A 143,413-nucleotide genomic window follows, 5' to 3' on the forward strand; every position below is an offset into this window, starting at 1 on the left:
ATGGATCTTTTACAAAGTGGCAGGTGGTGACTGGTGGGGTCATGCAGGGGTTAGTGCTTGGACCCCGGCTACTCACAATATACATCAATAATTTGGATGAGGGAACCAAATGTAATATTTCCAGGTTTGCTGATGACATGAAACTTGGCAGGAATGTGAGTGGTGAGAAGGATGTCAAGAGACTTCAAGGCGATTTAGACAAGTTGAGTGAATGGGTAAATAAGAACATAAGAAATAGGAGCAGGAGTAGGCCATCTCGGCCCTCAAGCCTGCCCCGCCATTCAATAAAATCATGGCTGATCTGAAGTGGATCAGTTCCACTTACCCGCCTGATCCCTATAACCCCTAATTCCCTTACCGATCAGGAATCCATCTATCCGTGATTTAAACATATTCAACGAGGTAGCCTCCACCACCTCAGTGGGCAGAGAATTCTGAGATTCACCACCCTCTGAGAGAAGAAGTTCCTCCTCAACTCTGTCCTAAACTGACCCCCCTTTATTTTGAGGCTGTGCCCTCTAGTTCTAGCTTCCTTTCTAAGTGGAAAGAATCTCTCCACCTCTACCCTGTCCAGCCCCTTCATTATCTTATAGGTCTTTATAAGATCCCCCCTCAGCCTTCTAAATTCCAACGAGTACAAACCCAATCTGCTCAGTCTCTCCTCATAATCAACACCCCTCATAAATATATGGCAGATGCAGTTTAAGACCATAAGACCATAAGACATAGGAGCGGAAGTAAGGCCATTCGGCCCATCGAGTCCACTCCACCATTCAATCATGGTTGATTTCAACTCCATTTACCCGCTCTCTCCCCATAGCCCTTAATTCCTTGAGAAATCAAGAATTTATCAATTTCTGTCTTGAAGACGCTCAACGTCTCGGCCTCCACAGCCCTCTGTGGCAATGAATTCCACAGACCTACCACTCTCTGGCTGAAGAAATTTCTCCTCATCTCTGTTCTAAAGTGACTCCCATTTATTCTAAGGCTGTGCCCCCGCGTCCTAGTCTCCCCTGCTAATGGAAACAACTTCCCTACGTCCATCCTATCTAAGCCGTTCATTATCTTGTAAGTTTCTATTAGATCTCCCCTCAACCTCCTAAACTCCAATGAATATAATCCCACGATCCTCAGACGTTCATCGTATGTCAGGCCTACCATTCCTGGGATCATCCGTGTGAATCTCCGTTGGACCCGCTCCAGTGCCAGTATGTCCTTCCTGAGGTGCGGGGCCCAAAATTGCTCACAGTACTCCAAATGGGGCCTAACCAGTGCTTTATAAAGCCTCAGAAGTACATCCCTGCTTTTGTATTCCAAGCCTCTTGAGATAAATGACAACATTACATTTGCTTTCTTAATTACGGACTCAACCTGCAAGTTTAACTTTAGAGAATCCTGGACGAGGACTCCCAAGTCCCTTTGCACTTTAGCATTATGAACTTTGTCACCGTTTAGAAAATAGTCCATGCCTCTATTCTTTTTTCCAAAGTGCAAGACCTCGCACTTGCCCACGTTGAATTTCATCAGCCACTTCTTGGACCACTCTCCCAAACTGTCTAAATCTTTCTGCAGCCTCCCCACCTCCTCAATACTACCTGCCCCTCCACCTATCTTTGTATCATCGGCAAACTTGGCCAGAATGCCCCCAGTCCCGTCATCTAGATCGTTAATATATAAAGAGAACAGCTGTGGCCCCAACACTGAACCCTGCGGGACACCACTTGTCACCGGTTGCCATTCTGAGAAAGAACCTTTTATCCCAACTCTCTGCCTTCTGTCTGACAGCCAATCGTCAATCCATGTTAGTACCTTGCCTCGAATACCATGGGCCCTTATTTTACTTATCAGTCTCCCGTGAGGCACCTTGTCAAAGGCCTTTTGGAAGTCAAGATAGATAACATCCATTGGCTCTCCTTGGTCTAACCTATTTGTTATCTCTTCAAAGAACTCTAACAGGTTTGTCAGGCACGATCTCCCCTTACTAAATCCATGCTGGCTTGTCCTAATCCGACCCTGCACTTCCAAGAATTTAGAAATCTCATCCTTAACGATGGATTCTAGAATTTTGCCAACAACTGAGGTTAGGCTAATTGGCCTATAATTTTCCATCTTTTTTCTTGTTCCCTTCTTGAACAGTGGGGTTACAACAGCGATTTTCCAATCCTCTGGGACTTTCCCTGACTCCAGTGACTTTTGAAAGATCATAACCAACGCCTCCACTATTTCTTCAGCTATCTCCTTTAGAACTCTAGGATGTAGCCCATCTGGGCCCGGAGATTTATCAATTTTCAGACCTTTTAGTTTCTCTAGCACTTTCTCCTTTGTGATGGCAACCATATTCAACTCTGCCCCCTGACTTTCCTGAATTGTTGGGATATTACTCATGTCTTCTACTGTGAAGACTGACGCAAAGTACTTATTCAGTTCCTCAGCTATTTCCTTGTCTCCCATCACTAGATTACCAGCGTCATTTTGGAGCGGCCCAATGTCTACTTTTGCCTCCCGTTTGTTTTTAATGTATTTTAAGAAACTTTTACTATCATTCCTAATGTTACTGGCTAGCCTACCTTCATATTTGATCCTCTCCTTCCTTATTTCTCTCTTTGTTATCCTCTGTTTGTTTTTATAGCCTTCCCAATCTTCTGACTTCCCACTACTCTTTGCCACATTATAGGCTCTCTCTTTTGCCTTGATGCATTCCCTGACTTCCTTTGTCAGCCATGGCTGCCTAATCCCCCCTCTGATAACCTTTCTTTTGTTTGGGATGAACCTCTGCACTGTGTCCTCAATTACTCCCAGAAACTCCTGCCATTGCTGTTCTACTGTCTTTCCCACTAGGCTCTGCTTCCAGTCGATCTTTGTCAGTTCTTCCCTCATGCGCCTGTAATTACCTTTATTTAACTGTAGAACCTTCACATCTGATTCTGCCTTCCTTCTTTCAAATTTCAGACTGAATTCTACCATATTATGATCGCTGCTTCCTAAGTGTTCCCTTACTTTCAGATTTTTTATCACGTCTGGCTCATTATATAACACTAAGTCCAGAATAGCCTGTTCCCTCGTGGGCTCCATCACAAGCTGTTCCAAAAAGCCATCCTGTAAACATTCAATGAATTCCCTTTCTTTGGATCCACTGGCAACATTATTTACCCAGTCCACCTGCATATTGAAATCCCCCATGATCACTGTGACCTTGCCTTTCTGACATGCCCTTTCTATTTCGTGGTGCATTTTGTGCCCCTGGTCCTGACCACTGTCAGGAGGCCTGTACATAACTCCCATTATGGTTTTTTTGCCTTTGTGGTTCCTCAACTCTACCCACACAGACTCCACATCGTCTGACCCTATGTCGTTTAGTGCTATTGATTTAATTTCATTTCTAATTAACAAGGCAACCCCGCCCCCTCTACCCACCTCTCTGTCTTTTCGATAGGTTGTGAATCCCTGGATGTTTAACTGCCAGTCCTGAACCCCCTGCAACCACGTCTCTGTGATGCCTACCACATCATACCTGCCAGTCACAATCTGGGCCACAAGCTCATCTACCTTGTTCCGGACACTGCGGGCATTTAAATATAGCACCTTTAATTCCCTATTGACCGTCCCTTTTTGTTTTCGTAGTGTGGTGGACCTTGGTTTACTGAGCCTTTCCAGACACTGTGTCATATTTTGTGAGATGGGGACTATCGTAACCTTTCCTGAGCGCTGTCTTTTCGTGATTTTTTGTAATCCTAAGCAGCTACGCTTCCCACTGATTCCTTCACCTCTTGGTTCCCTGACTTTCCCTTCCCCCCCAATCTCTAGTTTAAAGTCCTATTGACCACCCTATTTACTCTCTTCGCCAGAACACTGATCCCAGCTCGGTCCAGGTGGAGACCATCCCAACGGTATAGGTCCCCCCTGCCCCAAAACTGATGCCAGTGTCCCATGAAAAAGAACCCTTCTTTCCCACACCACTCTTTCAGCCACGTGTTAACTTCCCTTATTCTTGCCTCCCTATGCCAATTTGCACGTGGCTCGGGCAGTAATCCGGAGATTATGACCCTTGAGGACCTGTTTTTTAATTTGAATCCTAGCTCTTTATGATCTCTAAACAGGTCCTCTTTCCTAGACTTGCCTATGTTGACAGGAACTTGTGTAAAATAAAACTGAGACACAGGTGAGTTGAGTAATGAATGAAACAAGGCCGAACACAGCAGTATCTCCGATGATGCTGAATGTAAGAGAAACAGATCAAATCTATTCCTGGGGAAGTGCAGCAACAGCTTAGAAATTGTCGGGTGTGGTGTAGATAGAGGCATGGCTGCGTGCGTCAATAACTGTGACTTCACTGAGTGCATTGGAAACAGTGACATAGTTGAGTGAAGCAATAACTAAGTAAACAAAGAACAAAGAACAATACAGCACAGGAACAGGCCCTTCGGCCCTCCAAGCCCGCGCCGCTCCCCGGTCCAGGATTGAATCCTGAATCCAGGACCCCCGCCCATTTTTCCAGCCTATCTACATACCAATATCCTATCCACCGAGCTGTCCCTCACAGCTACGATGCTTTGTTCATTACAACCTATTAACTCACCCCCACCCCCCCATTCCAGACCATGTGATCTCCAGGGAGAGGCGAAAACCCAGAGTGAAAAACCCCAGGGCCAATATGGGGAAAAAGAATCTGGGAAATTCCTCTCCGACCCCCTGAGGCGATCGAAACGAGTCCAGGAGATCACAATGGCCCCGATCGGAAAATGCTTCCCAACCCTAGTCATTTCCACTTCCACGAACACCATATGAATTGAAACGAGAAACAAGGAACAATTAGCCCGTGCTGCTCCCTGGTCCAAACTAGACCACTCTTTTGTATCCCTCCATTCCCACTCCGTTCATATAGCTGTCGAGATAAGTCTTAAACGTTCCCAGTGTGTCCGCCTCCACCACCTTGCCCGGCAACACATTCCAGGCCCCCACGACCCTCTGTGTGAAATATGTCCTTCTGATATCTGTGTTAAACCTCCCCCCCTTCACCTTGAACCTATGACCCCTCGTGAACGTCACCACCGACCCGGGGAAAAGCTTCCCACCGTTCACCCTATCTATGCCTTTCATAATTTTATACACCTCTATTAAGTCTCCCCTCATCCTCCGTCTTTCCAAGGAGAACAACCCCAGTTTCCCCAATCTCTCCTCATAACCAAGCCCCTCCATACCAGGCAACATCCTGGTAAACCTCAGGCAACATCCTGGTAAACCTGGTAAAGACCAATTGTAGTATATACAGAGGGATAGCCCCATGCATTAAGAAGAGAAACTGTATCTAGTTTGTAGGGGTGGCACAGTGGTTAGCACTGCAGCCTCTCAGCGCCAGGGACCCGGGTTCGATTCCCGACTTGCGTCACTGTCTGTGTGGAGTCTGCATGTTCTCCCCGTGTCTGGGTTTCCTCCGAGTGCTCCGGTTTCCTCCCACAGTCTGAAAGACATGCTGTTCGGTGGATTGGCCATGCTAAATTCTCCCTCAGTGAAGCCGAACAGTGCCGGAGTGTGGCAACTAGGGGATTTTCACAGCAACTTCATTGCAGTGTTAATGTAAGCCTACTTGTGACACTAATAAATAACATTGAAACTGTATGAAGTGTTATATACACAGATACAGTGCTGAGGTAAAGAGAAATGGAGACATGCTCCACATTCATTACCCAGACATGGTCTAGTTTATTTTTTATAAAGAGTGACATGGTTAAATGCAGTGATAATTTAAGCAGGTCCCCTCCCTAACAGCACTGTGGGTGTACCTACACCACATAGACAGCAGCGGGTTCAAGGCGGCAGCTCACCACCACCTTCTCCAGGGCAACTAGGAATGGGCAATAAATGCTGACCTAGCCAGTGACACCCACATCACAAGAATCAATAAATATTCATCTAACCCAGCACATTGTCCAATGAAATATCAATCCATACATGGTATTAATACAGTGAGAACTCAAAAAGGGTTGATTGTAGTGTCCACAGCAGCATGGTGTAATGTAGTATTCACTGAGACAACTGAGCGTATAAACAGCGACTGGGTTGAGTGCAGTGATAAGTGGGAAAGGAGCGAATGTCCGGGATTCTCCGGCTGTTCACTCGTGGGGAATTCTCTGCTCTCGTTCCCCTGCCTCTGGTTTCCTGCTAGCGTGAGGTGACTTCAATGGGAAATCCCATTGACAGCGACAGGACCAAAAACTCCCTCCGCTAGTGAACGGTGTGTCACCTCTCACTGCCCAGAAAGCTGCTGAGGGGAGACTGGAGGATCCCAGAAACTATGTTAAAAATAGCCACATTGGCAACAGCAGGAAAATATTACATCCCAAACTCAGTAATATTCACAATGATATTCTCCAATCAGCTGAAGGGCAGAGATTACTGATACAAGACCCAGATTGTAATAACTGCGGGAGGTTTCGGACAGAGATTACTGATACAAGACCCAGATTAATAACTGAGAGAGGTTTCGGGCAGAGTTTACTGATACAAGGCCCATATTGTAATAACTGAGAGAGGTTTCGGGCAGAGTTTACTGATACCAGGCCCAGATTGTAATAACTGAGAGAGGTTTCGGGCAGAGTTCACTGATACATGATCCGGCAGGATTTACTGTTTGATAATCCAGCTGTTTGGCCCCGTTATGAGCACACCTTCCATGGCCATCAAGTCCGGAAGTCGGCCTTGAACCCTTGAAGAATGTGAGGCGATCCCATTGAAACAGACTTAAAATTCTTACAGGGTGTGACAGGGTGGATGTAGATTGGATGTTTCCCCTGGCTGGTGAGACTAGAACCAGGGGACACAATCTCAGAATCAGGGGCAGACCATTGAAGACTGAGATGAGGAGGAATTTCTTCACTCAGAGGGTGGTGAATCTTTGGGATTTTCTATTCCAGGGGGATGTGGAAGCCCAATCATTCAGCATGTTCAAGATGCAAATCGATTGTGTGAAATAAAATAGGAATCTGTGTGTGTGTTTGTATGTGTGTTTGTGTGTGTGTGTCTGTGTGTGTTTGTGTGTGTGTGTTTGTGTGTGTGCATGCGTTTGTGTGTGTGTGTGTGCATGCGTGTTTGTGTGTGTGCGTGGACATGTTTCCGTGTGTGTTTATTACTGTGTGCGTCTGAGTGTTACTGGGTGAGAATATCTGTTTCTGTGTGTTTTCATAGAATCCTAGACTCCTACAGTGCAGAAGGAGACCATTTGGCCCATTGAGTCTTCACCGACCACAATCCCACTCAGGCCCTATCCCCATTACCCCATGCATTTACCCGAGCTAGTCTCCCTGACGCGGAGGGACAATTTAGCACGGCCAATGCACCCGAACCAGAACGTCTTTCAGTCTGTGGGAGGAAACCGGAGCACCCGGAGGAAACCCACGCAGACACGGGGAGAACGTGCAAACTCCGCACAGACAGTGACCCAAGGTGGGAACCGAACCCGAGTCCCTGGCACTGTGAGGCAGCAGTGCTAACTGTGTGTTTGGTTTGTGTGTGTGTTTATTGTGTTTGTGTGTGTGTTTTATGTGTGTTTGTTGTGTGTGTGCGTGTTTTGTGTGTGTTTGTTGTGTGTGTGCGTGTTTTGTGTGTGTGCGTGTTTTATGTGTGTTTGTGTGTGCGTGCTTTGTGTGTGTGCGTGTTTTGTGTGTGTTGGTGTGTGCGTGTTTTGTGTGCATACGTGCACCATGATCTGTTTGAATGCTGGCGCAGGATCGATGGGTCAAATGGCCTACACCTGCTCCTATTTTCCTTTGAGATTTAAATACATTGACACACATGCACGCTGACACACACACACAGAAAGATATACACAGTGTTGATGTATTTATTCACCACTTAATGTGACTGAATGCTACACATCCCAGTTTACCAAAGACACACAATATTCAGCAGCATTGTAAACAGCGCAGCTGGAAACATCAAATTGGGGATTTGGTTTGAAAAAGGGTCAAAGCCTCTCTTGCTAAAGGCTGTTTGTCTATATTGTGCTGACAGTGATACACTGCCATCCTCTGCTGCCTGCTGGACATTGCTCCAGCCGCAGAGAGAGTGAAGTAGATCAGAAACTCACTGGGAGAGAATGCAGCTTCACACAGTATCCATCCAAAATGACAGGAGCATCAGCACACACACAAGCTCCATGTGGAGACAGAGAGGGGCTCAGTGTGGAACACAAACCTTCACACTAAACCTGGAAGGACATTGATAAAGAGTTTAAAACAAAACTTCAGCAAATGTTTTGAAACATTTTGGTCCGTGGAAAAGTGCAGTGTGTAAAAAGCTGAAGATGTTTCCATTTCACATCTTCCTGCTTTGGGGAAATGGGTTATCTTTGCATTTACAAGGATATGGGGAGGGAGGTGTTTGAATGGACATTCAGCTTTTTGGGTGATTAAAGTGTTAATTTGTTTCCAGAAGCTGTTTACAGTGATTGTCCCGAGAGATTGTATTGTTTCAGTGATGTCGACGTCTCCAATACTTCAGACAGAGGAAGGAAACAATATACAAAAGGAAAGATTGGGGGAATCACTACATTGAGGGTGTGAGGCCTCATCACTCTCTGTCTGGTTTTGTTCTGAAATCTTTACATTTTTAAACATTGAAACCTCTTGCCCTTGTTGGGAATATCAGTGTGGTTTGAGAAAAGCAAACACTGATCCCACACTAAACACCCCCCCCCAACACAGGACTGAGCAGAGAGTGTGAAATGTGACTGGTGTCAGAGTGGATTGTCAAACAGAAGGGATTTGAAAAATCTCTAAATGATTCATTGATTAAAAACTCTAACATTAATGTCCCGCATCATAAACATCTGCTTCATTATTGTATCTTTCTTTTACAGATCAAGTGATGGGTTGAATTTTGGATGGTGTAGATTTCCCTCAGCTGATTATTAAGCTTTCTGATTGACACAAATACAATATCTGCTGTCGGTGACTCCAACAGTGAAATTCTCTCAGTTTATCATTCTGAATCTGTCACTGAGACAATTGTGGGCGGTAGTTCAGTTTTCAGTGTGAAATGTAGAAGGCAACTTTTGTTGTAATGTAATTGTAGTTAATAGTTTTCCTGTAGTTTAAATCTCAGGTATAAATTAATAACTTTTCTCTTTCCTTATTCACAATTGTTCATTTCCCGTGATGTTGAGCTCTGGTTTTCTCTTTCTGGTGTCTGGTACAGCTGTACAGATATTGGGCAGCTCAGAGCGCGGGGGGGTCTGATCTCATTGTGAAGCTCAAAGGTCAGATTCACTTTTGTTAACTTTAAAATCAATTTTCCTGTCAAATATTCTCTGAATTTTTAAATAAATATTGAATGGAAAATTAAATCTGACTTTGCCAAACTCTCTTTCTGTATTTCTCTGTTAGTGTGTTTATGTGTGCGTCTCTCTGTGTCTCTATCTCTCTGTGTATCTGTGTGTCTCTCTGTCTCTGTACTTCTCTGGATCTGTGTCTCTCTCTCTGCCTCTGTGTGTATATCTCTCTATGTATCTGTGTGTGTCTCTCTGTCTCTGCATTTCTCTGTATCTGTCTCTATCTCTGTGTTTCTCTGTCTCTGTGTGTCTCGATGCTAAGGGCCTAGTATTTCAGGCTCTGACCTGAACCTACAATCTCTCTGACTCTGAGCGAAGATGACTACATTGAAGGTGTGAGGCCTCATCACTTTCTGTCTGGTTTAGTTTTGTAATGTTTACATGTTTAAACACTGAAACCTCTTGCCCTTGTTGGGAATATCACTGCGGTTTGAGAAAAGCAAACACTGATCCCGCACTAAACACCCCCCAACACAGGACTGAGCAGAGTGTGTGAAATGTGACTGGTGCGAATGTGGATTGTCTTTTAAAAGTGGGTAAGAAACACTTCATTTTCAAATCTTTACCCTGCTTCTGTAGCGTCTCGGATTCCACCGAATCTGCACATCTTTGGACTGTGGAAGGAAACCCATGCAGACACAGGGAGAATGTGCAAACTCAACTCCCAACCGAGAATTGAACCCGGGTTCCTGGTGCTGTGAGGCAGCAGTGCTAAACACGGTCCACCATGTAGCCCTATCCCATGTATTGGGACACGGTGAAAAGTATTGTTTCTTGCACGCTACACAGACAAAACATACCGTTCATAGAGTTCATTCGGGAGAAGGAGAGGAGAGGGTGCAGAATACAGTGTTGCAGTTACCGATAGGGTATAGAGAAAGATCAGCTTAATATATGGTAGGTCCACTCAAAAATTAACATTCTGACCAAACACTAAAGCTTTCCACAAAACAAGGCTCACAAATTCAACACCACTTTCCTTTGTCCAGTCTCCCATCATGCTGTGCGTGGAGTCTCTGATCGATGCTAAGGGCCTAGTATTTGAGGCTCTGAGCTGAACCCACAATCTGTCTGATTCTGAGGGAAGATTACTGCCACTCAGATACAGCTGGCTGCAATATCCCCTTGAAATATATCTGTTGTGTACAGAGTCACATGTTTTTTTTCCCCTGTGTCTGCTGTCCTTAAAGAACTATTGAATAATCGAAACATCCACATTAATGATCACAGAACAAGGCCAACATGGGGGAATCGAGTATCAGGTTTAAAAGTTTATTTATTAGTGTCACAAGTAGGGTTACATTAACACTGCAATGAAGTTACTGTGGAAAATCCGTAGTTGCCATGCTCTGGCGCCTGTTTGGGCAACTTGGGGAGAATTTAGCATGGCTGATACATCTAACCAGCGCGTCTTTCGAACTGTGGGAGGAAACCACAGCACCCGGTGGAAACCCACGCAGACACGGGGAGAATGTACAAACTCCACACTGACAGTGACCCAAGCCAGGAATCAAACCCGGTCCCTGGCGCTGTGAGGCAGCAGTGCTAACCACTGTGCCGCACCTCATCGATAAATTGTGCAGTTGTGGATTGCACAGGATAGGAGGGATGTGATAGCACTGGAAAAGGTGCAGAGGAGATTCACCGGGATGTTGCCTGGCCTGGAAAGTTTTAGTTCATAGAATCATAGAACCCCTACAGTCCAGAATGAGGCCATTCGACCCATCAAATCTGCACGGACTCTTACCCAGGCTTACCCCGTAACCCCACGTATTTTCCCGCTAATCCCCCTAACCTATACATCGTGGGACCCTCAGGGCAATTTTGCATGGACAATGCACCCGGAGGAAACCCATGCAGACACGGGGAGAATGTGCAAACTCCACACAGACAGTAACCCGAGGCCGGAATTGAACCCGGGTCCCTGGCGCTGTGAGGCAGCAGTGCTAACCACTGTGCTACCGTGCCGCCACTCGAACTGAAGAGAGATTTTATAGACTGAGGGTGTGATCTTACCACCTGTTGACGCCACACTCCCGCTCAGCGAGGTCGGAGAATCTGGTGACCAGCCAAATCTCCTTTCACTGCAGTGGGATGGGAAAATCCTGCCGGCCTGAACGGTGATAAGATTCCACCCTAGGGTTGTTTTCCGTGGAGCAGAGGAGGCTGAGGGGGAACATGATGGAGATGGATAAGATTATGAGGGGCATCGATAGAGTAGACGGGAAGAAAACTTTCCCCTTGGTGGTGGTATCAATGACCAGGGGGTATAGATTTAGGGTAAGGGGCAGGAGGTTTACAGGGGATGTGAGGAAAACCTTTTTCACCCAGAGCTGGTGGGAGTCTGGAACTCTCTGCCTGAAAGGGTGGTGGAGGCAGAGACCCTCAGAACGTTTAAGAAGTGCTTAGCTATGCATTTGCAATGCCAAGGCTTACCAGGCCGTGAGCCAAGTTGGGTGATTTGTCTTTGACCGGCACAGATGCAATGGGCCGAAGGGCCTTTTCTGTTCTCTGGACCTCCATTGCTAAAACACAACCTCACTGACCCAGCTTCTGGTCATCCATCCAAATCTCTCCCTCCACAGCTCGGGGACAAATCCTGCCGCGCAATCTTCCTTTGAAGTGGCTTTGGACATTTCATTCTCCGTGAGGACTTGTCCGGATAGTGGTTGCTGTTGTTGTGTTTGTCTCAGTGTCAGCTCAGAAACATGGACAACATGTTAGAAATGGCCGTCTCCCAGTGAGTGTGAGGACAGGGCAGGCTTTGAGCGAGGCCTGGGCCGCTCCCTGAAGGACACAGGGCCACCATTGTGCTTTTTTGCTGACAAACAGAAAGCTTTCACCCCTCTCTCTCTCTCTCTCTCGTGTCTCATCTCACTCACATTCTGCCCCTTCCATTCACTCTGTGCTGCTTTCTGGAGGAGGCTGCCAGCTTTATCCGCCACAGAGCATCTGCCAACAAGAACATCAGATGAAACTTTCCATTCCCCAAGTCCCTCTTTCCTTTCTGCTCCTCGCTGTCTTTCCGGAGGAAATGGGATGGGAAGCTGATGGGAAAAGATTTGCAGGGCTCCAGGGACAAGGTGGAGCAGTGGGACTGGCTCGATTGCTCTAGCAGAGAGTCGACACCAGCTGAATGGGCTGAATGGCCTCCTTCATTCTGTGGCTATTCTATGGTTGACACACAATCTTTTCCCAAAGGTAGGGGAGTCTAAAACTAGAGGGCATGGGTTTAAGGTGAGAGGGGAGAGGTACAAAAGTGTCCAGAGGGGCAATCTTTTCACACAGAGTGATGAGTGTCTGGAACAAGCTGCCAGAGGTAGTAGTAGAGATGGACACAATTTTATCTTTAAAAAAGCATTTAGACAGTTACATGGGTAAGATAGATGTAGAGGGATATGGGCCAAATGTGGGGAATTGGGACCAGCTTAGGGGTTAAAAGAAAAAGGGCAGCATGACAAGTTGGGCCAAAGGGCCTGTTTCCATGCTGTAAACATCTATGACACTATGACAACTTGTCATTTGGGTCTCAACTTCAAGTTTCTAGGTGTCCAGATCACCAACAACCTGTCCTGGTCCCCCCCATGCCGACACTATAATTGAGAAAGCCCACCAACACGTCTACTTTCTCAGGAGGCTACGGAAATTTGACATGTCAGCTACGACTCTCACCAACTTCTACAGATGCACCATAGAAAGCATCCTTTCTGTGTCACGGCTCGGTATGGTTTCTGCTCTGTCCAAGACTGCAAGAAATGACAAAAGGTCGTGAATGTAGCCCCGTCCATCACGCAAACTAGCCTCCCATTCATTGACTCTGTCTACACTTCCCGCGGCCTTAGAAAAGCAGCCAGCATAATTAAGGACCTCATGCACACATTCTCTCTTCCACCTTCTTCCGTCAGGAAAAAGATACAAAGTCTGAGATCACGTACCAACCGACTCAAGAACTTCCCTGCTGCCCTCAGACTTTTGAATGGACCTGCTACATATTAGATTTATCTCTCTCTACACCCTACCTATGACTGCAACACTACATTCTGCACCCTCTCTTTTACTTCTCCCTGATGTACTCTATGAACGGTATGTTTTGTCTGTACAGCATACAAGAAACAATACTTTTCACTGTACCCCAATACATGCGACAGTAATAAATCAAATCAAATCAAAATCCTCCCAATTCTTTCCTCCACGATAGGTCGCAGCATTTAAAGAACACGCCCAGGGCCCAGTGCTGAGTCTGAGGGTATCTGACTACAGTAAGGTGAGTGATACAGGAGGGTCTCACTGTCTGAGGGAGGTGAGTCTAGCCGGGGGTGCGTGAGTGACCCACGTTAATCTGACACTCCAGGGACAGTTGGAATGGAGCTTTCCCCCGGGCTGTCCCCTCCCCGTGTCTGCGTGGGTTTCCTCCGGGTGCTCCGGTTTCCTCCCACAGTCTGAAAGATGTGCTGGTTAGGGTGCATTGGCCGTGCTAAACTCTCCCTCAGTGTAACCCGAACAGGCGCCGGAGTGTGGCGACTAGGGGATTCTCACAGTAACTTCATTGTAGTGTTAATGTAAGCCTACTTCTGAGACTAATAAATAAACTGAAACTGAAGGTCAAGGTGCTGCTGTGACAATGCACTCTTGTTTAAACACTCTGCAATGCTGAGACTGGGAGAAGTGACCAACAGGGGGCAGCATTGCAGCTTCTGTCCCCCTATTGAAACTGGGATTGTTGCTCCATCTGCTGCACAATCCCAACCCCATCCACTGGGGGCAATCTGGACAATGGCTGCAGACAGACCTCACTGCGCACGCGCAGCAATGACACCCACCGCCGGCCGCCATTTTCCGTTGCCAAGGGCGTCGGCCAGCGGCCATATTCCGTTGCCAAGGGAGACGGCGGCGGCGACCATCTTGCGTTGCCAGGAGAGGCGGCATCGATGCGGCGGCGTCCCGCGCGCTGACCTCTGGGAGCATTCCCGTCCCGCACATGCGCACAGGCAGCCCCCGGCAGCGTCACAGCGACGCCGGATGGCCAGGAAGGGCAATAGCAGCAGCACAGTCTCTGCCCAAAGGCTTCCCCAGTTCAGCTGCTCAGAGACACTGGGAATGTCTTCAAGTGGAAACTTCAGCTTCTCACATTCAGCCCCTGTGTTCAGTCATTGTTTCCTAGACAACCTCTGTAGTCACATCACAAACAACTTGTTCACATTGAAGGCCATGGCAATCTGGACCATTCGGCTTCAAAGCCATTGAGCTTTGAAATTTCAATTGAAATGTTGGAGATGAGAGTTTATCGATGCAAGTCATGTTGCATGTGGAATGCTCATGATGCCACAATTAGAGCGGTGCAGACATCTCACAGGGTTGTGTGACTGGAGGAGATGTCAGAGACGGGCTGGTTAAATATAGAGGTACGGTCTGAAGCTAAGTTTTGGGTAAGAGATGGCAGTAATGTTGTGACATTAATTTAGCTTCAGATAGTTGCTGGGGAGGGGGATAGAGAGGTTGGGGAGCGATGTTTGTATTGGGGCAATCTCTCTCTCTCATCATGTATATATATGAATCCATCTCTCACTCTCTATCTCTCTTTACCCATTGTGTCCAGAGTCTTGTGAAGGCGCAGGCCGGTGGCAGGTTCTGTTTCCTGAAGGACATTACCGAACCTGTCAGATTATTGTGACAATCCAGTAGTTTTTATGGTCACTTTTTCCTCGCGCCGGCCCCACAAATGATCAGATTCATTCAGCTCAATTGCACAATCTGCCTTTGTGTTTTTGTGGGTTCTCTCTCACTTCCTTTTTTCTGTTCGAACTCAATTTCCCAGGGTTTTAGAAGAGGAGGATTTGCAGTTGGGAAACTGAAACCAAATATGATATCGAAACCTGCTGGAGTTAGCCAATTTATTGTAACCTGAATATCATTGTGTTTTGAACATGGACGGAAAAAGCACCGTTTTTAGGGGAGAGAACCTGTACACGTGGTCTGTGTGTGGACAAGACTTCAGCCAATCATCCAGCCTTTCAGAACATAATTGCAGTCACAACAGGGAGAAGCTGTGGAAATGTGGGGACTGTGGGAAGGGATTCGATTACCCACCCCAGCTGGAGATTCATCGGGGCAGTCACAGCAGGGAGAGACCATTCACCTGCTCCCAGTGTGGGAGGGGATTCACTCAGTCAAACAGCTTACATATACACCAGAGAACTCACACTGAGGAGAGACCATTCACCTGCTCCCAGTGTGGGAAAGGATTCACTGCCTCATCCCATCTGCTGAAACATCGGCGAATCCACACTGGAGAGAGGCCGTTCACTTGCTGTGTGTGTGGGAAGAGATTCACTCAGTCTTCAAACCTCTTTATATGCCCTGTTTGCCCTGTCTTTATATGCCCTGTTTGTGAACAGAATTCCCACTCACCTGAAGAAGGGGCTGGAAGTTCCGAAAGCTTGTGTGGCTTTTGCTACCAAATAAAGCTGTTGGACTTTAAGCTGGTGTTGTTAAACTTCTTACTCTGTTTACCCCAGTCCAACGCCGGCATCTCCACATCATGTTCTGCCTGAGTCAGAGGTGGGAGAAGATTCCATCAAGAGGAAATTGAATGGGAAGCTGAAGGGAAAATATTGACAGGGTTACGGGGAGAGGGTGGAAGATTGGGAATAGTGAAACTGCTCTTGCAGTGTGTCGATCCAGGCTTGACGGGCTGAATGGCCTCCTGTGCTGTCACCATTCTATGATTCACACACAAGTTAACTTCTCAGTGTCTATTAGGCCCCACTCGTTCCTCCATGATCAGTTCCAGCATTTCAAGTTCAGATCCCAGTACTTTTTAGTTGGGGGATTGAGGAGTAAAACAGAAATAGGAATGAGAGCGTCGGTGCGCTTATGTTTTTGTATTTCTGTGTGTGTGTGTGCGTGAGAGAGAGACAGTTTCTAAGTGTGTGCAAGTGTCTATTTCAATGTGTGTTTCTGTGTGTGTGATTGTGTTTCTCTGTGTGTGTCTGTGAGTGAGTGTGTGTCTGTGTGTGTGTCTCTCTCTGTGTCTTTGTGCATGTGTGTCTGTGAGTGTGTTTGTGTCTCTCTGCGTGTGTGTCCGTGAGTGTCTGTGTGTCTCTCTCTCTCTTTGTCTGTGTGTGTGTGTCTATGAGTGTGTGTGTGTGTGTGTGTATCTCTGTGTGTGTTTGTCATGATCTGTTTGAGTGGGGGAGCAGGCTCGATGGGTCAAATGGCCCATCACATATTTGAGATTCAAATACATTGACACACATGCATGCTGACACTCAGACACACAGACACACACACACACACACAGACACACACACACACACAGACACACACAGACACACGGACACACACACACAGACACACACACACAGACACACACACACACACAGACACACACACACAGAAATATATACACAGTATTGACATATTTATTCACCATTTAATGTGACTGAATGCTACACATCCTGGTTTGCCGATGACACAAAACATTAGACAGCATTGTAAGCAGCGTAGCTGGAAACATCACATTGCAAAGAGTTATTCATATTTTGTACATATCCCTTTTAAATCTAAGTTGTGTCAAATTACATTTCCCTGCACTGAAACCTCTCCACCAGTTTTGTCCATTAGAACAACGTACTTTAATAAATGATGAAATGACAGAAACAGTGGAAGCTCCAAATGTCCAGATATTTCACAGCTGAATTCACACAATACACACAGCAATGTATCCGATATTGCGGAATTGTTGTAAATGTGGTTAATCTCAGTACGGAGGCTGTCTTCATGTTACAATGTTAATCTGATCACTCTCATCAAAACAGGATCAACATTTCTGTACAATGTCAGTGAATCATCAGCTCAAATAGTTCAGGTTCAATGTTTAAAATAACCAGTCACTTTTCTGTGGCTGCTTTGGGAATGTCAGTGGAATGTAGTTTACAGTCAAGTGTGAACAATTGTATTGGGGAATAATTGGAAGCAGTTTCCATTGAGAGCTTCCTGCATTCTGGAAATGTGTGTGATCCATTCAGAGATAGGAAATGGACGGATGAATAAAGATGCAGTTTGTTGTTAATGACATGAGATTGTCTGCCTTTAAGATTCACAAGTTCCATGTGCTGAGAGAAAGGAATGATTAAACAATGTCCACGTACCGGGTCTTTTGGTCCGCGGACGGTGTGCGGTGCCATGCCTGTAAGGAGGCGGGGCACGTGAGGAAAAACTGCCCCGTCTCCAAGGCCGCCGACCACCAACCCAAGGCGGCCGCAGCTGGCACCGCAACCCCCTCTCCCCCCAAGCGAGTACCATCTGCCCCCCCGCGAGGGGAGGCCACGCCGGCAGCAGCTGCCACCTCAGCTGCCGACGGGGGGGGAGCGGAGCCCCCGCGCGGCCAAAAGGCCCAGAAGGGACCTACAAAAAAGAAGGGGCGTACCGGAACCCCGGCCCCCAGGGAAAACACCCCAACCACCCCGGCAGCCGGCTCGGGGACCGCCTCAGTCTCCACCTGCGCCCCCCCGCCACCACCACCACCATCTGCCGGGCCCGTGGGCTCTCCGGGGCCTAGTGCTGGGTCCGGCGCCCGGGATCATGGGCCCGAGCATGGGGGGGTAAGCGACCCCGAGCCGGCAAAACTGGCGACGCCGCCACCTCGGGGGGAAGTGACGGGAGAGCAGGGGGGGCGCGGCAAGGCGAAGAGGGGCGGAGGGCGAGGGGCCTCGCCTGCCCGAGGGCAGGTTAACAAAAAGAGGCGGGGCCCCTCGGGCACCGTAGAGTTCGAGGTCTGCGTGCCCCTCCCCCCTTGTGAGTCATCTCCTGCCGTGCCCCCACCTGTCTTTGTGCCTTGTCCCCAGAAAAAAGGGGGCAAGGCACCCTGTAAATCCAAGCGTGTGCTGCCTCAGTCCCCCGGCGAGGAGTCTCCGGGGCCGGGTGGCAGCGGGGCCCCCACGGTTCCGTTCCACCCGGCCGGTTACAACCCGGAGTTCTTCTTCAGTCTGTCGGGGGACTGGGGCGACACTCCAATGTTCATGTCCTCGTGCGGCGGCGGCGAAGAGACGATCCACTCGTCCTCTCCGTCCCGACCTTGGACGCTGGACATCCCCAACCTCAGTCCGAAGGATACACCGGACCTGGGGGGTGTCCAAGCGTCTGGGGCGGGGGGGGGGGCTGGGCCGCCGTCGCACGGGGGCCCGCAATCCGGGAAAGGTGAGCCCGGGGGGAACCCCTCCTCCACCGATCCTGGGGGTGGGATCGGGGAGGGGCTAGGGCTAGTTGGTGGCTCCGTGCCGCCCGCCGTACGTCCTGCGGCGGGGGACTCGGAGTCGAGGGGCGACCGCCCTGAGGAGGTCAGCGGCTCGGTGGAGGGCACGGGGACACTTTCAGAGTCTGCCCAGAGCGAGGCGGGGGACTCCCTCGTGCCCCCCACCGAGTCGTCCCTCATCCCCTCCAAGGACCTCAGGGTCTTTATCCGTAGCCATTCCGGTCGCTCCGACATAATCCGGCTAGCCCTCGGCCGCTGGCCGGACCTGGCGCGGCTCGTCCGGTCCGTGAAGGCATGCTCGCATGCCTCCGCGGGCCTGGAGAAAATAGAGCGGCGCTGGGTACTGCGGTTCCTCCACAGGCTCGAAAAGGTGGGGGGTGGACTGGTGAGAATTGCGCCAGCGCCCCCCCACACACCTAGTTAAGTGGTGACGGTGGCACAAAGCTGCTGACATGAAGGTGACCATAGCCAGCCTCAACATCAACGGCAGCAGTGAGCCACACCGCAGGTTCCAGAACTTCTCGGTCCTCCGTGACGGGAAGTATGCGGTGTGTTTCCTGCAGGAAACCCACACCGTTCCGGGAGACGAAGCCCAATGGCTCCTGGAGTGGCGAGGGGGGGTCTACATGAGCCACCTCACGCTCGCTTCTTGCGGGGTGGCTATCTTGTTGGCCCCGCGTTATAAGCCGGAGATCTTGGGGGTCAAGGAGCCGGTGCCAGGCCGGTTGCTGCACTTGACGGTCCGTGAGGGGGGCGTGGTCATTCACTTGCTGAATGTCTACGCCCCGACCGCCGGACCGCAGCAAACGACTTTCTACGAGAAAGTGTCCGCTCACATCGACACCATCGCGGGGGGCGAATGCATTATCCTCGGGGGAGATTTCAACTGCATCCTCGAGGCACGGGACCGCACCGGCCCCTGGCTGCGCACTCCGGCGGTGGTGAAGTTGCGGGACCTGATCGGGTCCCACGACTTGGTGGACGTCTGGAGACATCTCCATCCTGGCTCCAGCGCCTTCACTTTTGTGAGGCCTGGAGTCGGAGCGTCCAGGCTCGACCGCCTTTACATTTCGAAGGCGCACGTGTCCGGCGTGTCCTCGGTCTCCATGCGGCCGGTGTCGAGCACGGACCACAGCCTGGTGTGGGCGGACTTTGCGCCGTCTCGCATCCGGCGGGGGTCCGCGTACTGGCACTTTAACAACACGCTGCTGGAGGACGAGCGCTTCCTGGACTCGTTCCGTCGATTCTGGGCCGGCTGGAGAAGGAAGCGGGGAGGCTTCCCCTCCTTGAGGCTCTGGTGGGATGTGGGCAAGACTCACGTCCGTACCTTCTGTCAGGGGTACGCGAGGGGGTCGACAAAGAGGCGGAAATCCAGGCTCGAGGAGTTGGAGAAGGAGGTGCTCGACCTGGAGGCACGTCTCAGTCGGCCTGACGCGGACCCGGCCCTGCGTTCGGAGTACAGGGAGAAGAAGGACGCGCTGCGGGACCTGCAGCTTGCCAGGTCTCGCGGCGCGTACGTGAGGTCGCGGCTCCAGTTCCAGGTGGACCTGGACCGCGGCTCCCCCTTCTTCTACTCGCTGGAAAGAGGGCGGGCTAACCGTCAGCAGCTCCTTACGCTGCTGGCCGACGACGGTTCCCCCGTCTCGGATCCGGAGGGCATCCGGGCCATTGCCCGGGAGTATTACACCTCGCTCTTCTCTCCGGATCCGTCCAGCGAGGATGCCCGCAGACTTCTGTGGGAGGACCTGCCGCAGGTCAGCCCGGAGGGCGTCGGCAGGCTCGAGGCCCCTACCACCATGGCCGAGCTGACCGGCGCCCTAAATGGCCTCAGCCGGGGCAAGGCCCCTGGGCTGGACGGGCTGACAGTAGAGTTCTTCAGGGCGTTCTGGGACGTCCTGGGGAGCGACTACGCGGGGGTCCTGGGGGAGAGCGTCGCTACCGGGGAGATGCCCCTTTCGTGGCGCAGGGCCGTCATTGCCCTGCTGCCCAAGAAGGGGGATCTCCACCTGCTCAAGAACTGGCGCCCGGTCTCCCTCCTCAGCACGGATTATAAAATCTTTGCCAGGGCTATGGCTTCACGCCTTGGATCCGTGCTGGACCACTTGATCCACCCTGACCAGTCCTACACGGTCCCGGGCCGCTGTATACATGACAATCTCCACCTGGTCCGGGACCTAATCCATCACACCCAGAGGGCTGGTCTGTCGGGCGCCTTCTTGTCATTAGATCAGGAGAAGGCGTTCGACAGGGTGGAGCACGAGTATTTACTCGGGACTCTGCGGGCATTCGGGTTCGGGACGCATTTTGTCGCCCGGATCCGATTACTGTACTCTGCCGCAGAGTGTCTGATTAAGGTTAACGGGTCCCTGACGGCGCCCCTTCGCTTCGGGAGAGGAGTACGGCAGGGCTGCCCCTTGTCCGGCCATCTGTATTCCGTATGCGTGGAGCCATTCCTGCGCCTCTTGCGGAGGAGGTTGTCAGGTTTGGTCCTGCGCGGACCGGACGTAGGGGTGGTCCTGTCAGCTTACGCCGACGACGTGCTCCTCATGTTCACGGACCCGGCTGACCTGCGGAGGATGCGAGAATGCCAGGCGGTGTACTCTGCCGCGTCCTCCGCCAGGAACAACTGGGCCAAGTGCTCCGGACTCCTTGTCGGTCCTTGGGAGACGGACCCCCTCCCGGAGGAGCTCAGGCCTTTCACCTGGAGCAGGACCGACCTCCTCTACTTGGGGGCCCATCTCTGCCCAGCCGAGGAATCCTGGCCGGCGAACTGGCGGGAGCTGGAGGCCAAAGTCTCCGCCCGCCTGAGTCGCTGGACAGGACTGCTCCGAGTGCTGTCCTACGGGGCGCGAGCTCGCGTCATAAACCAGCTGGTCGCCTCCATGCTGTGGTACCGGCTGGTCCCTTTGACCCCTCCCCCTGGCTTTGTCACCGATATCCAGAGAACCCTCGTGCGGTTCTTCTGGGGCAATCGACTGCACTGGGTCCCTGCTGCGGTCCTGTATCTCCCGCTTGAGGAGGGCGGACAAGGTCTGGTGTGCCTCCGCACTCAGATAGCGACCTTCCGCCTCCAGGCCCTGCAGAGGTACCTTTACGTTGAGCCCCCTCCACAGTGGTGTGCCATGGCGACGTATTTCTTCCGCCAGTGGCACGGCCTCAATTATGACGTGCAGCTCCTGCATATCGAACTGGGGCGTGCTTCGACCACCCTGCAGGAGTTGCCCGTCTTTTACCAGGACCTCCTCACTGTCTGGAACAAGGTCGCCTCGCGACGCAGCTCTCCCCCGTCAGGAGTAGCGGCTCTCGTGCGAGAGCCGCTGCTCAGGAATCCGCTCCTCCAGCCGTATAACTTCAGGTGGCTGGCGGAGAGGGGGGCTGTGGACGCCGGGGTGACCAGAATCGGGGACGTGCTCGATGGCGGAGGAGCGGGCTGGATGAGTCCCCGCGTGCTGGCTGAGCGCGCGGGGACGTCCGCCCGGCGTGCGGCCAAAGCCATCCTAGACCTTAGGACGGTCGTGCTCGGCCCCGAAACTGCACGCAAACTTGAGACGGCGCAGGCGTGCGGTGGGATCCCGCCCGAGCGTTCCCCTGTTCGGGCGGAATTCCACATTGGCCCAAAGCCTCAGCCCCCTCCCCTGGGTGAGGTGCCCCACAGCCTGAGCCGCCTCGCGGAAATGCCCTCCGTGCCTTTTTCTACCGCGCGGAGGCGTTTCCTGTGCGGGCTGCTGCTGCACACCTTCCACTACCGCCTCCTCGCCTGTCGCCCGGATACACCTTGGCGGGCCTTGTTGCCGCCGGGCGGCGGAGGTCCCCGCTGGAGGTCCCTCTACGGAGGGATCTCCCCCAATTACGTCGGGGACCTGGGGTGGAGGGTGTTGCATGCAGCAGTTCCGCACAACCGTAGGATTCACTGGTTCACGGGCTCCGAAGACTGCCCTTTCTGCGGCCTTGTGGAGTCCGTGGACCATGTCTATGTTGAGTGTCTTAGGCTGCACTCCCTTTATGTTTTCCTGAAGAACCTTTTATTGATGTTTTGTTTGCACTTCAGTCCCACGCTCCTGATCTACGGACACCCGGTGCGGAGAGGGGAGGGTCGGGATGGCGACCTCCTCGTGAACCTGCTCCTGGGCCTGGCGAAACGCGCCATTTACCGGTCCAGGCAGCGGGCGATCGAGGGGGCCGTCCATCCTGACTGTCTTCCCCTCTACCGCGGCTACGTTCGCGGCCAGGTGTCCCTGAAGAGGGAGCATGCGGTGTCCACGGGCGAGGTTGACGCTTTCCGCGCCCGCTGGGCACCGCAGGGGTTGGGGTGCATTATTGACCCTAATAATCACATTTTAATTTGATGTTTTTAAGTTTCCTTTGCATTTTGATTTCTGTTCGGGCTGTTCCCCCTCCTTTTTGGGGAGCTGCCCCTTTTACTTTGTCCTGATTTAATCTGAGTTTGTTTATTTGGTTTGGTTTGACCTAAAAAAAAAAAAGAGGTCTCTCTGAATGAAGATTGAGGTTCAGACAGACTCAAACTTCCTCCTGTCTCTCCAACATCTGTGAGTAAAACATTTTCTTTTCTCCCCCTTTCCATTTCTTTTCTCATTCTGGGTGAAATTGGGGACCTACAGCAACTGAAGGGAAAGGAAGTGAATCCAGGGAGGCTGGAGACTCTGGTAAGGTTGGCCCAGGTCTCTCTCTCTCAAAGACATTGACATCCTTTGCTCCCTCAGCTTGACACATTTATTTGTCTGGCTAAAAGGATGGCCTCTTTCCTAATGTTCACAATTAAAGGGCAGCTTTCCCCAGGCAATGGCTGACATTTAAGAGAGCAATAAATTAATATAGACCAGAGATATGTCCAGTGTTGTTATATGGTACGAGTTGGATGTATTATTTATGGTTCTGTAATAAAGTGCATTTATTATTATTTCTTGTCTTTTAATATAATGCTGTTGCTACCTTATATTTTCAGTCATAGAGTCATTACAGCACACAAGGAGTCCATTTGGTAACTCGAGTCCATGCCGACTCTCTGTATCACATTCCAGTCCCATTCCCCCTCTACATCCCCATTCTCCTGCAAGTTTATTTCCTTCAAGTGCCCATCCAGTTTCATTTCTAAATAGAATCCATAGACTTGTAATATCGAACTGTAGCTACTTTATATATTTCCAAATATCTCTTCCCTCAGAGGGTTGTTAGTATTTTGGATCTCTTCCACAAGGACCAGTGGAGACTGAGGATCATTGAATATATTCCAGGATGAGTTAGACAGATTTTTGCTTGACAAGGGTGTCAAGAGTTATGGGAAACACAGGAAAATGGACAGAAAGCTAAGATGAGGAGGGATTTTCTCACTCAAGGATGAGGTGAAGCTTTGGAATTCTCAACTCCTGAGGACTGTGGAACCTCAGTCATCAAGTATTTTCAGGTGAGAGATTGATTGGTTTCTAGATATTAACGATATCAAGGGATATGGGTTTAGTGTGGGGAGAATGATGCTGAGGGAGATGAGCCATTGATCTCATTGAATAGTTTAAAAGGCTTGATGGGCCAAATGGCCAACTGCAGCTCCTATTTACTATCATCTTTGTGCCCAATACAGGAAGCAGTGAGCATGGATCTGGGAAGCAGTGAGCATGGATCTGGCAATCAGCACCTTCAGGAGAATTGGGAGGGTGAATATTAGCTACAGCAGAGTGAGAATGGAAGGGGAGTGTGTGGGACGGAGATTTACAGCTTTTGGGGACTGCGGGGAAGAAACTAGAACTGTCTGTTCTGAATTTCTATCTTGTACTAACTGATTTATTTTTTGTCATTTTTTTTGCAGGATATTAGAAGAGGATGAATCACAGACAGAAATCTCAAAATGCCACATCTAGATCTGATAGTCACCCGATTCCTTGGGACCTGAATATCATCGGCCTTTGAATCTAGAAGGAGAAATAATTGCCCAATCTGTTGGATTCAAAAGATTTGAACCATCAGTGTGACTGGAAAAGCACTGAGTCATAGGCAAACACACACACACACACACACACGTGTTCCAGTGCATTGACTCTGGAAAGACTTGAACCAGTTACAGCTGAAATAAATATCACACCATTCACAGCGGGGATAGACTGTACCCGTGTTCTGTGTGTGAAATAGGCCTCAAATACTTTTCTGAACTTGATAGATACAAGGATAGCTAAAACATGGGAAAACCATGGAAATGTGGAGACTGTGGGAAGGGATTCAGCTTCCCTTCGGAACTGGAGATTAATCACCGCAGTCAAACTGGGCAGAAGCCGTTCACCTGCTGTCAGTGTGGGAAGTTATTCACTCAGTTCTCCACCCTACAGAGACACCAGCGAGTTCATATGGGGAAAGACCATACACCTGCTCTGTGTGGGAAGGGATTTACTCGCTTATCAACCCTGCAGACACACCAGTGAGTTCACACTGGGGAGAGGCCATTCACCTGCCCTCAGTGTGGGCAGGGATTCACTCAGTGAAGTAGAGAATGTCAGCGCACAAATTCCGAGGAATGCATTTTTAAAAATTAATTGATCTTAATTGCACAAGATAATTTTCTATTATCGTCTTTGATAATGATGCCGTTAATTCCCAGGTGCCCCTGCGGGTGTGAAAGTGTCCTATTCATTCCACAGGAGCCTATTGCGCAGGCGCGCAGTGTTATATCTGGAGCGTGCGTGGAGTTCAGCTCGGAGTCTTGCGAGTGCACATTTTTTAGCGGGTGAGTCGGTCGGGCTGCGGGAGAAATGGAGCCGGAAGTTGGGGTGGGGAGGGAACTATGGCTTCCAAACACCCGCTGTAGGCGGCAAGGCCCGAATAAGACCCTGCAGGTCCCGGGTTTACAGCTCCCAGGCTTTTATCCCGGCAACAGGCCCCGGGTATCGGCCGCCATCTTGTTTCAGCGGGGAAGGAGAGCGCATGCGCTGCTGTCGGTGGCGGGTCACAATGGGCGTGGTTTCAGGGGCTGGTTCAGAACCTCTATCTTCAGAGGGACAATAGGTAACAGGGCGCATGCGCAGCTATCCAAGTACATCGGAATAAGAATTCGGAACAGGAGCCAGTCATTCGGCCCATCGAGCCTGCTGCATCATTCAATAAGATCATGTCTACTTTGCTCCCCCACCCCGTCCATACCCTTGACTCTCTTGTGGATCAAAACCTCAGCTTTGAATATATTCAATGACCTGCCTCCAATCCTCACTGGTGAAGACAGAGTTCCAAAGAACAACAACCCGCTGAGAGAAAAGATCTCTCTTCATCTTAATTTTGAGATCCTTTATTTTTACCTGATTTCCACACCAGAGGAAACATCCTCTCAGCATCTACCTTGTCAAGCACTTTATATCATATGAATCATAGAAACCCTACAGTGCAGAAGGAGGCCATTTGGCCCATCGAGTCTGTACAGACCACAATCCCACCCAGGCCCCATCCCCACAACCCCATGCATTTACCCTGCTAATCCCCCTGACACTAGGGTCAATTTAGCATGACCAATCCACCGAACCCGCACCTCTTTGGACTGTGGGAGGAAACCAGAGCACCCGGAGGAAACCCACCGCAGACATGGGGAGAATGTGCAAACTCCATACAGACCAAAGACCGGAATTCAACCTGGGACCCTGGCACTGTGAGGCAGCAGTGCTAGCCACCGTGCCGCCCTTAAATTCCCAGATGTTTCATGAAGATTACTTCTCAGTCTTCTAAACTCCAAAGAGTACAGGCCCAAGCTGCTCAACCTGAAAGATAAAACTCCTCATTTCAAGAATCAACCAACTGGATCTTCCTCGAACTGCCTCCACTGCAATTTTGTCCCAGCTGAAGTAATTCTGTGCCAGGTTAAAGGAGGAGTGAATGTTTTGAATTTCTGTCTGGACAGATGCTGATGGATTTTGGAAACTCCTTTTACAGGGGGTTAGAAGGGAAAGATTTACTCACAGCAAACTCTGAACAAAAGAAATGTTTGTCTGTCTTGAATTTCTAACCTTGAATTATATCTATAACTTTCCTCATTTACAGGGGGAAGATTTGAAGATTGCAACATTTTTCCCAGACACCAATCTCGCTGAGATCTTTGCAGATGTCGACTCCAGCAGATCTAAAATGTTGAAAACAGTGAAATGGTTTTGGGGTGAGTGTTACTGAGCATTAAGTTAAATTTAGAGCATGCTCTGCTTCCATGGATCTCGGGCTACTGTGACTCCTTTACCATGGATGGGCAGGCATTGGTGCAGTGATAGTGTTATTGGATTAGTAATACAGGGATCCAGGGCAATGCACTGTGAACCCTGAGTTCGAATCCCACAGTGGCAGATGTTGAAATTTGAATTCAGTAAAAATCTAGAATTAGAAGTCCATTGATGACAATTGTTGTAAAAATCCAACCAATTTAATAATGTCCTTTAAAGAAGGAAATCTACCACATCCCCCAGCAATGCAAGCCACTCAGTTCAAGGGCAATGAGTTATGGGCAGTTGATGCTGATGCAGCCAACACATAGAGTCATAGAGCAATACAGCACGGAAACAGGCCCTGAACCCCAACTGATCCATGCCAACCATGGTGCCCTCCCAGCTAGTCCCAATTGCCCATGTTTGGCTCATATCCCTCTAATCCTTTCCAATTCATGTACTTATGCTTTTTAAATGTTTAAACCTGCCTCAACCACTTTCTCTGGCAGCTCATTCCATGTACACATCACCCTCTGCATGAAGAAGTTGCCCCTCGGGTCCCTTTTAATCTTTCCCCTCTCATCTTAAATCTATGCCCTCTAGTTTTCAATTCCCCGACCCTGGCAAAAAGACAATGTGGGTTCATCCTATCTATGCCCCCCATGATTTAATACACCTCAATATAGTTACCCCACATTCTCCTACGTTCGAAGGAATAAAGCCCTCACCTGTCCAACCTCTCGCTATCACTCAGGCCCATTAGTCCCGGCAACATCCTCATAAATCTTCTTTGCACTCTTTCCAGTTTATCAATGTCTTTCCTATAACAGGGTTACAAAAATTCTACACAATACTCCAAGTGCAGCCTCACCAACGACTCATACAACTATAACATAATGTCCCAACTCCTATACTCAGTGCCCTGACTGATGAAGGCCAGTGTGCTAAATGCCTTCTTCACCACTCTGTCTACCTGTGACATCACTTTCAACGAATGATATACTTGTACTCCTGGTTCCTCTGTTCCTCAACACTCCCCAGGGCCTTACCATTCACTGTATAAGTCCTACCCTGGTTTGACTTTCCAAAATGCAACACTCACACTTAAGACCATAAGACATAGGAGCAGAATTAGGCCACTCAGCCCATCGAGTCTGCTCCGCCATTCAATCATGGCTGATATTTTTCTCATCCCCATTCTCCTGCCTTTTTCCCATCACCCCTGATCTCCTTATTAATCAAGAACCAATATATCTCTGTCTTAAAGACAGTCAATAACCTGGCCTCCACAGCCTCCTGCTGCAAAGAGTTCCACAAATTCACCACTCTCTGGCTGAAGAAATTCCTCCTTATCTCTGTTTTAAAGGATTGTCCCTTTAGCCTGAGGTTGTGCCTCTGTACTATGTATTATCTGTACTGAAATCCATTTGCCAATCATCGGCCCACTTCCTTAACCGATCAACTGATGAAGATCCCCCTGTAATTTTTGATAACCTTTTTCACTATCAGCGATACCTCCTAATTTAGTATCGTCTGCAAACTTGCTAACCATGCTTTTTATGAATTTTTAAACGGCCATCCATTTCTCTGTTTCACCTCTGCCCTCCCTGATCAGCTCTCTGCCATTGTCTACCTTCCTCTGCCTCTAATAATGGGTGTATTTTAACTATTATTTCCGCAAGCTATGTCTTGATGAGGTTTTTCCCACTTCACAACTCTGTTCACTGCTGAGTTACCAGCTTAGTCTTACAATGTTCAGGAACTGTTTCTCTTCCACTGGAGATCATTTCCCTTCCACTTCTGAGCTTATATTGACCAACAAGATCTGATGCATTTTTATTCCCTGTAATTCATTCTGCCCACCCTGAAACGTTAATCTTCTTTCTGTCTAAAAGGATGGTCTCTTTCCAAATGTTCACAATTAAAGGGCAGGAGATGGCTGACATTTAAGGGGACAGTAAATTAATATAGGACAGAGATATGTCCAGTGTTATTATATGGTACCCAGATTAGATAAATTATTTATGTTTCTGTAATATATATTTATTATTATTTCTTGCATTGTAATATAATGCTGTAGCGATGTTATACATTTCCAGTCATAAAGTCATTACAGCACAGAAGGAATCCATTCGGTAACTCGATTCCATGCTGACTCTGTATAACATTCCAGTCCCATTCCCATTCTATATCCCATTCTCCTGAAAGTTTATTTCCTTCAAGTGCCCATCCACTTTCATTTGTAAATAGAATTCATAGACATGGATGGAGATTTACAACTTTTTGGGAATGAAATAGGAAAGAATGTTCCATAGAAACTAGAATTGTCTGTTCTGAATTTCTATCCTATACTGACTGTGATGACTTTTGCAAACTCATTTCACAGGATTTTGAACGAGGAATCACAGGCAAAAATCTCAACTGTCACATCTAGAAAGAGTCATATTCCTTGGGATCTGAATATCTTGTAATATGGAACTGTAGCTACGTTATATATTTACAGACATCTCTTCCCTCAGAGGGTTGTGAGTCTTTTGGATTTCTCTTCCACAGGGACCAGTGGAGGCTGAGGATCATTGAATATATTCCAGTTAGACAGATCTTTGACTGACAAGGGTGTCAAGGGTTATGGGGAACAGACAAGAAGATGGAGCAAAAGCTAAGATGTGAGGCGATTTCTTCACTCAAGGATGTCGTAAAGCTTTGGAATTCTCAACCCCTGAGGACAGTGAAACCTCAGTCATCAACTATTTTCAAGAGAGAGATTGATTGGTTTCTAGATATTGAAGATATCAAGGGATATGGGTTTAGTGCGGGGAGAATGATGCTGAGGTAGATGAACGAATTATCTCATTGAATAGTTTAAAAGGCTCGATGAGCCAAATGGCCGACTGCAGCTCCTATTTGTTATGGTCTCTGTGTCCAGGACAGGAAGCAGTGAGCATGGATCTGTCAATCAGCCTCAATCAGCACCTTCAGGAGAATTGGGAGGGTGAATATTAGATACAGCAGAGTGAGAATGGAGGGAGAGTGTGTGGAATGGAGATTCATAGCTTTTGAGGAATGGGAGAGGAAAGAATGTTCCATAGAAACTAGAATTGTCTGTTCTGAATTTCTATCCTGCACTGACACTGATGACTTTTGTAAACTCGTTTTACAGGATATTGAAAGAGGAATCACAGACCGAAATCTCAAACATCACGTCTGGATCTGACTGAGTCATATTCCTTGGGAGCTGAATATCATCGGCCTTTGAATCTGGAAGGAGAAATGATTGTCCAGTCTGTTGATTTGAAAAGATTTCAAACATCAGTGTGACAGGAAAAGCACCAACACACGGCCACACTCGAGTGAGAGTGTTCCAGCGCACTGACTAAAGAGCTTCAACCAGTTACACAGCCTGAATAAATAGCACACCATTCACAGCGGGGAGAGACTGTACTCGTGTTCTGTGTGTGGACGAGGCTTCAACTGATTGTCCACCCAAGAGAGAGGCAAGGACACCTGCACCTTGGAGAAACCATGGAAATGTGGGGACTGTGGGAAGAGATACAGATACCCATCAGAGCTGGAAGTTCATCGGCGCAACCACACTGGCGAGAGACCATTCATGTGCTCTCAGTGTGGGGAGGGATTCACTCGGTTATCCAGCCTGCAGACACACCAGCGAGTACACACTGAGGAGAGACTGTTCACGTGTTCTCAGTGTGGGAAGGGATTCACTCGGTCATCCGACCTGTGGGCACACGAGCGCATTCACACTGGGGAGAGGCTGTTTATCTGCTCTCAGTGTGGGAAGGGATTCACTCGGTCATCCGACCTGTGGGCACACGAGCGCATTCACACTGGGGAGAGGCCATTCAGCTGCTCTCAGTGTGGGAAGGGATTCTGTGATTCATCCAACCTGCGGAGACACCAGCGAGTTCACACTGGGGAGAGGCCGTTCACCTGCTCTCAGTGTGGGAAGGGATTCACTCAGTCAACCAACCTGCGGACACACCAGCGAGTTCACACTGGGGAGAGGCCGTTCACCTGCTCTCAGTGTGGGAAGGGATTCACTCAGTCATCCACCCTGCGGATACACCAGCGAGTTCACACTGGGGAGAGGCCATTCACCTGCTCTCAGTGTGGGAAGGGATTCAGAGTTTCATTCCAGCTGCTGAGACACCAACAAGTTCACGAGTGATTCCAGGGGTTGGATTCTGCTGTTATTGTTTCTGCTCTCAATTACACCCAGGACTGCATTTTGTTCATGCTCACAGTTGGTCAATGGGGAGGGTCGGAGGGTTTCTTTCTGCTGGACTGGCCGGTCTCATGACTTTGCCTCCAGTGGGCTGATGCTCTTTGAGTCTTGTTGCGAATACCTAGTTTCAGATTTCACAAGGATCACAGAGTGACAGTGTGTTAGGAAGTTATAGAGGTTTACAACATGGAAACAGGCCCTTCGGCCCAACTTGTCCATGCCGCTCAGTTTTTACCACTAAGCTCGTCCCAATTGCCCGTATTTGGCCCATATCCCTCTATACCCGTCTTACCATGTAACTGTCTAAATGCTTTTTAAAAGACAGAATTGTACCCGCCTCTACTACTGCCTCTGGCACCTCGTTCCAGACATTCACCACCATCTGAGTGAAAGACTGCCCCTCTGGACCCTTTTGTATCTCTCCCCTCTCACTTTAAACCTAAAACTAAGAACAAGAAACGTATCGATAAAATGATTAGAGAACAGAGCCAACGTTTTGAGTCTGGATGACACTTCATAAGAGCTGTTATGAAGGGTCATCCAGTATCAAAACATTGGCTCCATTCTCTCTTCACAGATGCTGTCAGACCCGCTGAGACTTTCCAGCATTTTCTGTTTTTGTTTCAGATTCCAGTATCCGCAGTATTTTACTTTTATGATAATTTGATTAAGTCTGATTGGAATCCCCACGACCCTCCCGCAAAACAGAGGGAGTGGTGGCAAAAGGAGAAAAAGGATAAGGATGATAAAGTCTGGGTTCTGATTCTCCGAGCCCATGTAGAATTAACAAAATGAGTGAAGCAGTTTATAAAGAACAGAAGTTACCCATCCCCAACAAAAACTGATCAAATAAAAACAATTAGGTTGAGGAAGGGAACAAAAGAATTAATAGATGAAGTTTAAAATCAACTTTGTTTTGTTGTTAGAGAAGTTTTTTTAAATTATGTAAAATGACACAAGTGTGTGCCAAATTTCTTCTCTCACTCCCCACCCTTTTAGATTCTGTAGAAAAGTTAACCCTTTCAGCAGACAGTTGATTTAGTCATCGAGGTTTGCAGCATGGAAATGGGCCCTTCAGCCCAACTTGTCCATGCCGCCCCTTTTTTAACCCCTGTGCTAGTCCCAATTGCCCACGTTTGGCCCATATCCCTCGACACCCATCTTACCCATGTAACTGTCTAAACGCTTTTTAAAAGACAAAATTGTACCCGCCTCTACTACTACCTCTGGCAGCTTGTTCCAGACACTCACCACCCTCTGTGTGAAACAAATGCCCCTCTGGACCCTTCTGTATCTCTCCCCTCTCACCTTAAACCTATGCCCTCTAGTTTTAGACTCCCCTACCTTTGGGAAAAGATGTCGACTATCTAGCTGATCTATGCCCCTCATTATTTTATAGACCTCTATCAGTTCACCTCTCAGCCTCCTACATTCCAGGGAAAAAAGTCCCAGTCTATCCAACCTCTCTTTATAATTCAAACCATCAAGTCCCGGTCGCATCCTAATAAATCTTTTCTGCACTCTTTCTAGTTTAATAATATCCTTTCTATAATAGGGTGACCAGAACTGTACGCAGTATTCCAAGTGTGGCCTTACCAATGTCTTGTACAACTTCAACAAGACGTCCCAACTCCTGCATTCAATGTTCTGACCAACATGCAGAATGCCTTCTTCACCACTCTGTCCACCTGCAACTCCATTTTCAAGGAGCTATGAACCTGTACCCCTAGATCTCTGTTCTGTAACTCTCCCCAACACCCTACCATTAACTGAGTAAGTCCTGCCCTGGTTCGATCACCCAAAATGTATTACCTCGCATTTATCTGAATTAAACTCCATCTGCCACTCATCAGTCCACTGGCCCAATTGATCAAGATCGCACTACAATCCTGGATAGCCTTCTTCACTGTCCATGATACCACCAACCTTGGTGTCATCTGAAAACTTACTAACCATGCCCCCTACATTCTCATCCAAATCATTAATATAAATGACAAATAACAGTGAACCCAGCACTGATCCTTGAGGCACACCGCTGATCACAGGCTCCAGTTTGAAAAACAACCTTCTACAACCACCCTCTGTCTTCTGTCATCAAACCAATTTTGTATCCATTTGGCTAACTCACCCTGGATTCCATTAGATTTAACCTTGAGCAACAATCTACCGTGCGGTACCTTGTCAAAGGCCTTGCTAAAGTCCACGTAGACAGCATCACCTGTACTGCCCTGATCTACCTTCTTGGTTACCCCTTCAAAAAACTCAATCAAATTTGTGAGACATGATTTTCCACTCACAAAGCCATGCTGACCGTCCCTAATCAGTCCTTGTGTCTCCAAATGCCTGTAGATCCTGTCTCTCAAATACCTTCTGACAACTTACAGATGTGAATCACACCGCCCTTTAGTTCCCAGGCTTTTCCCTGCAGCCCTTTTTAAACAAAGGCTCCACATTTGCCACCCTCCAATCTTTAGGCACCTCACCCGTGACTATCGATGATTCAAATATCTCTGCTAGGAGATCCGCAATTTCCTCCCTAGCCTCCCACAGTGTTCTGGGATACACTTCATCAGGTCCCGGGGATTTATCTACCTTGATGCGCTTTATGACTTCCAGCACCTCCTTCTCTGTTATAAGTACACTTCTCAAGACATCACTTTATTTCCCCAAGTTCCCTAACATCCATGCTTTTCTCAACAATAAATAATGATGAAAAATATTCATTTATGATCTCACCCATCTCTTGTGGATCCGCACATAGATGACCTTGTTGATCCTTAAGAGGTCCTACTCTCTACCTAGTTACTCTTTGGCACTTTATGTATTTATAGAACCTCTTTGGATTATCCTTTGCCTTATCTGCCAAAACAATCTCGTTTTCCATTTTTGCCCTCCTGATTTCTCTCTTAATTCTACTCCTACACCCTCTATACTCTTCAAGGGATCCACTTGATCCCAGCTGCCTATGCATGTCATGTGCCTCCTTCTTCTTGACGAGGGCCTCAATATCTCGAGTCATCCAGGGTTCCCGACTTCTACCAGCCTTGCCCATCACTCTAAGAGCAATGTGCTTACACTGAACCCTGGTTAAAACACTTTTGAAAGCCTCCCACTTACCAGACGTCCCTTTGCCTTCCCACAGACTCCCCCAGTTAACTGTCGAAAGTTCCTGCCTGATACCATCAACATTGGCCTTTCCTTAATTTAGAATTTTAACTTTTGGACCTGACCAATCATTTTCCATAGGTATCTTAAAACTAATGGAATTATGGTCACTGGTCCCAAAGTGATCCCTCATTCACACTTCTATCACCTGCCCTTCCTTATTTCCCAAGAGGAGGTGAAGTTTTGCCCCTCTCTAGTCGGGCCATCCACATACTGAATGAGAAATTCCTCCTGAATACACTCAACAAATTTCTCCCCATCCAAGCCTCTAATACTGTGGCTGTCCCAGTCAATGTTGGGAAAGTTAAAATCGCCGACTATTACCACCCTATTTTTCTTGGAGCTATCTGTAATCTCCTTACATATTTGCTCCTCAATTTTCCACCAACTATTTGGGGGCCTATAGTACAACCCTATCAAAGTGATTTCCCCCTTCTTATTTCTCAGTTCACCCCTTTTGACTCAGTAGGCGAACCCTCGGATATATCCCCTCTCAGTACTGCCGTGATGTTTTCCTGAATCAAAAGTGCAACTCCCCCTCCTTTCTTTCCTCCTGTTCTATCTTTCCTATGGCATCTTGTTTTTAACTTGTTTTTAAATCACCCAGAAACTCATGTCTATTTTAGTTTATAATTGTGGATTTATTGGAGCCAGTTAAATGTGGAAATTTTAAGCATACCCTGGAGGAATTTGGAATAACTGAGAATTTTATATTGTTGTCACCTCAACCCCAGATAAAGAACAAGGAGATTGCAGGTGGTAACGTGTTTGGGATTTTAAATCAACAAAGATGTTGCCGATAAAATCAGGCCTTGGAAGTTGGCTGAAAAAGGGTTAAGTTACAATGAAGGATCTTGCATCTTATTTTAATCAAGGAGTTGTGAGCTTGTAGTGCTCTGTCGCTTTAAGAAGCTATAGCTGCGAGAGAGAATGCTGAGGATTCATTGTTTGAAATTTACGAGCTGTGAGAATCTGTGTGTTTTGTTTGTTTTATGTGGATGTTTGTAGATGTGTTTTATTATTGTTTTGGGCTACATTTGTTAAGGTTTATCTTTCTGGTGAATTAACCTTACCTTGAATCTTTAATTAAAGGCATTTTTGGGAGTTTAAAACAGGATCACAAGAACGCTTAAGTAATTAATTTTGGTTATTGTTGTTGTAAAGCACATGCTAAGTTTCTCTGTTTGTGTATGGACGATATTTGTGGGTTGAACGTTTTAAGCTTTGAGGTTTTCTGTCTGTGATTTAAATCAAACAGATTTTTAAAAAGGAAGTGTAATTAATAAAGCTTTTTTTTCAAAAGTTATGAACTTGGAGCCATATTTACTGGACAGAGACAGGATTCCAGGATATTTCACTAAACATGCGGGAATTTTAATCCGGATACAATTCACTCATGAGAATGAGAGTTTTAATTTGTAATGGTTATTTAAAATTTGGGACATGTGAAATGATTCTGACCAATCCTGTGTTGGATTGATCTTGGATTAAACTTCCTGTCAGGTCCAAAGACACAATTAACACAATGAAAAGGAAAATTCTGGAATTGGATACTGAAGAAAAGAGTTTAAAAGGAGAGATTATTAAATAGAAATGATTCCCAGACCGTGTGGTCGTTAGGTTGGAACAAAGGAAGAGTGCTGACATCCATTTGAAAACTTTTAATCCACCCCTTTTCAAACTCAGTCTACGTACAAAGAAAACCCCAAGGATGGTAGATAAGGGGTTCTGGAAAACATCATGATGGGGGCACCTATCTGTTCATGAGATGATCACAAAGCCCCATGATGTCCAAATACTAATTTCATTGGACCTTTCTGTAATGTGTGTAATCTATCACCATTCTGATTGGATTGTGTCCAGCCGGGATGGGTTGAGTAACTGTACAAGAATTGATGATTTTCTTTGTTGGGTGGAGTTGCACATGGTCAGCCCCTGTGGCTTCTCCCCGCTGGCGTAACTCAATAAACTGTTTGTTGAATCAGGTTTAAGTGTTGAATGATTCTTCTGAGTTCATTCACCCCAACACACTGGGTACATTGCAAATTCATCCTCGGGAGTGGCCTGATAGGCCGTGGTCCAGACTACATGTGGCCCTTGGGGGGCCTTTCATGAATCACATGTGTTTGCTTGTTGTAGATGCGCATTCAAAATGCTTGGAAGCACAGATCATGAGTAATATTACAGGGCAATTAGGACTAGTTTCGTGGTAAAAACTGGGCGGCATGGACAAGTTGGGCCGAAGGGCCTGTTTCCATGCTGTGAACCTCTATGACTCTAACTACCTTTTTTGTGGCCTGAAGTTCCCACAATTGGAAAGCAGCCAGATTAGTTAAATAGACAGCATTAATTGTGAGACAGTTAAATAATAAATGATTCATTAATATATATGTTATAAAGGCTGGAAATGTAAATTTGAACACAAGTTTATAACTTTTAGAATTATAAACACATTAAGAATGGTTAAAATGCTGTGGGAATTATCAGATGTTCCCTTCTCATGCTGACAGAATAAAAAAAGATGAAAGGACTTGTTAATCTTGACTAGAGGGAATGAATCGGCTCCTGTTCAAGATGTCTCAACATTGAATGACTGATGTGAACCAATTATTGGTTGACACTCAGGCTACCCCAAGCTAAGAGATATCGTTTGAGAGAAAGAATTGTCTTAAAATTAAGACAACGTGTGCAATTAGCTAAAAACCAAACCAATGTCATTATTGACAAGTTATAGACCAATTGGCTAATTCCCAACAATTAGCTGAGGATGGCTTTCTACATTTTGAAAGTATAAAAAGGGGGATTCGAGAAACCAATTTGGTAGAAGTTTTTAAAAGTTAACTTTGTTTATAGTTTGTTTATCAGTGTCACACATAGGCTTACATTAACATTGCAATGAAGTTACTCTGAAAATACCCCAGTCGCCACAATCTGGCGCCTGTTTGAGTAAACTGAGGGAGAATTTCGCATGGCCAATGTACCCAACCAGCACGTCTTTTCGACTGTGGGAGGAAACTGGAGCACCCGGAGGAAACCTGCACTTTACTGTTCAAAAATCTATCTATCCTTGCCTTAAAAACATTCAATGAGGCAGCCTCAACTGCTTCACTGGGCAGGGAATTCCACAGATTCACAACCCTTTCTGTGAAGAAGTTCCTCCTCAACTTAGTCCTAAATTTGCTTCCCTTATTTTGAGGCTGTGTCTCCTAGTTGTAGGTTAGGGGGATGAGCAGGGTAAATACTTGGGGTTATGGGACAGGTCTGGATGGGATTGCCCTGTGTGTCAGGGGGAATATATGAGGTTACAAGGATAAGGCCTGTGTGGGATTGTTATCAGTGCAGACCTGATGGGCCAAATGGCCTCCTTCTGCACTGAAAGGATTCTATGATTTCAGGGAATTGTGAAATTGGAGATTACTGAGATAGGGAGGGATAAGGTCATGGAGGAATTTGAAAATAAGGATGTGAATTTTAAAATTGAAACATGACTTGACTTAAAGCCGATGTAGGCTTTATGGATGAATAGGATTTGGATGAATAGGATTTGGATGAATAGGATGAATTGGATTGGATGAATAGGGTTTGGTGTGAGAAAGCAGACGGGCGGCAGAGTTTTGGATGATCTCACGTTTCTATGTGGGGAGTGGGGTGAATGTGAGAGGCTGCTCAGAAATATATTGGAATCATCAAGACTAAAGGTAACAGATGGAGTGGTGTGGAGACTGTGGACATTTTGGAGATTGAAATATTTGGTATCAGTGATGGTGTGGATATGTGGTCAGAAACTCATCCTGTTGTTAAATCTGACACCAAGGCCTGAATTTTTCATCCGTTGGCCACACTCACACGGGAGTGCCTGGAAGTGGGTGCAATCAGCCCTGGAAATCGGCCCCGGAAAGTGATCTCATGCTGGCTGGCTGATTAACGGACAGTCAGTGTGAAACGTGCACTGGGAAAGGCTCAGTGCTGCCGGGGAGGGAGGGAAGGGGACGGGGAGGGAGGGAAGGGGATGGGCACTGAGGAAAGCGAGGGTGCTGTTGGCATTTCCAATACGCTCCCTCAGGGGGACAGCTGCTGCGGAGCCTGTCTTACAGCTACAGCCCTGTAAAAAATAAACTGCGATGGAGCTCCTCACAGTGGGGGAGAGGATGGAGGAGATGGGGAGAGGGAGAGAACCCTTCAAAAGGAATTAACTTCTGTTAGCAGTATTTAAAAGACGCAAGACACTGTGTTTAACACAAAGCTGATTTATTTGACTCTTATCCAGAATATTTACACCTATAACCGGCCTGGTGTTTATTAATATCAGCAGGACTAGACTCCAGTGAATGATATTCAGACCTGCAGGTGATTAACAGCAAAACCCAATCATTGTCATTACTTGTGAACTCGCTGGTGTCTCAGCAGATGGGATGACTGAGTGAATCCCCTCCCACACACAGAGCAGGAGAACGGTTTCTCCCCGGTGTGAACACGCCAGTGTTTCAGCAGACTGGATGAATCACTGAATCCCTTCCCACACTCCGAGCAGCTGAGCGGCCTCTCCCCAGTGTGAATACTCTGGTGTACAGTGAGCTGAGATGATTTCCTGAACCCAGTCCCACAACGAGAGCATCTGAACGGTCTCTCGTCAGTGTGAATACGTTGATGGGTCACCAGCTACCGTGGGCGGCACGGTAGCACAGTGGTTAGCACTGCTGCTTCACAGCTCCAGGGTCCTGGGTTCAATTCCTGGCTCGGGTCACTGTCTGTGTGGAGTTTGCACATTCTCCTCGTGTCTGCGTGGGTTTCCTCCGGGTGCTCCGGTTTCCTCCCACAGTCCAAAGATGTGCGGGTTAGGTTGATTGGCCAGGTTAAAAAAAAAATTGCCCCTTAGAGTCCTGAGATGTGTAGGTTAGAGGGATTAGCGGGTAAATATGTGGGGCTAGGGCCTGGGTGGGATTGTGGTCGGTGCAGACTCGATGGGCCGAATGGCCTCCTTCTGCACTGTAGGGTTTCTATGATTTCTTCTAGTTCCCCAGAACTTTTAAAGCACTTCCCACAATCCAGGCATTTAAGTGGTCTCTCGTCAGAATGAACCCGTTGATGGGATGTTAGTTCCGTAGAACTTTTAAAGCACTTCTCACAGTTCAGGCATTTAAAGGGTCTCTCATCAGTGTGAACTCGCTGATGTTTCAGTAGGTGAGATGACTGAGTGAATCCCTTCCCACACACAGGGCAGGTAAATGGTTTCTCCCCAGTGTGGATTCGCTGGTGTTTCAGCAGATCAGATAACTGAATGAATCCATTCCCACAATCGGAGCAGGTAAATGGTCTCTCTCCAGTGTGAATTCGCTGATGTGTCATCAGGTTGGCTGACTGAGTGAATCCCTTCCCACACTGAGGGCAGGTGAATGGTCTCTCCCCAGTGTGACTGCGTCGATGAGTTTCCAGGTCAGATGGATAACTAAACGCTTTCCCACAATCCCCACATTTCCACAGCTTCTCCCCAGTGTGACTGTGCTTGTGTCTCGACAGGCTGGATGATCGACTGAAGCCTTGTCCACACACACAACACGTGTATGGTTTCTCCTCACTGTGAACAGTGCTTTTTCCTTCCATATTTAATATTCAATGATATTCAAGTTACGATAAATGATACACCTCTGTCAGCTCCTGGTGTGATGTTTGGTTTCAGTTTCCTGACTGTAAATCCTCCTCTTCTAAAACCCTGTGAAATTGATTTAAAACAAAAACACAGAAGTGAGAGAGAACCCACAAAAACACAAAGGCAGCTTGTGAAATTGAGCTGAATGAATCTGGTAATTTGTCTGATACTAATGAACAGTGCTGGATTATCATAAAAACCCAACTGATTCACTAATGTCCATCAGGGAAAGGAACCTACCACCCAGTCTGGGTCTGTACAGACTCAGGCCTCTACTTAAGGAGAGTTCAAGACAGTGGGAGAGAATGGGGAGTAATGCAAGAGGTGAGGTTGTGGGGGGATGGGGGAGGCGCTGGTGATGGCAGGAGGAGAGGGATTTTACACATCTATAACTCAGCTGGAGCTTTGACAGAATCTCCCAAACCCTCAACTTCCACCACCTGGAAGGACCAGGATCACAAGTGTGAATGAACACCTCGAAATTCACCTTCAAGTCTCACACACTTGGGGATTTTCACAGTAACTTCATCGCAGTGTTAATATAAACCTCCTCGTGACATGATAAACTTTTTAAAAAAACTTTAAACACACTGTCCTGACTTGTCTGCCATCCAGTCCTGGATGAACAGATATTTTATATATTGGGAAGACTGAAGTCACTGGTTTCAGTCTTTGCTACAAACTTCACTCCCCAGCCACCGACTCCATCTCTCTCCCTGATAATTGTCCGAGGCTGAACATGATTGTTCACAACCATGGTGACATGTTTCACCTCAAGAATTAGGAGTCGGCCATTCGGTCCATCAGGTCTTTCACCTCTGTCACTGTTTCAAGTCTGGATGACCGTTCTCCAAACAGTCATTCAGACTCGAAACGTTGGCTCTATTCTCTCTCCAAAGATGCTGTCAGACATGCTGGGATTTTCCAGCACTTTGTTTTTGTTAAACATTCACTTGATTGCAGTTTGCTGTGGGTAAATCCTCCCCTTCTAACCCATGTAAAATAAGTTTCCAAAACCCATCACTCTCAGTCCAGGATAGAAATTCACAACATTGTGTCTGCCTGCTTTCTGGCTCAGGATTACTTAAGCTGGGACACATTTTCATTGGAAGCAGATGAGAAAATGTTCACGAGGCTGACTCCTGTGATGAGGGGGTTTGGCTTCTGAGGAAAGGTGGAACAGGTTGGGTCTTTACCCATTGGAATTCAGAAGAATGAGAGGTGATCTTGGTGAAGCATATTAGATCCTGGGGGAGCTTGACCGGGTAGATTCTGAGAGGATGTTTCCCCTCATGGGGTAATATCCAATTATGGAACAGTTGAAAATAAGAGGTCTCAGTTTACACCATGAGGAGAAACGTATTCTCTATGAAGATCATTAGTCTTTGGAAATCCCTTCTCCAGTAAGTAGTAGGCTTGGTCATTGAATACATTTAAGTCTGTGTTAAGTTCATAAGATATTGGAGCAGAATTAGGCCATTCGGCCCATCGAGTCTGCTCTGCCATTCGACCATGGCTGATATGCTCCTCATTCCCATTTTCCTGCCTTCTCCCCATAACCAATTAAAAATCTGTCTAACTCCTCCTTAAATTTACTCACTGTCCCAGCATCCACCGCACTTCAGGGTAGCGAATTCCAGATTCACAACCCTTTGGGAGAAGTAGTTTCTCCTCAACTCTGTTTTAAATTTGCTGCCCCTTATCCTAAGACTATAAGCTCTTGTCCTAGAATACCCCACAAGAGGAAGTATCCACTCCACGTCTACTTTATCCATACCTTTTATCATCTTGTACACCTCAATTTGATCTCCCCTCATTCTTCTAAATTCCAGAGAGTATAGGCCTCTCTCTCTTCATACGACAAACCCGTCATCTCTGGAATCAATCTGGTGAACCTCCCCTGAACTGCCTCCAATGCCACTACAACTTTCCTCAAATAAAGGGACCAAAACTGTGCACAATACTCCAGGTGCGGCCTCACCAATGCCTTGTATAGTTCCTTACATTTATATTCTAATCCTTTAGCTATAAACGCCAACATTCCATTCACTTTCTTTATAATCTGCTGTACCTGCATGCTGGTTTTCTGTGACTGGTGAACGAGGACACCCAGATCCTTCTGCACTGGAGCACCCTGAAGTCTCTCCCCATTTAGATAATAAATCGCCTTCCCAACACTCCAGCCCAGGCAACATGCTGGTGACTCTCCTCTGCACTCTTTCCAGTGCAATCACATCCTTCCTATCGTGTTCCTCAGTGTTACGTTCTGTCTGATTCTGTCAGTTGATGTTTCTGAGATTCACCTTGGGACACTCTCCTACATTAAGGGTCTGATATAAATCAAAGTTATTTTTAAATCACATTGTAACAGACTGGGGAAGTCAGGATTAAAACAATATCTAGGTAAATGGAGTTTGGTCACAGATCAGCCGTGACCCCAGTCAATAAGAGAACAGGCTCAAGGGGGAGAAATGATTTCCTCCTGTTCCCAATAAACTTGGGCTCAAACACCAGCTGATGAATGGAAAGTGATGGGAGAACTGGGGGGGAAGACACTTCACCAGAAACCAGCACTGGAGCAGAGTTAGAGAGTGGGAGAGGCCCGGGGGGGAAACAACACAGGAAATGGAGTAGCTCATTCAGCCTTTTGAGTCTGCTCTGTCATTCAGTTAGACTCTGGCTGATCAATTAGTCTTTCTGAACTTGAAGAACAAATAGCTGAACAGTTAACTCCAGCTGGTTATAGGGTTATTAACAGCAGCAGAAACACCAGCTGATAAATGGAAAGCCTGTTCCTGTGCTGTACTTTTCTTTGTTCTTAAGTGGGGAGAAGACACTTCACCAGGAACCAGCGATGGAGCAGAGTTAAAGAGTAGGACAGTCCTGTGGACAGACTACTCAGGAAATGGAATAGGTTGTTCACCCCTTCAAGTCTGCTCTGTTATTCAATTAGACCCTGGTTGATCCATTAGTCCATCTGAACTTGAACAAATACCTGAATTGTTAACTCAAGCTGGTTACAGCAGTTAATAACAGCAGCAGAAACACACCATAGCTATCAGAATGAACATGGGTCAGTGCAAGATGTGATTACCTGTTCAATAACTGGGGAATCTGCCTCCAGACTTGTGAACTCGCTGGTGTCTCATTAGGTTTTGTGACTGAGTGAATCTGTTCCCACACATGGAGCAGGTGAACGGCCTCTCCCCGGTGTGAACTCGCTGGTGTATCAGGAGATCAGATGAGTTAGTGAGCACACTTGTGTTTCAGCAGGCGAGATGAACTGCTGAATCCCTTCATACACACAGAGCAGGTGAATGGCCGTTCCCAGTGTGAAGTCGCTGGTGAGTGCGAAGGTTGAACATTCGACTAAAACTCTTCCCACACGCGGTGCAGATGAACAGACTCTTCCCAGTGTGACTGCGCTGATGTGCTTCCAGCTGGGATGGAGAACTGAATTCCTTCCCACAGTCCGCACATTTCCATGGGTTCTCTATGGTGTAGATGTCCTCGTGTCTCCAGGTTGGATGATTTAATGTGTGTATATTTCAAATATCCTGTAAAAGGAGTTTAGAAACATCACTGTCAGTACAAGATAGAAATTCAGAACAGACATTTCTACTTTCTGTGGAACATCGTTTCCTCACTTGTTCCTGTGCAGCAGTAAATCCTCATCCTGAACACTTTCCCTCCTCCCTGTCCTGCAACCAACTCTCACACTGACCAACCAGCTCATATTTCAATGGATTGTCCCATGACTCCAGTGTGCCAGGCTGCATGGCGTATGGGTGCTGTTTCACCCATAAGATGGATGTGTGCAGCACCCTCTTCCAACTGTTCTGGCTGCCAACCAGCCCCTGTCCACCCACGCAGTTCCAGCAGCACCGCACACAATACTGCTCGCCTGCTCCGACAGACTCATGAAGGATGTCCTTTCATTTTCTCAGAGAGTTGGTCAGCCTGGCAAACCCAGTGTGAAATATCTTCACAAATCTTTTCTCCCACCCTCTATTCTGGCTGGGTTCAGTTCTTTTGTACAGAGTGAATATAAAATCAATTATTTTCTCTCCTGGTCACTGCAGGGAGCTGCAGCTTCTTACTGGGGGTGTTGGGGCCTCCAGCGGGTATTTGTGAATCCTCCCCGCCCACCTCCCAGGGTTTCCTTCCTTCCCAGAGATCAGAGTCCTCATTGATTTGAGGCCAAAGTGTAACCTCTTATTTATTGTCCCCCTCCCCCATCCTCTGATGTGAACCATCCTCCAGTGGCTGAGCCAGGATGGGGCCGTTAACCTGGGCCTGTTCCCGGGAGGGAGGGAGAAGCCCCGCAGCTGCAAACCAGGGAGCTGACAATGATTCTGAAGGGTTTGCGGATCCACAAAGTGTTTCCAAATCCTCCCAGCCACCGCCTAACGCTGACTCCGCTTCTCCGGGACAAACAAGCGCCAAGGACAGCAATGACACTGCGCATGCTCCACATCACAATGCCCGGGGACTGATTGACGGCAGCTCCGGACCAATAGGAAGAGGGGGCGGGACTGGAGGACCGAGCGGGAGCGGCTGGTCCTCCAACCAATCGGAGTGAATGAGGGGCGGGACCTGAAGCATGCGCAGTGCGGGTAATGGCGACGGACGGTTTAGAAAATTGAACATCAACGATCTCCCTCTGTTAAGACCCGAGAATGAAGCCCAGCAGGACCCGAGAATGAAGCCCAGCAGGACCCGAGGACCCATCAGCCCACAGCTCCAACAGTTTGCTGAGGACCACTTCCCTGGGAATTGTGCTTTTTCAGAGTTCATCCCACACTTCTGTTTTCTGATTTCCAGCTGTTTCTGAGTTTTAACTGTATCCTCTATTGTGAACACCGAGGCAAAATACTTGTTCAATTCATCTCCCAGCTCCTTATTTTTCATCATCAATTCCTGGACTCACTTTCTATTAGACAGTTAAGAAACGAGGTGGAGCAAGTGACTGAAGTGTCAGTCAGGGAGCACTATTGGGAGCACCAATAGTTTCAAAATAGTTCTGGAAAAAAATAGGACAGGTCCACAGGTCAAGGCCCTAAACTGGAGCAGGGCCACTTTTGTGGGCATTAGGCAGGATCGAGCAGATGTCGATTCGGTGAGTTTGTTTGAAGGGAAAGGAATGACTGGCAAATGGGAGGTTTTAAAAGTGTGATATCAAGAGTCCAGGGGCAGTATATTCCTGTTAAGGTGAAGGGAAATAATGGTAAATTTAAGGATCTCTGGCAGACAAGGGACATTGAGGCTCTGGTCAGGTAAAAGAAGGAAGCATACATTGGGTTTAGGAAATCGGGGACAAGTGAATCACTCTGACTATAAAAAGTGTAAGAAAATACTGAGGAGGGAAATCAGGAGGACAAAAAGAGGGTATGATATGGATCTGGCAGGTAAGATTAAAGAAAATTCCAAGAGGTTCTATAGCTATATTAAGAGTAAAAGGGTGGCTAGAGAGAGAATAGATCCCCTTAAAAATCAGTATGGCCATCTGAGTGTGGAGCCACAGGAGATGGGTGAGATTTTTAATGAATACTTCTCCTCTGTGTTTACTGTGGAGAGCACCATGGGTGCTAAAGAAATAAGGGAAACAAGTGATGATGTCTTGGGCACACGCATGTTACTTGGGAGGAGGTATCTGCAGCCTTATAAAAGCAAATTACTGCGGATGCTGGAATCTGAAACCAAGAGAGAAAATGCTGGAAAATCTCAGCAGTTCTAGCAGCATTTGTAAGGATCAAAGACAACCAGAGTAAAAGGATGTTCACAATGTTCTGGACACAAATGGGTTCTCTTTAATTCATCTGTAGCCTGTTCCTTGCCCTCTTTGTGGAACACCTCCGCTCAGTCCACAAGCATGACCCTGACCTTCCGCTTGCCATTAGAATTCACCACCTTGCTCTCACGCTCACATTTCTGTCCTCGGCCTGCTGCAATGTTCCGGAGAAGCCCAACACAAGCTGGACAAACAGCCCCTCATCTTCCGATGAGGCACTTTACAGCCTTCTGGACTCAACGTTGAGTTCAACAACTTCACACCCTGAACTCTCTCCTCCATTTGGATTTGTTTTTTATTTGCTGAGTGTCAGTTTGCATCTTGTTTTCATGTTTTTTTGCTTCCAGACAGAGCTGTCCTTTATTCTACCATTAACACTTACTCTGGGCCAATGCTTTGTTTCTTTACGATGTGGAGATGTCGGCGTTGGACTGGGGTAAACACAGTAAGAGTTTTAACAACACCAGGTTCCTCTTGGACTTTAACCTGCTGTTGTTAAAACTTCTTATTGTTTCTTTATTACAACCATTACCTCTCCCTTTGCCTTGGGTTCCGGGACATTTTTGTCATTTAATCTCCACCCGCCCTCTAACCAATCCCTGACTTTCTCTTTGTTCTACCTGACCCTCCCCCCTTTCTCACCAGCATCAAACCCATCACATGTCTCTGCAAGTTGCATAACAATGTGAATCCCTTCCCACACATGGAGCAGGTGAACGGCCTCTCCCTGGTGTGAACTCGCTGGTGTTTCATCACGGTTGCTGAATGTTTGAATCCCGTTCCACACACACAGCAGTTGAATGGTTTCTTCTCAGTGTGAACTTGCTGGTGTGTCAGCAGGTTTGATGAATCACTGAATCCTCTCCCACACTCAGAGCAGGTGAATGGCTTTTCCCCTGTGTGGACCCGCTGGTGTGTCAGCAAGTGGGATGACTGAATGAATCCCTTTCCACAGTCAGAGCAATTGAACGGTCTGTCTCCAGTGTGAACTCGCTGGTGCGTCAGTAGCGTGGATGAATTACTGAAAATTTTTCCACAAACAGGGCAGGTGAATGGCTTCTCCCCAGTGTGAACTCGCTGGTGTGCCAGCAGACGGGATGATTGAATGAATCCCTTCCCACAGTCAGAGCAGGTGAATGGACTCTCCCCATTGTGAATTCGCTGATGTCTCAGCAGTGTGGATAAATCACTAAATCCCTTCCCACACTCAGAACAGGCGAACGGCCTCTCCCCGGTGTGAACTCGCTGGTGTGTAAGCAGAAGGGAGAATTGGCTAAATCCCTTCCCACACTGAGAGCAGGTGAATGGCCTCTCCCCAGTGTTTCTGCGTCGATGCGTTTCCAGCTTTGATGGGTAATTGAATCCCTTCTCACAGTCCCACATTTCCACCGTTTCTCCATGGTGCGGGTGTCCTTGTGACTCTGCTGGTTTCACGATCTACTGAGGCTCGTCCACACACAGAACACAATTAATTTCTCTCCCTGATGTGAATGGTGCAATGTTTGTTCAACTGTGTTAAAGCTCTTTCCACAGTCCGTGCACTGGAACACGCTCACTCAGGTGTGTGTGTGTTTCAGTGCTTTTCCAGGCACACTGATATTTAAGATCTCCTGAAAAAGACAGAACAGACAAAAATTTCTCCTTCTAAATTGAAAGACTGATGATATTCAGGTTCCGATAAATAGAGTGAATTTGTGAGATCTTAGTGTGACATTTGGTTTGACATTTCTGCCTGCAAATCTTCACCTTCGGATATCCTGTAAAAGGAGTTTACAAAATTCACCACTGTCAGTACAAGATAGAAATTCAGAACAGACAATTCTAGTTTCTATGGACCATTCTTTCCTCTCTCATTCCCCAAAAGCTGTGAATCTCCATCCCACACACTCTCCCTCCATTCTCACTCTGCTGTATCTAATATTCACCCTCCCAATTCCCCTGAAGGTGCTGATTGAGGCTGATTGACAGATCCATGCTCACTGCTTCCAGAACTAAGAGACTTTTACCAAGAGTCAGGACGGACTTGTGTGGCTGAAAGGACCCCTTTGCTGGAATGACTCTATAACTGGAAGTATATAACATAGGTACAGTACAATATTACAAGAATATAAATAAGAATAAATTACTTCATTGCAGAACCATAAATAATTTATCGAATCTGTGACAAAAAAAATCACGAGATATATCTCTGTCCTATATTAACTTACTGTCCCCTTAAATGTCAGCCATCTCCTGGGGAAAGCAGCCCTTTAATTCTGAACATTAGGAAAGAGAACATCCTCTTAACCAGACAAATCAATGTGTCAAGCTGAGGGAGCAAAGAATGTCAATGTCTTTAAGAGAGGGAGAGAGAGAGAGCTGGGCCAACCTTTCCAGAGTCTGCACCCTCTCTGGATTCACTTCATAGAATCATACAATCCTATAGTGTAGAAGGAGGCCATTCGGCCCATCGAGTCTGCACCAACCACAATCCCACCCAGGCCCTATCCCCGTACCCCTGTGCATTTAACCTAACTTGTCCCCCTGGCACAAAGGGTCAATTTAACATGGCCAATCCACCTGACCCACACATCTTTTGGACTGTGGGAGGAAACCGGAGTACCCGGAGGAAACCCACGCAGACATGGGGAGAACATGCAAACTCCACACAGACAGTGACCCAAACCAGGAATCGAACCCGAGTCCCTGACGTTGTGAGGCAGCAGTGCTAACCACTGTGCCACCATGCCACCCTAAAGTCTACTACACCTGGTATTCCCAGGAGGTCTTCCATTCAACTACTAACCAGGCCTGAGTCTGCTTAGCTTCCGAGATCAGGCGTTTTCAGACTAGTATGGTCGTAGGCATTGGCTGATTCTTTTCACTTCCTTGAGTCTGTGTCTGAAGCTCAATCTTCATTCAGAGAGAGAGAGCGGCAGCAGCTTCGCTGGGCAGGAATGAGCAGCTGAACAAGCTCGAAATCAACCATGATTGAATGGTGGAGTGGACTCGATGGGCCGAATGGCCTTACTTCCGCTCCTATGTCTTATGGTCTTATTGTCCACTTCCGCATTCAGGCAATGGGGAGCTCTGATTGGCTGGAGGACCAGAGAACCTCTGGTCCTCCGGAGTTTCCATTGGTCAAACCCCGTTGACAGACAATGAGGGGCGGAGCCCCACGTGGGGGTGGGCGGGACTTTGTCCTCCAGCCGCGCTGAGCTGTTGTCCAATGGGAAAGGCTGGAAGAGCCGGACAGACAATGGTCAGTGCGCCGACTTTGTCCCGGGCCCCGCCCCACACCCGCACATGCGCATTCCCCCCAAACTCGCACATGCGCACCTTTGATTCACGGCCCCTTACCAGCTCTGGCCAATAGGAAGATTTGGAGGACCGGAAGGACTCTGGTCCTCCAGCCATTGAGAGCGCGGGCCTTGTGTGATTGAAGATGGAGATTCAGAGAGAGTCAAACTTTCTCTTGTCGTTCACATCTGTGAGTTTGACCTAAAGGAGGCCAACATCTGTGAGTTTCTCTTCTCATTCTGCGGGAAATTGGGGACTTGCAGCAACTGAAGGGAAAGGAAGTGAATCCAGGGAGGTTGCAGACTCTGGGAAGGTTGGCCCAGGTCTCTCTCTCTCTTAAAGACATTGATATAGAAACATAGAAGATAGGAGCAGGAGGAGGCCATTTGGCCCTTCGAGCCTGCTCCGCCATTCATTACAATCATGGCTGATCACCCAACTCAATAGCCTAATCCTGCTTTTTCCCCGTAACCTGTGATCCCATTCGCCCCAAGTGCTATATCCAGCCACCTCTTGAATACATTCAATGTTTTGGCACCAACTACTTCCTGTGGTAATAAATTCGACAGGCTCACCACTCTTTGGGTGAAGAAATGTCTACTCACCTCCGTCCTAAATGGTCTGCCCTGAATCCTCAGACTGTGACCCCCAGTTCTGGACTCCATCAGGAACATCCTCCCTGCATCTATCCTGTCTCGACCTGTTAGAATTTTATCAGTCTCTTTGAGATTCCCCCCTCATTCATTTGAACTCCAACGAAAACAATCCTAACCGAGTCAGTCTCTCCTCATACATCAGTCCCGCGATTCCCTGAATCAGCCTGGTAAACATCCTTTGCTCCCTCAGCTTGACACATTTATTTGTCTGTCGAAAAGGATGGTCTTTTTCCTCATGTTCACATTAAAGGGCAGCTTTCCCCAGGAGATGGCTGACATTCAGGCGTACAGTAAATTAATATAGGACAGAGATATGTCTAGTGTTATTATATGGTACTCAGATTAGATACATTCTTTATGCTTCTGTAATAAAATACATTTATTATTATTTCATGCATTGTAATATAATGCTGCAGCGATGTTATACACTTCCAGTCATAAAGTCATTACAGCACAGAAGGAATCCATTTGGTAACTCGAGTCCAGGCTGACTCTCTGTATAACATTCCAGTCCCATTCCCACTCGATATCCCCATTCTCCTGCAAGTTTATTTCCTTCAAGTGCTCATCCACTTTCATTTGTAAATAGAATCCATAGATATGGATGGAGATTTACAACTTTTTGGGAATGAAATAGGAAAGAATGTTCCAGAGAAACTAGAATTGTCTGCTCTGAATTTCTATCCTATACTGACTGTGATGACTTTTGCAAACTCATTTCACAGGATTTTGAACGAGGAATCACAGGCAAAAATCTCAACCGCCACACCTAGAAAGAGTCATATTCCTTGGGATCTGAATATCTTGTAATATGGAACTGTAGCTACGTTATATATTTCCAGACGTCTCTTCCCTCAGAGGGTTGTTAGTCTTTTGGATTTCTCTTCCACAGGGACCAGTGGAGGCTGAGGATCATTGAATATATCCCAGTTAGACAGATCTTTGACTGACAAGGGTTATGGGGAACAGACAAGAAGATGGAGCAGAAGCTAATACGTGGGGGGATTTCTTCACCCAAGGATGTGGTAAAGATTTGGAATTCTCAACCCCTGAGGACAGTGAAGCCTCAGTCATCAACTATTTTCAAGAGAGAGATTGATTGGTTTCTAGATATTGAGGATATCAAGGGATATGGGTTTAGTGTGGGGAGAATGATGCCGAGGTAGATGAACGAATTATCTCATTGAATAGTTTAAAAGGCTCGATGGACCAAATGGCCGACTGCAGCTCCTATTTGTTATGGTCTCTGTGTCCAGGACAGGAAGCAGTGAGCATGGATCTGTCAATCAGCCTCAATCAGCACCTTCAGGAGAATTGGGAGGGTGAATATTAGATACAGCAGAGTGAGAATGGAGGGAGAGTGTGTGGGATGGAGATTCACAATGTTTTGGGACTGAAATAGGAAAGAATGTTCCATAGAAACTAGAATTGTCTGTTCTGAATTTCCATCCTGTACTGACACTGATGACTTTTGTAAACTTGTTTTATAGGATATTGAAAGAGGAATCACAGGCCGAAATCTCAAACGTCACGTCTAGATCTGACAGAGTCATATTCCTTGGGAGCTGAATATCATCGGCCTTTGAATCTAGAAGGAGAAATTATTGTCCAGTCTGTTGATTTGAAAAGATTCCAAACATCAGTGTGACTGGAAAAGCACCAACACGCTGCCACACTCAAGTGAGAGTGTTCCAGTGCATGGACTAAAGAGCTTTAACCAGTTACACAGCCTGAATAAATATCACACCATTCACAGCGGGGAGAGACTGTACTCGTGTTCTGTGTGTGGACGAGGCTTCAACTGATTGTCCACCCAAGAGAACGGCAAGGACACCTGCACCATGGAGAAACCATGGAAATGTGGGGACTGTGGGAAGGGATACAGAGCCCCATCTCTGCTGGAAGCTCATCGGCGCAGCCACACTGGGGAGAGGCCATTCACCTGCTCTCAGTGTGGGAAGGGATTCACTGAGTCATCCACCCTGCAGAGACATCAGCGAGTTCACACTGGGGAGAGACCATTCACCTGCTCTCAGTGTGGGAAGGGATTCACTCGATCATCCAACCTGCAGTCACACCAGCGAGTTCACACTGGGGAGAGACCGTTCACCTGCTCTCAGTGCGGGGAGGGATTCACTCTGTCATCCAGCCTGCAGAGACATCAGCGAGTTCACACTGGGGAGAGACCATTCACCTGCTCTCAGTGTGGGAAGGGATTCACTCAATCATCCTACCTGCAGTCACACCAGCGAGTTCACACTGGGGAGAGACCATTCAGCTGCTCTCAATGTGGGAAGGGATTCACTTGTTCATCCCACCTGCGGATGCATCAGCGAGTTCACACTGGGGAGAGGCCATTCACCTGCTCTCAGTGTGGGGAGGGATTCATTCAGTCATCCAGCCTGCAGACACACCAGCGAATTCACACTGGGGAGAGGCCATTCACCTGTTCTCAGTGTGGGAAGGGATTCATTTGTTCATCCCACCTGCGGAGGCACCAGCGAGTTCACACGGGGGAGAGACCATTCACCTGTTCTCAGTGTGGGAAGGGATTCACTTGTTCATCCAACCTGCAGGTACACGAGCGAGTTCACACTGGGGAGAGACCGTTCACCTGCTCTCAGTGTGGGAAGGGATTCACTTGGGTATCCAACCTGCGGGCACACCAGCGAATTCACACTGGGGAGAGGCCATTCACCTGCTCTCATTGTGGGAAGGGATTCACTTGTTCATCCCACCTGCACCCAGTGTGAGAAGAGATTCGCTGACTCATCCAACCCAGCAATACACTGGCGAACTCACAAAGAGGAGAGGCCATTCACCTGCTCCCAGAGTGGAAAGGGATTTAATCGTCATCCAAACTAGTTGTACACCAGCGAGTTCACACTGGAGAGAGGCCTTTTACCTACTGTGTGTGTGGCAAGAGATTCATTGATTCATCCAGCCTAGCAATACACCAGCGAATTCACAAAGGGGAGAGGCCATTCACTTGCTCCCGGTGTGGGAAGGGATATGTTACCTCATCCACTCTTCTGAGACACCAGTGAATTCACAAGGAACTATTGTGATTGTATTTTCCTGTTGAGCATATTCAAACTAAACCATGTTCCTTTGGGTCTGTTTCTGCTGAATTGAAAAATAACTTCAGCTCTGTTTCAGTGTTAATATAGTTGGTTTGAGAAGAGGAGGATTTGGGGTCAGGAAACTTGCACAAAGCATCAGATTATCTGAACAGCAGAGAATTTTGTACATGGAAGGAAACAACTCCGTTCTCAATCACATTAGGGAGAAGCCATGCAACTGTGGAGACTGAAGTGATTGGTGGACCATTTTTTATGGTTTTCTAATTCAACACATTTCTATTTTTATTAGTTTACTATCATATTATGGTGAGCACTGCTGCCTCACAGCGCCAAGGACTCGGGTTTGATTCCTGGCTTGGGTCACTGTCTGTGTGGAGTTTGCACATTCTCCCCGTGTCTGCATGGGTTTCCTCCGGTGCTCCAGTTTCCTCCCAGTCGGAAAGACATGCTGGTTCGGTGCATCGGCCATGCTAAATTCTCCCTCTGTGTATCTGAATAGGCACCGGAGTGTGGCAACTCGGGGATTTTCAGTAACTTCATTGCTGTGTTAATGTAAGCCTACTTGTGACACTAATCAATAAACTTAAACTATATTACATGTAGCTACGCTGTATCTTTCCAGTCAGAGTCATTACAGCTCAGAAGGAATGCATTGGGTTTCTCAAACCTATTTGACTCTTTGTAGACGAGTTACACGGCCTGAAAAAAACACCACAACATGCAGCGTGGGGAGAAACTGTAGACACGTTCTGTATGTGGACGAAGCTTCAACCTGGAGAGACACAAGGACTCTGGCACCACAGAGAAACTGTGGAAATGGGAGGATTGTGGGAAGGGATTCAATTACCCATCTGCACTGAAAACTCATCAATGCAGTCACACTGGGGTAGAGGCTGTTCAGTCGTGCTGACTGTGGGAAGGGATTCACTCAGTCATCTGCTCTGCAGAAACAGCAAGTTCACACTGGAGAGAGACCATTCACCTGCTCTGAGTTTGGGAAAGGATTCACTGAGTCATCATCTGTGGAGAAACCAGAGAGTTCATCTAGGTGAGAGGCCATTTACTGGCACTCAGTGTGGGAGCAAAAGAATGATTCAACCCCTGTTGAGACATTATGGCAATCACTCAGATTAGACCCATTATCTGCTCCAACTCTGGGTGTTAACTAAATTATTTGAGATTAAATATATACAAATGGAGGGCATTGATTGGACGAGTGCAAATAAAGAGACACTGTCACAGAGTGGAGTTGGGAGGTATGTACTTGTAATGTTTTACTCTGCAAATAAATCTATTCCAAATAAAGGTTAGCTTCAGTTTCTTCCTTCACCATAATGCTGTCAGGATTATAACATGGTAACAGGGAATGTTTGTCTCATGGTGAATTTTAAAAACTAAAGGAAAGTATATTTCAGGCAGGAGCTTACAATCCCAGCAGTTTTTGTGAGAAATGGTTGAAAGCCAGTGGGAATTGTCAGGGTCTGATTCCCCGCTGATGTTCTTGAAGTCTGAACCATCCGATCAATGTAAGAATGAGGTGGAGATGTGGACACGGGTTCAATCATAGAAACCCTACAGTGCAGAAAGAGGCCATTTGGCCCATCGAGTCTGCACCGACCACAATCCCACCCAGGCCCTACCCCCTTGTCCCTACATATTTATCCACTAATCCCTCTAACCTACACATCTCGGGACACTAAGGGGCAATTTTAGCATGGCCAATCAACCTAACCCGCACATCTTTGGACTGTGGGAGGAAACCAGAGAACCCGGAGGAAACGCACGCAGACACGAGGAGAATGTGCAAACTCCACACAGACAGTGACCCGAGCCGGGAATCGAACCCAGGTCCCTGGAGCTGTGAAGCAGCAGTGCTAACCACTGTGCTACCGTGCTACCCCAGGTTACATTCCCGACCAAGGAGAAAACAAGGTCTGGCCTTGGCACTGTCACTTCTTGACAAAAAGATCAGAAGCAAAGTATTTTGTGAGCTGGATGTCCATCAGTTGGATACTGATGAAGGTTTGAATCTTTTATAAAGATTCATTGAGATTTACAAGATAGATGATCTATTGGTTGCCTGTGAAGCATAATTGGACTTTGACAGGTTTCGTGTGAGGGTGAAAGCATCTTTAGTGTGTCTGGATATCGCAACAAAAGACAGGATTGGAACAGCACTAATAGGTGATTGAACCCCAGCAATGACTGGGGAACTATTAACAGGTGTTTCAGGTCTGAATGAAAACATCATCGTGTGATAAACTTTCACAGTGAGACACAACACAGAGAATTCTGAGGCTGAACACAATGATGATGGTTATCACTCTGAAGGAATTGGAATATCAGAAGGAATTTGGTCCAGTGATGAGTGTGTTAGTCACAGACTCAGTCACCTGTTCTGTGTTTGATACATTCAAGTATATGAGTTAGGAGCAAGCACTGGCCACTCAGCCCCTCGAGTCTGCTCTGTCGTTCAGTAAGATAATGGCTGATCTGATTGTAACCTCAACCCCACATTCCCACTTACCCCGTTAACCTTTCACTCCCTTGTTAATCAAGAATCTATCTCGCTCTGCCTTCAAAATATTCAATGGTGATTCTTACAGCAACTTTTGAGGAAGAGTTCGAGGAACTGTCAACGCTCTGGGGAAAAAAAAGTTTCCTCATCTCTGCTTTAAATGAACTTATTTTAAACAGTTACCCCTTGTTCTGGATTCTCCTACTAGAGGAAACATGCCCTCCACATCCACCCTGTCAAAATGCCTCAGGATCTTATATGTTTCAGTTAAGTTGCCTCTTACTGTTCTAAACTCCAGGGGACAAAACCCTCACCTGTCTAACCTTGCCTCATTCCACAGTGGCTGCACCTCAACAGTGTGTGGATCAGATTGAAGATGTTACCAAGATTCACCTCATGGTGAAGAGTGACACAAGGCTAAGGAGTATGAAAGGTTTCCAGTTGGTGATATCAATAGATTGAAGCCACTAAAGAGAGTGTTGATTCCATGTAAAGTAGCTGGAGTCAGCACTCCAGGACTGGTGTAGTCTGGTGTGTCTGACAGTGAACCTGCTCAGTTTAATGTTGAGTGAACCTTTCATGAAAAAGGCACAAATGCAACTGGACATGGAACAAGGAATGATTGTTTTATTTGGAAAGTCAGTAGATCTGCAGTTTACTCAATCAGGACATTATCGTATCCTCTTAACAAAACCTGATGTTTCTAATCATAGGGTTTGAGAAGGATTCGTGACATCAGGCGAAGAGAATCAGAAAAAAATTACAAATTGTCTTAAAGCTGCACAAACAATTTGCTCGTCCTATCGAACAAAGATTAAAAATCCTGCGACAAGATGCAGGGCTGGTTGGTGAAGAGTATACGAGACTCAGAACAGATTAGTACAAAGTATCGGACAAAGCGATTACATCCTTCCCTTGGCTCATGAAGAAGTTGCTGTGCATCTAAAGGTATGAGACAAAGACAGAATTATTTTAATTCTACATTTTATCGATATGGTAACCCAACTTAGTCTTTCTCCAATAATACATGGTAAGGACAAAAGGGTGATTCTAGAACAAGTCACTGAGAAGTGGACAGGGACTGGACCTGGGGCACCAGCTAGGTTTCTGACTGATAATGGAGGGGAATTTGTTAATGATGAGTTTGGAGACGTGTGTTAAAACATGAACATTCTGGTCAGGAACACGGCAGCTGAAAGTCCTTTCAGTGATGGTCTCTGTGAAAGGAATCACACGGTGATCGATGAAATGCTGCAGAAAATCTCAGCTGATCAGCCAAACTGCAAGTTGATACCTGCACTGGCCTGGACGGTTCATGTAAAGAATTCACTTCAGGTGGTTGGAGAGTATAATCCCTGTTAATTGGTTTGGGAGAAATCCCAAATTACCCTCTGTGCCGGGTGATAAACCTGCTTTCGAAGGGACGACAATTAGTACAATTTTTATTCATTTATTATCGAATTGTTTCACTAAAATAATTGTTCGAGCTAAGAAATTGTGGATCCGAGAAGAGCGGTGTCTTATAATGTAATACTTTGTACAAAATAAAGACCATCATACATTTCTTCTACGATTTGTTTTGAAATATTGTTGTGTGAGTTGTTACAATTTGGGTTGGAAACATTAACGTTTCAAGAGAAATGTAAACACCCAGCGATTAACTGGAAAAATTACATCAGAAGATTCCAGGTTTTTAATCAAAAACAAACTTTCCTTCATATAAAATAGAAATATTAATAATCAGCATGACCAATTATATTTTGTGAAGATTTATGCTGTAAACTCAGTTCTAATTTTCGACCCCTCTTTAGCTCCGAAGCGTCACGTGGACTCAAAACATGAATCCTATTTTCACTCACCACAGATGCTGTCAGACCTGAGTTTTTGCAGTATTTTTCAGCTTTTGTTTGTAGTTTTTACCCTCCTCCCTGCGCGCGCGCACGCACACGCACAAGTTCCCTTATATTTAACAATTTACAAACATAGAAACTAGAGGCAGGAATAGGTCATTTGGCCCTTTGAACCTGCTCCATTTATCGTGACCATGGCTGATCATCGAATTCAGTATCCTGATCCCCCCCTGTCTCCCATATCCCTTGACCCTTTTAGACCCAAGAGTTTTATCTAATTTCTTCTTCAAGGTTCATTCACTTCTGTTCCTGGAACCATCCCAAAGGAATGTCAAAGCTCTCCAAGATTCACTTCAATTCTCCTCACTTTTTCAGCTATTCTCCAAGGTTTTATGGGGATCCTTCCATTAGCTTTCAAATAAGTAACTTTCCTTTAAGACCTCAAAACTGTGGCCTCCCCAGTTCAAGCATGGGCTTCACTGCCTTCTCCCTGAGGGATTTAAACATTGGGAACACCCCTGATTCCTTATGACCCTCTCGGCTCCTGCTCCCATAGCTGGTTCACAGCTCCTGGTCCCACAGTTGACGGTTTCCAAGCTAACTGCAGACTGCCTGCTTTCTGTGAGAAACACCCAGAATTCCAATCAAGGCTCGACCCTGAATCACTTATCCCCATGGTAACAGAGACCAATTGGGATGTCCAATAGATGTTTAAAATAATTAACTTGCAATTTCAAAACCAAACATGTGACCCTGAGGTCTGCCTGATGAGTTCACCTCTGTAACAAAGGCAGGACGATAAGTGTCAGACCCAATGGCCCTGATTTTACCGGCACGCCCGCCCCAAATTCAGGTGGACAAGGCTCACAGAATGGAATTCTCCATTGCCCTCGGGCACCATCCTACGAGCCTCGGGCAGGCCGGTAAAATTCCGGCCAATGTCTCCAGGTCTCCTGCTAAAAGAGGCTGAGCCCAGCCCCCTTTTTACAGCATTAGCTGCTGTACTCTGCTCAATAAGAGCTTAAATGTCCCAAATCTTGCGTTAATTGTGCTACTTCCAGCTGATTTTCACAGTAGAAAATGTGATTTTCAGCATCTACAATAATCAAATACCCCGTGGCTGTTTTTTTCGATATCAAATTACTTGCAATCTTTTTGAATGAACATGTCAAAACTGAGGGAATTCCCTCTGTGTATTTAATTAGAAATGTCTCACTGTGACTCAAAGAGGAAGAGTCCAGCTGCCCTTTTACAGTTCTTATCCTTCCAGCTGTGACTCCTCAAATCAACATGGGCCACACCTTGTGATTGCGAATTCTCTTAGGGTGTTTTTACCAGATTCTCAACCCAGATTTTTCATTTTTTAAAAACTAATTCTCAAGCTCAAAGTTAATTTGTAAAACAGGAAAGATTAGATAGACACAAACCTCTTCCTCAGGAAGAAATGAAAATGTATCACCATCTGAATATCCTATTTAGAAGATTACAATTTGCTGTACATATTAATAACAGCCATGATCATATTGAATGGCGGAGCAGCTCAAAGAGCTTCAGCCCACTGGAAGCTAAATCCTGAGACTGGTCAGTCCCGCAGAAAGAAACCGTCCGACCGTCCCACTTTGGGGAGGCGATGGCCTGGTGGAACAATCGCTAGACTATTAATCCAGAAACTCAGCTAATGTTCTGGGGACATGGGTTCGAATCCCACCACGGCAGATGGTGGAATTTGACCTCAATAAAAAACATCTGGAATTGAGAATCTACTGATGACCATGAAACCGCTGTTGATTGTCGGAAAAACCCATCTGGTTCATTAACGTTCTTTAGGGAAGGAAATTTGTCGTCCTCACCTAGTTTGGCCGACATGTGACTCCAGAGCCACAGCAATGTGACTGACACTCAACTACCCTCTCGAGAGCAACTAGGGATGGGCAATAAATGCTGACCAGCGACACCCATGTCCCACACTGAATAAACATAAAACTGTCAGAGTGAACATGGTTCAGTTCTGGATGTGAATAACAGCAGCAATAACAGCAGAATCCAGTCCCTGTAATCATTTGTGAGCTCACTGGTATCTGAACAGATTGGATAACTGAGTGAATACCATCCTGCACAGACCCAGTGAATGGCCTCTCCCCAGCATGAAGACACTGGTGTGTCAGAAGGTTGGATGAATCAATGAATGCTTTCTCATTCAGCTGAACAGCCTCTCCCTGTTGTGAACTCGCTAGTGTGTTTGCAAGTGAGATAATCGATTAAATCTCATCTCACACTCGAGACAGCTGAATGGCCTCTCCCCTGTGTGAACTCGCTCGTGTCTCAGCAGGTCAGATGGAGTAGCGAAAGCTTTCCCACACTCAGAGCAGGTGAACGGTCTCTCCCTGGTGTGAACTCGCTGGTGTATCTGTAGGTTGTAGGAGAGAGAGAATCTCTTTCCACATTCAGAGCAGGTGAATGGCCTCTCCCCAGTGTGAACTCGCTGGTGTGTCTGCAACTGATAACCGACTGAAACTCATCACACACTTGGAGCAGGTAAATGGCCTCTCCCCACTGTGAATTCGCTGGTGTATCCGGAGGTTGGAGGAGCGAGAGAATCCCTTTCCACACTGCAAACAGATGAACGGCCTCTCCCCTGTGTGAACTCGCTGGTGTGTCATTACATCGGATGAATTCGTAAATCCCTTTGCACACTTAGTGCAGGTGAATGGTCTCTCCCCAGTGTGACTGCGCCGATGAATTTCCAGCTCCGACGGGAATCTGAATCCCTTTCCACAGTGTCCACATTTTCTCCATGGTGCCAGTGTCCTTGTATCTCACCAGGTTTGCTGATCAGTTGCGGTTGGTGTGTGTGTGTGTGTGTGTGTTACACCAATGTTTAAGATCTTTTGAAGCAGATAGAAGAGAGAAACATTTCTCCTGGACTCAAATGCCGATGATATCCTGGTCCCAATAATCGAACAATTCTGTTAATTCTTCACTTGATGTTTCCTTTGAGATTTCAATCTGTCAATCCTCCCCTCCATTATCCTGTAAAAGGAATTGATAAAAGTCATCACCGTCAGTACTGGATAGAAATTCAGAACAGATAATTTTGAATATAACTGGACTAAAAACATGTGGTATACAGTGCCGCATTTCTTAATTAGAGAGGTGATAGGAAGGAGATTTGAGAAAACTATATTTACTCCAGATTTTAAAAGCAATCTTTCTGAATTGTAATGTCTCTTTGACTGGAACTATATAACGTAACGACATGCTGTATTACAAGAATAAAACAATGAATCTTATTACCGAAACATAAATATACCAAATATATGAACACAAGATATATCTCTGTTGTTACTAATCTAAAAAGTAAACAAATTTCAGAAAGTTCCAATGGAATACTGAAGGACAAGGTTTCACATTTTAAAAAATACTTTACAAATCAATTTAAAACCAGCATCACTAAATCATGCAAAGAAACATTATTTGAATGCACAAGATAAATTACACTTTAAAAAGCTCAGACAATAAAAACAGGTTCCACAAAATCACAAACATTTCCCCCTCAGTATATTTAGCTCTAATTCCAGTTCCAGAGTCCCACAACTCTCTGTAATTCCCAGGGGGAGAAAGAAAGTGTTTTCCTCACAGATGTTGTCCAGAGGATGAAGTTTGAGTCTGTGGTGAAGTTTTAGTCTGTGTGTGAAGTTTGAGTCTGTGGTGAAGTTGGAGTCTGTGGTGAAGTTTGAGTCTGTGGTGAAGTTTGAGTCTGTGTGTGAAGTTTGAGTCTGTGGTGAAGTTTGAGTCTGTGGTGAAGTTTGAGTCTGTGGTGAAGTTTGAGTCTGTGGTGAAGTTTGAGTCTGTGTGTGAAGTTTGAGTCTGTGTGTGAAGTTGGAGTCTGTGGTGAAGCTACAAACAGAAGCTGTTCTGTTTCAAATCAAACTGCGGGACTTGGAAGAAAATGATGGGAAGAGATTTTGCAAAGTCCCCTCCCCCACTCCCTCAGCTGGCAGCCCAGCACGCAGGCGCAGAGAGCGCTGCTGAGCCGAGCTGTCCGGAGCAGGCGCAGTGCGGCTGCCGCCAGCGGTCGCTCTCGATCTCTTTTTGGAGCAGCAGCCGCCGAGAGAGAGGGGGGAGGGGGAGATCACCGAGCGGCTTCTCGCTCTGGCCGGAGCCGCCAGCCGGTTGCCCGGAAACCTTGGCTCGAGGAGGTGCAGAGGGAGGGGGAACAATAGGTGGGGTGGGGGCGGGACTCCCGTGTCCGCGCGCCCAGGCCTGCGCACTGGAACCCGAGGATGTCACTGCGGTGCAGACTGATTCCTATTGGCTGATATAGGCAGGCCTCCATTGACGTCACAATGCGGAAGTTTGTTGATGATTTTCAGAGTGAAACTCCCTCCTCTGGACAACATCTGGGAGGAAATCAATGTTTCCCCCTTTCCATTTCTTTTCTCATTCTGGGGGAAATTGGGCACTTGCAGCAACTGAAGGGAGAGGAAGTGAATTTAGGGAGGCTGCAGACTGGAACTATTACAGACGAACATCGGGCATTAGGAGCAGGACGAGACCCAGGTATATTTTTCTTTCTCTCTCAAAGATATTGACATCTTTTGACTCCCTCAGGATGTCGCACCTATTTATCTGGCTAATAGGATAGCCTCTTACCTAATGTTCACAATTAAAGGGGGAGTTTTCCCAGGAGAAGGCAGTTTAAATGAACAGTAAATTCGCTTGGGACAGAGATATGTTTAATGTAGTTATATGGTACGTGCTATGTTATTTATGATTCCCTATTTCTTGTCTTGATATATAAAAGGCACTGTGTCAACGTTACCTATTTCCACTGATGGAGACATTACAACATAGAAGGAATCCATTTGGCAACTCAAATCCATGCCAACCCTCTTTGGAGCAATTCAGCCAGTCCCATTCCCCCTCTATATTCCCATTCCCCTGAGTTTCACATCACAATGGAATGGATGAGAATTCCAGATGAGCTGAGACTGGGGTGGAGTCGGGCGATGTCACTGAGATGGAAATAGTGATGATGATCTGGATATGTGGCTGGAAGCTCATCTTTGGGTGAAATATTTCACCAGGATTGTGAACAGCCTGGTTCAGGTCAGACATGTTGCCAGGAAGAGGGATAGAGTTGTTGGCGAGGGAGTGGAGTTTGGAGAGGGGACTGAAGACAGTGGGTTCAGTCTTCCCAGTATTTATATGAAATAAATTTCTGTTCGTTTAGTACTGGAAGTCAGATAAGTCAGGATGGTGTGTGGGTTGGAGGAACTCGGAGGTGATGGTGTTTATATCCATCTGCTATCTTGGTCCTTCGAGTTGGTGGAGTTGAGGGTTTGTGAGATTCTGTCAAAGTTCTTGTCAAGTTGTAGATGTATAAAATCCCTTGCCTTCACCCCGGCCACTCCTACTTCTCTCTATCTCCTCCCAAAGTCTTGTGTAGACCCAGACCTTCTGGCAGGTTTCATTCCCTGAAGGATATCAGTGAACCAGCTGGGTTTGTATGACAATCCAGCAGCTTTCTTGGTTACCCTTTCCTCACCGCGGCCCCACAAATTAGCAGATGCATTCAGCTCAATTCCACAACCCACCTTTGTGTTTTTGTGGGTTCTTTCTCACTCACTTTTTTCTGTTTTAAATCAATTTCACAGGGTTTACAAGAAGAAGATTTGCAGTTGAGAAACTGAAACAAAACATGATATCAGAATCTGATGAGTCGGCCAATTTACTGTAACCTGAATATCATTGTATTTTGAAATTGGAAGAAAAAAGCACCGTTCACAGTGGAGAGAAACTGTACATGTGTTCTGTTTGTGGATAAGACTTCAACCAATCATCTGGCCTTTGGAAACATAATTGCAGTCACAACAGGGAGATGGCATGGAAGTGTGAGGATTGTGGGAAGGAATTCAATTACCCATCCCTGCTGGAAACTCATCGACGCAGTCACACTGGGGAGAGGCCATTCACTTGCTCTCAGTGTGGGAAGGGATTCACTCAGTTATCCAGCTTACATATACACCAGAGGACTCATGCTGAGGAGAGGCCGTTTACCTGCTCCCAATGTGGGAAGGGATTCAATCAGTCATCCAACCTAGCAATACACCAGCGTGTTCACACTGGGGTGAAACCGTTCACCTGCTCTGAATGTGGGAAGAGATTTTCTCACTCATCCACTCTGCTGATACACCAGCGAACTCACACTCAGGAGAGGCCATTCACTTGCTCCCAGTGTGGGAAGGGATTTGCTGACTCATCTACTTTATTGAAACACCAGCGAGTTCACACTGGGGAGAGGCCATTCACCTGTTCCCAGTGTGGAAAGGGATTTGCTCAGTCAGCCACCTTGTTCACACACCAGCGAATTCACACTGGGGAGAGGCCATTCACCTGCTCTGTGTGTGGGAAAGGATTCAGTCGGTCATCAATTCTGCTGACTCACCAGCGAGTTCACACTGGGCAGAAACCATTCATCTGCTCTGTGTGTGGGAAAGGATTCAATCACTCATCCAACCGAGCAATACACCAGCGAATCCACACAGAGGAGAGGCCATTCATCTGCTCTGTGTGTGAGAAGGGATTCAATCAGACGTCTAAACTAGCAATACATCAGCGGGTTCACACTGGGGAGAGGCCATTCACCTGCTTGCAGTGTGGGAAGGGATACGTTACCTCATCGAATCTTCTGACGCACCAGCGAATTCACAAGTTGTGATTGGATTTCAAATTAGGGAGAAACCATGAAAATGTGCAGACTGTGAGGAGAGTTTCAGTTACCTGTCAGAGCTGGAAGCACACCGGGGGCTGTTTGAAGATGGAGGGTTTCTACAAGCTGCTCTAAGACTTGTCTTCTCTCTGAAACTTCAGGACAGTCTATACTCATTATAGCAAGTATATTTATGGTTTCTAACTGTAATTGAAGTGGGATCTACATCTCTGAGGAATGTTGCATATTTGGAACTGAAATTGTGCTAAATTAGAAATTAAAGTTGTTTCCTTTCACTTTTAAATATTGTTCAACTGTTAATAGTTAAGCTGCTTCATTTTTTGGAATTATATTTAAGCTGTTGTTAAATAAAGTTTGTTTTACCATGAAAGATTCCTAATTTGTCAGTGGAATTACTCCTGGAGTGAAGCATCCTATCCTCACATTTATGCCAAAATAGAAAACTTTGTTTGGATCTAATCTGGCTTCCGAACATAATTTATGGGTTCTGGTCCAGGACACTTTTGGAAGGGATTCACTCCATAATCTACCCTCCAACCACCCCCGCTTCACACTGGGGAGAGACCTTTTAAATGCCAAGACTGTGAGAACTGCTATAAAAGCTGTAGAGAACTGATGTCTCATCAACGTGTTCACACTGATGAGAGACCATTCAGCTGCTTTTACTGTGAGACGTGGTTCAGGGAATCCCTGTACACCAGCGAGTTCACACTGGGGAGAGGCTATTCACCTGCTCTGAGTTTGGGAAGAGATCCACTCAGTTTTGAGGTTCGATTTCCAGTATCTGCAGTATCTTATTTTGATCTGATTTTTTGTTTGATTTATTATTGTCGCATGGATTGGGATCCAGTGAAAAGTATTGTTTATTGTGCGCTTTGCAGACAACACATACCGTTCCAGCATTTTCTGTTTTAGTTCCTTTTGAAGGATCCTCCCTCTCTCCTCCATCCTCACCTACAACAGCAAGTCTGAGGAGCTCATGGAGCTCCTTTGTCACTAAGATTGAGACAGTCTGATCAGCTGCCTCTGCTGTTTCCCTCGCTTCCATTGGGTCAAACTGTGTCTAACAATTTGCCCAACCCTAAACTCATCTTTCTTTAGTTTCTCTCTGTCAAGCAGTCGATTTAGTAACCTATATTTTTATTGTTGGATATTAGAAATAAGATATACATTTAAGTGAGTTTAATTCGGTGTTTCTGTATACAGAAGGGTTAAAACTTTCATAGATTAATGTTAAATAAAGGTGTTTGCATGTATGGGGTTTTGGTTTCATTTCAAACTGTGCCTGTATTGTATTCAGAGAGTTTACAATGTGAAAACACACATAAGGAAAGACGAGGTAAGGAAAGACTTGGCAACCAGTGGCCATTTTGGGTCAGAAATAATTTTTGAGTTAGCTGAAGAGGAAACTGCCAGAACCATTAGGCAGAACAATGGAGTAAGGGCAAGAAAGAAAGTCCCAGAAGTTGAAGAACAGATAGTTCCAGAAACCAGGGAATGAAAAAAGTCTGAGGAAAACTGAAGTCAAAGGGAATCTGAACAAGATACTGTTCCCTGAAGTTAAAGAAAGGGGTAGAGAGAGGCTTCCAGTTCAAGGCAACACACCTGGTGAAGTTGGCTGGCAAAAAGCCAGAATCTGAAGTAATCCTAAGGTTGGGACTTTGGTACTACCTGTGAAACAGTGGTGTTCTGTTGATATGGCTGGGTACCTGAGAGATTGTGTGGAAGCTTGAGTGCATGTGATAATCTGAGGCAGAAGAATAGTGAAAGGAGAGATTGAAATCCTGGAAGTGGATCCTTGCTGAAAAGATCTGAGAGAGTGCGTTGTTTGGGAGAACATTTTTGAGAGTGGATCTGATTGATGAAAATTTCTGTGCACCAATTTCAATGACAATGTTGCAATTTGTAATTTTACACATGACAGAATCTCAGTGTGATTACTCAGCATCAGGTTATACTCTGACCGGTGCAGTGCAAATGGTGGAACTTACTGATCAAGAACCGGTCAGAGATTACATTGAATCACAGAGAATTCTCTCATTCTTGGGCGACACGGTGACACAGTGGTTAGCACTGCTGACTCACAATGCCAGGGTCCCGGGTTCGAATCCCGGCTTGGGTCACTGTCTGTGTGGAGTTTGCACATTCTCCCCGTGTCTGCATGGGTTTGCTCCGGTTTCCTTCCACAGTCCAAAGATGTGTGGGTTAGGTGGATTGGCCATGCTAAATTGTCCTGAGTGTCAGGGGGGCTAGCTAGGGTAAATGCACGAGGTTATGGGGAGAGGGCCTGGGTGGGATTGTGGTGGGTGCAGACTCAATGGGCCGAATGGCCTCCTTCTGCACTGTAGGGATTCTATGAATATCCAGACCAGAAAGACATTGTTCGTTTTAACTAGTCTGTGCTGGGGTTTATATTTCACACAAGACACCTCCCATTCCATCTCCCTCATTTCAGCCTTTCAGCTCATCTTTCTAATCTCCTTTCCCTCATGTACTCATCACATTTCCTTTTTAAACTATGAGTTGTCCAGCTAGTTCCTGTGGCAGTGAATTTCACATTGTGATCAATCTCTGAGTATAGATGGTGAGTGACTTGGAGGGGAACGTGCAGGTGATGATGTTCCCAGGCATTTGCTGCCCTTCTCCAAGGGGCTAGAGGTTGCGGGTTTGCAACATGCTGTCAAAGAAGCCTTGGTGAGTGCTTGCAGTGCATCTTGTAGGTGGTACACACAGCTGCCATGTGAGTCAGTGTTGGAGGGAGTAGATGTTTGTAGGAGGATTGCCAATCAAGCTGCTTTGTCTTGGATGGTGTTGAGCTTCCTGAGTTGTTGGAGCTGCACTAAGTCAGAAAATTGGAGCTTATTCAATTGGACACAAGAGTTGTGCCTTGTAGATGCTGGACTTTGGGGAGAAGGATTAAACAGAGCTTTTAGTGGAAAATTCACCTGATCTGGTCCAGACACCACGAGGAGGTGGAAATGGGATGTGCTATGATTCTCAATTGAAACCCTTCCCAACTGAAAAGGTGAACATTGAAGAGTTGAACACGGAGGGAGGGATGTCTGTTAGTGTTCTTCAGCAGTGGAAGTGGGGATTGGGATTGCGCTGGAAGAATAGGAGTGATGGTGAAATGAGTCAGCAAATAGGGAACGGTTATTTAACCACCAGCTCGGGTTACTGAAGCCTGAATATTGTGGGAGAGAAAAGGTGAGAGTGCTGCAGAGTTTAAAGTGGAACAGGAGAGTTTTAAGCTGGTGGAGTCAGTGAAATCTGAGTCTCGGTTTTGTCTGCTGTCATTTTACAGAGGCCCCGTTTTGCTGAAAGCAATAGAGAAAACACTGGAAAATCTCAGCAGGTCTAGCAGCATCTGTCAGGAGAGAAAAGAGCTGATGTTTCGAGTCTGGATGACCCTTTGACAAACCTTTTTCTCTTTTGGTTTCAGATTCCAGCATCCGCAGTAATTTGCTTTTATCCCATTTTGCTGAAACTCTTTATTTCCACAGTTACAGAATCAGTGAAAAGACATGACACATTCTTCACAGCAGCATCAAACTCACACTGACTGTTTCCTCACTCACCTCGAGGTTATCGATTCACCTCCGGCCTCTTCGGTTCACTCCTGCTTCGGGTGTGGTCTCAGAATGGGGAGGGGGGAGGATTAGTGACCACCTCCCCTCACCCCCCTCCCCTCCCCTCCCCTCACCCCCCTCCCCTCCCCTCCCCTCACCCCCTCACCCCCCTCCCCTCCCCTCAGCCCTCCCCTCCCCTCACCTCCCTCCCCTCACCCCCCCTCCCCTCCCCTCCCCTCACCCCCCCTCCCCTCCCCTCACCCCCCCCTCCCCTCCCCTCACCCCCCCCTCCCCTCCCCTCACCCCCCCCTCCCCTCCCCTCACCCCCCCCTCCCCTCCCCTCACCCCCTCCCCTCACCCCCCCCTCCCCTCCCCTCCCCTCACCCCCCCCTCCCCTCCCCTCACCCCCCCCTCCCCTCCCCTCCCCTCACCCCCTCCCCTCCCCTCACCCCCCCCTCCCCTCCCCTCACCCCCCCCTCCCCTCCCCTCACCCCCCCCTCCCCTCCCCTCACCCCCCCTCCCCTCCCCTCACCCCCCTCCCCTCCCCTCACCCCCCCCTCCCCTCCCCTCACCCCCCCCCTCCCCTCCCCTCACCCCCCTCCCCTCCCCTCACCCCCCCTCCCCTCACCCCCCCCTCCCCTCCCCTCACCCCCCCCTCCCCTCCCCTCACCCCCCCCCTCCCCTCCCCTCACCCCCCCCCTCCCCTCCCCTCACCCCCCCCTCCCCTCCCCCCCCCCTCCCCTCCCCTCACCCCCCCCTCCCCTCCCCTCCCCTCACCCCCCCCTCCCCTCCCCTCCCCTCACCCCCCCCTCCCCTCCCCCCACCCCTCCCCTCCCCTCCCCCCACCCCTCCCCTCCCCTCCCCCTACCCCTCCCCTCCCCTCCCCCTCCCCTCCCCTCACCCCCTCCCTCCCTCCCCTTCCCTCCCCTCCCCCCCCTCCCCTCCCCCCCCCTCCCCTCCCCCCCCCCTCCCCTCACCTCCCCTCCCCCCCCCTCACCTCCCCTCCCCCCCCTCCCCTCACCTCCCCTCCCCCCCCCTCACCTCCCCTCCCCCCCCTCCCCTCCCCTCCCCCCCCTCCCCTCACCCCCCTCCCCTCACCCCCCTCCCCTCACCCCCCCCTCCCCTCACCCCCCTCCCCTCACCCCCCTCCCCTCACCCCCCCCTCCCCTCACCCCCCCTCCCCTCACCCCCCCCTCCCCTCACCCCCCCCCCTCCCCTCACCCCCCCCCCTCCCCTCACCCCCCCCCTCCCCTCACCCCCCCCCTCCCCTCACCCCCCCCCCTCCCCCTCACCCCCCCCCCTCCCCTCACCCCCCCCCCTCCCCTCACCCCCCCCCCTCCCCTCACCCCCCCCCTCCCCTCACCCCCCCCCTCCCCTCACCCCCCCCCCTCCCCTCACCCCCCCCCTCCCCTCACCCCCCCCCTCCCCTCACCCCCCCCCTCCCCTCACCCCCCCCTCCCCTCACCCCCCCCTCCCCTCACCCCCCCCCTCCCCTCACCCCCCCCTCCCCTCACCCCCCCCTCCCCTCACCCCCCCCTCCCCTCACCCCCCCCTCTCCTCACCCCCCCCTCCCCTCACCCCCCCCTCCCCTCACCCCCCCCTCCCCTCACCCCCCCCTCCCTCCCTCACCCCCCCCTCCCTCACCCCCCCCTCCCCTCACCCCCCCTCCCCTCACCCCCCTCTCCTCACCCCCCTCCCCTCACCCCCCCCTCCCCTCACCCCCCTCTCCTCACCCCCCTCCCCCCACAAACACACATAAAGAGGAACGACTCAAACACAATCATTAAATAAAGCGAAAGCAGACACACACACACCAAATGTGTATGTGCTCGCACACAGGTACACACACACACACACATGAACTGAAATGCGTGTACACCCACACAGACACACACTCACTCATAGACGCAAGCGTGCCTGCTCACAGACAAAATCATAGAATTCCTACAGTGCAGAAGAGACCATTCAGCCCTTTGAGTCTGCACTGACTCTCTGACAGAGCATCTTACCCGGGCCCTATTCCCGTTACCCCATATATTTACCCCACTAATCGCCCTGATCCACATATTTTGTGACATAAAGCAGCAATTTAGCATGGTCAATCCACCTAACCAGCACATTTTGAAGTTTGGGAGGAAACCAGAGCCTCTGGAGGAAACCCACGCAGACACGGGGAGAACATGCAAACTCCACACAGACACGGGCGGCACAATGGGGAGCACTGCTGCCTCACAGCACCAGGGACCTGGGTTTAAATCAAGCCTCAGGTTGTGTGAAGTTTGTGCATTCTCCCCGTGTCTGTGAGAGTTTCCTCCAGTTGCTCCGGTTTCCACCCACACTCCAAAGACGTGCGATTTAGGTGGATTGGCCGTGCTAAATTGCCCCTTAGTGTCGGGGATATGATCAGTGTAAATACGTGGGGTTATGGGGATAGGGCCTGGGTGGGATTGTTGTTGGTGCAGGCTCGGTGGGCCGATTGGTCTCTTTCTGCACTGTAGGGATTCTATGATTTATCCAAGGCTGGAATCGAACCCAGGTCCCTGGCGCTGTGAGGCAGCAGTGCTAACCACCGTGCCACCATGCTGCCCAGGTGGGCACACAGACAGCTGCACACACTACACTGTCAATCACCTGCCTCCAGCTGTCAGTGCTGAGGAAGTGAAACCAAGCTCCCCCCCTCCTCACTCACTGCTGTGTCAGGTGGATAGTAAAATCCCACGACCACTACTGGATGGAGCGAAGGAGAGCTCCCGCTGGTTTCCGAGGGCTGATCTTTATCCTTCAAACAGCCTAACATTTGGTGGTTATCCGACAGTTTGTGGGATCTGCTGTGTGCAGTGCCTGCCGGGTTTCCCAGGTGAACAGCAGTGACTGTGTTTTGGAAACAGGAAGCTGCTGTGTTGATTCAGAGCGCTCTGGAACAGGCCAGACCAAGCACAGGAGCTAAATCATTCCCTCCTTTCGATGTTCCCTCCTGCCGTTCTGTAGGAAGAGATGGTGACTGCACAGCAAGATCCCACAAGGCACGATGCAACACACAGCCAGGGAACTTAAATTTCAGAGACGATTTGAGGGACCCCTGGGAGAACCTGTTACAGCAGCTCGAATCTCAGGAACAGGTTACACAAATCTGTGACCTTCTGACCTGGGTGAGAGAGAGAATGAGAGGCACCAGGATAAGCCTGGAATGACTGATCCAGGAACTTCCAGTCCCATCGTCAACTCCAACAGGTCCCTTATCCGAGGCTCAGCAAAGGGGGTCAACATGATAAACAACTGAATCCCCAGTGAAAAAATACACAGTCCCTGCTGTCAATGGTAGGGCGTTGGGGAGAGTTACAGAACAAAGAGATCTAGGGGCACATGTTCATAGCTCCTTGAAAGTGGAGTCACAGGTGGACAGAGTGGTGAAGAAGGCATTCGGCATGCTTGGTTTCATTGGTCAGAACATTGAATACAGGAGTTCGAATGTCTTGTTGAAGTTGTACAAGACATTGGTAAGGCCACACTTGCAATACTGTGTGCAGTTCTGGTCACCCTATTATAGAAAGGATATTATTAAACTAGAAAGAGTGCAGAAAAGATTTACCAGGATGCTACCGGGACTTGATGGATTGAGTTAAAAGGAGAGGATAGATAGACTGGGACGTTTTTCTTTGGAGCGTAGGAGGCTGAGGGGTGATCTTATAGAGGTCTATAAAATAATGAGGGGGCACAGATCAACTAGACAGTCAATATCTTTTCCCAAAGGTAGGGGAGTTTAAAACTAGAGGGCATAGGTTTAAAGTGAGAGGGGAGAGATACAAAAGTGTTCAGAGAGGCAATTTTTTCACACAGAGGATGGTGAATGTCTGGAACAAGCTGCCAGAGGTAGTAGCAGAGGCAAGTACAATTTTGTCTTTAAAAAAGCATTTAGATAGTTACATGGGTACGATGGGTTTAGAGGGATATGGGCCAAATGCGGGCAATTGGGATTAGGTTCGGGGTTTTAAAAAAGAAAGGGCGGCATGGACAAGTTGGGCCGAAGGGCCTGTTTCCATGCTGTAAACCTCTATGACTCGATCCCTCTGAATCTCTGAGCTCTGCAATCTCTCAAAATTTAGACAAAATGCTTCTTTTTCATTCTTCCTGCCGAAATGGACAATTTCAAATTTGCCCACGTTCTACTCCATTTACCAGATATTTCCCCACTCACTTAACCTTTCTATCTTTCTGTACTCTCTGTATGTCCGCTTCACAACTTACTTTCCATCTATCTGTGTGTCATCGGCAAATTTGCCAAACATCCCATCATCCAGTCATTCATATAAATTTCATATAAATTTCATTCCTTGCCCCAAATTTGATTCCTTTTCCACTATTTAGTTTAAAACCGTCTCTATTTTCCTCATCATGGGGTTCGCATGAACCGGCCCCAGCACCGTTCAGGTGTTGACTGTCCCAATGGTACAGATCCCACTTCACCCAGTACTGATGTCAGTGTCCCATGAACCAGAACCCACCTCCCACACCAGTTAGGGCGGCACAGTGGTTAGTACTGCTGCCGCACAACACCAGGGACTCGGTTCTATACTGGCTTAGAATCCCTACAATTCAGAAGGAGGCCATTCAGCCCATCGCTTCTGCACCGACCATAATCCCACCCAGGCCCTATCCCTGTAACACAACGTATTTACTCTGTTAGTCCCCCTGACACTATGGGACAACGAACCATAGCCAATCAATTTAACCCGCACATCTTTGAACTATGGGAGGAAACCGGAGGACCCAGGGGAAACCCACGCAGACAGACAGAGAACATGAAAACTCCACACACACGGTCACTCGAGGCTGGAATTGAACCTGGGTCCCTGCCGCTGTGAGGCAGCAGTGCTAACCACTGTGCCACCCCTTGGGTCACTATCTGTGCAGAGTTTGCACGTTCACCCTGTATCTGTGTGGGTTTTCTCCGGGTGCTCCGGTTTTCTCCCAGTCTGAAAGACATGCTGGTTAGGTGCACTGGCCACGCTAAATTCTCCCTCAGTGTACCCGAACATGTACTGGAGTGTGGCGACTCGGGGATTCTCACAGTAACTTCATTGCAGTGTTAACGTAAGCCTACTTGTGACACTAATAAATAAACTTTAACGCAGCCTTTCAGTCACGCATTCATCCCTCCGATCTGATCTGTCCTATACCTATTAGCATGTGGCTCAGGTAATAATTCAGATATTATAACCATTGAGGTTCTGCTTCTTAATTTAGTGCTTAGGTCCTCATATCGACACTGAAAATCTCCTTCTTTATCTCTGTTGTTTATACCTACATTGACGAGGACAACTGGAACCTTCCCCTCCCCACTGAAATTTCTTCTCCAGCCCTGATCAGATGTCCTGAGCCCCGGCCCCAGACAGGCACCACAGCTGCCTTGATTCACATTCTTTGCTGCAGAGAATGTGCCAATCCCTCTGACTATACTGTCCCCATTATCACTGCATTCCTTTTTGCTCCCCTCACTGGAATGGTTTCCTTACCACAGTGCCATGGGTAATTGGTTCATCCATCCTGCAGCTCCCATTCATCCAAACAAGCTGAAAATACCTCAAACTGGCTGGACAATGTTAAAGGCTAAGGCTCCTGTCTGTGAGTTCCCTTATCTGTCTCACTCTCCTGTTCCTGACCACTGACCAAATCAGCAGACCCTGGGCCAAGAGGTGTGACTGCTCCCTGATACAAAGAATCCAGGTAACTTTCCCCCTCCCTGATGCATTGCAGTGTCTGTAGTTCAGCCTCCAGCTCATAAACTCTGAACCAGAGCTGCTTGAACTTCACTTACTGCAGACATGGTTGCCCTGGATCAAACTGACAGCCAGGAGCTCCCACATGCTGCAGCTGTGACACATCTTTAATGTGTGCGAATAAACTGTTTAATTATTTTACCTAATTACATATTTTATTTTTGTTTTCAAGTATTTTAGTTTTTAAGTATTTTATTAACCTTACCACCAGTTGCTGTACTTTTTTAATCCTTAAGAATAGAATAAACCGTAGTCACTTAGCAGATCCTCACCAAAAATCTAGCTTCTTCTCCTGTCGAAGAGTAAGATCACTTCCTGACGGCTGAGAAAGTTAGAAAGCAAAACAGCACCTCTTTCCCTTTCTTCTCTAACTCCCTTAATTACCCAACTCCCAGAACTCTATTCTAAGCTACATTCAAGTGATGCCGGTTCAGAGCTGTTTCTGAGCTGCAGATTCGATACAATACTCACTTGCAGACATGGACATCAAGGCCTGTATGGGTCTCCAGGCCATCATGCACACCATCATGATAGGGAGGATGGAGATGGTGTTGCCAGCCATGTACATGATGAACAGATTCATGGGCAGCTGTTTCAATGGGCCCAAGGCGATGTCCCAGCAGCGCTGAAAACAGAAAGTGAGCAGGGTATCAGTAAAGGGGGCCGGTTAGGGGAGGCCATATACTGATCTTATATCCAGGCCTTGAAGTAAGCATGATGATTAACCCTTTATCACACAGGCTGCTGTGGTTCACCAAGGTACTTCACCACCGTGGACAAACCAGGGGCGTTGTCAGTCACACACTAAAGACACATTCAAATCCAACTTACTTTCTCAACCAGGATCCAGTCTGTTTCTTGGACACAGATGTCTGGCAGCTGTTTGTCCGAATATGCGACTGGGCACATGGAGTCTCTCTGGCCACACTGTTGATCACGGCTCCTGTGAGAAACAGAAAACACAAATTGGTCACCCTTTCAAGACCTTCTTTAAAGAGGGAGTCTCTCTGTTGAGAACCCCAACGTGGTGACAATAGTGCCAGCATGAACTAAAGCTTGGGCAAACCTCGGACACACACTGCCGTTGTGTCCATTGAACTGCCACGGGAATGGAGGATGGCAGAAGTGGATTAGTGTCAATTGATAATCAGGGTGCCAATCCGCTTGCCCTCCATTTAGGGACAAAGTGACAAATCACCAGATGTACCAAATTGTATCTTGAAAACAAACACTGCGGGACATTGAGAGAGATCCAGTTCAGCACCGGGTCCTGGAAACGAGCAATCGTTCCTCCAACCACCACCGCAGTTGGCACCTGATCAGGTGGAGGGGCTGAAACCAAAAGGGCATCTCAGGGTCATGACCTGGGGAAAAGATGCCAAGTGGGGTCTGAGTGATTTCTGGGGGATTTGAGGGGCTGCTTTGTGCTGAGGAGCTCGGTGAGGGGTAAAAGAGGCGTGAAAAACCCGGGGTTGGGAAGTTTTGGGTTGGTGCCACATCCCCGGGTCAGTGTGCGATGGCCTCCCCTCAGGAGAGACGGGCTGACCCGGCTTGCCTCCTACTCGAGCCCCCGGCTTCCCGCGCGGCCTCCGCACCTGCTGCTGCCGCTCAAGTTAAGCTCGAGGGTCCACTTGTGCCAGCGCGCGCCGCGGACAAGCCCCGCCCCTGCCGCCATGACAACGCCGCCGACCGTTAACCGTCCCCCGCTTTCAAATCTGATTCAGATCAAGAGAAGAAGCCGCACGCTTCCGTCAACAAAACACTCCCGCTGCAATGCGCATGTGCGATCCCAACCGCCTCAGCGTTCTGCGTGCACCGCCCTGCGTGCACCGCCCAAAGCCCCGCCCCCACATCGTCGTCATCTTTGTTAGGGGCACATCTGTTCCGACTCTTCACCTTCTGGCCAAATGGAGCACGTTTGCCCCGATGGACATCACTTAATGTCAGAGATATTTGCAATATTGAGTCCAGATGACCCTTTGTCAAAGCAAAAAGACATAGAAAGTGGAAGATATTTATACTGCAGGGTGAAGGAATGAAACCAGGGGAAAATACTGCTCATGGTTGTGATGCGCGATATATCACACGGGAGGCAAGATGGACACGGAAAATAAAGGCTTTTATTGCCAACAATAACGGAGCTACTATATACAATATACAATCTCAGACTAAAGGGTCACCAGGCAGAGCAGTGACCTTTATACCTCTCCCAGGAGGCGGAGCCAACTGGGGTGTACCATAGGACTATATTAACAGGTAGAACAGCCCAACCCTAACCCCAACAGTAACATATCTACAGACTCATAGTACTGGCCATACCATGGCTCAGCACTCCTGGTGGCAACCAACAATGGATCACCACAGGTTGTCCACATTCTCTCTGTGGACAGCCATTACAGCACCAGGGACTCAGGTTTGTTTCTCGGCTTGGGGTGACTGTGTGGAGTCCGCACGTTCTCCAGGTGCTCCTGTTTCCTCCCACACATCATCTTTTTCTTCTCATGAAAATCCAGTATTTCCGATCGCTCTGAATAAATTTTGAGGTTCAAGTCAGAGCGAATAAATAAAAGCAAAAATCTGTGGATGCTGGAATCTGAAACAAAAACTGATAATGAACCCCTGTTCATTATTCAACATTTAACATCAATACATTTATTTATTCTGCAAGTCCTCATTCTGAATTGAATATCTCTGACATATGCAGCATTGAATTGCAACTATGACTGGCCAACAAAACAGATCGAGTCACTGGTTAATGCACACCCCATGATGCTTATTTGAGATTGACCACAGTCAGTTTATCAACAAAATCAAATATGTTTAATGGGAAGAGATTTAAGAATGATCAGTTAGTTTATTCTGGGTGTGAAATATGCTGGCGCCTAAATCCCATTCATCTATCGGAAAGTCCAGTAGATCTGCAGTGAGCCTCGATTCCCTCAACAGCATGAATGGTTTTCCCTATATTATTATGAAAACGATTTTAAAAAGATGTTTCTGTGCAATGTGCACCACTTCCTCTAGTTCAGTTACAGTATCACTTGTGTCTGTCTTTATGAGCACACACTACGATTAGACATGTTTCATGGATTGAACAAGTTGCTAATATATGCACGGTGTCAAAATACAAACATTTCTTTCTTGCAACGACATCTTAAAATGCAGCATTTCTGATTTTCCTGAAAGCATTTGAGACCGAGGTCAAAACAAAGATAACATGGCGACAACATTGAGAATTGGATAATGTTCAGCAAATAACCAAAATCATGCATACTTCCTGAAATGATAAAGTTTCTGTCTGGTTTTGAACCAGAGACTTCTTACGCGTTAGGCAAACATGATAACCACTACACTACAGAAACTACCAGCAGTTCGGTGCAGCCAATCGACCTGTCTGCAAGGTTCAACTCTGCTGTGTTGCCGCAGGTTCTCATGGTTACACTATCCACCAGTATCTATTACAAGCCCACCAACTCCAACAACTATCGTGACTGCAGCTCTTCACACCCACATCCTGAAACGACTTCATCCCATTCTCTTCATTCTTTCGTCTCCGCTGCATCTGCTCTGATCTTACCACTTTCCTAAATAGCATTGCAGATATGTCTTTCTTCTTCACCAGTTGTGGTTTTCCACCCAATGTTGTTGACAGGGCTCTTGCCCCTGTCCACCCATCCCCCGAGCCACTGCTCTCACTCCCTCCCCTTCCTCTCAGAACCAGGACAGGGTTCCCCTTGTCTTCACTTTTCACCCAACCAGCCTCCGCATTCAAAGGATCATCCGCTGCCATTGCTGCCAATTCCAGCATGATGCCACTACCCAACACATCTTCCCCTCAGCCCCCCGCCCACTTCCCAGCATTCCACAAGGATCGTTCTCTCTGGGATACCCTGGTTCATGCCTCCATCCAACCAACATCCTATCCTCTACCCATGGCACCTTCCCATGCCATCGTAGAAGGTGCAACACCTGCCGCTTTAGCTCCTCCCTATTCACTTCCCGGGTTCTAAACACCCCTTTCAAGTGAGGCAGCGCTTCACACGCACCTTCTTCAACCTGGTCTATTCAATTCGCTGCTCCCAATCCAGTCTACTCTACATTGGAGAGACCAAACACAAATTGGGTGACCACTTTGTTGAAAACCTTCAGTGCGTCCGCAAGCAGGACCCAGATCTTCCTGTCACTTGCCGCTTCAACACAGCACCCTGCTCTCCTGCCCACATGTCCGTCCTTGGCCTTTTCCAATGTTCTCGTGAACCCCAATGCAAATTGGAGGAACAGAACCTCATCTTCCGATTGGGCACTTTCCAGCCTTCCAGACTGAACAATGAGTTCAACAACTTCAGAGCATGATTCTCCCCTCCACCTTCACCCCATTTCCATTTATTTTATTTCATTTTGTTTCTTCTTTTCATCTCATTCATCCATTTTATCATATTTCTTTCTCACTTCCATTTTTCAACTTCTTCATCCCTGCTCTCCTTCTCGCCCGCACCCGCCCCCTCCCCCCCACCAACCCCCCCCCCCCCCTTCCATTCAGGGCAAACCATCTGTACCTCTGCTCTACCATTCTGATTAACACTTTTCACACCTCTCTCAGCCTTCTGCATTCTCCTTTTCATTCCCCTTGTCCAATTACAGCACCCCCCCCCCTTCCACCCTCATAATATAAATCTTGTCTGATTTTCTTTGCCCTTAGCTCTGATGAAGGGTCATCCAAACTCGAAACGTTGGCGAGTTACTCAATATTTGTTTTGTTATTCAATATTAAATATGAATCCATGTATTTAATACATACATCTTCATTCTGAGTTGAATATCTCGGGAATATGCAACATTGCATTGCAAACATTACTGACCAATAAAAGAAATCGAGTTACTGGGTAATACACATTCCATGGTGCTTATTTGAGACAGTCAGCTTTTAAACAATATCAAACATCCTAAAAGGGAAAAGATTTAATAATGATTTGCTAGTTATACTTGATCCCTCTTTATTCTGCATGTGAAACATTCTGGCGCCTAAATCCCGTTCATCTATAGAAAAGTCCAGCAGATCTACACTGAGTTTCGATTTACTCATCTCCCTGAGTGATTTTTCCCCATTTCTTTATAATGAAGAACAATTTTAAAAATATGCTTCCGGGAAATGTGCGCCATTTCCTCTAGTTCAGTTACAGTTTCACTTGTGTCTGTCTTTATGAGCACACACGACTATGACACATGTTTCAGATGATGATTAACTATGTTAGTCTGCACTTGTAAAACCATTATATTCTGTTATGGACTGAACAAGTTGCTAATATGCGCACAGTGTCAAAATACACACATTTATTTCCTCATTGCGTCTTAAAACACAGCATTTCTGATTTTGCTGAAAGCATTTGTGGCCGAGTTCAGAGCAAAGATAACATGGTTACAACATGGAGAATCGGATAATGTTAAGCAACAACTACCATGCAAAACTTCCCTCACGCTAAATGAAGAACTATAACTAATGTTTCTGCCCGGTTTCGAACCGGGGACCTTTCGCGTGTGAGGCGAACGTGATAACCACTACACTACAGAAACAACAGCATAGCGCCACCAATTGGCCTGGCCACAATGTTCAACACCATTGTGTTGCCGCAGGTTTGAATGGTTATACTGAGAGCCCATGTCACTCAATACAAGACAAAACCCGTTTCTTTCAACCTGATTTCTCAACTTATCTTGAACTTCAACCTTTAAAAGCGGTCGTCCGGCAAATATCGAAGGAAGCAATGATTTCTGCTCAATCATTAATGCATCATTCTCATCTTCCTTCGAATAATTTCAACCAGTTCTACCCAGTATTTGTTCGTTGTTCAATGTTTAATATTAATATATTATAATTATTTACATATCTCCTCATTCTGAATGAAATATCTCCGAAGTAGACAATATTGAATTGCAAACATGAATCGAGTCACATGTCACGGTGCTTAATTGAGATTGACCACAATCAGCTTTTAAACAAAATCAAATATCTTTCAAGGGAATAGATTTAAGAATGACTTGTTAGTTATACTTGATCCCTCTTTATTCTGTGTTTGAAACACTCAGACGTCTTAATCCCGTTCAGCTGTAGGAAAGTCCAGTAGATCCGCACTGATTCTCGATTTCCTCAACTGTCTGAATGGTTTTCCCTATTTCTTTACTCTGAAGAACGATGTTAAATAATGGTTCCGCGCAATGTGCGTCATTTCCTCTAGTTCAGTTACAGTTTCACTTGTGTCTGCCTTTTTGAGCACACAATACTATTCGACATGGTTCAGGTGATGATTAACTTTGTTAGTCTGCATCAACAAAGCCATTAAATTCTGTTGTGGACTGAATGAGTTGCTGATATGTCCACGGTGTCAAAACAGGAACATCTATTTCCTCTCATTGCGTCATAAAAATACAGGATCTCTGATTTTGCTGAAAGATTTTGAGGCCGAGGTCAGAGCAAAGATAACATGGCTTTAATATTGAGTTTCGGATAATGTTCAGCAACAAATTTCAATCATGTAAACTTCCCTCACCCTGAATGAACACATTTTAATAATATTTCGGCATGGTTTTGAACGAGGGATTTTCCGTGTGTGAGGCGAATGCAACCACCATTACACTACAGAAACTGCTGGCGTCTGTAGGACCCAATGGGACTCTCTTGAAATGTTGCAACACTCATTGGGACTGCTGTCGACATATTGATCCAAGAATGATTTTGATTTGATTTGATTTATTATTGTCACATGTATTAACGTACAGTGAAAAGTATTGCTTCTTGCGCGCTATACAGACAAAACATACCGTTCATAGAGAAGGAAGCGAGAGTGTGCACTTTGCAGTGTTACAGTCATAGCTAGGGTGTAGAGAAAGATCAACTTAACGCAAGGTAAGTCCATTCAAAAGTCTGACAGCAGCAGGGAAGAAGCTATTCTTGAGTCGGTTGGTACGTGACCTCAGACTTTTGTATCTTTTTCCCGAAGGAAGAAGGTGAAAGAGAGAATGTCCGGGGACGTGGGGTCCTTAATTATGCTGGCCGCTTTGCCGAGGCAGCGGGAAGTGTAGACAGAGTCAATGGATGGGAGGCTGGTTTGTGTGATGGATTGGGCACAATCACGACCTTTTGTATTTCCTTGCAGTCTTGGGCAGAGAAGGAGCCACAGCAAGCTGTGATACAACCAGAAAGAATGCTTTCTATGGTACATCTGTAAAAGTTGGTGAGAGTCGTAGCTGACGTGCAAAATTTCCTTCGTCTTCTGAAGACGTGGAGGTGTTGGTGGGCTTTCTTAACTATAGTGTCGTCATGGGGGGACCAGGGCAGATAGTTGGTGATCTGGAGACCTAAAAACATGAAGCTCCCGACCCTTTCTACTTCGTCCCTGTTGATATAGACAGGGACATGTTCTCCTTTACGCTTCCTGAAGTCGATGACAATCTCCTTCATTTAGTTGACATTGAGGGAGAGACTATTGTTGCTGCACCAGTTCACCAGATTCTTTACCTCATTCCTGTACTCTGTCTCATCATTGTTTGAGATCTGACCCACTACGGTGGCATCGTCAGCAAACTTGAAAATCGAATTGAAGGGGAATTTGGCCACACAGTCATAGGTGTATAAGGAGTATAGTAGGGGGCTGAGAACACAGCATTGTGGGGCACCGGTGTTGAGGATGATCGTGGAGGAGGTGTTGTTGCCTATCTTTACAGATTATGGTCTGTGAGTTAGGAAGTTCAGGATCCAGTCACAGAGGAGGTGCCGAGGTCCAGGTCACGGAGTTTGGAGATGAGTTTCGTGGGAATAATAGTGTTGAAGTCTGAGCTATAGTCAATAAATAGGAGTGTGTCCTTGTTATCTAGGTGATCCAGGGTTGAGTGCAAGGCCACGGAAATGCCGTCTGCTGTGGACCTGTTGCGGCGGTAGGCAACTGTAGTGGATCCAGGTAGTCCGGGAGGCTGGAATTGATTCGTGCCATGACACACCTTTCAAAGCACTTCATCATGATGGATGTCAGAGCCACCAGCCGATAGTTATTAAGGCACGCTGCTTGGTTTTTCTTAGGTACCGGGATGATGGTCGGCTTCTTGAAGCAGATAGGGACTTCAGATTGTTGTAATGATTGAAAATGGTTGACAATGGCAGAGAACAATAAGAGGCCCTTCGACCCACCATGACTATCCAATTATTTTATGACGAGTTACCAAACTGACGTGTCGGTGCGGGCTTGGTGGGCCGAAGGGCCTGTTCCTGTGCTGCACTGTTCTTTGTTCTCATTTCAATTTCCTCCTCTCATTCCATGAAGCTGATTTTTCTCCCTTTCAAGTCATTGTCCAATCCCCATTTGAAGAAGTAGTTTCTGTGGAATCCATGTACAGTTTGCTTTAGGTAACAACGTTTCACTGACCCAATGGCATGAAGTATTGGATATAGCTTCCCAATATAGTTTTCAACGTAAGCATATATTTATTTCTGCAATTGATTTCAAATGGAATTTACAAAACGGGTTTAATCGGATGAAGCATCTCCTCATTATTTCTGAATTATATATGATATTAACTCCACAACTTTCCACAGAGTATGGAATATAACAGAGGAGAATTAATCACCTATACCTGAAGCAGTCTCCTTGTGTTGTCCTCCTGTGTCCCAAACATCCGATCTGGCAACCTCGAGAATGGGTGGGGAATCTATCTTACCTACAGCGACCTCACACGGGGTGGCACGGTGGCACAGTGGCACACTGCTGCCTCACAGCGCCAGGGATTTGGGTTCGATTCCTGGCTTGGGTCTGAGTGGAGTTTGCACGTTCTTCCTGTGTCTGTGTGGATTTGCGCCAGTTTCTTCCCACAGTCTGAAAGACGTGCTGGTTAGGTGCATTGCCATGCTAAATTTCTCCCTTAGTGTACCCGAACAGGTGGCGGGGTATGGTGACTAGGGGATTTTCACAGTAACTTCATTGCAGTATTAATGTAATCCTACTTGTGACATTAATAAATAAACTTTAAACATGATATGGACACATCCAGAATGTGTTTGGCTGTTAAAATAAATACATCCATTATTGCTTATTCTCCAAAAGTGTCCACTGTTGAGTCATCAATTAATGATCACCATTGATGAGGAATAGATTTCTGGCTGTTCCTGTTGTTAAAATGGACAGTTCCATCGCAATGAATATCTAACACGATATTGCCGCACTGACATAACCCTAGGGAATTCCAGTTCAGAAAGTTACTCTGGAGCTAGTACGCTTTTGAGATAGTCAATGAGTGCACTTCTCTTGAGTGTGTCAGTGGCTGTGTTAATCTGTTTTTTTTATCTTCCTTAGTGATTAGATTAGATACCCTACAGTGCAGAAAGAGGCCATTTGGCCCATCGAGTCTGCACCGACCACAATCCCACCCAGGCCTTACCCCCATCTCTACATATTTACCCACTAATCCCTCTAACTCACGCATCTCAGGACCCTAAGGGGCAATCAACCTAACCCGCACATCTTTGGACTGTGGGAGGAACTAACCAGACTAACGTGTCAGAAATCTACAGAATAATTCTGTATTTATAACGAGTGACGTTAGAATTGATGTCAGTCTCTGGGCATATATCTATATGGTTATATATCCTTACACGTGTTGGTCTTTGCACGTGGCCGTGTGTGTATCTGCTTTCCCCGTGTCTGCGTGGGTTTCCTCGGGTGCTCCGGTTTCCTCCCACGGTCCAAAGATGTACAGGTTAGTTTGATTGGCCATGCTAAATTGACCCTAGTGTCAGGGGGATTAGCGGAGTAAATGTATGAGGTTACGGGAATAGGGCCTGGGAGGCTTGTGATCGGTACAGACTCGGTGGGCCGAATGGCATGTTTCTGTACTGTACAAATTCTATGATTCTATGATTCTATTATCTAGATATGTGTCAGTCTTTGCAGGTTGCCGTGTGTGTATCTGTTTCCAATATGCGGCATTGCTGTCCACGGGAGGGCGCTCTCTGATCACTTATGAAAAATCACGATTCCCTTCTCGAGGAAGCGAATGTTTGAAGATCTAAAAATGGGCGGAGAGACGGAGTCACTTGCGACCTCATAACAGTCCACTGACTGTTTCAACTTCTCAATTTCCAGGTCTTATGCAGACAGTGATCACTGCCTCTGTTTCTGGTGTTCAGACTGGAACTATGGGGGTGAAGCTCTGTCTGTCTCTGGTTATTACCCTGATGTGGAGATGCCGGCGTTGGACTGGGGTGAACACAGTCAGAGTTTTAACAACACCAGGTTAAAGTCCAACAGGTTTAATTGGTAGCAAACACCATTAGCTTTCGGAGCGCTGCTCCTTCGTCAGATGGAGTGGAAATGCGCTCTCAAATAGGGCACAGAGCCACAAAAATCAAGTTACAGAATACTGATTAGAATGCGAATCCCTACAGCCAGCCAGATCTTAAAGATACAGACAATGTGGGTGGAGGGAGCATTAAGCACAGGTTAAAGAGATTGTATTGTCTCCAGACAGGACAGCCTGCAAGTCCAGGAGGCAAGCTGTGGGGTTGCTGATAATGTGACATAAATCCAACATCCCGGTTTAGGCCGTCCTTATGTGTGCGCAATAGCCAAGTTCCAAGTTTTTTCTGTCTCTTATCCCGAACATCAAGATTTAAAATCGTTCGTCTCGCAAATATCTAAGGGAGCAATGATTTCTACCCATTCATTAATGCATAATTTTCATCTTTATTCGAACAATCTCAATCAATTGTACTCAGTAATAAAAGTAAATTACTGCGGATGAGCAAAGAGAAAATGCTGCAACATCTCACAATGTCTGGCAGCACCTGTAAGGAGTGAAAAGGGCGGACGTTTCGAGTCCAGATGAAACTTTATCAAAGCTCATTGCACAATTGTACTCAGTATTTGTCTCACTATTTAGTATCAATGCGTTGTTTAACACATATGTCTTCATTGTGAATTGAATATCTCTGAAATTGAACATCACTGAATTGCAAAAATAACTGACCAACAGAACGAAGCGAATCACCGGGTAATACAGATCACAAAGTCAACTACATTTAAATGGAGGAGAATCAAGCATTATCTGCTCGTGACAGTTGACCCTTTTTTATTACGGGCGTGAAACATTCATGCACATAACTTCCTGACCTTTACCGGAAAGTCCAGTCGATCAGCGCTCAGAGTCGATTCCCTCATTTGTCTGAGTGGCTTTTCCTGTTGCTCAATGACGAAAAACGATTTTCAAAAGATTCTTCTGTGAAATGTGAGCCATTTCCTCTAAGTTCACCGATAGTATCATTTGTATCTGTCTTATTGAGCACACACTAAGATCAGATATTTCAGATGGTGATTAACCAGATTAATCTGCACCTATAAACCCATTGAACTCTGTTGTAGACTGAACGAGATGCGAATAAGTGCTCGGTGTCAAAATCGAACTTTCCTGTCAGTGCGTCCAAAAAAAAGCGTTTCTTATTTCACAGAAAGCATTTGAGGGTGATGTCAGAGCAATGATAACATGCCTTTAACATCGAGGCTCGGATAATGATGCGCAACAAACTGAAAACAAGCAATTTTCCCTTCCACGACAGGAGGAAGCTTAATGAATGTTTCTGCCTGGTTTCGAAGCGGCGACTTTCCGCGTGTTAGGCAAACGTGATAACCACAACACTACAGAAACAGCTTGAATGACAGTGGAGCAAATCTGCCTGTCTGCAATGTTCAACTACGCTGTGATGCTGCAGGTTCCGATGGTGAGACTGAGAGCCCATGTCACTGAATTCACGAAGATAACCGTTACTTTCAATCTGATTGTTCGACTTATCCCGAACATCAAAATTCAAAATCGTTCTGCTGGCAAATATCTAAGGGAGCAATGATTTCTGCCCATTCGTTAATGCATCATTTTCATTTTTCTTCGAATCATCTCAATCAATTGTACTCAGTAATAAAACGTTTCGAGTCCAGATGACACTTTATCAAAGCTCATTGTACAATTGTACTCAGTATTTGTTTCAATATTTAATATCAATGCATTATTTAATACATATGTCTTCATTATGAATTGAATATCTCTGAAATTGAACATCACTGAATTGCAAACATAACTGACCAACAGAACGAAGCGAATGACCGGGTAATACAGATCGCAATTTTGAGATTGACTATGGTCAGCTTTTAAACAAAGTCAACTCCATTGAAATGGAGAAAAATCAAGAATTATCTGTTCCTGACACTTGAGCCTTTTTTACTATGGGCGTGAAACATTCATGCGCATAACTTCCCGACCTTTACCGGAAAGTCCAGTCGATCCGCGCTGAAACTCGATTCCCTCATCTGTCTGAGTGGCTTTTCCTGTTCCTCAGTGATGAAAAACGATTTAAAAATAGATCTTCTGTGAAATGTGCGCCATTTCCTCGAGTTCACTTACAGTATCACTTGTATCTGTCTTTTTGAGCACACACTACTGTCAGATATTTCAGATGGTGATTAACCATATTAGTCTGCACCTATAAACCCATTAAATTCTGTTGTAGACTGAACGAGATGCGAATAAGTGCTCGGTGTCAAAATCGAAATTTTCTGTCAGTGCGTCAAAACAAAGAGTATTTTTATTATGCAGAAAGCATTTGAGGGTCGTGTCTAAGCAATGATAACATGCCTTTAACATCGAGGCTCGGACAATGATGAGCATCAAACTGGAATCCAACAATTTTTCCTTGCACGACATGAGGAAGCTTAACGAACGTTTCTGCCTGGTTCCGAACCGGGGACCTTACGCGTCTTAAACGAACGTGATAACCACTACACTACAGAAACAGCTTGAACATGCGCGCAACAAATCTGCCTGTCTGCAATGTTCAACTACGCTGTGATGCTGCAGGTTCCGATGGTGAGACTGAGAGCCCATGTCACTGAATTCAGGAAGATAACCGTCACTTTCAATCTGATTCTGCGACTTATTCCGAACATCAAAATTCAAAATCGTTCTTCTGGCAAATATCGAAGGGAGCAATGATTTCTGCTCATTCGTTAATGCTTCATTTTCATCTTTCTTCGAACAATCTCAATCAATTGTACTCAGTAATAAAAGCAAATTACTGCGGATGAGAAAAGAGAAAATGCTGCAAAATCTCACAATGTCTGACAGCACCTGTCAGGAGAGAGAAGGGCGGATGTTTCGAGTCCAGATGAAACATTATTAAAGCTCATTGTACAGTTGTGCTCAGGATCTGTTTCACTATTTAATATCAATGCATTATTTAACACATATGTCTTCATTATGAATTGAATGTCTCTGAAATTGAACAACACTGAATTGCAAACATAACTGCCCAACAGAACGAAGCGAATCACCGGGTAATACACATCGCAGTTTTGAGATTAACTATCGTCAGCTTTTAAACAAAGTCAACTACATTTAAATGGAGGAGAATCAAGAATTATCTGTTCGTGACACTTGAGCCTTTTTAATTATTTGCGTGAAACAGTCATGCGCATAAATTCCGGCCCTTTCCAGGGAAGCCCAGGAGATCCGCGCGGAGTCTCGATTCCCTCATCTGTCTGAGTGGCTTTTCCTGTTTCTCAGTGATGAAAAACGATTTAAAAATAGATCTTCTGTGAAATGTGCGCCATTTCCTCTCGTTCACTTACAGGATCACTTGTATCTGTCTTTTTGAGCACACACTCCGATCAGATATTTCAGATGGTGATTAACCATATTAGTCTGCACCTATAAAGTCATTAAATTCTGTTGTAGACTGAACGAGATGCGAATAAGGGCCCGGTGTCAAAATCGACATTTCCTGTCAGTGCGTCAAAACAAAAAGTTGCTTATTTCACAGAAAGGATTTGAGGGTGATGTCAGAGCAATGATAACATGCCTTGAACATCGAGGCTCGGATAATGATGAGCAACAAACTGGAATCAAGCAATTTTCCCTGACACGACATGAGGAAGGTTAACGAAAGTTTCTGCCTGGTTTCGAACCAGGGACCTTTCGCGTGTTAGGCAAACGTGATAACCACTACACTACAGAAACAGCTTGGCAGCAAATCTGCCTGTCTGCAATGTTGAATTACGCTGTGTTGACGTTGGTTCCAATGGTGAGACTGAGAGCCCATGTCACTGAATTCTGGAAGATAACCGTTACTTTCAATCTGATTGTACGACTTATCCCACACATCAACATTTAAAAGCGCTCGTCTCGCAAATATCTGAGGGAACAATGATTTCTGCCCATTCATTAATGCATAATTTTCATCTTTTTTCGAACAGTCTCAATCAATTGTACTCAGTAATAAAAGCAAATTACTGCGGATGAGAAAAGAGAAAATGCTGCAAAATCTCACAATGTCTGGCAGCACCTGTAAGGAGTGAAAAGGGCGGATGTTTCGAATCCAGGTGAAACTTTATCAAAGCTCATTGTACAATTGTACTCAGTATTTGTCTCACTATTTAATATCAATGCATTATTTAACACATATGTCTTCATTATGAATTGAATATCTCTGAAATTGAACATCACTGAATTGCAAACATAACTGCCCAACAGAACGAATCGAATCACCGGGTAATACAGATCGCAAATTTGAGATTGACTATGGCCAGCTTTTAAACAAAGTCAACTACATTGAAATGGAGAAAAATCAAGAAATATCTGTTCCTGACACTTGAGCCTTTTTTACTATGGGCGTGAAACATTCATGCGCATAACTTCCCGACCTTTACCGGAAAGTCCAGTCGATCCGCGCTGAGACTCGATTCCCTCATCTGTCTGAGTGGCGTTTCCTGTTTCTCAGTGATGAAAAACGATTTAAAAATAGATTTCTGGGTAAACTGGGGTTGTTCTCCCTTGAAAGACGTAGAATGAGGGGAGATCTAATAGAGGTGTACAAGATTATGAAGGGGATAGATAGGGTGAACGGTGGGAAGCTTTTTCCCAGATCAGAAGTGACGTTCACGAGGGGTCACGGGCTCAAGGTGAGAGGGGCGAAGTATAACTCAGATATTAGAGGGATGTTTTTTACACAGAGGGTGGTGGGGGCCTGGAATGCGCTGCCAAGTAGGGTGGTGGAGGCAGGCACGCTGACATCGTTTAAGACTTACCTGGATAGTCACAGGAGCAGCCTGGGAATGGAGGGATACAAACGATTGGTCTTGTTGGACCAAGGAGCGGCACAGGCTTGGAGGGCCGAAGGGCCTGTTTCCTGTGCTGTACTGTTCTTTGTTCTTTGTGAGGTCTTTGTATGAGCTGAGTTGTAAATCAGTGGAAAGCCAGCATAATACTTGGTCTCTGAAACGTTTCTACATCCATGAACTTTGCTTTAAAGAAATCCACATTTGAAAGCCCGGCCACGACATGAAATATCAGCACCATAACAAGAGGAGATAAGAAAGACAGACACTCACTTTGATCTTTTCATCAGCACATCTGAGAGTTAAGAATGTGTGACATGATTTTGGGATACCGGAGTGAGTGTACAGATGTGATTTGTTACATGTGAAAAATAGCAAGCCTAAATTCATGGTGAGATGGAGTGAAGAGCGGGTCCCAAACACACACAGCTACTTGAGACACAGCAGGAGATGAAATGGCTAATGTGGCCAGGGCATTGAGACAACATTGTGACACCATCAAGGCATTGACACACACTCCAGAGAAACTGAGTTCAAAACAATCAGGATCCAATTAAACACACTGCACATGCTCACAAAGTGAGGAAAATTACAGTAAAATGGATCATATAATGGATTGGGACAATTAACATAGAAACCCTACAGTGCAGAAGGAGGCCATTCGGCCCATCGAGTCTGCACCGACCACAATCCCACCCCCCACATATTTTACCCGCTAATCCCTCTAACCTACGCATCCCAGGACTCTAAGGGACAATTTTTAACCTGGCCAATCAACCTAACCCGCACATCTTTGGACTGTGGGAGGAAACCGGAGCACCCGGAGGAAACCCACGCAGACAATGTGCAAACTCCACACAGACAGTGACCCGAGCCGGGAATCGAACCCGGGATCCTGGAGCTGTGAAGCAGCAGTGCTAACCACTGTGCTACCGTGCCGCCCCCTTTAGGGCTTGGGAGAAATAAGACTGAGTAAGAACTGTCCACAAGTTGGATAGGGGTAAAGAGAGCTGGAGAATCTTTTACATCTTTTATGGACTAGTAACCCAGAACTGACAGCGCTCCTTCAGGAGTAGGAAAGGTCGAGTAGATGTGACCCCAGGCGGGACAGGAACAGAACTGGAAAATAACGGAGTGGAATTGAAATTGTCTAAATGACTGAACTAACAATGTGTGGAATGTACAGACTGGGGAACAATGGGTGGGGGCGGGGCTCCCGGGTCCGCGCGCCTGAACCCGGAGACGTCACCGCGGAGCAGAGTGATTGCTATTGGGTGATTGAGGCAGGGCTCCATTGTGCCGTCACAATGACTCAGAGGGGCGTTCCCAGCACACAGTGTCCCATTGGCAGCAATATCACTGGTTACAGAAGCAGCACACTGCGGATTGGACACCAGCTCAGCGCGGCTGGCGGTCAGAGCCCCGCCCACCCCCACGTGGGCTCGGGTTCCGCCCCCTCATTGTCCACATGCGGCATATTGACCAATGGTTGCCAGGAGGACCGGATGGGCGCTGGTCCTCCAGCCAATCAGAGTCCGGGCCTTGTGTCAATGGCCGCATGGAGCTTCGTCCATTGTTGCTGCTGCTCCTCTCTCTCTGAATGAAGATTAAGCTTCAGACAGACTCAACCTTCCTCCTGTCTCCTACATCTGTGAGTAAAACACTTTATTTTCTCCCCCTTTCCATTTCTTTTCTCATTTTGCACTTCAATTTTTAACTTCTGGGTCACCACTCGCTGCCTAAGTAAAGATTCTCCTCACATTATGTATCTATAACCGGGTAATACAGTGTATTACACACACCATCAGTCTGCTCATTTATATCCAAATGTAAAACTGTAACGTGACTGTCAGCTTGAAGATTTTCAGCTCTCTGTGCCCACAACAGGAAGAAGTCTCACAACACCAGATTAAAGTCCAACAGGTTTATTTATTTATTTGTACTTTTCCAATTCAATCAAATCAAATCCAATTCAGAGTCTCAACAAGTTGAGACATTTCCGATCCAGGCTGACAAGACAGGACGGGAGACCAAAACCACCCTGTTCTGGGCCCGATCTACATGAGTCAAGCTGATTGGAGAAGGGGGAGGATCCTCCTTCAAGACTTGAGCTCATTTGCATCTTAGCCAAAAGGCCGAGATGCCGCTTTTAAAAATTGCTTCATATGAAACATATGAAGCCTCAGCGTAACCCAATGACCCCAACCAAGTGCAGGCGATCCATACTACACTTGATCTTAGCCAAAAGGCCGAGAAGCGATTTGGTAGCACAAAGCCATCGTCACAATGCCACATTTGGTAGAACAGGAAACTTGAGAAACTCGGCATCACCACCAGCAGCAATCAAGCCTCCCCCGGTACCACAGTAGAAAACAGTACCACTGCAGGGAAGTCCATTGTCAACTTGTCGGACACACTTCAACCAGATGAAATCGAAGTTCTCAATTTCTGCCCCACCACCAAAATAGACCCCATCAGTCTCGCAGCAGACACAGAGGAATTCATCAGGCGAATGAGGCTGCGGGAGTTCTTCCACAAACCCCAAGAGGCCAACAGCGAACATAATGAGATAGTCAATGAACTGGAACAGCCGATAGAGAGATCCACGGTACAGCAACCGAAGAGGAAAGAGTCGAATTGGACTCCTCCGGAAGGCCGCTGCCCTCGACTTGACATGTATGCCCAAGCCGTCAGGAGGTGCGTCAATGCCAGATTCATCAGTCACACTCACAAGACAGCCCCGAACATCACCCAAGCACAACGCAACGCCATCTGCGCTCTCAAGATCAAGCGCACCATTGTCATCAAACCAGCAGACAAAGGAGGGGCAATCATCATGCTGAACAGAATGAATTATTGCAAAGTGTCCTGACAACTGAACAATGAGGAAAACTACAGACAGTTACCTGCAGATCCGACCAAAGAACACACCCGTCAACTCAACAGACAGATCAAGACATTTGATCCGGACCTTCAGAGCACCCTCCGTGCTCTCATCCCACGTACTCCCCGCGTTGGCGATCTCTACTACCTCCCGAAGATACACAAGGCAAACACACCTGGCCGTCCCATCGTATCGGGCAATGGGACCCTGTGTGAGAAACTCTCCGGCTATGTCGAGGGCATCCTGAAACCCATTGTACAAAGAACCCCAGCTTCTGTCGTGACACTACGGACTTCCTTCAGAAACAGCACACATGGAGCAGTTGAACCAGCAGCACTCCTCATCACAATGGATGTCTCGGCACTCGACACCAGCATCCCCCACGACGATGGCATTGGTGCAACTGCCTCAGTACTCAACGCCAACAACTGCCAATCTCCAGATGCAATTTTACAATCATCCACTTCATCCTGACCACAATGTCTTCACCTTCAACAACCAGTTCTTTATCCAGACACACGGAATAGCCTTGGGGACCAAATTCACACCTCAATATGCCAACATCTTCATGCACAGGTTCGAACAAGACCTCTTCACTGCACAGGACCTTCAGTCCAAGCTGTACACTAGATACATCGATGACATTTTCTTCCTTTGGACTTATGGTGAGCAATCACTGAAACAACGATATGATGACATCAACAAGTTCCATCCCACCATCAGACTCACCATGGACTACTCTCCGGAATCGGTTGCATTCTTGGGCACACACATTTTCATCAAGGACGGTCACCTCAGCACCTCACTGTACCGCAAGCCCACGGATAATCTCACGATGCTCCACTTCTCCAGCTTCCACACTAAACACGTTAAAGAAGCCATCCCCTACGGACAAGCCCTCCGTATACACAGGATCTGCTCGGATGAGGAGGATCGCAACAGACACCTCCAGACGCTGAAAGATGCCCTCATAAGAACAGGATATGGTGCTCGACTCATCGATCGACAGTTGCGATGCGCCACGGCGAAAAACGGACCTCCTCAGAAGACAAACACTGGACAGGAGGACAGAGTACCCTTTGTTGTCCAGTACTTCCCCGGAGCGAAGAAGCTACGACATCTTCTCCGGAGCCTTCAACATGTCATTGATGAAGACCAACATCTCGCCAAGGCCATCCCCACACCCCCACTACTTGGCTTCAAACAACCGCACAACCTCAAAAAGACTATTGTCTGCAACAAACTACCCAGCCTTCAGGAGAACAGTGACCATGACACCACACAACCCTGCCACAGCAACCTCTGCAAGACGTGCCGGATCATCGACACAGATGCTATCATCTCACGTGAGAACACCATCCACCAGGTACACGGTACATACACTTGCAACTCGGCCAACGTTGTCTACCTGATACGCTGCAGGAAAGGATGTCCCGAGGCATGGTACAATGGGGAGACCATGCAGACGCTATGACAGCGGATGAATGAACACCGCTCAACAATCACCAGACAAGAGTGTTCTTTTCCTGTTGGGAACACTTCAGCGGTCACGGGCATTCGGCTTCTGATCTTCGGGTAAGCGTTCTCCAAGGCAGCCTTCACGACACACGACAGCGCAGAGTCGCTGAGCAGAGACTGACAGCCAAGTTCCGCACACATGAGGACGGCCTCAACTTGGATCTTGGGTTCGTGTCATGCTATTTGTAACCCCCATGACTTGCCTGGGCTTGCAAAATCTCACTAACTGTCCTGGCTGGAGACAATACACATCTCTTTAACCTGTGCTTAAACGTCTCTCCACTCACATTGTCTGTACCTTTCAGACTTGATTACCTGTAAAAACTCGCATTCCAACCATTATTTTGTAAATTGAGTTTGTGTCTTTATATGTCCTGTTTGTGAACTGAAATCCCACTCACCTGATGAAGGGGCAGCGCTCCGAAAGCTAGTGTCTTGTGCTGCCAAATAAACCTGTTGGACTTTAACCTGGTGTTGTGAGACTTCTTCCTGTGTTTACCCGAGTCCAACGCCGGCGTCTCCACATCCAGGACAGGAAGCAGTGAGCATGGATCTGTCAATCAGCCTGAATAGTATATATATTATATATTTCCAGTTATTCATCTCTTGCTTATTAGAATCATTAGTCTTTGGATTTTTCTTCCACAGGGATCAGTGGAAGCTGAGGGTTATTGAAGATATTCGAGGATGAGTTAGGTGGATATTACATTGATAAAGGAGTCAAGCGTTATGGAGAACAAGTGGGAAAATGGAGTGAAAGTTAAGATGAGGAGGGATTTCCTCACTCAAGGATGTGGTGAAGTTTTTGAATTCTGCACTCCAGAGGACTGTGGAGCCTCAGTCATCAAATATTTTCAAGAGAGAGATTGGTAACTTTTGAGGCATTGAGCAACATGGGGGACAGAACATAGAAAAGCTACAGCACAAACAGGCCCTTCGGCTCACAAGTTACACCGAACATGTCCCTAGCTACGAGGCTTACCTATAACCCTCTATCTTACTAACTTCCATGATAGTTTGGGAAATAGTGGCGCTATGGAAATAGTGTGAGGTAGACCAGCCAATTCTCAATGAATGGTTGAGGCAGTTCGATGGGCTGAATGGCCAACTGCAGCTCCTGTTTCTTATGATTTGTATGTGGTGGACAGGAAGCAGTGAGCATGGATCTGTCAATCAGCCTCAATCAGCACCTTCAGGAGAATTGGGAGGGTGAATATTAGATACAGCAGAGTGAGAATGGAGGGAGAGTGTGTGGGATGGAGATTCACAGCTTTTGGGGAATGAGAACGGAAAGAATGTTCCATAGAAACTAGAATTGTCTGTTCTGAATTTCTACTTCTATTTCTAACTCATTTTACAGGATATTGAAAGAGGAACCACAGGCTGAAATCTCAAATGTCACGTCTAGATCTGACAGTCATATTCCTTGGGAGCTGAATATCATCGGCCTTTGAATCTAGAAGGAGAAATGATTGTCCAGTCTGTTGATTTGAAAAAAAATTCAAACATCAGTGTGACTGGAAAAGCACCAACACACGGCCACACTCGAGTGAGAGTGTTCCAATGCACTGACTAAAGAGCTTTAACTAGTTACACAGCCTGAATAAATATCACACCATTCACAGTGAGGAAAGACTGTACCAGTGTCCTGTGTGTGGACGAGGCTTCAACTCATTGTCCACCCAAGAGAGAGGAAAGGACACCTGTACCATGGAGAAACCATGGAAATGTGCGGATTGTGGGAAGAGATACAGAGCCCCATCAGAGCTGGAAGCTCATCGGCGCAGTCACACTGGGGAGAGGCCGTTCACCTGCTCTCAGTGTGGGAAGGGATTCGCTCTGTTAGCCACCTTGCAGAAACACCAGCGAGTTCACACTGGAGAGAGACCGTTCACCTGCTCTCAGTGTGAGAAGGAATTCAGTCTGTTAAACACTCTGCGGACACACCAGCGAGTTCACACTGGGGAGAGGCCGTTCACCTGCTCTCAGTGTGGGGAGGGATTCGCTCAGTCATCCACCCTGCGCACTCACCAGCGAGTTCACACTGGAGAGAAACCGTTCACCTGCTCTCAGTGTGGGAAGGGATTCACTCGGTTATCGTACATGTGCAGACACCAGCGAGTTCACACTGGGGAGAGACCCTTCACCTGCTCTCAGTGTGGGGAGGGATTCAGTGATTCATCCAGCCTGCAGACACACCAGCGAGTCCACACTGGTGAGAGGCCATTCACCTGCTCTCAGTGTGGGGAGGGATTCACTCGATTATACACCCTGTGGACACACCAGCGAATTCACACTGGGGAGAGGCCATTCACCTGCTCCGTGTGTGGGGAGGGATTCACTTGTTCATCCCACCTGCGGAGGCACCAGCGAGTTCACACCGGGGAGAGACCATTCACCTGCTCTCATTGTGGGAAGGGATTCACTCAGTCATCCCACCTGCGGAGGCACCAGCGAGTTCACACTGGAGAGAAACCGTTCACCTGCTCTGTGTGTGAGAAGAGATTCAGAGATTCATCCGAGCTGTTGAGACACCAGCGAGTTCACGAGTGATTCCAGTGGTCGATTCTGCTGTTATTGTTTCTGCTCTCAATTATATTGGTCAATGGGGAGGGTCGGAGGGTTTCTTTCTGCTGGACTGGTCGGTCTCACAACTTTGCCTCCAGTGGGCTGATGCTCTTTGAGTCTTGTTGCGAATACCTTGTTTTAAATTTCACAAGGATCACAGAGTGACAGGGTGTTAGGAAGTTCAGAGATATTTAGTCAGCATTTCTGTTTGAAACCCCCCAAATGCCCATCCAATTTCCTTTGTAATTGTTTATTGTCTCCACTTCCTCCACCCTCGTCGGCAGCGAGTTCCAGATCATTACCATTCGCTGCATCAAAATATTCTTCCTCACGTGGGCAGCACGGTAGCACAGTGGTTAGCACTGCTGCTTCACAGCTCCAGGGACCTGGGTTCAATTCCCGGCTTGGGTCTGTGTGGAGTTTGCACATTCTCCTCATGTCTGCGTGGGTTTATTCCAGGTGCTCTGGTTTCCTCCCACAGTCCAAAGATGTGCGGGTTAGGTTGATTGGCCATGCTAAAAATTGCCCCTTAGAGTCCTGAGATGCATAGGTTAGAGGGATTAGCGGGTAAATATGTAGGGATATGGGGGTAGGGCCTGGGTGCGATTGTGGGCGGTGCAGACTCGATGGGCCAAATGGCCTCTTTCTGCACTGTAGGGTTTATCTGATTCTATGATCCCACCCAAAACTTTAAATTTGCTTGTCATCCTTGTCCCATCAGCTAATGGGAACAGCTTTTCTTTGTCCACCTTATCTAAACCTGTCAGAACCTTGTCCACCTCTATCAAATCTCCCCTCAACATTCTTTGCTCCAAGGGGAACAACCCCAGCCTGACATTGACAATAAAGATCAATCTCACAGAATATGTTAATATCTGAAATCAAATGGGAATGTTTAATTTCTGTTTTAAAGAAATTGTGAATATATTGTCCTGGACAATAACGGAATTGGAATAACTCACTTTGGGAGTGGTTGAATGGAATATATCAATCTGGAACCCACTTACATTCTAGTGAAAGTCTGGAATGTGTAGCTGGAAATCCCTCCCTAAGAGCACTGTGGGTGTACCTACACCTCAGGCATTGTAGCAGTTCAGGAAGGCAGTGTTGGGGTTGACCATGGCCGAGGCAGCTACATACAGCCACATATTCCATTACCATTGATGGACTGTAGTTTGAATGTGAGGCATTGTGGGACTGGACTATGGAGTCATAGAGGTTTACAGCATGGAAACAGGCCCATCAGCCCAACTTGTCCATGCTACCCTTTTTTTAAAACCCCTTAGCTAATCCCAATTGCCCGCATTTACCATTTTATCATTAAAATTTGCAGGTATTAGTTATGGCCTTGGTTACTGGTGATGTCGTGGGTTGGGTTTCCCAGGTAAAGGGGAAGGAACCCCATGGGCAATAAACTAATAATCTCTTATTCCTGTTGACCGGTAGAATGTTATTGGCTCAGGTAATAATGTTGAATGTTGTGATTGGGCCCTCCAGTCTGAATGACGAGACTAGGCGGGATATTGAAATGTTCAGAATAATATAATAATTTTACCTTGCAATATTAGCTCTGAGAGGACAGTGAACCCCCATTGACTGTGTGTCTCTCTCCTGATGCATGCATTAGCAAATAAATTCATTTTCATTCCTTAACTATCTCCTGTCTTCCGCAGTTTATGTATTGGTTGCGTGAGGTTCAACAAGTACAGAGCACCCCAGGGGAAACCTCAGAGAATTCCCACTTGATATTTCCCAACTCTACCCATACAGGCTCCACGTTGTCAGAGCTAATATCCTTGCTCACTACTGTGTTAATTTCCTCTTTAACCAGCAGTGCCATTCCACCACCTTTTCCTTTATCCCTGTCCTTCCCAAATATTGAATACCCTGAGACATTCAATCCCCACCCCTGGTCACCCTGCAGCCATGTGAAGGTAAAAATGGCAAGTTTAGGGAACCTTGGATAACGAGAGATATTGTGAGTCTAGTCAAAGAGAAAAAGGAAGCACTTGTCAAGGCTGGGAACACATGAAGCAAGTGTGGAATATATAAAGAGCAAGAGGGTAGCCAGGGACAGGGTTGGCCCACTCAAGGACAGGGGAGGGAATCTCTGTATGGAGCCAGAGGAAATGGGCGAGGTATTAATTGAGTACTTTGTGTCAGTATTCACCAAAGAGAAGGAGTTGGTGGATGATGAACCTGGGAAAGGATATGTAGATAGTTTGAGTCATATTGAGATCAAATAGGAGGAGATATTGGGGTTTTTGAGAAACATTAAGGTAGACAAGTCCTCAGGGCCTAATGGGGTATCAGTATTGGGACCACAATTGTTTACGATTTACATAGATGATTTGGAGTTGGGGACCAAGTGCAGTGTGTCAAAATTCACAGATGACACTAAGATGGGTGGAAGAGCAAAGTATACAGAGGATGCTGAAAGTCTGCAAAGGGATATAGGTAGTCTAAGTGAGTGGGCGAGGGTCTGGCAGATGGAGTACAATGTTGGTAAATGTGAGGTCATCCATTTTGGTAGGAATAACAGCAAAATGGACTATTATTTAAATGGTAAAAAATTGCAGCATGCTGCTGTGCAGAGGGACCTGGGTGTCCTTATGCAGGAATCTCAAGGAGTTGGTTTGCAGGTGCAGCAGGTAATTAAGAAGACAAATAGAAGTTTGTTCTTCATTGCGAGAGGGATGGAGTTTAAAAACAGCGAGATTATGTTGCAGCTGTATAAGGCGCTGGTGAGGCCACACCTGGAGTACTGTGTACAGTTTTGGTCTCCTTACTTGAGGAAGGATATACTGGCACGGGAGGGGATGCAGAGGAGATTCATGAGGTTGATTCCGGAGTTGAGAGGGTTGGCTTATGAGGAGAGACGAAGTAGATTGGGGTTATACTCATTGGAATTCAGAAGAATGAGGGGAGATCTTATATAAACATATAAGATTATGAAGGGAATAGATAAGGTAGAAGCAGCGAAGTTGTTTCCACTGGCGGGTGAAACTAGAACTAGAGGGCACAGCCTCAAAATAAGGGGAAGCTGATTTAGGACTGAGTTGAGGAGGAACTTCTTCACACAAAGGGTTGTGAATCTGTGGAATTCCCTGCCCAGTGAAGCAGTTGAGGCTACCTCATTGAATGTTTTTAAGGCAAGGATAGATACATTTTTGAACAGTGAAGGAATTAAGGTTTATGGTGAGCGGGCGGGTAAGTGGAACTGAGTCCAGAAAAAGATCGGCCACGATCTTATTGAATGGCAGAGCAGGTTCGAGGGGCCAGATGGCCGATTCCTGCTCCGAGTTCTTATGTTCTTATACCCCAAAGTACTGAGAGAGGCAAGGGAGGAAATTGCTGGAGCCTTGAGAGAAATCTTTGTATCCTCACTGGCTACAGGGGAAATCCCAGAGGATTAGAGAATAACCAATGTTGTTCCTTTGTTTAAGAAGGGTAGCAAGAATAATTCAGGTAATTACAGGCCGGTGAGCCTTATGTCAGTGGTAGGGCAATTATTGGAGAGGATTCTTCGAGACAGGATTTTCTCCAACTTGGAAATAAGTGGACGTATTAGCGAGAGGCAACATGGTTTTGTGAAGGGGAGGTCATGTCTGACTAATTTGATCGAGTTTTTCGAGCAAGTGACGAAGATGATTGATGAGGGTAGGGTCGTGGATGTTGTCTACATGGACATCAGTAAGGCCTTTAACAAGGTCCCTCGTGGCAGACTGGTGCAGAAGGTGAAGTCGCATGGGATCAGAGGTGAACTGGTAAGGTGGATACAGAACTGGCTCGATCATAGAAGACAGAGGGTAGCAGTGGAAGGGTGCATTTCTGAATGGAGGGCTGTGACAAGTGACGTTCCTCAGGGATGAGTGCTGGGACCTTTCTGTTTGTAATATATATCAATGATTTGGAGGAAAATGGAACTGGATTGATTAGAAAGTTTGCGGATGACACAAAGGTTGGTGGATTTGCAGAATGTTGGTGGATTTGCAGTGGATGAGGTGGAGGGCTGTTGTAGGCTGCAAGGAGACATAGATAGGATGCAAAGCTGGGCTGAAAAATGGCAAATGGAGTTTAACCCGGATAAATGTGAGGTGATTCATTCTATGTTCTAATGTGATGAGGACCATCAGAGAGTACAGCAGGATATTTCCGCTGAAATGATCCACAAAAGCTGATGAAGGACATTCATTTAACCCTGGATAGTAAATACTGTTTTTCCTCCCACTACAGATAGATGTACAATAAATACATTTGTCTCTGTTCCATTGAGTCTACAGCACAGGGCCGGGCCAGTCGGCCCAATTGGTCGGTGTCAGTATTTATGCTCCACATGAGCCTCCACCCACCCCTCTTCATCTCCCCCTCAGCATATCCTTCTATTCCTTTCTCCCTCATGTATGTATCTCGCTTCCCCTTCAATGTATTCATGCTGTTCACCTCAACCACTCACTGTGGTGGTGAGTTCCACATTCTCTCCACTCGCTGGGTAAAGAGCTTTCTCCTGTTAAAGTTTATTTATTAGTCACAAGTAGACTTATATTAACACTGCAGTGAAGTTACTGTGAAAATCCCCTCATTGCCACACTGAGGCGCCTGTTCGGGTACACCTGAGGGAGAATTTAGCACGCCCCAATGCACCTAACCTGTACGTCTTTTTGGACTGTGGAGGAAACCGGAGCACCCGGAGGAAACCCACGCAGACAGAGGGAGAACATGCAAACTCCGCACAGACAGTGACCCAAGCTGGGAATCGAACCCAGGTCCTTGGCGCTGTGAGGTAACAGTGCTAACCACTGTGCCGCCCTAGAAATCATGATTGGATTATTGAACCCCTTTATGAACGTATCAGGTCACCCTTCAGTCTTCTCTTTTCTAGAGAAAAGCAGCCCCAGCCTTTCCTGAGGGTTAAATGCTCTCAGTTCTGGGATTATTCTTGTGAATTTTTGTTGCTCCTTCTCCAGTGCCTCTATTTCCATTTCATCAATGACGATCACAAATGTTGACAGTGCTCCCAGTGCAGTCTAACCCTGGCTCCAAACAAGTTGAACAGAACCTCCCTGCTGTTCAATTCTATCTCTCTAGAATGGAACCCTGTATATGGGCCCCATACTTTAGGAAAGATGTGAAATTCTTAGAGAGGTTGCAGAGGAGCTTTACGAGAATGACTCCAGTGATGAGGGACTTCAGTGAGTTGGAGGGACTGGAACAGCTGAAATTTCTCTCTTTAGATCAGACAGGCATTAGGATTGGGAATGGGGCCATTCATCCCATTGAGTCCATGCCGACTCTCTGCAGACCAAACCGTTTCCCTGTTCTCACTGCGTATGCCTGTGGATTTATTTCCCTGAAATGCCCGTCCAATCTCCTTTTGGAAACATTCCATCATCTCTGCTTCTCCCCCACTTGTAGGAAGTGAGTTCCAGATATTTACCACTTTCTTCAAATGCAAAAGAGGGACTGAGAGCACAAAAGGAGACAGTTTGACCCATTGTGCCCATGCTGGTTCTTTGCACATTATAAGCAACAAGGTCCAGGAAGTCATGTTATATGCTAACATGTGACTGGAGCTTTATTTTAAAAATGAATGTTGTATTCACCTAATTGCTTGTGGAAGCTGCATAGCTAGCAGGAATTGTATAAATGAATAATTTATTCTATTAATTTGATTAGCTAGAGGAATTATATTCTGTCAAATCTGGCTCAAGAATAAGGTTGATTGTTCAGTTCAAGTAAGAAGGAAAGCTATTGGCTTGCAGCAAGTGTCTTTTCGAACCAGTATATCTTGTATTAACCGTATTCAGTTGTGGGACATGGGCGTCGCTGGCTGGCCAACATGTATTGCCCATCCCTAGATGCCCTTGTTCAGAGGGCAGTTGAGAGTCAACCACATTGTATTACTGTATTTATTAGCTGCTGGTCATGAACAGATGAGTAAGTAGTGAGCCTTAATTGAGTTATAGTTAATCAATGAATAACAAATCAGTAGTTATCGTAAAAGATTGAGTTTTATTTGCTGTAAAAATTTAAAAGTTTAATTGCTGTGTATGTAAAGAATGTGCAATGAGGATAAATGTACTGGCGAGAGAGACCTTCAAGATCAGATTAGCCTCAACATTTGAAACTGTGTGAATAAGGGATTGTACAGAATCAGATAAAGGGATAGTATGAACCAGTTCTCTTGTATTCCTGTCTAAGATAATGAGCAAGGGTGGTCCAAGTAATTAGATACCAATTAAATTAATCTCGTGATCAAATTGACCAATTGTCATGTTGCAACAGGCCCAACTCTGACGTGAGGTAATGGTCACCTTGTGGATAAAAGGAGAGGTTCCGAAGGTCTTCCTTGCGAGCCAAATACTGAAAACTCCCGAGGCTGAGTTCCAAGGAAATTCCTGTCAGAGAAGGAACCAGAGAGGGTTACGCTTCTACGGACTGATCATCTGCATGAAGTTGTAAAAGTCAATGTCTTAAAGTTGTTCACAAAATCTTTTCATTGAGTAAACTTCTTTTTAAATTTACTATCCAGAGAATTCTGCCTTTGCCTTAATTGGTTAAAGTCTTGTCTGAACCAAAGTGAATTTATTCAATGGTAAGTTGGGGGGTGGCTGAAATCAACTCAGTTCCAGATAACAAGATCAGAGAACAGAAATCTTCAATTTAAACACTTGCATTTCTATAGCACCTTTCACAACCACAGGATGTCCCAAAGTGCTTTACAACCAATGAAGTACGGTTCAAGTGTAGTCACTGTTGTAATGTGGGAAACGCAGCAGCCAATTTACACACAGCAAGATCCCACAAACAGCAATGTGATAATGAGCAGATGATGTGTTTTTAGTGATGTTGATTGAGGGAAAATATTGGCCAGGACACCGGGGATAACTCCCCTGCTCTTCTTCCAAATAGTGGCTGTGGGATCTTTTACATCCACCTGAGAGGGGCAGACAGGGCCTCAGTTTAACATCTTATTTGAAAGAAGGCTGTTCTGACAGTGCAGCACCCCCTCAGTGCTGGATGAGGAATGTTGGATTTGATTTTTGCTTCAGGTCCCTGGACTGGGATTTGAACCTACAACCTTCTGACTCAAAGGTGAGAATGGTACCCACTGAGCCACGGCTGACATTATAGACAACACAAAGTTAGAAAGGGAAAGTTACCCTTTAAAAAGCCCCAGCCTTTGCCTCCAGTGTCTAAACCTAATAATAAAAACTTCAGTATAAATAACATGGATTTGATGACAAATGTTGAAGTGTTGGTTTAGAGCCACAAGTTTCAACTTCCCATTTGAGCCTCGGGCACCTTTCTGTCTCCCGACTTATCGTGTCAATGACAGCCAGGCGGTGGAGCTGAGGGCTGAATTTAGCTGAGAATAACAGGGCCTGTGCCCCATTTGAGAAACTGCCATGAGCGTGGCACTAATAGAGAGACAGGAAGGTGCTGGAGGACTGACTGGGAAATGAGACTCCAACCAATTGTTATATCAGTCACTCAGAGCTAAAGAGAAACCTGTCTCTTTAAATACATATACAGGGAAGAGGCTGCACTGAAATCTGTCCCTTTTAACCTGCACAGAAGCAGGAGTCTGAGATTGACAGGAGTCCATTCAGCCCATCATACCCATGCTATGTCTTTGAAAGGACTGATTCATCCAACTGCTCTGTTCTGTCCCCACAGCCCTGCAAATTCTTCCCTTTCAAGTCTTTACCCTTTGGAAAGATTCTATTGAATCTGCTTTCAGGCAGATCAGAACAACTCGCTGTGTCAAAAATATAAAATAAAATCTCATCTCCCCCTCTGGCTCCTTTGCCAATTACCTTAGAGGGACTCACTTTCTGTTAAAGAGCCTGCCAACCCCTCTCACCCACTTTCCCTAAAGTGCATCAATCTCATCAGGAAAAGTCCAGAACAATCAAATATTTTACTGATAAAAGTTTATTAATGAAACAGAACATGGTTAAAACAAACAGAAAATGACTTGAGGATCAAAGGCAACTGGAGTAAAAGGATGTTCACAGTATTCTGGACCCAAATAGTTTCTCTTTAATTCATCTGCAGCCTGTTCCCTGGCCCTGACCTTCCGCTTGCTTGTGATTAGAATTCACCACCTTGCTCTCACGCTCACATTTCTGTCCTCGGCCTGCTGCAATGTTCCGGAGAAGCCCAACACAAGCTGGACAAACAGCCCCTCATCTTACAGCCTTCTGGACTCAACATTGAGTTCAACTTCACACCCTGAACTCTCTCCTCCATTTTCACGCTGCGACAACGGATGAATGAACACCACTCGACAATCACCAGGCAAGACTGTTCTCTTCCTGTTGGGGAGCACTTCAGTGGTCACGGGCATTCGGCCTCTGATATTCGGGTAAGCGTTCTCCAAGGCAGCCTTCACAACACATGACGGCGCAGAATCGCTGAGCAGAAACTGATAGCCAAGTTCCACACACATGACATAAGAACATAAGAAATAGGAGCAGGAGTAGGCCATCTGGCCCTTCGAGCCTGCCCCGCCATTCAACAAGATCATGGCTGATCTGAAGCGAATCAGTTCCACTTACCCGCCTGCTCCCCATATCCCCTAATTCCCTTATCGATCAGAAAACTATCTACCCGTGATTTAAACATATTCAATGAGGAAGCCTCCACCACTTCAATGGACAGAGAATTCCAGAGATTCACTACCCTCTGAGAGAAGAAGTTCCCCCTCAACTCTGTTCTGAACCGGCCCCCCCTTATTTTGAGGCTGTGCCCTCTAGTTCTGGTTTCCCTTCTAAGTGGAAAGAATCTCTCCACCTCTACCCTATCCAGCCCCTTCATTATCTTATATGTCTCTATAAGATCACCCCTCATCCTTCTAAACTCCAACGAGTACAGACCCAATCTGTTTAATCTCTCCTCATAAGCTACACCCCTCATCTCCGGTATCAACCTGGTGAACCTTCTCTGCACTCCCTCCAAGGCCAATATATCCTTTCGCAAATAAGGGGACCAAAACTGCACACAGTACTCCAGTTGCGGCCTCACCAGTGCCTTGTACAGTTGCAGCAAGACCTCCCTGCTTTTATATTCTATCCCCCTCGCGATAAAGGCCAACATTCCATTCGCCTTCTTGATCACCTGCTGCACCTGCAGACTGAGTTTTTGCGATTCGTGCACAAGGACTCCCAGGTCCCTCTGCACAGTCGCACGATGTAATTTTTCTCCATTTAAATAATATTCCAATTTACTATTATTTCTTGCAAAGTGGATAACCTCACATTTGCTAACGTTATATTCCATCTGCCAGATCCTCGCCCACTCGCTCAGCCTATCCAAATCTCTCTGCAGACTTTCCGCGTCCTCCACGCAATTCGCTTTCCCACTCACCTTCGTGTCATCAGCAAACTTGAATACCCTAGATTCAGTCCCCTCCTCCAGATCATCTATGTAAATGGTAAACAATTGAGGCCCCAGCACCGATCCCTGCGGCACGCCACTGGTCACCAACTGCCAACCGGAAAAGCATCCATTAATCCCAACACTCTGCTTCCTGTTAGATAGCCAATCCCCAATCCACGCCAACACCTTACCCCTAACTCCGTGTACCCCAATCTTCTGCAGCAACTTTTGTGATGCACCTTATCGAACGCCTTCTGGAAATCTAAAAACACCACATCCACCGGTTCCCCTCTGTCAACCGCATTAGTGACATCTTCATAAAAGTCCAGTAGATTCGTCAAACACGACTTTCCCTTCATGAATCCATGCTGCGTCTGCTTGATCGAACCATTCTTATTCAGGTGCTCTGTTATTTCCTCTTTAATAATGGACTCTAGCATCTTCCCAACTACGGACGTTAACCTAACCGGCCTGTAGTTACCCGCCTTTTGTCTACTTCCTTTTTTAAACAGCGGCGTAACAGTAGCTGTTTTCCAGTCAGCCGGCACTACCCCAGAGTCCAGCGAATTTTGATAAATTACTACTAACGCATCTGCTATTACCTCAGCCATTTCTTTCAGTACCCTGTGATGCATTCCATCCGGGCCCGGGGACTTGTTTACCTTCAGTCCTATTAGTCTACCAAGCACCACCTCCTTAGTAACAGTAATTATATTAAGGACCTCCCCTCCCACCAACTCTCGATCTCTAATATTCGGCAAACTATTTGTGTCTTCCACCGTGAAGACCGACACAAAGAACTTAATTAAAGTCTCAGACATTTCCTCGTTTTCCACTATTAAATCCCCCCTCTCATCTTCCAAGGGTCCAACATTCACTCTAGCCACTCTATTCCTTTTTATATACTTGTAAAAACTTTTACTATCATTTTTTATATTTTGAGCTAGTTTAGTTTCATAATCTATCTTTCCTTTCTTAATCGCTTTCTTAGTCGTTCTTTGTTTTTCTTTAAAGCTTTCCCAATCCACTAATTCTCCACTATTTTTGGCCACTCTGTACGCATCTGATTTTATTTTAATACTCTCCTTTATTTCCTTTGTTATCCACATCCGGTTATCCTTTTTCTTACAGTCCTTCTTTATCACCGGAATATATTTTTGCTGAGTACTTAAAAAAATCTCCTTAAAAATCCTCCACTGTTCCTCAGCTGTCCTACCTACCAGTCTGCTCGCCCAGTCTACATTAGCCAATTCCACCCTCATCCTATCGTACTCCCCTCTGTTCAAGCAGAGGACACTGGTTTGGGACCCTACTTTCTCACCCTCCATCTGTATCAGAAATTCCACCATATTATGATCACTCATCCCAAGAGGATCCTTCACAAGAAGAGCCTTAATCCTACCTGTCTCATTGCACAGAACCAGATCCAAGATAGCTCGCTCTCTCGTAGGTTCTGTAACATACTGTTCAATGAAACAATCCCGACAGCATTCCAAGAACTCTTCCTCAAGCCCTCCACGTCCAATTTGAGTCGACCAATCAATATGTAGGTTAAAATCCCCCATGATTATTGCCGTTCCACTTTTGCACGCATCCATTATTTGCTTGTTTATAGCCCTCCCCACCTCGGAGTTATTATTTGGGGGCCTATAGACCACGCCTACCAGTGTCTTTCTCCCCCTACTATTCCTTATCTCCACCCACAATGATTCCACGCTTTGCTCCTTAGAGCCTATGTCGTCTCTCACTACCATCCTGACATTATCCTTTATTAACAAAGCTACCCCACCTCCTTTTTCTACCTGTCTATCCTTCCTAAATGCCTGATAACCCTGTATATTCAGTTCCCAGTCCCGGTCACCCTGCAACCACGTTTCTGTGATGGACACTAGATCATATTCATTTGTATGGATTTGTGCCATCAACTCATTTACTTTGTTTCGAATGCTTCGTGCGTTCAGGCAAAGTGTCTTTATGCCAGCCTTTATCTGGACCCGGTTTGTTGAAGCGCTACTAACATCTCCCAAGCCCTCTCCTCCTTTAGCTAGTTGTTTATTCACTATACTCCTGGCATTAGAGTAGACACCTCTCAATCCTATGGTCTGACCTCTCCCCTTCTCTGTTCCCAGTCCACCTGCCCTCTTGCACTGCCTATAACCCTTCTCTGTTTGCGAGCTACCTTCCTCACTCTCACTCTCAGTCACAATCGATCTGTAATGATGATCTGTAATCCCCACAGCTTGCCTGAACTTGCAGAGTCTCACTGGCTGTCCTGGAGACAATACACATCTCTTTAGCCTGTCTTAATGCTCTCTCCACTCACATTATTTGTACCTTTAAGACTTGATTAGCTGTAAGTATTCGCATTCCAACCATTATTCTGTAAATTGAGTTTGTATCTTTATATGCCCTGTTTGTGAACAGAATTCCCACTCACCTAAAGAAGGAGCTTAAGGCTCCGAAAGCTTGTGACTTTTGCTACCAAATAAACCTGTTGGACTTTAACCTGGTGTTGTTAAACTTCTTACTGTATCTCATAGAAGACAGAGGGTGGTGGTGGATGGAAATTTTTCAGACTGGAGACCAGTTACCAGCGGTGTACCACAAGGATCAGTGCTGGGTCGTCTGCTATTTGTGATTTTTATAAATGACTTGGAGGAGGGGGCTGAAGGGTGGATCAGTAAATTTGCGGATGACACCAAGATTAGTGGAGAAGTGGATGAGGTGGAGGGCTGTTGTAGGTGGCAAAGAGACATTGATAGGATGCAGAGCTGGCCGAAAAATGGCAGATGGAGTTTAACCCTGATAAGTGCGAGGTGATTCATTTTGGTAGGACTAATTTAAATGTGGATTACAGGGTCAACAGCAGGGTTCTGAGGAATGTGGAGGAACAGAGAGATCTTGGGGTTCATATCCACAGATCTCTGAAGGTTGCCACTCAAGTGGATAGAGCTGTGAAGAAGGCCTATTGTGTGTTTATTAACAGGGGGTTGGAGTTTAAGAGCCGTGGGGTTATGCTGCAACTGTACAGGACCTTGGTGCGACCACATTTGGAATATTGTGTGCAGTTCTGGTGACCTCACTATAAGAAGGATGTGGAAGCACTGGAAAGACTGCAAAGGAGATTTACCAGGATGCTGCCTGGTTTGGAGGGTAGGTCTTATGAGGAAAGGTTGAGGGAGCTAAGGCTTTTCTCTTTAGAGTGGAGGAGGTTGAGAGGCGACTTAATCGAGGTTTATAAGATGATGAGGGGGATAGATAGAGTGGACGTTCAGAGACTATTTCCTCGGGTGGATGTAGCTGTTACTAGGGGGCATAACTATAAGGTTCGTAGTGGAAGATAGAGGAGGGATGTACGAGGTAGGTTCTTTACTCAGAGAGTGGTTGGGGTGTGGAATGGACTGCCTGCTCTGATAGTGGAGTCAGACACTTTAGGAACTTTCAAGCGGTTATTGGATAGGCACATGGAGCACACTAGAATGATAGGGAGTGGGATAGCTTGATCTTGGTTTCGGAAAAGTTTCGGCACAACATCGTGAAACATTTGAAAAAGGGTGGATTAAAAGTTCTCAAAATTAGTTTTTTTTAAAGTTTATTTATTTGTCACAGTAAAGCTTGCATTAACACTGCAATGAAGTTACTGTGAAATTCCCCCAGTCGCCACACTCCGGTGCTTGTTCAGGTCAATGCACGGAACCAACACGTCTTTCAGACAGAGAGGAAACCAGAGCACCCGAAGGAAACCCAAGCAGACACGGGGAGAATATGCACAGACAGTGACCCAAGCCAGGAATCGAACCCGGGTCCCTGGCGCTGTGAGGCAGCAGTGCTAAAAACTGTGCCACCATGCCGTCACTGTCACTGTGCCACCATGGATGTCAGCGCCATTTCTTTGTTTTAATCTAATGACCACATGGTCTGGGAATCATTTCAATTTCATAATCTCTCCTTTTAAACTCTTTCCTTCAGTATCCAATTCCAGAATTTTCCTTTTCATTGTGTTAATTGCATCAGGGATAAATCTTTGGATCCGACAGGAAGTTTAACTCAAGATCAATCCAACACAGGATTGGTCAGAATCATTTCACATGTCCCAAATTTTAAATAACCATTACAAATTAAAACTCTCATTCTCACATGTGAATTGTATCGGGATTGAAATTCCTGCATGTTTAGTAAAATATCCTGGAATCATATCTCTGGCCAGTAAATATGGTTCCAGGTTTATAACTTATGAAAAAAAGCTTTATTAACTACACTTACTTATTTAAAATCTGTTTGATTTAAATCACAGACAGAAATCCTGAAAGCTTGAAGCATTCAACCCACAAATATCATCCATACACAGGCAGAGAAACTTAGCATGTGCTTTACAACAACAATAACCAGAATGAATTCCTTAAGCGTTCTTGTGGTTCTGCTTTTAAACTTCCAGAAATGCCTTTAATTAAAGACTCAAGATAAGGTTAATTCCCCAGAAAGATAAACCTTAACAAATGTAGCCCAAAATAATGACAAAACGCATTGACAAACATCCACATAAAACAAATTAAACACACAGGTTCTCCCAGCTCGTAAATTTCAAACAATGAATCGTCAGCGTTCTCTCTCTCTCTCTCAGCTATAGCTTCTTAAAGTGACAGAGCACTACAAGCTCACAACTCCTTGAATAAGATACAAGATCCTCCATTCTAACTTAACCTTTTCAAGCCAACTTCCAAGACCTGATTCATAGGCAAAATCGCAAACAAGTTACCAGCGGAAAAATCTTTGTTCTTTACCTGAGGTTGAGGTGACAACACGATAAAATTCTCAGTTATTCCAAATTCCTCCAGGCTATGCGTAAATTTCCACATTTAACTGGATCCTATAAATCCTCAATTATAAACTAAAATAGACAGAGTTTCTGGGTGATTTAAAAACAAATCAAATGTCTGCTGAAAGGATTAACTTTTCTACAGAACCTAAAGGGGTGGGGAGTGAGCGGGAAAAACTTGGCACACAATTACGTCACTTTATACAAGTTTAAAAAACTTCTCTATCAACCAAACAAACTTGATTTTAAACTTCATCGATTAATTTTTTATTATTTTCCTCAACCTAATTATTTTCATTTGATCAGTTTTTGTTAGGGATGGGTAACTTCTGTTCTTTATAAACTGGTTCACTCATTTTGTTAATTCTACATGGGCTCGGGAATCAGAACCCAGACTTTATCATCCTGACCATTTTAGTCCTTTTGCCACCAAAGGGGAACAATGGGTGGGGGCGGGGCTCCCGGGTCCGATCGCCCGCCAGGGCCTGCGCACTGGAACCCGGAGACGTCACCGCGGAGCAGAGTGATTCCGATTGGTTGATTCAGGCAGGCCTCCATTGTGATGTCACAATGCGGAAGTTGGCCAATGAGCTTCAGAGTGAAACTTCCTCCTCTGGACAACATCTGGGAGGAAATCAATGTTTCCCCGTTTCCATTTCTTTTCTCATTCTGGGGGAAATTGGGGACTTGCAGCAACTGAAGGGAAAGGAAGTGAATTCAGTCTGTATATTCCACACATTTAACTCCAGTAATGTAGACATTTATCTGTCTGGCAGCCTGCAGGGAAATTTTCAGCTCTCTGTGTCCAGGGCAGGAAGCAGTGAGCATGGATCTGTCAAACAGCCTCAATCAGCACCTTCAGGAGAATTGGGAGGGTGAATATTAGATACAGCAGAGTGAGAATGGAGGGAGAGTGTGTGGGAGGGAGATTCACAGCTTTGGGGAATGAGAGAGGAAAGAATGTTCCATAGAAATTAGAATAGTCTGTTCTCAATTTCTCTCCTGTGCTGACAGTGATGACTTTTGTAAATTCCTTGATTTCTTTAAAACAAAAATTAAACATTCCCATTTGATTTCAGGGATTAACATATTCTGTTAGTTTGTTCTTTATTGTCAATGTCAGGCTGGGGTTGTTCCTCTTGGAGCAAAGGAGATTGAGGGGAGATTTGACAGAGGTGGACAAGATTCTGACAGGTTTAGATAAGGTGGACAAAGAAAAGCTGTTCCCATTAGCTGACGGGACAAGGACGAGGGGGGTCACAGATTTATGGTTTTGGGTCAGAGAGGAAGGGGGGACGTGAGGAAGAATATTTTGATGCAGCGAATGGTTATGACCTGGAACTCGCTGCCTACAAGGGTGAAGGACAATAAACAATTACAAAGGAAATTGGTTGGACATTTGGGGCGTTTCAAACAGAAATGCTGACTAAATATCTCTGAACTTCCTAACACTGTCACTCTGTGATCCTTGAGAAATCTGAAACCAGGTATTCGCAACAAGACTCAAAGAGCATCAGCCCACTGGAGGCAAAGTCGTGAGACCGACCAGTCCAGCAGAAAGAAACCCTCCGACCCTCCCCAATGACCAACTGTGAGAATGAACAAAATGCAGTCCTGGATGGAATTGAGAGCAGAAACAATAACAGCAGAATCCAAACCCCTGGAATCACTCATGAACCTTTTGGTGTCTCAGCAGGTGGGATGAAACTCTGAATCCCTTCCCACACTGAGAGCAGGTGAATGGCCTCTCCCCAGTGTGAATGCGCTGGTGTGTCCGCAGGTCAGATAATTGACTGAACCCCTTCCCACACTGAGAGCAGGTGAATGGTTTCTCCCCAGTGTGAACTCGCTGGTGTCTCCGCAGGGTGGATAAATCAGTGAATCCCTTGCCACACTGAGAGCAGGTGAACGGTCTCTCCCCAGTGTGAATTCGCTGGTGCGTCTGGAGGTTAGATAATTGACTGAACCCCTTCCCACACTGAGAGCAGGTGAAAGGCCACTCCCCAGTGTGAACTCGCTGGTGTCTCCGCAGGGTGGATAAATCAGTGAATCCCTTCCCACACTGAGAGCAGGTGAATGGTCTCTCCCCAGTGTGAATTCGCTGGTGCGTCTGCAGGTTAGATAATTGACTGAATCCCTTCCCACACTGAGAGCAGGTGAATGGCCACTCCCCAGTGTGAACTCGCTGATGTGCCTGCAGGCTGGATAACTGACAGAATCCCTTCTCACACTGAGAGCAGGTGAATGGCCTTTCCCCAGTGTGAACTCGCTGGTGTGTCTGCAGGTTAGATAATTGACTGAATCCCTTCCCACACTGAGAGCAGGTGAATGGCCTCTCCCCAGTGTGAACTCGCTGGTGTCTCCGCAGGGTGAATAAATCAGTGAATCCCTTCTCACACTGAGAGCAGGTGAACGGTCTCTCCCCAGTGTGAACACGCAGGTGCGTCTGCAGCTTAGATAATTGACTGAACCCCTTCTCACACTGAGAGCAGGTGAACGGCCTCTCCCCAGTGTGAACTCGCTGGTGTCTCCGCAGGGTGGATAAATCAGTGAATCCTTTCTCACACTGAGAGCAGGTGAATGGTCTCTCCCCAGTGTGAACTCGCTCGTGTCTCTGCAGGTTAGCTAATTGACTGAACCCCTTCTCACACTCAGAGCAGGTGAACGGCCTCTCCCCAGTGTGAACTCGCTGGTGATTCCGCAGGCTGGATAAATCAGTGAATCCCTTCTCACACTGAGAGCAGGTGAACGGTCTCTCCCCAGTATGAACTCGCTGGTGTGCCTGCAGGCTGGATAACTGAGTGAATCCCTTCCCACACTGAGAGCAGGTGAATGGTCTCTCCCCAGTATGAACTCGCTGGTGTGCCTGCAGGTGAGATAACCGAGTGAATCCCTCCCCACACTGAGAGCAAGTAAATGGTCTCTCCCCAGTGTGGCTGCGCCGATGAGCTTCCAGCTCATGTGGGTATCTGTATCCCTTCCCACAGTCTGCACATTTCCATGGTTTCTCCATGGTGCAGGTGTCCTTGCCTCTCTCTTCAGTTGAAGACTCGTCCACACACAGAACAGTCCCCCCACCCCCGCTGTGAATGGTGTGATATTTATTCAGGCTGTGTAACTGGTTCAAGCTCAGTGCACTGGAACACTCTCACTCCTGTGTGGCAATGTGTTGGCGCTTTTACAGTCACATTAATGTTTGAAATCTTTTCAAGTCATCAGGCCGGACAACCATTTCTCCTCGATTCAAAGGCCAATGATATTCAGGTCCCAAGGAATGTGACTGTCAGATCTAGATGTGACGTTTGAGATTTCAGCCTGTGATTCCTCTTTCAATATCCTGTAAAACAAGTTTAGAGAAGTCATCAGTGTCAGTGCAGGATAGAAATTCAGAACACACAATTCTAGTTTCTATGGAACATTCTTTCCTCTCTCCAGACTCGAAACATTGGCTCTTTTCTCTCTCCATCTGGTGGATAGCGTGGGAAATGATGCTGTGGTAGATCAGCCAATTCTCAATGAATGGTTGAGGCAATTCGATGGGCTGAATGGCCAACTGCAGCTCCTGTTTCTTATGATTTGTGTGTGGTGGACAGGAAGCAGTGAGCATGGATCCGTCAATCAGCCTCAATCAGCACCTTCAGGAGAATTGGGAGGGTGGATATTAGATACAGCAGAGTGAGAATGGAGGGAGAGTGTGTGGAATGGAGATTTACAGCTTTTGGGGAATGAGAGAGGAAAGAATGTTCATTAGAATCATAGAGTTCTTACACCTTATCAACCGTCCCTGAGCTTTCACAATGAATCTCTCTTCTCAGGACACTCTTATCTCTGACTTGTCTGTGCTGCTCGCAGTCTCACAAAGCAGCTGCCTGTGTGTTGATACAAGGGGCCCTGCGAGGCAAGTTTAATGCTCCATGACTGTGTCTTTAATGACTGAATAACTATAGGAATATGGTCAAGTCAGCTAAATCACATGATGCTTTATATTTCGGTTAGTAACGGTCCATTTTGTTAACATAGCACATTTGGATATATAAATACATATAAAAGCAAAATATTGCGGATGCTGGAATCTTAAACCAAAACAGAAAATGCTGGAAAATGTCAGCAGGTCTGACAGCATCTGTGGAGAGAGAATAGAGCCAACATTTAAAGTCTGGATGACCCTTCATCAGAGTTCTGACAAAGGGTCATCCAGACTCGAAACGTTGGTCTATTCTCTCTCTATAAATATATATAGGACAGCTGCCTCAGCCTTGGCCCACTCTAACACATGCACGAAGCAGGGCTGACTATGTGGAAATGCTCAGATTATAGTTTCCTGCCTTCTCTGTATTCTCTGTAACAGCGAGTGAAAATGTTTTTCGGCTTGCAGACCTTCAAAGGAGTCAGTGTCTGCTATTTCAGCACGAACAGGCTAATCTTCACCTACGTAGGCCCCAGAACATTCTGCTTTTCGGCCTTCACCAGAGGGTGAGCAAGACCAGATTTCTCCATAACAAATACCAAAGGCGAGATATGGGGATATGCTATGCAAATAAAAGATGAGCAGAAGTCAATTTTGAATGTGAAAGAGTGAAAAGCTAGGATTTAATTGGCGAATATGTCCGTCAATGAAGGATTAGAAACATTCCTGGTTTCTGATTTGCTGTAATTGACTATTATTGCCAAGTTATTTTTCTGTAACATCAGAACCACTTGCGGGACAGCTGCACAGGGTTTCTCATTGTGCACAAGTTATTAAAGGCCCCACATTGGATTGTGCGTGGTGTCCAGTGCTGTTTGTACTCAAGTCGACTAAGAATGCCTAAAGTTGCTGTGACCCAGGATCTCTGACAACTCTCCCTAACCAGACCTTGACTATCCAAAGGTTGGTCAGAATCCTCTCCAGTAACTTACCCGCCACTGTTGTCAGGCTCACCGGCCTGTAATTACCAGGCTTCTCTTTGCAACCCTTCTTAAACAATGGAACAACATTAGCCAATCTCTCGTCTTCCAGAACTTTGTCAGTGGAAAGGGATGAAGCAAATACCTCTGCAAGGCCCTCTGCAATTTCTTCCCCAAACTCCCACAAGATCCAAGGATGTACTTGATTTGATTTATTGTTGTCACACGTATTAGTATACAGTGAAAAGAATTGTTTCTTGTGGCTATACTGACAAAGCATACAGTTCATAGAGAAGGAAAGGAGAGAGTGCAGAATGTAGTGTTACAGTCATAGCTAAGGTGGACAGAAAGATCAACTTAGAGCGAGGTAGGTCCATTCAAAAGTCTGATGGCAACAGGGAAGAAGCTGTTCTTGAGTTGGTTGGTACGTGAGCTCAGACTTTTGTATCGTTCCCTCAAAGGAAAAAGGTGGAAGAGAGAATCTCCGGGGTGCGAGGGTTGATTATGCTGGCTGCTTTTCCGAGGCAGCCGGATGTGTACACAGAGTCAATGGATGGGAGGCAGGTTTGGGTGATGGACTGGGCTTCATTCACAATCCTTTGAGAAACACTTTGTTGAGAAAAGCATGGATATTAAGGAACTCGAGGAAATAAATCGTGATGACTTGAGGAGTGCACATATAACAGAGAAGGTGGTGCTGGACGTTTTAAAGCGCATCAAGGTAGATAAATCCCCGGGAACTGATGAAGTGTATCCCAGGACATCGTGGAAGGCTAGGGAGGAAATTATGGGTCCCCTAGCAGAGATATTTGAATCATCAATAGTCACAGGTGAGGTGCCTGAAGATTGGAGGGTGGCAAATGTTGTGCCTTTGTTTAAAAAGGGCTGCAGGTAAAAGTCTGGGAACGAGAGGCCGGTGAGCCTCACATCTGTAGGGGGTAAGTTGTTAGAAGGTATTTTGAGAGTCAGGATCTGCAGGAATTTAGAGATGCAAGGACTGATTAGGGGCAGTCAGCAAGGCTTTGAGAGTGGAAAATCATGTCTCACAAATTTGATTGAGTTTTTTGAAGAGGTAACTAAGAAGGTAAATGAGGGCAGTGCAGTTGATGTTGTCTACATGGATTTTAGCAAGGCCTTTGACAAGGTACCATATGGTAGGTTGTTGCATAAGGTTAAATCTCACGGGATCCAGGGTAAGGTAGCCAAATGGATACAAAATTGGCTTGGTGACAGAAGACAGAGGATAGTTGTGGAGGGTTGTTTTTCAAACTGGAGGTCTGTTATTTGTCATTTATATTAATGATTTGGATGAGAATTTAGGAATGATTTGGATGAGAATTTAGTAGGCATGGTTAGTAAGTTTATAGATGACACCAAGATTGGTAGCATAGTGATCAGTGAGGAAGGTTATTGAGGATTGCGATGGGATCCTGATCAATTGGGCCAGTGGGCTGACGAATGGCAGATGGAGTTTAATTTAGACAAATGCGAAGTGATGCATTTTGGTAGATTGAACCAGGGCAGGACTTACTCAGTTAATGGTTGGGCATTGGGGAGAGATACAGAACAAAGAGATCTAGAGGTACAGGTTCATAGCTCCTTGAAAGTGGAGTCACAGGTGGACAGAGTGGTGAAGAAGGCATTCGGCATGCTTGGTTTCATTGGTCAGAACAGTGAATACAGGAGTTGGGACGTCTTGTTGAAGTTGTAAAAGACATTGGTAATGCCACACTTGGAATACTGTGTACAGTTCTGGTCACCCTATTATAGAAAGGATATTATTAAACTAGAAAGAGTGCAGAAAAGATTTACTAGGATGCTACCATGACTTGATGGTTTGAGTTATAAGGAGAGGCTGGATAGACTGGGAATTTTTTCCTCTGGAGTGTAGGAGGCTTAGGAGTGAACTTATAGAGGTCTGTAAAATAATGAGGGGCATAGATCTGCTGGTCAATATCTTTTCCCAAAGGTAGGGGAGTTTAAAACTAAAGGGCATATGTTTAAGGTGAGAGGGAAGAGATATAAAAGGGTCCAGAGGGGCAATTTCTTTCACACAGAGTGTTGTGAGTGTCTGGAATAAGCTGCCAGAGGTAGTAGTAGAGGCGGGTACAATTTTGTCTTTTAAAAAGCATTTAGACAGTTACATGGGTAAGATGGGTATAGAGGGATATGCGCCAAACACGGGCAATTGGGACTAGCTTCGGGGTTAAAAAAAGGGGCAGCATGGACAAGCTGGGCCAAAGGGCTTGCTTCCATGCTGTAAACCTGTATGACTCTATGACTTTGTAGTTTCCTATGGTCTTGGGCAGAGCTGGAGCTATACCAAGCTGTGATACAACCAGAAAGAATGCTCTCGATGGCGCATCTGTAAAAGTTGGTGAGAGTCGTAGAAGAAATGCCAAATTTCCTTCGTCTCCTGAGAAATAGAGGCATTGATCAGGCCCAGAAGATTTATCCACCTTAACGCACTTCAGGGCTGCAATACCTCCTCCCTAGTAATATGCGTGTGGCCCGAGACATCACCACTTGTTTCCCTTATTGCTTTAGCACCCATCATGTTTCCCTCAGTAAACACCAAGGAGAAATATCCATTAAAAATCTCACCCATCTCCTGTGGCTCCATGCTCAGATGGCCATGCTGATTTTTAAGGGGACCTATTCTCTCTCTCTCGAGCCACCGTTTTACTCTCAGTATAGTTACAGAACCTCTTGGGATTTTCTTCAACCTTACCTGCCAGATCGATATCATACCCTCTTTTTGCCCTTCTGATTTCTTCTCAAGTGTTCCCTTACACGTTTTATAGTCATAGAGGTTTACAGCATGGAAACAGGCCCTTCGGCCCAACTTCTCCATGCCACCCTTTTTTTAATGACTCAGCAAATCCCAATTGCCTGCGTGTCACCCATATCCCTCGATAGTCATCTTACTCATGTCACTGTCTAAATGCTTTTTAAAAGACAAGTGTACCAGTCTCTACTATTACCTGTGGCAGCTTGTTCCAGACATTGAGGGATTTACTTGTCCCCGATTGCCTAAACCCAATGTATGCTTCCTTCTTTTACTTGGCCAGAGCCTCAATATCCCTTGTCAGCCAGGGATCCCTATATTTATCATTCTTTCCCTTCACTCTAACAGGAATATACTACTCTTGGACTCTTTATCACACTTTTAAAAGCCTCACATTTGCCAGTCATTCCTTTCCCTTCAAACAAACTCACCGAATCGAAATCTGCTGGATCCTACCTAATGCCGACAAAATTGGCCCTCCTTCAGTTTAGGGTTTGAACCTGTGGACACGCCTTATCTTTTTCCAGAACTATTTAAAAACTAATGGTGTTTTGCTCAGAGTCTGCAGCCTCCCTGGATTCACTTCCTTTTCTTTCCCTTCAGTTGCTGCAAGTCCCCAATTTCCCCCAGAATGAGAAAAGAAATGGAAAGGGGGGACAAAAGAAAGTGTTTTACTCACAGGATAAAAGCAAATTACTGCGGATGCTGGAATCTGAAACCAAAAGAGAAAATGCTGGAAAATCTCAAAGCTTGGACTCGAAAGGTCAGGTCTTTTCTCTCCTTACTGATGCTGCCAGACCTGCTGAGATTTTCCAGCATTTTCTCGTTTGGTATTTTACTCACAGATGTTGGAGAGGGGAGGAAGTTTCAGTCTGTCTGAAGCTCAATCTTCATTCACACAAAGCCTGCGCTCTGATTGCTGGAGGACCAGAGTCCTTCCGGTCCTCCAACTCTTTCCATTGGTCAACACTTCAAGCATAAAGGTCGGGGGGGTGGGCACTCCCCGGAACATGCGCAGCTTCCCCTCTCCCTTGCACAGTCCAGTTTTTTGGGTGGGGGGGGGGGGGATCACCGAGCAGCTTCTCGCTCTGGCTGGAGCCGCCAACCGGTTGCCTGGAAACCTTGGCTCGAGTCGGTGGAGGGGGAGGGGAACAATGGGTGGGGGCGGGGCTCCCGGGTCCGCGCGCCCGGGCCTGCGCACTGGAACCCGGAGACGTCACCGCGGAGCACAGTGATTCCTATTGGCTGATTCAGGCATGCTCCATTGTGATGTCACAATACGGAAGTTGTCCAATGAGCTTCAGAGTGAAATTTCCTCCTCTGGGCAACATCTGGGAGGAAATCAATGTTTCCCCCTTTCCATTTCTTTTCTCATTCTGGGGGAAATTGGGGACTTGCAGCAACTGAAGGGAAGGGAAAGGAAGTGAATCCAGTCTGTATATTCCACACATTGTTCGGCCGGTCAGGTAGACATGTTCCTGTTTGGCAGCCTGCATGGAGATTTCCAGCTCTCTGTGTCCAGAACAGGAAGCAGTGAGCATGGATCTGTCAATCAGCCTCAATCAGCACCTTCAGGAGAATTGGGAGGATGAATATTAGATACAGCAGAGTGAGAATGGAGGGAGAGTGTGTGGGATGGAGATTTACAGCTTTTGGAGAATGAGAGAGGAAAGAATGCTCCATAGAAACTGGAACTGTCTGTTCTGAATTTCTGTCGTGTACTGACACTGATGAATTTTGTAAATTCCTTTTGCAGGATATCAGAAGGCGAAAATTTAAAGACGAATATCAAACCAAACTTCACATCGAAATCTAACATCGTCACTCAGTTCATTGGGACCTGAATATCATCAACCTTTGAATCTAGAATGGAAATGTTTCTCTGCTTCAGGAGATTTTGAACATGTGTGACTGGAAAAGCACCGAGACACACACACTGAAACATGCACACACCTGAGTGACTGTGGAAAGAACTTTAACCAGTTAAACAGCCTGAAAATACATTGCAGCAGAGAGACCGCACCCATGTTATGTTGTAACTGAACTGATTGTCAAGCCTGGAGAGTCACAAGGACACCCGCACCATGGAGAAATTGTGTAAATGTGGGAACTGTGGGAAAGGATTCAGGTACCCATCTGCACTGGAAACTCATCGGTGCAGTCACACTGGGGAGAGACCATTCGCCTGCCCTGTGTGTGGGAAGGGATTCAGTCAGTTATCCCATTTACAAACACACCAGGGAGTTCACACTGGGGAGAGGGCATTCACCTGCTCTGTGTGTGGGAAAGGATTCACTCAGTTATCCAACCTGCTGAAACACAAGATGTCAGAAGCACTGGAATCAGAGAAAAATTGCAATCTTCAAATATTCAAACTCCCTGCAAAAGGAGATTACAAGAGTCATGTGTCAATTGTGGCTTGAAATTAAGAAATACACATTTTTTGGGGGCTTGAGATTGCTGTAAAAATCCTCTTTTTCTAACCATCTGTAAAAGGAGATTCCAAAACCACAGAATCTCTGCAATGCAGAAGGAGGCCTTTTAGCCGATCGAGTCTGCACCAAGTTTCTAACAGAGCACCTTTACTCAGGCCCTATCCCTGTAACCTGATGTACGTACATCACTAATCCTTTCCTTCCCCCTCATCTTGGGACACAAAGGGACAATTTAGCATAGTCGATCAACCCACTCTTTGGAGTGTGGGAGGAAACCAGAGCACCCAGAGGAAACCCACACAGACAGAGGGAGAATGTGCAAACTCATACAGCCAATCACCCGAGGCTGGAATTGAACCGGGTCTCTGGCGCTATGAGACAGAAGTGCTAACCACTGTGTCACCCCCAACAGTCATTTGTCAGTCCCGAATATAAATCCATAACATTCTCCCCTCCTGTTTTCTAGCATAAGATTACTTAAGATGGAATATACTTACATTGGAAGCAATTCAGACAAGGTTCACGAGCTGATTTCGGGCATGAAGGGGTCTGTTTTATGAGGAAAGGTTCGGCAGGGTACATCTATGCTCATTGGATTTTAGATAAATGAGATGTGATTGTTGGAGTGAAATTAAGACTGTGACCTTTGAAAGTTAATGCGTGCGTGACTACAGGGACCGGCTGCACCCAGCACTTATCCTGTGGTTAACAAAGATCATTCTGTTGCTGACTAAATAACGAACTAACCTTTGAGCTACATCCTGTTATTGTATAAAAAATACGGAACAGACAAAAAAAACCAGACCGCGAGGTCCAGATGGTCCGTTTAGCTTCAGATAAAGCGGAACCGAAACAAGAAGTTGTGGGTTTTTGCAAACGGCTGTTTTTGAAGGAATGTGATTGGAGGTCAGTTGTTGCTAGGGGAGCCCAATTGGCTAAATACATGTAATCACCCAAAGTTAACGACGAAGTAACCGCTATTGTCTGTATGATTAAAGTGTATAAAAGACGGCGAGCCGCCGCTCCAAATTGAGAAGGTGAAAGGCAGCATCCATGAACCCGGCCTGTCAGTCAATGACTCAAACATTGTCTCTCCTGGTCACCCAAATCCTGAAGCTCCGCCCACTGGCCGCGCATGCGCTCTGCTCCCCGCTAAACAAAGATGGCGGCCGCGGCACTGGGCCTGATCCCGGATAAAATCCCCGCAGCTGCAAACCCGGGACCGGAAGGCTCTTATTCAGGCCTTGCGGCCTACAGCAGATGTTTGTGAAGCCTCTGTTCCCTCCCCACCCCAACTCCCGGCTCCATTCCTCCCTCCGCCCCACCGACTCTCACCCCTTGAAATAAGCATCTCCACACTCGCAGGGCTCCGAGCAAAGTGACTATGCGCATGCCCCAGATACAACGCTGCGTCTGCGTACTGGGCTCCTGTAGCGTGAATAGGGCACTTTCACACCCGCAACGGATGCTGGGTAATAACCGCCATTGAAACTACATACAGTTAATTCAAAATAACATTGTTAGCATTTGAGGTAAATTAATGAAATATTGAGAATTGGTGATCTGCTGTGCTCCATTTCTTAAAGTTCTGCTGCAGGACCATGCAATGGTTTCAAAGCTTTTATAACGTTTCCCCTCTCACTCCTTTTATGGCACTGATTCTGGCTGGGTTCAATCGCACAGTCACTGGTACTTCTCTCTGTCCCTGATACTGAATATTCACTCTTTTCGAGAATGATACAGCACAAATAGAAACCATTTGGCCCATTGTGTCTCTGCTGGCTCTCTAGGAGATCTATCCAATTAATTCCACAGCCCAGCTGGTCGAGTCAGAACAATGCATATCTGCTGTAGTAATCTGAGACCTTAATGGAAAAGGGTTTCCACAGTTAAGCATATCAGGTGCCTGGTAGAATTTAGTTGAATGTTTCTGCAGATCCCATATACTGCAGTGACATTATCCTAAAGGGCCAAGGGAGTATTCCAGTGTGTTAACCAGAATCATCCAGGGCACAACCTCAGGCGAAAGAGGGCACAACCTCAGGCGAAAGGGACGATCCTTTAAACAGAGATTAGGAGGAATTTCTTCAGTCAGAGATTGGTGAATCTGTGGAACTCTTTGCCACAGAAGGCTGTGGAGGCCAGGTCATTGAGTGTCTTTAAGACAGAGATAGATTGGTTCTTGATTAATGAAGGGATCAGGGGTTATGGGGAAAAGGCAGGAGAATGGAGATGAGAAAAATATCAGCCATGCCTAAATGGCGGAGCAGACTCAATGGGCCGAGTGGCCTAATTCTGCTCCTATGTCTAATAGTTTTATGGTTAAGAGTGGATGAATGTTAGAATTACAAAGTAAGAAGTTTAACAACACCAGGTTAAAGTCCAACAGGTTTATTTGGTAGCAAAAGCCACACAAGCTTTCGAGGCTCTGAGCCCCTTCTTCAGGTGAGTGGGAATTCTGTTCACAAACAGAACTTATAAGACACAGACTCAATTTACATGAATAATGGTTGGAATGCGAATACTTACAACTAATCCAGTCTTTAAGAAACAAAACAATGGGAGTGGAGAGAGCATCAAGACAGGCTAAAAAGATGTGTATTGTCTCCAGACAAGACAGCCAGTGAAACTCTGCAGGTCCACGCAACTGTGGGAGTTACAAATAGTGTGACATAAATTCTGATTCTAGGATCGCATGTTCTGTTTGTGAACAGAATTCCCACTCACCTGAAGAAGGGGCTCAGAGCCTCGAAAGCTTGTGTGGCTTTTGCTACCAAATAAACCTGTTGGACTTTAACCTGGTGTTGTTAAACTTCTTACTGTGTTTACCCCAGTCCAACGCCGGCATCTCCACATCAGAATTACAAAGAACAGGCATTCATATCCTGAATTTTCATAATTATCATTTGTCTGGTATGTTTCAGTATGAAAGAATCCCATGTACTTATCAGGTGAGAGGTCGTGTCCAAATGACCTGAGAAAGACAAATCACTGTTAGATTGCACTGGGGTTTATGTGATCAGGTTTTGGTTTTATGAACAAGGTCTGTATCAGACTGGAGCTGTGTCTTTGATTCTCCACAACAGTTGGAGTATCCTTACTAAATATCCACCACAACCACAACAGTCCGGAAGACTGAGGTTATTGTGATCACAGCCCTTCAAATTGGATGCACAAATTCTTTCCCACACGGAGCAGGTGAATGGTCTTTTCCCTATGTGTGTACATTGAGGCAGTGGCATAGTGATATTGTCACTGGAGCAGTAACCCAGAGACCCAGGGCAATGTTCTGACCATGAAACCATTGCTGATTGCTCACTAACATCCTCTGGGGAAGGAAATCTGCAGTCCCTCTCCCCACCCTATACCCGTAATCCCATACATTTACCATGGCCATTCCACCTAGCACATCTTTGGAGTGTGGAAGAAACCGGAGCACACGGAGGAAATCCACACAGACACAGAAAGAATGTGCAAACTCCACACAGGTTGAAATTGAACTCAGGTGTCTGGATCTGTGAGGCAGCAGTGCGAACCGCCATGCCACCGTGCTGCCCAAATAGGAGACCAAAAGTCTCCTTGGGAGACACCAAGTTCAAAGACTTTGGAGAGGAAAGGGAGGCTGGAGATGGGGCCATAATTTGCAAGCAAAGTGGGATCAAAGGGTTTTTTTTCAGAAAGGGTGATGTTTGTGTATTTAAAAGTGAGAGGAACAAAACCAGAAGAGAGAGAGAGAATCATTAACAATATCAGCCAATATGGGGAAGTTGGATGGTCGGCAATTTAGTGGAAATAGAGTCAGGGCAAAACAGGAAAGAAACTGTTGAAAGATGTGGGTTCGGGGCTCAGACAGGGAGAGGCTTTAGATACATTAGTTTGGCTCAGTGGGAGGGTGGAAGAGAGGGAAGCAGCAGGGGCAGCTGAATGGGTTGGCTCAATCCGAGTGACAAAGAAGCTCCATGACTTCCATAAGACCATAAGACCATAAGACATAGGAGCGGAAGTAAGGCCATTCGGCCCATCGAGTCCACTCCACCATTCAATCATGGTTGATTTCAACTCCATTTACCCGCTCTCTCCCCATAGCCCTTAATTCCTCGAGAAATCAAGAATTTATCAATTTCTGTCTTGAAGACGCTCAACGTCTCGGCCTCCACAGCCCTCTGTGGCAATGAATTCCACAGACCCACCACTCTCTGGCTGAAGAAATTTCTCCTCATCTCTGTTCTAAAGTGACTCCCTTTTATTCTAAGGCTGTGCCCCCGCGTCCTAGTCTCCCCTGTTAATGGAAACAACTTCCCTACGTCCATCCTATCTAAGCCGTTCATTATCTTGTAAGTTTCTATCAGATCTCCCCTCAACCTCCTAAACTCCAATGAATATAATCCCACGATCCTCAGACGTTCATCGTATGTCAGGCCTACCATTCCTGGGATCATCCGTGTGAATCTCCGCTGGACCCGCTCCAGTGCCAGTATGTCCTTCCTGAGGTGTGGGGCCCAAAATTGCTCACAGTACTCCAAATGGGGCCTAACCAGTGCTTTATAAAGCCTCAGAAGTACATCCCTGCTTTTGTATTCCAAGCCTCTTGAGATAAATGACAACATTACATTTGCTTTCTTAATTACGGACTCAACCTGCAAGTTTACCTTTAGAGAATCCTGGACTAGGACTCCCAAGTCCCTTTGCACTTTAGCATTATGAATTTTGTCACCGTTTAGAAAATAGTCCATGCCTCTATTCTTTTTTCCAAAGTGTACGACCTCGCACTTGCCCACGTTGAATTTCATCAGCCACTTCTTGGACCACTCTCCTAAACTGTCTAAATCTTTCTGCAGCCTCCCCACCTCCTCAATACTACCTGCCCCTCCACCTATCTTTGTATCATCGGCAAACTTGGCCAGAATGCTCCCAGTCCCGTCATCTAGATCGTTAATATATAAAGAGAACAGCTGTGGCCCCAACACTGAACCCTGCGGGACACCACTTGTCACCGGTTGCCATTCTGAGAAAGAACCTTTTATCCCAACTCTCTGCCTTCTGTCTGACAGCCAATCGTCAATCCATGTTAGTACCTTGCCTCGAATACCATGGGCCCTTATTTTACTCAGCAGTCTCCCGTGAGGCACCTTGTCAAAGGCCTTTTGGAAGTCAAGATAGATAACATCCATTGGCTCTCCTTGGTCTAACCTATTTGTTATCTCTTCAAAGAACTCTAACAGGTTTGTCAGGCACGACCTCCCCTTACTAAATCCATGCTGACTTGTCTTAATCCGACCCTGCACTTCCAAGAATTTAGAAATCTCATCCTTAACGATGGATTCTAGAATTTTGCCAACAACTGAGGTTAGGCTAATTGGCCTATAATTTTCCATCTTTTTTCTTGTTCCCTTCTTGAACAGTGGGGTTACAACAGCGATTTTCCAATCCTCTGGGACTTTCCCTGACTCCAGTGACTTTTGAAAGATCATAACTTCATCATACTTTTTGTTGGGGGTCAGGATGGAGGAGACAGGGGAGAGGGAGAGCCATTCGAAAGGAATGGACTTGAGTCAGAGATAAAAAAAGTTTCAACAGATTGTTTAACATAAAAGCAGATTTATTTGACTTTCATCCAGGACATTAGTATTTATATGTGGGCTCAAATTTATTTACATCAGAGGCGAATGACCACAATCAACATGTTTGTGATTTGTGATAAACAGCAGAATCAAACTCCAGCAGTCACTTGTCAACTCGCTGATGGCTCAACAGGTTGTATTTCTGAGTGAATCCCTTTCCACATTTGGAGCAGGTGAACGGCCTCTCCCCAGTGTGAATTCGCTGGTGGACAGTGAGTTGGGATGGTCGCCTGAACCCAGTCCCGCAGTGAGTGCACTTGAACGGTCTCTCATCAGTGTGACCACGTTGATGAGACATCAGATCGCTGCAGCTTTTATAGCATTTCCCGCAGTCTGGACATTTAAAAGATCTCTCCTCACTGTGAACACGTTGATGGGACACTAGATTGCTGGAACTTTTACAGCACTTCCCGCAATCTGGACATTTAAACGGTCTCTCATCGGTGTGAACTTGCTGATGTGCCATGAGGTGTGATGTCCGAGTGAATCCCTTCCCACAGTCGGTGCAGGTGAACGGCCGCTCCCCAGTGTGAATTCGCTGGTGTTCAGTGAGTTGAGATGACCACCTGAACCCAGTCCCGCAGTGAGAGCACCTGAACGGTCTCTCATCAGTGTGAACACGTTGATGGAACATTAGTTCTCTGGAACCTCTATAACACTTCTCGCAGTCTGGGCATTTAAATGGTCTCTCCTCAGTGTGAACACGTTGATGGAACATCACTTCCTTTAAACTTTTATAGCACTTGCCACATTCTGGACATTTAAATGGTCTTTCCTCTGTGTGAACTCGCTGGTGTGTCTGCAGTGTAGATGACTGAGTGAATCCCTTCCCACACTCGGAGCAGGTGAATGGTCTCTCTCCCTTGTGAACCCGCTGGTGTCTCAGCAGGTTGAATGACTGCGTGAATCGCATCCCACATTCAGAGCAGGTGAATGGCTTCTCCCCAGTGTGAGTGCGCTGGTGTGTCAGCAGGTTAGATGATTGAGTGAATCCCTTTCCACACTCGGAGCACATAAATGGCCTCTCTCCAGTGTGAACTCGCTGGTGTGTCAGCAGGGTGGATGACTGAGTGAATCCTCTCCCACACTCAGAGCAGGTGAACAGCCTCTCCCCAGTGTTACTGTATTGGTGAATTTCCAGCTCAGACAGGTCTCTGAATCCTTCCCCACATTTCCACGGTTTCTCCTCAGTGTGACTGCACTTGTGTCTTGACAGGCCAGATGATTGTCTGAATCCTTGTCCACACACAGAACACGTGTACAGTTTTGCCCCATTGTGAACCGTGGTTTTTCCTTCCCTGCTCAAGGTTCAGTTATATTCAGGTTACAATAAATTGGGCGACTCAGTCAGATCCTGATGTGATGTTTGGTCTGAGTTTCCTGACGCAAATCCTCCCCTTCTAAAACTCTGTGAAATTGATTTAAAACAGTGAAAAGGGAGTGAGAGAGATCCCACAAAAACACAAAGGCAGGTTGTGAAATTGAGCTGAATGAATCTGGTCATTTGTGGGGCCGGCACTAGAAAAAGTTACCATGGAAACTGCTGGATTGTCATAAAACCTCAACTGGTTCACTAATGCCTTTCAGGGAAGATAATCTGCCATCCAGTCTGGGACTACACAAGGCTCTGGCCTCAATGGATGGAGAGAGAGGTGGGGGCAAAGGAGGGACTTAATGTATCTACAACTCAACCAGTGGTTTGAACCTTAAAACCGTTAACCTGCACACCGAGAAGGATCAGGGTAAGAGGTGTATGTGAACACCATCATCTCCAAATTCCCTCCAACTTTACACACCATCCTCCCTTGTCTGACACCCAGGATTGGATGAGCAGTAATTGCCTTCGTTAAATATTGGAAGATGAAGGCTATCATCTTCAGCCCTGCAACAAATTCCACTTCCGAACCACTGACTCCATCTGTCCCCATTGCGACTGTCTGAGGCTGAACCGGAGTATTCACAGTCTCAGTAACATGTTTCACTTCAAACTGAGCTTCCAAACATATCCTCATAGAATCTACAGCACGGAGACAGGCCCTTCGGCCCAAACTGGTCCATGCCCACCAGAAATGCCCATGTAAGCTAACTCCATTTGGCCCATATCCTTCTAAACCTTTCCTATCCATGTATCTGTCCAAATGCCTTTTAAATGTTGACAATGTCCCTGCCTCAACCACTTCCTCCGGCAGCTCATTCCACATACGTACCACCCTCTGTGTAAAAAAGCTGCTCCTCAGGTTCCCATTAATTCTTTCTCCTCTTAACTTAAACTTATGCCCTCTAATTCTTAATTCCCCAACCCTGGGAAAAAGACTGAGTGCATTCAACCTATCCATGCCTCTCATGATCTTACACACCTCTATAAGATCACCCCTCAGTCTCCTACGCTCCAAAGAAAAAAGTCCTAACTCATCCAATCTCTCCCTATAACTTGAGTCCTGGCAACATCCTTGTAAATCTCTTCTGCACTCTCTCCAGTTTAATAACATCTTTCCAAATCAAGGTGACCAAAACTGAACACAATATTCCAGGTGCAGCCTCACCAAAGTCCTGTACAACTGCAACATAACTTCCCAACTCCTATACTCAATGCCCTGACTGATAAAGGCCAGCATGTCAAAAGCCTTCTTCACTGCCCTATCTATGTGTGACTCCACCTTAAGAGAACCGTGCACCTGGACTCCAAGGTCCCTCTGTTCCACGATACTCCCTGAGGTCCGACCATTCACTGTGAAAGTTCTACCTTGGTTTGACTTTCCATGATGCAACACCTCACACTGATCTGTATTTAACTCTATTTGCCACATCACCACCTACACTACCTATTTCCACCTCAGTGACATCGCCCCACTTTGTCCTGGCCTCAGCTCACCTGCTGCTGAAACCAGGTGGAGGAAGAAATTGCTAAGCAGATTATGGATAGGTGTGGGGGGCACAGGGTAGTTGTCATGGGGGACTTTAACTTTCCAAATATTGATTGGTACCTTTGTAGGTCGAATAGTTCGGATGGGGCAGTTTTTGTGCAGTGTGTGCAGGAGGGTTTCCTGACACAATATGTGGATAGGCCGACAAGAGATGGGGTCACAGTGGATTTGGTACTGGGAAATGAACCGGGCCAAGTGTTAGATTTGGTTGTGGGAGAGCACTTTGGAGATAGTGACCACAATTCGGTGTCTTTTGTTATTGCAATGGAGAGGGATAGGGCCGTACGGCAGGGCAAGGTTTATAATTGGGGGAAGAGGTAATTATGATGCGATTAGGCAAGAATTAGGGGGCATAAGATGGGAACAGAAACTGTCAGGGAAAGGCACTAATGAAAAGTGGAATTTTTTCAAGGAACAAATACTGTGTGTCCTTGATAGGTATGTCCCTGTCAGGCAGGGAGGAAATGGCCGAGTGAGGGAACCATGGTTCACAAAAGAGGTGGGAAGCTTATGAGGAAACAAGGTTCAGATGGCTCGATTGAGGGTTACAAGTTAGCAAGGAATGAGCTGAAAAAGGGGCTTAGGAGAGCTAGGAGGGGACATGAGAAGTCCTTGGCGGGTCGGATCAAGGAAAACCCCAAGGCTTTTTACTCTTATGTGAGGAATAAACGAATGACCAGGGTGAGGTTAGGGCCGGTCAAGGACAGTAGTGGGAACTTGTGTATGGAGTCAGTAGAGATAGGAGAGGTGATGAATGAATTCTTTTCTTCAGTGTTCACCAAGGAGAGGGGTCATGTTTTTGAGGAAGAGAAGGCGTTACAGGCTAATAGGCTGGAGGAAGTAGATGTTCGGCGGGAGGATGTACTAGCAGTTTTGAATAAACTGAAGGTCGATAAGTCTCCTGGGCCTGATGAAATATATCCTAGGATTCTTTGGGAGGCAAGGGATGAGATTGCAGAGCCTTTGGCTTTGATCTTTGGGTCCTCACGGTCCACGGGGATGGTGCCAGAGGACTGGAGAGTGGCGAGTGTTGTTCCTCTGTTTAAGAAAGGGAATAGAAATGACCCTGGTAATTATAGGCCGGTTAGTCTTACTTCGGTGGTTGGTAAGTTGATGGAAAAGGTCCTTAGGGATGGGATTTATGACCATTTAGAAAGATGTGGATTAATCAGCGGATAGTCAGCACGGATTCGTGAAGGGCAAGTCGTGCCTCACAAATTTGATAGAATTTTTTGAGGAGGTAACTAAGTGTGTTGATGAAGGTAGGGCAGTTGATGTCATATACATGGATTTTAGTAAGGCGTTTGATAAGGTCCCCCATGGTCAGCTTATGATGAAAGTAAGGAGGTTGGGATAGAGGGAAAGTTGGCCGATTGGATATGTAACTGGCTATCTGATCGAAGACAGAGGGTGGTGGTGAATGGAAAATTTTAGGACTGGAGGCAGGTTGCTAGCGGAGTGCCACAAGGATCAGTGCTTGGTTCTCTGCTATTTGTGATTTTTATTAATGACCTAGAGGAGGGGGCTGAAGGGTGGATCAGTAAATTTGCTGATGACACCAAGATTGGTGGAGTAGTGGATGAGGTGGAGGGCTGTTGTAGACTGCAAAGAGACATAGATAGGATGCAAAGCTGGGCTGAAAAATGGCAGATGGAGTTTAACCCTGATAAATGTGAGGTGATTCATTTTGGTAGGACAGATTTAAATGTGGATTCCAGGGTCAAAGGTAGGGTTCTGAAGACTGTGGAGGAACAGAGAGATCTTGGGGTCCATATCCACAGATCTCTGAAGGTTGCCACTCAAATGGATAGAGCTGTGAAGAAGGCCTATAGTGTGTTAGCTTTTATTAACAGGGGGTTGGAGTTTAAGAGCCGTGGGGTTATGCTGCAACTGTACAGGACCTTGGTGAGACCACATTTGGAATATTGTGTGCAGTTCTGATCACCTCACTATAAGAAGGATGTGGAAGCGCTGGAAAGAGTGCAGAGGAGATTTACCAGGATGCTGCCTGGTTTGAAGGGTATGTCTTCTGAGGAAAGGTCGAGGGAGCTTGGGCTGTTCTCTCTGGAGCGGAGGAGGTTGAGGGGAGACTAAATAGAGGTTTATAAAATGATGAAGGGGACAGATAGAGTGAACGTTCAAAGACTATTTCCTCGGGTGGATGGAGGTATGACAAGGGGGCATAATTATAGGGTTCATGGTGGGAGATATAGGAAGGATATCAGAGGTAGGTTCTTTACGCAGAGAGTGGTTGGGGTGTGGAATGGACTGCCTGCAGTGATAGTGGAGTCAGACACTTTAGGAACATTTAAGCGGTTATTGGATAGGCACATGGAGCACACCAGGATGATAGGGAGTGGGATAGCTTGATCTTGGTTTCAGATAAAGCTCGGCACAACATCGTGGGCCGAAGGGCCTGTTCTATTTTCTATGTATGACTTACTCAGTTAATGGTAGGTGTTGGGGAGAGTTATAGCACAAAAAGATCTAAGGGTACATGTTCATAGCTCCTTGAAAGTGGAGTCACAGGTGGACAGAGTGGAGAATAAGGCATTCGGCATGCTTGGTTTCATTGGTCAGAACATTGAATACAGGAGTTCGGACATCTTGTTGAAGTTGCGCAAGACATTGGTAAGGCCACACTTGGAATACTATGTACAGTTCTGGTCACCCTATTATAGAAAGGATATTATGAAACTAGAAAGAGTGCAGTAGAGATTTACTCGGATGCTACCGGACTTGATGGTTTGAGTTATAAGGAGAGGCTGGATAGACTGGGACTTTTTTCTCTTGGTCTGAGGAGGCTGAGGGTGATGTTATGAAGGCCTATAAAATAATGAGGGGCATCGATCAGCTAGATAGTCAATATCTTTTCCCAAAGGTAGGGGAGTCTAAAACTGGAGGGCATAGGTTTAAGGTGAGAGGGGAGAGATAGAAAAATGTCCAAAGGGGCAATTGTTTCGCACAGAGGGTGGTGAGTGTCTGGAACAAGCTGCCAGAGGTCGTAGTAGAGGGGGTACAATTTTGTATTTTACAAAGCATTTAGACATGGGTACAGAGGAATATGGGCGAAATGCGGACAATTGGGACGAGCTCAGGGGTTTTAAAAAAAGGGTGGCGTGGACAAGTTGGGCCGAAGGGTATGTTTCCATGCTGTAAACCTCTATGCCCTGTTTGCCCTGGATCAAACTGACACCCAGGAACTCCCAAATGCTGCAGCTTGAATGTGTACTGATAAACTATTTCTTTTATCCAATGATAATTTATTTTGGTTTTTAAGTATTTTATTAACCTTAACACCTGTTGCTATACTATTTTGATCCTTAGGAACAGAATAAATCTTCGTTACTTAGCAGATACTCACCAAAAATCTGGCTTCTTCTCCTGTCGAAGAGTAAGATCACTTCCCAAAGGCTGAGAAAGTTAGAAAGCAAAAGGGCACCTCTTTCCCTTCCTTCCCTAACTCCCTTAATTACCCAACTCCCAGAATTATATTCTAAGCTGCACTCAAGTGATGCCGGTTCAGAGCTGTTTCTGAGCTGTAGATTCAATACAATACTCACTTGCAGACATGGACATCAAGGCCTGTATGGGTCTCCAGGCCATCATGCACACATCATGATAGGGAGGATGGAGATGGTGTTGCCAGCCATGTACATGATGAACAGATTCATGGGCAGCTGTTTCAATGGGCCCAAGGCGGTGTCCCAGCAGGACTGAAAACAGAAAGTGAGCAGGGTATCAGTAAAGGGGGCCGGTTTGGGGAGGCCATATGCTGATCTTATACCCAGGCCTGGAAGTAAGGATGACGATTAACCCTTTAACACACAGGCTGCTGTGGTTCACCAAGGTACTTCACCACCGTGGACAAACCAGGGGCGTTGTCAGCCACACACTAAAGACACATTCAAATCCAACTTACTTTCTCAACCAGGATCCGGTCTGTTTCTTGGACGCAGATGTCCGGTAGCTGTTTGTCCGAATATACGACTGGGTACATGGAGTCTCTCTGGCCACACTGTTGATCACGGCTCCTATGAGAAACAGAAAACACAAGTGGGTCACCCTTTCAAGACCTTCTTTAAAGAGGGAGTCTCTCTGTTGACGACCCCAACATGGTGGCAATAGTGCCAGCATGAACTAAAGCTTGGGCAAACCTCAGACACACACTGCCGTTGTGTCCACTGAACTGCCACGGGAATGGAGGGCTGCAGAAGTGGATTTAGTGTGAATTGATAATCAGGGTGCCAATCCGCTTGCCCTCCATTTAGGGACAAAGTGACAAATCACCACATGTACCAAATTATCTCGGGGACCTGGGGTGGAGGGTGCTGCACGCAGCAGTGCCGTGCAACCGTAGGTTTTTCCGGTACACGGGCTCCCAAGACTGCCCTTTCTGTGGCCTCGTGGAGTCCGTGGACCATGTCTACGTTCTGTGTTTTAGGCTGCACACCCTTTTTGGTTTCCTCAAACACCTTTTACTGATGTTTTGTTTGCACTTCAGTCCCACGCTCCTGATCTACGGGCACCTGGTGCGGAGAGGGGCGGGTCGGGATGCTGACCTCCTCGTGAACCTGCTCCTGGGCCTGGCGAGACGCGCCATCAATAGGTCCAGGCAGCGGGCGATCGACGGGGCCGTCCATCCCGACTGTCTGCCCCTCTACCGCGGCTACATTCGCGGCCAGGTGTCTCTGGAGAGGGAGCATGCGGTGTCCACGGGCGCGGTTGACGCCTTCCGCGACCGCTGGGCGCCGCAGGGGCTGGGGTGTATTATCGACCCCGATAATCACCTTTTGGTTTGACGTTTTAAGTTTCCTTTCGACTTTGATTTTGGTTCGGGCTGTTCCCCCCTTCCTTTTGGGGAGCCGCCCCTTTTACTTTGTCCCTAAGTTAATTTGAGTTCGTTTACTTGATTGGTGCCGAAAGAGCTACCAAATTGTATCTTGAAAACAAACACTGCGGGACATTGAGAGAGATCCAGTTCAGCACCCGGCCCTGGAAACGAGCAATCGTTCCTCCAACCACCACCGCAGTTGGCATCTGATCAGGTGGAGGGGCCGAAACCAAAAGGGCATCGCAGGGTCATGACCTGGGGAAAAGATGCCAAGTGGGGTCTGAGTGGTTTCTGGGGGATTTGAGGGGCTGCTTTGTGCTGAGGAGCTCGGTGAGGGGTAAAAGAGGCGCGAAAAACCCGGGGTTGGGAAGTTTTGGGTTGGTGCCACGTCCCCGGGTCAGTGTGCGGTGGCGTCCCCTCGGGAGAGGCGGGCTGACCCGGCTTGTCGCTTACTCGAGACCCCGGCTCCCCGCGCGGCCTCCGCACCTGCTGGTGCCGCTCAGGGTCCGCTTGTGCCAGCACGCGCGGTTGTCAAGCCCCGCCCCTGCAGCCATGACAACGCCGCCGACAGTTAATCGTCCCCCCTTTCAAATCTGATTCCGATCAAGAGAAGAAGCCGCGTATTTCCGTCAACAAAACACTCCCGCTCCAATGCGCATGTGCAAGCCCAACCGCCTAAGCGTTCTGCGGGCACCGCCCAAAGCCCCGCCCCCACATCGTCGTCATCTTTTTTAGGGGCACATCTGTTCCGACACTTCACCTTCTGTCCAAATGGAGCACGTTTGCCCCGCACAAAGATGGACATCACTTAATGTCAGAGATATTTGCAATATTGAGTCCAGATGACCCTTTATCAAAGCAAAAAGAAATAGCAAGTGGGAGGTATTTATACTGCAGGGTGAGGGAATGAAAGATGAGCCATAGCCACAGAAACCAGGGGAAAAGACTGCTAATGGCTGTCCACATTCTCTCTGTGGACAACCATTATAGCACCAGGGACTCATGTTCGTTTCTCGGCTTGGGTGACTGTGCGGAGTCTGCACGTTCTCCAGGTGCTCCTGGAGAACATGCTCCTCTTTTTCTTCTCATGAAAATCCAGTATTTCCGAATGCCCTGAATGAATTTTGAGGCCCAGGTCAGAGCGAATAAATAAAAGCAAAAAACTGTGGATGCTGGAATCTGAAACAAAAACTGAAAATGAACCACTGTGGTAAATGCATCATTGTCAATCTATTTTACTCGGTATTTGTTTCATTATTCAACATTTAACATCAATACATTTATTTATTATGCATCTCCTCATTCTGAATTGAATATTCAGAGAGTTCATAAAAGAGAGCTAGGCGATGATAGGGATCTAGATGAGTATACAGCTTGTAGGAAGGGACTTAAGAAAGAAATTAGGAGAGCAAGAAGCGGTCACGAGAAGGCCTTGGCAGGTAAGATTAAGGAGAACCCTGAGGCGTTCTATAAATATGTGAAGAGTAAAAGGATGAGATGTGAAGGAATAGGACCTATAAAATATGAAGGTGAGAAAGTCTGTACAGAACTGGAAGAAATAGCAGAGGTGCTTAATGAATATTTTACCTCGGTATTCACGGTGGAAAAAGACATGGGTGGTTGTACTACAGGACTGAGGTGGACTGAAAAGATTGAGTATGAGGACATTAAGAAAGAGGATGTGTTGGAAATTTTGAATAGCATCAAGATAGATAAGTTGCTGGGACCGGGTGGGATGTACCCCAGGTTACTGTGGGAGGCGAGGGAAGAGACTGCAGAGCCTCTGGCGATGATCTTTGCATCATCGATGGAGACGGGAGAGGTTCTGGAGGATTGGAGGATTGCGGATGTGGTTCCTATATTGAAGAAAGGGAATAGGGATAGCCCAGGAAATTACCGACTGGTGAGTCTAACCTCAGTGGTTGGTAAGTTGATGGAGAAAATCCTGAGGGACAGGATTTATGAACATTTAGAGAAGTTTAGGATGCTCAAACATAGTCAGCACGGCTTTGTCAAAGGCAAATCGTGCCTTACGAGCCTGGTGGAGTTCTTTGAAAATGTGACTGAACACATTGACGAAGGAAAGGCGGTAGGTGTGGTTTACATGGACTTCAGCAAGGCATTCGATAAGGTCCCCCATGCAAGACTTCTCGAGAAAGTGAGAGGGCATGGGATCCAAGGGGCTGTTGCCTTGTGGATTCAGATCTGGCTTGCCTGCAGAAGGCAGAGAGTGGTTGTAGATGGGACTTTTTCCGAATGGAGGTCGGTCACCAGTGGATTGCCCCAAGGATCTGTTCTGGGACCCTTGATGTTTGTCATTTTCATAAATGACTGGATGAGGAAGTGGAGGGATGGGTTGGTAAGTTTGCCGACGACACGAAAGTTGATGGTGTTGTGGATAGTTTGGAGGGATGTCTGCCTGGGTATTGACAATACCAGAATAAATAATAAGCATCGTCGGTATAGGTGCAGATTAAAGTGACATCTTCTCCCTCTGTCTGTGTGAGTGAGGATTCCCGCTGAGTAACAGAATCTCCATCGTTCAGATCGAGAACACAAGGTTAACAAACAAAAGTCATTGATTAAAAGTTCACTTGAAGCAAGGGTGAAAAATCAGTGTAACATAAAAGAAGGTATTAAATTCTAACACATTCACTCCAACTGATCTATCTCCCCTTTCACAATCCCTCAGAGAATCCTCCCTCTTGCCTCATCTCAAATACCTCTATCCCTTTCTACCTCAGCGGGTTCTCTAGTTTGCCCTCAAATGCATCGTTACTCCTCTCCTCAACAGTTCATTGTGTCAGTGTGAGTCACTTCTACAGAACTCTTTCAAAAAAAGTTTCTCTGTAATTCCCAGTTGATCTTTTTGTTTCACTTAGATTTATGGGACACAGATATGTAATTCTCCCCAGATGGAATCATCCTCTCCCCGTCCAGCACACTAAATCTCTTTGATTTGCTTTATTATTATTTAAATTGATTTGATCATCATTGTCCAGAAATCAGTCAGATTACCTGATTGTCTTCTCGTCCAGAGAGAGAGTAATCATAATTTTTATAATGCTTTCTGATAGCTCTCATCTTCCAACCCTGGTACCATCTCTTTAAATCGCCTTTGCTGTGCGCTTTTAGAACCTGTTCTCCAAAAGACCAAAGCCACAAAGATTCATTTGTGCTCTAAGGCAGGTCTAATACTTGTTTAACACGAAAGTCCTGCTTTTCAAACTTATTCCTCCATAAATTAAACTCCCTTTTACTCTTTTTCAAGTTTCAAACTTCTTACCGACAATGAATGTCACCCAGAAAACAGCGAGAAGGGAGCTCCGCATCGCTGCTGCTGCTCCTGGATTCCCGAGACTTGTGTCTCCGAAAGTTGCAGAATATCGAACGAGATAAAGCTGAGAGCAGTGGATGTCACATCCCACAGAATCAATGGGAGGAAGAGCTGAGATCACTGGATCGAGAATTAAGAGAATATTAGATAACACCTGTGGTGAACCATCGTTGGTTCCCACTAGGTAGTACTGAGCCAGGGTCTTGCCAGTACTACGAGTCTGTATATATGTTGCTGTTGGGGTTAGGGATGGGTTGTTCTACTTGTTCCATACTCTCTGTATCGTTTTCCTTTTTTTTAACGACGAGAGTTTAATTAATAGTAAATAAAATTGATGCGCGATATTACTCACGAGGCTTGAGATGCTCAAGGAAATAAAGGCTTTTATTTACTATTACAACGAAGCTACCATATATAGTACACGATCCCAGACTGAGGGGTCCCAAACAGAGCAGTGACCTTTATACCTCTCCCAGGAGGCGGAGCCCGACTGGGATGTACCATAATAACTATAATACAGGTGTAACAGCCCAACCCTAACCCCAACAGTAACAAATAGAACAACCCATCCCTAACCCCAACAGCAACATATATACAGACTCGTAGTACTGGCCAGACCCTGGCTCAGTACTACCTAGTGGGAACCAACGATGGTTCACCACAACACCATCTGCTTATTGGCTTATTGCTGACAGAGTCTTCAGGTGGTATCCAATCATCCCGTCGGCTCTACCCTAAATAGAAATGACTGTCTTCTTGAACCCGGGTCAAACCATTCGCGCAGGAGGAAACTTAATGGAGTTGTAAATACTCGCTGAGGTTTTTGTACGGGGTTTTAGCTTTAATCTAACGCTGTGCCTCACTGCACAGTAATAGACCGCCCCGTCCTGCACTCTGAGGGTGCTTATATTGAGGTAACCGTTCTGTTTAGACGCGTCAGAAGCCGCCAGATATCGTCCTGAAACTTCATCTTCCTTCACTGTTAATGCTTTGGTAATAATCCATGTCGCTGGTTGTGTCGGTTTCTGCTGATACCATTGCATGCTGTACATACCCTTGTCTGTATATTCACAACCCAACTGCACTGAATCCCCTTCTGATGCGGTTATTGGCAGCGATGACTGCTACTGGATCTGCGCACAGTCCGCCTGTGAAGGTAGAGGAATGAAATATCAAGAGTTAATGTTTGTATCTGCGATTGTTTCCGCAGCACCCGCCCCTCCCCCCCCCCACCCCCACCTCCCCCACCCCACCTCCCCCACCCCCATTCACCCCTCACATCGATAATTGTGATGGTTAATTATATTACCATCTAATGTGTTTATCTGGCTTGATGTACGTTACCCAGTGCTTACCGTGCAAGAGCGCCGTCAGGAAGATCAGAAACATGTCTGAGTGAATCTATCTCACTGAATGGGAACGGAGTGAGTCAGAGATTGAGAAGGAGAGAGGGAACCCGGGCTCTGTTCAGCTCATTGCAGTGAGTGTGTTTGTGAGAGTGTCAGTGTGCGTGGCTCAGTGTGAGTTTATGTGTCTGTGTTTGTGGGTGTTGGGGGGAGGGGGGGGGGGGGCTGTGTCTATTGTGACCTCACAAGCCTACCATCCATGCAGGTTTCAGTGATAATATCACGTGAGTTTCTGGCGCCCAGGCTAGAATGTGGCGCCCTCTGGTGGCGGGTTCTGCGCGCTGGAATTAGGCTGTTGACTGGATTCCTCACTACAATACAGAACAAGACACACATGCTGCCGAAAAATCTAAATTGCGGCTCTTTAGACACGGTCTTTGTGACTGTTGATATTTATTTGGGAAAATGATGCTAAATCTGTGAAAATCATGGCTGGAGTTCGCTGTTCAAATCCTGGGACGACAAAATCGGGAGATCGCCCATCCTTTGGACAAATTGGTTATAAATCAGAATAGTGTCAGGGATTAACAGACTAATTTGGTTTCTTTGGTTTATAACAAGGAAGGTACGAAAAGTAACTTTATTGACCTGTTCAGAATGTTGCCCTTTTCAGAGGGTAAAATGTGGTATTATAACTCCATTTTAAAGTCACCTGTTCTTCTGTTTTAACTGCTGCGGACCGCGGCTGAGTGACAGAGTCTCCATGAGCCACATCTGGAAAAGTTTGCCTTTTCCAGAAGAGGTAGATTCATGAAAAATGATTCTACACCCGAGGTGCAGTCTCAGATTTGAAAAGGGGAATAAATAAAAACGCGGAAGAATTAATCGACGGAAATTGTCGAACACAAACATGAGTCTTGAAGATTCATAGGTGGGAAAAAGCTGCATTTTGTAGTTCCATATCTCTGCCACCAGAGGGCAGGACGATACCATGTTGCGTTCAGGCTCGGGGCTATTTGCAGTCTCCAGTCGTGGCCAGTAACATTATTGAGAAAATGTAATTAAAAGAGCAAATGTCGGAACAGAAATATTTTAGCATTGATAGCAAACTTATATTGTTTCACGAGATATATTATGAGTTTTCAAAGTTGATATTACTGTTGCTATCCTGCAAATATTCTCGTTCGTTCAGCTTGGCGCTCGGCATTCTTTGTGTAGCCTGACGGGTGATATGTGTACTTCATAGACAAAAGCGCCCAGTCGAGTTCGCAATATTGGGCGGATATTTTGCTGGAGCTTTAAGTCCACAAATGCTGATGTGGTGGATTATTTCAACAATGTCGGCTTTCACCAGAGATGGCTAAACTGCATTGGCGAAAGAGAAATGAGCTATATTTTGTTTACGCTTGCTTTTGGGTAGGTTGGTTGGTCGAAGAGCATGATTATTGCTTCGGGTATTTTAGTCGATGAGACATGCGGGAGGTTCCGGGTTCAAATCCTAGACGAGCCCTTTAATTGCCTCCTTTTGACCAAGTCAGGTATTGTGATTTGTTTCGGGTGCAAACGGCGGGATTGCTTTCTGGTGGCCAACTCCGAAAAAGGGTCATAGAGGCACAAAGTTTTACAGAACGGAAAGGGGCCCTTCGGCCCATCGTGTCCGGGTTGGCCATCTGACATCTGGACTGGAAACGTTAACTCTGTTTCTCGCTCCGCAGATACTGCCAGAACTACTGAAATAACCCAGCATTTTCTGTTTTTATTTCAGATTTACAGAATCTGCAGTATACTGCATTATATACAAGCACATATATAAAGCCTAACAGAAGGCAGCATACTATATAACTATCTATCTAGATAGACCACTATGGGAGGAAACCGGAGCACCCGGAGGAAACTACAGGGAGAAAGTGCAAACTCCACACATACTGTGACCCGAGGTCAAGAATTGAACCTGGGACCCTGGCGCTGTGAGGCAGCAGTGCTAACCCAAAATGCATCTTCCCAGAAACAGCCAGGGTCTATAAGAAATCCATTTGCCAGCGTTTTACACCTAACCGTTTGATATCTGCACTCCAGATGGGACTCGAGTACACAACCCGTGGTTTATAAAGCCAGTATCTTACCCATTACGGCAATGGGGTTGCATTCGTGCTATTGCTGCAGCTTGTAAAAGCTGCAAATCTTCATCATCACAGATAGTGACTAAGCCAGGAATCGAAACAACGTACTTGGCATGCTGAGGCAGCAGATCTAACCATTGTGGCGTCCTCTCCCACAAAATTCTATGAGATTCTATAAATTGCAGATTTTGTTTATTTCTTTGCGGTGCAGATGAAGGGATTGGTTCTCATGGGGTTTAGTTTGAGAACCTGAGCACAAACTGCGGGGAATCTATCAGCACAACACACTCGATAGACAATCAAGATACGTTCAACAGGGTTGGCTATGCAACTGGGCATTCATTTTATCCCCATTCACCTCTTCAGCTGATCCCATGACTGCGGGTTCGGGGAACTGGCTGGATGTTTCTTTTTGTTCATGTGGGTGTCGCTTGGTTAGATCAGCATGGACTGCCCATCAGTAATTACCCTTGAGAATGTGGTGGTGACCTGTCTTCTTGAAACGTTGCAGTGTATTTGTGTAGGTACACCCACAGTGCTGTTAGGGAGAGAATTCCAGGAATTTATCCCAATGACAGTGAAGGAACGGTGATATATTTCCAAATCAGAATGCTGAGTGACTTGAGGTGCGGGGGGGCGGGGGGGTGGGGGGGGGGGGTGGTATGCAGTGGATCGGGGGAGTGGGGGCAAACCTGCCAGTGGTAGTGGTCTTGGGTTTTGAGGGTGCTGTCTAATGTGCGTTTGGTGAATTCCTGCATCCTCCAGACAAGTGGAAAGTATTCTATCTCACTCCTGGTTTGTGCCTTGTCGATCGCGGTCTGTTTTTTGGGAGTCAGGAGGTGAGTTATTCGCCGCAGGTTTCCCAGCCTCTGACCTGCTCTTGTAGCCACCTCGAACTGATAAAATGTCTCCTGAGTCACAATAAGCGCATCTTCTTTCCTGTTCATTTTGTTGTGAATTTTCAGCACTTCTCTTTTTCCCTGAATGTATTTTTAGGCATAAGTAAGAGCCAATGTCTTTGATTGTAAGATATTCTACTCGGGTAATGTTCGGCAGTGGATTCACAGGGGGAGTAGTAAGGGGTTGAGTCGTGTTACTGTCGCTGGAAATTAAACGCAGAGAAGCAGGCTGAATTCCAACACAGCAGATTGACTGAATTCAAGGGCCATTAGGGATGGCAGTAAATAAAATATGAATTAAGCAACCATTCCTCACTTAAACGTATTGGTTTCTGCCCGGCTTTGAACCGTCTGGACAATATGTAGCAAATGTTGCAAATTCCACGTATGTGGGCCAGTGGCGCAATGGATAACGCGTCTGACTACGGATTAGAAGATTCCAGGTTCGACTCCTGGCTGGCTCGGTGTAAATTTTAAAAATAGTTCGTAAACTCCATTTCAGTTTCGATGAAAAAATGTATTTTCAGTAACTTTAAACCAATTCAGACAAATGTTTACTCAATCCAGTCACCTTCTATGAAGAAATTTATCTTAGGTCATTAATTTTTAAAAGAAAGTTGGCCATTTTAAGTAAGATTCCACTGATAAACTTTCATTGAGTATGTTTAAATTATTTTCTTTAAATTACGAATTTTCGTGAAATTATTTGGAAAAAGTATTTTAAGCTATCTTTTAAAAAGTTGGGAATTTCTAGATAAATAACGTGGAAATCTTACATTTTTCAAAATGGTGAAAATAGTTTCTAATAAGTTGATGAAAATTTGTAAAACTCTGCGAAGGAATTTAATTTAAATATCTTTCGTAGAAAGAAGTTCACAAAATACTCAAGTTCCATCGAAATGTTTTTTCAAAAGTTGAGAAATTCTAGTTAAATTCCATTGAGGAATTTCTTTGAAGTAAGTTTCGTTTAGAAAAGTTCAAACGAGCGAGGTTTATGACCCTGCGATTATTCTCCATTTGAGCGAAGAAGATTGAGGAGTGATTTGATCGAGGTGGACTAAATTAGGATAAGTTTTGAGGGGGAAGAGGCAAATTTAAAGATTTTTGGCAAGGCGGGCGCAGAGAAGATTTGGAAGGAACATTTTTCCGCAGCGAGCGCTAAGAACCAAAAACTCATTGCCTACGAGTGTTAGATGCAGTTAATTTAGATAAATATAAATTCTGAGGCCGGAGATGGATTTCCTGAGAAAAGAGATGTTTCCAGGAACATTCTGAGGCAAGTATAAAGTTTATTTATTAGTCACAAGTAGGCTTACATTCACACTGAAATTAAGTTACTGTGAAAATCCCCGAGTCACCACACTCCAACGCCTGTTCAGAATCTCCTCGATGATATTGAATCTGGAAGATCAATCTATGGAACCATACCCCTTCCCCCTCCACCGCCCCCACCCGCTGCTGTGATGTTTGATAAGAACCCCGCTGATGTTAAATGCGAGGCATCCCAAAATCAAAAAAAGGTATTTTGGGACATTGGTTCTTAGTTGTGTATGTTTTCAATTTGATATAATATGAAAAGAGATATGCAAAATATTGAAACTATCGAATTGGAACTTCCGACATTGTTACAACAACATTAACTGTTTCCCCTCACGGCCATCACCTTCCACGCTGTGTAAGGGGCCAATATTGCAGTGAATTCTCGTCTCTCTAAAAAACAACTTGACTGATTCGCTGAAGCTGCTCTGACGTAATGAATTGGAGATCAAAGGGTCTGTGAGCTGATTGGATGAATTGGCCATGATGTGGAGTTGCCTGCGTTGGACTGGGGTAGGCACAATGAGTAGTCTCACAACACCAGGTTAAAATTGGTAGCACGAGCTTTCGGAGCGCTGCGCCTTCATCAGGTGACGGATGAATTGGAGAACAGGAGGCCGTGGAGCTGATGAGACGTCACCAGTTGATTCTTTCAGGAATGAACCAATCGCTGGAGAGACCGGATATATATGAATATCTTCACAGAAACAATTACAGGTTCACCCATTCTGTTTAATTCCGCAATAAACTTGCTGCAAACATGTAGGGTCTCGTTTTGTATTAAGTTCTCACTGTTTCAGCTCTCTTACTTGGTCAGTCAACAATTTAGACAATCTTCCTCTTGCAAGCAACTTCGACATTAATTTAATTTCGCTTTGTTGCAAATTACAATGTGATCCGTTCCCTAATGCTATTATTTACAATCAAATGATAATGACATCTTAACGCTTGATGTTTCTAAATTTCTGCAGGTGTCATTGCTGCAGACTCGATCTCACAGGAGCCGGTGATAGCGATGTTTTCTGTAAAATAAGAAATGCTGATTTTTTTTGACGCACTGAAAGGAAAGAAACGTTTCGATTTTGACACCGTGCGCATATCCGCATCTCGTTCAGTCTGCAGCAGAATTGAATGGGTTTATAGGTGCAGACTAACATCGTTAATCACCACCTGAAGCATGTCTCATAGTAGTGTGTGCTCAAAAAGACAGACACAAGTGATACTGCAAGTGGACGAGAGGAAATGGCGCATATTTCCCAGAATATTTTTTACAAATCGTTCGTCATAAAAAAGAAATAGGAAAAAAACACTCAGCCAGATGAGGAAATCGAGACTCAGCGCGGAAATACTGGACTTTCCTGTAGATGGCCGGAATTTATACACCTGAATGTTTCAGGCCCAAAATAAAAAAGGCCAAGTGTAACTAACAGATATGTTTTCAACCTCTTCCATTTAAATGTTGTTGACTTTGTTTAAACGCTGACTATAGTCAATCGCAAAATTGCGATCTCTATTATCCGGTG

General features: G+C 46.4%; 6 protein-coding genes, 3 non-coding genes and 2 pseudogenes across 11 annotated transcripts; 4 read left to right on the forward strand and 7 right to left on the reverse strand.

The window, feature by feature from the left end:
* The first annotated feature begins 23,932 nt into the window (after positions 1–23,932).
* On the forward strand, positions 23,933–55,602 carry LOC144486175 (uncharacterized). Its single transcript, XM_078204265.1, has 3 exons — positions 23,933–24,000; positions 51,030–52,266; positions 55,439–55,602. The coding sequence occupies exons 2-3, from the start codon at positions 51,381–51,383 to the stop codon at positions 55,600–55,602; spliced, it is 1,050 nt and encodes a 349-aa protein (XP_078060391.1). The 5' UTR covers positions 23,933–24,000; positions 51,030–51,380.
* Positions 38,426–42,169, reverse strand: LOC144486180 (uncharacterized). The gene is made up of 4 exons (XM_078204269.1): positions 41,885–42,169; positions 39,154–39,876; positions 38,620–38,754; positions 38,426–38,507 (listed from the first exon to the last, which is right to left on the reverse strand). Exons 2-4 carry the CDS (start codon positions 39,765–39,767, stop codon positions 38,426–38,428), a joined length of 831 nt encoding a protein of 276 aa, XP_078060395.1. The 5' UTR covers positions 39,768–39,876; positions 41,885–42,169.
* On the reverse strand, positions 48,341–48,449 carry LOC144486193 (5S ribosomal RNA; annotated as a pseudogene).
* A 5,724-nt stretch (positions 55,603–61,326) lies between the features above and the next one.
* Positions 61,327–64,093, forward strand: LOC144486188 (uncharacterized). Its single transcript, XM_078204275.1, has 2 exons — positions 61,327–61,550; positions 62,648–64,093. The coding sequence occupies exon 2, from the start codon at positions 62,872–62,874 to the stop codon at positions 63,709–63,711; it is 840 nt and encodes a 279-aa protein (XP_078060401.1). The 5' UTR covers positions 61,327–61,550; positions 62,648–62,871; the 3' UTR covers positions 63,712–64,093.
* Positions 64,094–72,743: 8,650 nt separating this feature from the next.
* LOC144486190 (ER membrane protein complex subunit 4-like) lies at positions 72,744–74,801 on the reverse strand. The gene is made up of 3 exons (XM_078204280.1): positions 74,665–74,801; positions 73,901–74,012; positions 72,744–73,694 (listed from the first exon to the last, which is right to left on the reverse strand). Exons 1-3 carry the CDS (start codon positions 74,742–74,744, stop codon positions 73,500–73,502), a joined length of 387 nt encoding a protein of 128 aa, XP_078060406.1. The 5' UTR covers positions 74,745–74,801; the 3' UTR covers positions 72,744–73,499.
* A 3,766-nt stretch (positions 74,802–78,567) lies between these two features.
* trnav-cac (transfer RNA valine (anticodon CAC)) lies at positions 78,568–78,640 on the reverse strand. The gene has a single exon. It is a non-coding gene; the product is annotated as a tRNA-Val (tRNA).
* Positions 78,641–87,042: 8,402 nt separating this feature from the next.
* Positions 87,043–87,115, reverse strand: trnav-aac (transfer RNA valine (anticodon AAC)). The gene has a single exon. It is a non-coding gene; the product is annotated as a tRNA-Val (tRNA).
* Positions 87,116–89,756: 2,641 nt separating this feature from the next.
* Positions 89,757–96,674, forward strand: LOC144486187 (uncharacterized). The gene is made up of 2 exons (XM_078204274.1): positions 89,757–89,863; positions 93,975–96,674. Exon 2 carries the CDS (start codon positions 94,325–94,327, stop codon positions 95,165–95,167), a length of 843 nt encoding a protein of 280 aa, XP_078060400.1. The 5' UTR covers positions 89,757–89,863; positions 93,975–94,324; the 3' UTR covers positions 95,168–96,674.
* Positions 90,294–90,473, reverse strand: LOC144486194 (U2 spliceosomal RNA; annotated as a pseudogene).
* A 29,722-nt stretch (positions 96,675–126,396) lies between the features above and the next one.
* Positions 126,397–133,486, reverse strand: LOC144486191 (ER membrane protein complex subunit 4-like). 3 transcript variants are annotated; one of them, XM_078204282.1, is made up of 4 exons: positions 133,358–133,486; positions 131,960–132,071; positions 131,601–131,753; positions 126,397–126,521 (listed from the first exon to the last, which is right to left on the reverse strand). In XM_078204282.1, exons 1-3 carry the CDS (start codon positions 133,423–133,425, stop codon positions 131,643–131,645), a joined length of 291 nt encoding a protein of 96 aa, XP_078060408.1. In that variant the 5' UTR covers positions 133,426–133,486; the 3' UTR covers positions 126,397–126,521; positions 131,601–131,642. The 3 variants fall into 3 exon arrangements, with proteins under 3 accessions (XP_078060408.1, XP_078060409.1, XP_078060407.1); XM_078204283.1 differs by lacking the exon at positions 126,397–126,521 and adding an exon at positions 128,879–129,075; XM_078204281.1 differs by lacking the exon at positions 126,397–126,521 and having other exon boundaries at positions 131,492–131,753.
* A 7,478-nt stretch (positions 133,487–140,964) lies between these two features.
* On the forward strand, positions 140,965–141,037 carry trnar-acg (transfer RNA arginine (anticodon ACG)). The gene has a single exon. It is a non-coding gene; the product is annotated as a tRNA-Arg (tRNA).
* Positions 141,038–143,413: the final 2,376 nt, after the last annotated feature.

The sequence above is a fragment of the Mustelus asterias genome, unplaced genomic scaffold (genome assembly GCF_964213995.1).
Source record: "Mustelus asterias unplaced genomic scaffold, sMusAst1.hap1.1 HAP1_SCAFFOLD_296, whole genome shotgun sequence".
Lineage (NCBI taxonomy): Eukaryota > Metazoa > Chordata > Chondrichthyes > Carcharhiniformes > Triakidae > Mustelus > Mustelus asterias.

Excerpts from the sequence above, each read along its gene's own strand:
- LOC144486180 (XM_078204269.1), bottom strand. The coding sequence starts at position 39,767 with ATGGAAGGAAAAAGCACTGTTCACAGTGAGGAGAAACCATACACGTGT. Across the intron at positions 38,755-39,153 it reads GAAATCATAGAAACCCTACA|GAAATCATCTCAGCTCACTG; the intron begins GTGCAGAAGGAG and ends GACTGGGTTCAG. Across the intron at positions 38,508-38,619 it reads GTTCACACCGGGGAGAAACC|GTCTGAATATCATTCACTGG; the intron begins GTTCTCCTGCTC and ends AATCACCTGCAG.
- LOC144486188 (XM_078204275.1), top strand. The coding sequence starts at position 62,872 with ATGGCATGGAAGTGTGAGGATTGTGGGAAGGAATTCAATTACCCATCC.
- LOC144486187 (XM_078204274.1), top strand. The coding sequence starts at position 94,325 with ATGGAGAAACCATGGAAATGTGCGGATTGTGGGAAGAGATACAGAGCC.
- LOC144486191 (XM_078204282.1), bottom strand. The coding sequence starts at position 133,425 with ATGGCTGCAGGGGCGGGGCTTGACAACCGCGCGTGCTGGCACAAGCGG. Across the intron at positions 132,072-133,357 it reads ACCCTGAGCGGCACCAGCAG|GAGCCGTGATCAACAGTGTG; the intron begins GTGCGGAGGCCG and ends TGTTTCTCATAG. Across the intron at positions 131,754-131,959 it reads ACCGGATCCTGGTTGAGAAA|TCCTGCTGGGACACCGCCTT; the intron begins GTAAGTTGGATT and ends TTCTGTTTTCAG.
- LOC144486175 (XM_078204265.1), top strand. The coding sequence starts at position 51,381 with ATGGAGAAACCATGGAAATGTGGGGACTGTGGGAAGGGATACAGAGCC. Across the intron at positions 52,267-55,438 it reads TTGTGGGAAGGGATTCACTT|GGGACAAAACCCTCACCTGT; the intron begins GTTCATCCCACC and ends TCTAAACTCCAG.
- LOC144486190 (XM_078204280.1), bottom strand. The coding sequence starts at position 74,744 with ATGGCGGCAGGGGCGGGGCTTGTCCGCGGCGCGCGCTGGCACAAGTGG. Across the intron at positions 74,013-74,664 it reads AACTTGAGCGGCAGCAGCAG|GAGCCGTGATCAACAGTGTG; the intron begins GTGCGGAGGCCG and ends TGTTTCTCACAG. Across the intron at positions 73,695-73,900 it reads ACTGGATCCTGGTTGAGAAA|CGCTGCTGGGACATCGCCTT; the intron begins GTAAGTTGGATT and ends TTCTGTTTTCAG.